The sequence below is a fragment of the Dasypus novemcinctus genome, chromosome X, assembly GCF_030445035.2.
Source record: "Dasypus novemcinctus isolate mDasNov1 chromosome X, mDasNov1.1.hap2, whole genome shotgun sequence".
NCBI lineage: Eukaryota > Metazoa > Chordata > Mammalia > Cingulata > Dasypodidae > Dasypus > Dasypus novemcinctus.
This window is the reverse complement of record NC_080704.1, coordinates 26,350,053-26,494,231: the sequence shown is the minus strand read 5'-3', so window position 1 is coordinate 26,494,231 and position 144,179 is coordinate 26,350,053. Positions and strand designations below refer to the sequence as shown.

The 144,179-nt window shown below is 41.8% G+C and overlaps 1 protein-coding gene across 1 annotated transcript; it reads right to left on the bottom strand.

Annotated features, from left to right (window-relative positions):
• Nucleotides 1-46,540: 46,540 nt before the first annotated feature.
• PTCHD1 (patched domain containing 1) lies at nucleotides 46,541-105,845 on the bottom strand. Its single transcript, XM_004465457.5, has 3 exons — nucleotides 105,280-105,845; nucleotides 63,402-64,062; nucleotides 46,541-51,906 (listed from the first exon to the last, which is right to left on the bottom strand). The coding sequence occupies exons 1-3, from the start codon at nucleotides 105,628-105,630 to the stop codon at nucleotides 50,252-50,254; spliced, it is 2,667 nt and encodes an 888-aa protein (XP_004465514.1). The 5' UTR covers nucleotides 105,631-105,845; the 3' UTR covers nucleotides 46,541-50,251.
• Between the last annotated feature and the right edge of the window lie 38,334 nt (nucleotides 105,846-144,179).

The window sequence follows — 144,179 nt, the reverse complement described above, 5'->3', positions numbered from 1 at the left end:
CTATATTCCACCCCCCACCTCCCGTTCTTTGATCCACAAAGTGTCTAACTCTTAATTTCTAATACCTTTGTTCTGTTTTCTGTCCATTATCCACTCTTGAAACTATTACCTTTCTTTTCTTTTTCCCTCTCTCATGAAAACAATAGCTGTGTAGTTCATACCATATTCCTCCCAAATTCAGTCATCAACTTCATAAAAGGTACTCTACCTACAGCTATAACTCTATACAATCTACATGAATCTAACCTCCATCCTTCCAGATCTCATATTCCTGCTTTATTAACATACATCACCAATACAACTTTACACTTTTCCCTTGCTTACACAATTGCCTTTCCCCAACACTAATACTTTCCTCTAAAGTGAACTTAACCAACAACAAGTAACTAGAATAAGAAGAAAAAAGTGACAAAGAGAAGATATAACACCTGTGCAAAAATAACAACTAATTAACCTCCAAGAGCAGACAAAGAAGCTAAGGAACTGATTAAATTCGTCAAAATAAAGAGATGACCAGGAAGCAACAAAAATCTACGAACCAAACCAATAATCAGGAAAACATGGCTGAATCCAATCAACAAACCAATAATCACGAAGGGGAGCAAAACTTGGCACAAGCAATGAAAGATCTCAGAACATTTATCACCGACAAATTTGATGCAGTAATGAAAGAGGTTAACAACATGAAGACATCACTTGGAGGGGAAATTGCAGACATACGCAAAAACATAACAGATATGATGGGAATGAACACCACAGTTCAAGAAATCAAAAATACACTTGCAGCAAATATCAGCAGACTAGAAGAGACAGAGCAGAGAATTAGTGATGTGGAAGACAGTACATCAGAAATCAAACAGATAGTAGAAGGGGTCAATAAGAAGATAGAAAAAATCCAATTAGGATTTAGGGACCTGAATGACAATGCAAAACGCTCAAACATACGTATTATAGGCATTCCAGAAGGTGAAGAGAAGGGAAAGGGGTCAGAAAGAGTGTTGCAGGAAATAATGGCTGAAAACTTCCCAAATCTATTGAAAGAGACAGATGTACATATCCAAGAAGCACAGCGCACTCCACAAGTCATAAACCCCAACAGGCCCACCCCAAGACATATACTTGTCAAATTATCCAATGCTCAAGACAAAGAGAAAATCCTAAAAGCAGCAAGAGAAAAGAAAACCATCACATACAAGGGAAGCTCAATTAGATTAAGTGCTGATTTCTCTTCTGAAACCATGGAGGCAAGAAGACAGTGGTATGATATAGTCAAGGTACTAAAGGAAAAAAATTTCCAACCAAGAATACTCTATCCAGCTAAACTAGCATTCAAACATGATGGAGAGTTCAAAATATTCGCAGACAAACAGAAACTGAAAGAGTATACCAACAAGAAACCTCCCCTTCAAGAAATTCTAAAGGGAGTTCTGCAGGAAGAAAGGAAAAAACAGGAAAGGCAAAGTTGGAGGAGAGTATAAGACCAACAACAACAACAAAAAAGACAAAAAAAAATATACAAACAAAATATGACAAACACAAATCCAATCAAAATATGGCTAACACAAATAATTCCTTGATAGTAATAACACTGAATGTCAATGGATTAAACTCACCTATCAAAAGATTCAGACTGGGACACTGGATAAGGAAATATGACCCATCCATATGCTGTCTACAAGAGACACATCTTAGACCCAGAGACGCATGGAGATTGAAAGTGAAAGGCTGGAAAACAATCATACAAGCTAACAATAACCAAAAAAAGGCAGGAGTAGCTATATTAATATCAGACAAAATAGACTTTAAATGTGAAACAATTGTGAGAGACAAAGAAGGATACTACATTTTAGTCAAAGGGAAAATCTGTCAAGAAGATCGAACAATCATAAATATCTATGCCCCTAACAAGGGTGCCTCTAAATACGTCAGGCAAACGCTGGAAAAACTAAGTGAAAGAATACATACATCTACAATTATAGTGGGGGATTTTAATACACCACTATCAACTCTGGACAGAACATCTCAAAAGAGAATCACCAAAGAAACAAAACATCTGAATAGTATATTAGAGGAGCTCGATCTAATAGACATATATAGATCGCTACACCCAAACACAGCAGGATATACATTTTTCTCAAGCGCACATGGATCATTCTCCAAGATAGATCATATGCTAGGCCACAAAGAAAGGCTGAACGAATTCAGAAAGATTGAAATCATACAAAACATTATCTCTGACCACAGTGGAGTCAAGCTGGAGATTTGCAAGGGAAAGAAGCCCAGATTTCACACCATGATTTGGAAATTAAACAACACACTCTTAGAAAAACAGTGGGTCAAAGAGGAAATCTCAAAAGAAATCAATGACTACCTTGAAACAAATGATAATGCTAACACAACATACCAAAATTTATGGGATGCAGCAAAAGCAGTACTGAGAGGGAAGTTTATAGCCATAAATTCATATATCAAAAAAGAAGAAAGAGCAAAAATTGAAGAACTAACTGCACATTTGAAGGAATTAGAAAAACAACAACAAAGTAACCCAACAGGAAGAAGAAGGAAGGAAATAACAAAGATAAGAGCAGAACTAAATGAAATAGAAAATAAGAAAGCACTTGAACAGATAAACAAGACCAAGAGCTGGTTTTTTGAGAAGATTAACAAAATTGACAAACCTTTAGCAACACTAACAAAGAAAAAAAGAGAGAAGATGCAAATACACAAAATAAGAAATGAGAAAGGCGATATCACCACTGACCCCACAGAAATAAAGACTATCATAAGAGGATATTTTGAAAAACTATATTCCAACAAAAACGACAATCTAGAGGAAATGGACAAATTCCTAGAAACACATAAACAGCCCATATTGACAAAAGAAGAAATTGATGATCTTAACAAACCAATCACAAGCAGAGAGATAGAATCAGTTATTAAAAATCTCCCAACTAAGAAGAGCCCAGGGCCAGATGGCTTCACAGGTGAATTCTATAAAACATTCCGGAAAGAACTGACACCAATCCTGCTGAAACTATTCCAAACCATCGAAACAGAAAGAACATTACCCAACTCCTTCTATGATGCCAACATTACCCTAGTACCAAAGCCAAACAAAGACATCACAAGAAAGGAAAATTACAGACCAATTTCTCTAATGAACCTAGACGCAAAAATACTTAACAAAATACTTGCTAATCGTATTCAACAACACATTAAACGAATTATACACCACGACCAAGTGGGATTCATCCCAGGTATGCAAGGATGGTTCAACATAAGAAAATCAATCAACGTAATACACCATATAAACAGATTGAAGGAAAAAAATCACATGATTATATCTATTGATGCAGAAAAAGCATTTGACAAAATACAGCACCCTTTCTTGATAAAAACACTCCAAATGATTGGAATACAAGGAAATTTTTTGAACATGATAAAGAGTATATATGAAAAACCTAAAGCCAATATTGTTTACAATGGAGAAATCCTAGACTCCTTCCCTCTAAACTCAGGAACAAGACAAGGATGCCCACTGTCGCCGCTCCTATTTAACATTGTCTTAGAAGTACTTGCTCGAGCACTGAGGCAAGAACCAGAAATAAAAGGCATTCAAATTGGAAAGGAAGAAGTCAAAATTTCATTATTTGCAGATGACATGATCCTATACATAGAAAACCCTGAGAGATCTACAACGAAGATTCTAGAACTCATAAATGAGTTTAGTAAAGTCGCAGGTTATAAGATCAATGCGCAAAAATCAGTAGCATTTCTGTACACCAATAATGAGCAAGATCAGGAGGAAATCAAGAAACAAATACCATTCACAATAGTAAATAAAAAAATCAAATACTTAGGAATAAATTTAACTAAAGAGGTAAAGAACTTATACACTGAGAACTATACAAGATTGTTCAAGGAAATCAAAGAAGACCTAAATAAATGGAAGACTATTCCTTGTTCATGGATAGGAAGACTGAACATTATTAAGATGTCTATCCTACCAAAATTGATCTACACATTCAATGCAATCCCAATAAAAATCAATGCAGCCTTCTTTAAGGAACTAGAAAAACTAACTATGAAATTTATTTGGAAAGGAAAGAGACCCCGAATAGCCAAAGACATACTGAAAAAGAAAAACAAAATTGGAGGAATCACACTACCTGACTTCAAAACATACTATAAAGCTACGGTGGTGAAAACAGCATGGTATTGGCATAAGGAGAGACATATAGACCAATGGAATCGAATTGAAACCTCTGATATAGAACCTCACATATACAACCACATAATATTCGATAAAGCCACCAAACCCTCTCAACTGGGAGAGAGTGGCCTATTCAACAAATGGTGTCTGGAGAACTGGATAGCCATATGTAGAAGAATGAAAGAGGATTACCATCTCACACCTTATACAAAGATCAACTCAAGATGGATCAAAGACCTAAATATAAGAGCCAAGACCATAAAAACCTTAGAAAGCAGTGTAGGGAAACATCTACAGGACCTTGTAATAGGTAATGGATTTATGAATATCTCACCAAAAGCACGAGCAGCAAAAGAACTAATAGATAAATGGGACTTCCTCAAAATTAAAGCCTTCTGCACCTCAAAGGAGTTTGTCAAGAAAGTAAAAAGGGAGCCCACACAGTGGGAGAAAATATTTGGCAATCATATATCTGATAAGAAACTTATAACTTGCATATATAAAGAACTCCTACATCTTGAAAATAAAAAGATAAACAATCCATTTAAAAAATGGGAAAAAGACTTAAACAGACACTTCTCCGAAGAAGAAATACAAATAGCAAGAAAGCACATGAAAAAATGTTCCAAATCTCTAGCTATCAGGGAAATGCAAATCAAAACCACAATGAGATACCATCTTACACCCATAAGATTGGCAGCTATGAAAAAAACAGAAGAATACAAGTGCTGGAGAGGATGTGAAGGAAGGGGAACACTCATCCACTGCTGGTGGGAATGCAGAAGGATCCAACCATTCTGGAGAACAGTATGGCGGTTTCTCAAAAAACTAGCCATAGATTTGACATATGACCCAGCAATACCACTGCTGGGAATATACCCAGCAGAACTGAAAACAAAAACACAAACCAATATATGTACACCAATGTTCATAGCAGCATTGTTCACTATTGCCAAAAGTTGGAATCAACCCAAATGCCCATCAACAGACGAGTGGATCAATAAAATGTGGTATATACACACAATGGAATACTACTCGGCTGTAAGAACAAACACACTACAAACACATGTGATAACATGGATGAATCTTGAGAACCTTATGTTGAGTGAAGCAACCCAGACATTGAAGGACAAATACTACATGACCTCAATGATATGAAATAAACAAGCTGCCCTAGATAGCAAGAGACTGAACGATAGGCTTGCAGGAAATCGGAGGGTGGAGGAAGGATATGAGCCGATGTCTGCAGGGGTGGAATTTAAGACGAGATGGTGGTAAGTATGAACACAAAGAAGAGATAAAAGGGGGGCAAGGGGTTGCCTTTGCTTGGGGCTTTGGGGGTTTGAGGGTGGCTGGGGAGGGACGGGTGGGTAACGTTGCCCAAAAGTGGGGGGAGGGAGGGGTAGCATACGAACCAGGAGAGGGTCAGGTGTTGGTGGAGAGTAAAATGCCGAGAAAATCATATCAAAATATAATAAAGAGGGTTACCTGTTTAGAATGCTCGGAGGGGAGGGTCTGATGCAGGACGGGCTCCTGGGGAATGTCTAAATGCTCATTCTGCCAGAGTGGGTGACACCATGGGGTAGAAACCCAAGTAGTGAGAGTGGGGGTGGACCCACATCCTGGGGAGGACTAATGCCATCCAATAGAGGGAACTGTATCCCTCGAGAGAAAGGGTGGCTCCCAGGGCATTGGGGCAGTTGAGCAAGTTAGGCCCTGAACACTATTCCATCTATCTCTGGAAGTGGCTCCTCAGGAAACGGAGGTTGGCTATCACTGAGGGCACCAAGGTGGAAGGGAAAATGGACGTTAAATGTGTGGAACCAAAGTAAATGGGGGGTAAGAGAGGAGTTTCTTGAGAGTACACAAGGATGGATATAAAACATGTAATATTACACCATAACATATAGGAGATGACAGACTGATAATGTAAACCATAATGTAAAACATAGGATAACTAAAAATGTAAAGAACTGTGTATCCTAAAGTATGCACCATAATGTAAACACAGATGTCACCTTGTTAGAAAGCTAATGTCTCAGACTCTGTACATCACTTTAAGTAAATATGATATGAATAGGGCGTAAGAGTATCACTGTGGAAGGGAAAAGGTTTTCTGGTGGATGTGTGGGAGTGCTGTATATTATATATATACATTGCTGTGGTCTAGGACTCCTGTGAAGAAAAGCTGAATAATTAGGGGGGGGGGAAAAAAAAAAAAAAAAAGAAAAAAATAGGATGTGGAATTTTTTCAAGTCAACATTCTTTTTTTTTTTTTTTTAATTAATTTTTTTAATTGACTTTGTAATAATGTTACATTAAAAATATATATGTGAGGTCTCATTCATCCCCACCCCCCCCCACCCCCCCCTCTCCCCCCCCAACAACACTCGTTCCCATCATCATGACACATCCATTGGATTTGGTAAGTACATCTTTGGGCACCTCTGCACCTTATAGACAATGGTCCACATCATGGCCCCCACTCTCCTCCATTCCATCCAGTGGGCCCTATGAGGATTTACAATGTCCGGTGATTACCTCTGAGGCACCATCCAGGGCAGCTCCATGTCCCAAAGATGCCTCCACCTCTCGTCTCCTCCTGCCCTTCCCCCTACCCATCGTCCACCATGTCCACTTTTCCCAATTCCATGCCACCTCTTCTATGTGGACATTGGATTGGTTGTGTCCATTGCACCTCTATGTCAAGAGGAGGCTCAGATTCCACATGGATGCTGGATGCAGTCCTCCCATTTTCAGTTGTAATCACTCTAGGCTCCATGGTGTGGTGATTGTCCTTCTTCAACTCCATCTTAGCTGAGTGTGGTAAGTCCAATAAATCAGATTGTAGGTGCTGGAGTCTGTTGAGGCTCAGGACCTGGCTATCACATTGTCGGTCCAGAGATTCAAATCCCCTAAATATATCTTAAACCCCAACGTTAACTGCACCTCCGGCACATTAGCATGAAAGACTTATGAAGGGAGATCCCATCTGAGTCCAGATTCATCACACATAAACACCATTTCCAAAGAGGGGCCATCTGCCCTGATAGTTAACCCCATCGGCCATGACCATAACTCTCATGGGTCTCTTTAGCCTTCAAAGGAACCATTATCTGGGGGTTGTATCTGCTTTATCTGTCTCTCTGACTCTGCTCAGTTGTGTATGAGGGCAATCCTTCTGCCAGCCTCCAGACTCTTTTTTAGAAACTCGTAGCCATATAAACTCATTTCTCCTTTCCATTTCCCCCTTACTTTAGGTCAAACAGCATTTTAAAGTCATGGTATTTTATGTAGACATGGATATTCTGCTGATCCGCATTGAACCTTCCGTATAAGGTCCTTTTCCAGTTGCATCATCAGTTGGTATTTGATAGTGGTCCCTCGTTGCCAGGGAGGCATCAACATTCTTTATCTAAGTTCTTTATCTAACTTTATCCAAGTTCTTTATCTATCCTTTAAACTCATCGCTATATGCCATTCCCTAGTAAGGGACCATGACATTATATTGGGCTTCAAATTTCGGGGAGTTCTGGATCACAGAGTGTTTCAACAATGGCAATGGAGGGATACTGGTATGGGATACCAATGACAGATGATATATGACTGACAGGGAGCTGTACAGAACATATGTCCAGGGTGCATGGTAATGTTTGGATATACTCATAGTGGCAACAATTAAAAACCACAGTAGGGGGGGTACTGGGTTCCTGGCCAGTGGTGCTCTGTCGTGGTCCCTAGGGGAGCAGCGACAGTCTCCCAGGTACAGTGGTGGGGACCGGGAGGGAGTGAGGGTTCAACAGTGAGCCCCTGATACTAATGACTATGCTTGTGAGCTGATAAACCCAAAATAATAACAAGGCCTAGAGCAACTTTGTGCCTGGGAATTTCCTTCTGTCAGCCTTCATGTTACTCAAATGTGGCCAGTCTCGAAGCCAAACTCAGCATGTAAATGCAATGCCTTCCCCCCAGCGTGGGACATGACACCCGGGGAAGAGCCTCCCTGGCAACGAGGGACCACTATCAACTACCAACTGATGATGCAACTGGAAAATGACCTTATACGGAAGGTTCAATGCGGATCAGCAGAATATCCATGTCTACATAAAATACCATGACTTTAAAATGCTGTTTGACCTAAAGTAAGGGGGAAATGGAAAGGAGAAATGAGTTTATATGGCTACGAGTTTCTAAAAAAGAGTCTGGAGGCTGGCAGAAGGTTTGCCCTCATGCACAACTGAGCAGAGTCAGAGAGACAGATAAAGCAGATACAACCCCCAGATATTGGTTCCTTTGAGGGCTAAAGAGACCCATGGGAGTTATGGTCATGGCCGATGGGGTTAACTACCAGGGCAGATGGCCCCTCTTTGGAAATGGTGTTTATGTGGGATGAATCTGGACTCAGATGGGATCTCCCTTCATAAGACTTTCATGCTAATGTGCTGGAGGTGCAGTTAATGTTGGGGTTTAAGATATATTTAGGGGATTTGAATCTCTGGACTGACAATGTAATAGCCAGATCCTGAGCCTCAACAGACTCCAGCACCTACAATCTGATTTATTGGACTTACTACACTCAGCTAAGATGGAGGTGAAGAAGGACAACCACCACACCATGGAGCCTAGAGTGATTACAACTGAAAATGGGAGGATTGCATCCAGCATCCAGGTGGAATCTGAGCCTCCTCTTGACATAAAGGTGCAATGGACACAACCAATCCAGTGTCCACATAGAAGAGGTGGCATTGGATTGGGAAAAGTGGACATAATGGACAAAGGGTATGGGGAAAGGCAGGAAGAGATGAGAGGTGGAGGCGTCTTCGGGACATGGAGCTGCCCTGGATGGTGCTTCAGAGGTAATCACCGGACATTGTAAATCCTCACAGGGCCTACATGATGGAATAGAGGAGAGTATGGGCCATGATGTGAACCAATGTATATGAGGTGCAGAGGTGCCCAAAGATGTACTTACCAAATCCAATGGATGTGTCATGATGATGGGAACGAGTGTTGTTGGGGGGGGGGAGAGGGGGGGTGGGGGGGTGGGGTTGAATGGGACCTCACATATATATTTTTAATGTAATATTATTACAAAGTCAATAAAAAATAAAAAAATTAAAAAAAAAAAAAAAAAAAAAAAAAGAAGTTGTCAAACCACAAATCCAAGGTAGCTATGTCAGTTTCAGCAGCAGCAGTAGTTATGGCAGTGGCAAAAGGTTTTAATTAGTACCAGAAAACAAACCTTGGCAGGAGAGAAGAGCCAGAGAATTGACAGGGAAGTTACATATTACAACTTGGCTGTGAACTCAGCCAAGCACAGTAGTGGCAGGGCCTAGCTGCTACAAAGACATGTTTTAGACAATACTCATATGTATGGCAGAAAACTCAAACTGTATTTGTGACTAAATGTATAACAGGTATTTTAGTTTCTGTTCTGTTGAAAGTATAAAACATTCCAACAATGATTTTTTTAATATTCTGCCCCCTTTGCGGCTTGCTTGCTGTTTGCTCTCTGTGTCCATTTGCTATGCATTCTTCTGTGTGTCTATATTTATTTTTATTTATTTTCCCCCCTCCCTTGTGGCATGTTGTTGTTTTTGCTCTCTGTGTCCATTCGCTGTGCGTTCTTCTGTGTTTTTTTACTTGTCTCCCTTTTGTTCCATCACCTTGCTAGTCAACTCTCCACAGCACTTGCAGGCCGAGCATTACTCCACAGTGTGTGGGCGAGCCTGCCTTCACAAGGAGGTCCCTGGGATGCAAACCCAGGGCCTCCCATATGGTAGACAGGAGCCCAACTGATTGAGCCACAGCTTCTTCCTCACTAACAATTTTAATGTGGTTTGGTGGGGGTATTTTTGCACCCATTCTTTTGATTGCTAAAGGCAATAATCTGATCATGATGCTGAACAAATGTTTCTTTAAGCACACACACACACGTGCACACACACAAAATCTCAACAAAGAAAATTCCAGGACCAGATGATTTCACTGGTGAATTCTGCCAAACATTTAAAGAAGCATTAACACCAATCCTTCTCAATCTTTTAAAAAAAATGGAGAAGCAGAGGAAAAACTCACTAATACACTCTATGAGGTCAGTATTAATTTGATACCAAAGTCAGATTAAGAAATCACAAAACAGCAAACTGAAAATTATTGTTTCTTAAGAATATAGATGAAACAGTTATCAATAATATACCTGCAAACTGAATCTAGCAGCATATTTAAAGTATTTTACATCATGACTATGTGGGATTTATGCCAGGAATTCAAGGATAGTTCAACATATGAAAATCAATCAATATAATACCCCCCACAACAATTAAATGGGAAAAATCACATGATCATCTCTACTGATGCAGGAAAAGCATTTGACAAAATTCAACATCATTTCATGGAAAAAGAAAAACCCACTCAATTAACTAGGAATATAAGGGAACTTTGTCAACATGCTAAAGAGCAATTATGAAAAACTCAAAGGTAAAATTATGTTCAGTGAAAACTGAAAACCTCCCTTGATCAAGAACTGGACAAAGATTCCTGTTCTCACCACTGCTAATCAATGTTGTGCTAGAAGGTCAGGCCTAAAGCTATTAGGCAAGTAAAAAAATTAAAGTCATCCAAATTAGAAAGAATTAAAACTATTTCTATTCACAGATAATATGATCTGTTATAGAAAAAACCCTAAATAATACATTTAAACACTATTAGAGTAAGTGTTGTAAGTCGTTGAGATTCAGGGCCCAACTGGCATATGGACAGTCCAAAGATGTAAGTCTCCTGGACATACAACTATCAACTCTAGTACTAACTATAGGTTCAAATAGAGGAGCAGCAGAGCCATGTGTAAGGAAAACACAACCGAGTCCAACTCTATCACACTGGGGAGCATAAATTCTAAAGTAGGGCATGCTGGCAGGGCACCAAACTCCTGAGCTGTCTGCCCTTCCTATAGTGTCTGGATGTCTCCAGAGCTGTCAGGAGCCCTGCTATTTGAGGTGATGTTTACTTTGGCAGTCACTGAGTTCCTGCTGAGACATGCATAAGCATAATCTCTTGAATGACCTTCTGTGACCCACTTTGAAGTCCCTTAGCCATATAAACTCATTTGTCTTTACCCTTTCCCCCTTTTGGTCAAGGTCTTTTTTCAGTTGTATTGCTCATTGGTTCTTGGTAGTAATCCCTCCGTGCCAGGGAGGCTCATCCCCAGGAATTGTGTCCCATGATGGGGGGAAGGTAATGCATTTATATGCTGAGTTTTGGCTTAGAGAGAGACCACATTTGTTTTATTTTTTATTTTTCATAATATTTCAGATTAGTTTTATTTTTTTTGCAGTTAGATTATTTTTTAATTACCTTTTTAAAAAAGTTGATAGATCACATAAAACGTTACATTAAAACACATAAGACGTTCCCATATACCCCACTCCCCACCCCATCATTTTTAATTGTATATTTTTGAAGATACATAGATCACAAAAAATGTTACCTTAAAAAATATAAGAGGTTCCCATATACCCTCACACACACTCCTCCCACGTCAACAACCTCTTTCATCATTGTGGCACATTCATTGCATTTGGTGAATACACTTTGGAGCACTGCTGCACCACATGGATAATAGTTTACATTATAGTTTACACTACATTCAGTGGGTTATGGCAGGGTATATAACATCCAGCATCTGTCCCTGCAATATCATTTAGGACAACTCTGAGTCCCGAAAATACCCCCACATCATATCTCTTCTTCCCACTCCCTGCCCTCAGCAACTACCATAGGAGAGAGGCCACATTTTAGCAATAAGGAGGCTCTCAGAAGTTAATACTTAGGCACCCTATAATACTATGATTAGTTTCAATTTCAAAAGTAAAGGTTCATAAATAACAGTCATCACAATCAAGGGCCCACCAATGGTCCATCCTCCTTCAGTAGTCACTGCCCCAGTATACAGGGGATTTTGCCATTAGAGAATGCGGCAGAACTCTCCAGGATGGGAATTTGATATTTCTTTGGTTATTGTGTGGATCTCCACCCACTGTGACAACACCCCATGAACACTTGAACACATTCATATTCCTTATAGGTATGCCCCAGATGAACCTCCTCCCATTCATCCCACATCTCTGATACCCCACACCAATGATCCTCCCCTGTCACAGTAGTAACCCTTCTGTGATCTAAAACTTCTTCAAAATTGAAGCCAACAAAATAACCAAATACAGTTAATAGGAAAATAATATAATAGTGATATTTTAAAAAAATAACAAATAAGGGAAGCGAATGTGGTTCTGCCTATCATATAGGAAGTTCAGGGTTTGATATCCAGGGCCTCCTGGTCCATGTGGCAAGCTGGCCCATGTGGAGTACTGCTGTGTGCAAGGAGTGCTGCCTGTGTGGGGGTGCCCCCTGTGTAGGAGTGCTGCCTTGCACAGGAATACCCCCTTCGCAAGGAGTGCTGCCCTGTGTAGGAGTGCAGCCCGCCCAGTAGTGGTGCTGCCCACATGGAGAGCTGATGCAGCTGATGGAACAAAAAAAAGAGACACAGAGAAGAGACAATAAGAGATGCAATGAACTAGGAAGTTGAGAGGTGACACAAGAGAATGATCACCTCTCTCTCACTCCGGAAGGTCCCAGGATGGGTCCCTGGAGCTGCCTAATGAGAATACAGCAGACACAGAAGAATGCACAGCAAATGGACATAGAGAGCAGCCAACGGGGGAGAGGGGGAAATAAAAATAAATAAATAACGCATTTAAAAAATACAAAAATTTTTTAAAAATTTGAAATAATATAAAATTAAAAAATTTTGACATTGTCTTTCATCATTGTAAGATCTACTGTCTTGTATGTACAGTGACATTGCTTCCATTTATTCATCCAATGTCTTATTTTTTTCATTTTGTCTTTGAAGAAGCTGTAGGTTGCAGAAAAGTCATAAACAGAATATAGGTGATTCCCATATACCCAACATCCTCTCCCTTTTCCATTTTCCCCTGTTAATAAAATTTTACATGTGGATGGTACTTTTGTTGCAATTGTTGTACAAATATTGAAGCATGGCTACTAACCATGGTTAATGACTTACATTGTGGTTTACATTTCAGACCATACACTTTTATAGATTTTAATGAAGTTTGGCATGGTCTGTATCCATCCTTTCAGGATCATGTAGAACGATTCCATTGTCCCCAAAATGTCCCGTGTTCCATCTATTCTATTCCTCCCTCCCTCTCCCCTCAGAACCCATGGTAACCACAAGATTAACTTATTGAAGGACCAGATTCATAGTTATATGCAACAACGTTGAGGGCTGAACATACTGGCCTGTCCTCCCCTATTGGGCACTATGTATGCTCTTAATAGACTTCTGCCTCTCTATTTGAGATCATAGCAGGACTCCCCAGGATGGGAGTCCAACACTTTCCTGCTCGTTATGTGAGTCTCCATCCCCTGATACAACACATTATGACAAGATGAACACTACACACTCCCTAGAAGCCTGCCCCAGGTATGACCTGTGCCCCCCACATCCAGCACCTTAAACCAGTAACCCTCCCCTGCTTTATTTGTCAAAAGTTACTCTCCAGTTCATTGGGCTCACCCAGGACAACTAACAAGGAGATAATGACTGACAATGACCATCTGAAGGAACAGAGAGAGTCTGCAACTGCAAGCAAGAAAGTCCCATCCATCTGCCCCATGGGATCTAAGCCCCTCTCAGTTAGAGGTGGCGAGGGCATCACCATCACTGAATCCTCAGGATTGGGGAATGAATGATGGACTAGAGTATATTTACAGTTGTTCTACTGTAGACTTGTTATGATCCTAGCAATGGAAGAACTTTTATCATGGATATGGAGGCAGTGGCCACTGAAGGTTCTGAGGGGATAGAGAGGGAAAAATAGGTGTAATTTGGGGGCATTTTCGGGACTTGGCAATTATGCTAAATGACATTGCAATGACAGATATAGGCCATTGTGTATCTTGTAATAACTTGCAAAAATGTGCAGGAAATAGTGTAAACTATAATGTAAACTATAATCTTTGCTTAGTGGCAGTGCTCCAAGATGTGTTCATCCATTGTGGCAAATGTACCACACTAATGAAGGATGTTGTTGATGTGGGAAAATGTGGGAGTGCTATATTTTTTGTGTAACATTTATGTAATTTAAGTTTTCTTTTTAAAAAATAAGTATATTTAAAAAAGCTATTAGAGCTAATGAATCAATTCAGCAAGGATGAAGGATAGAAGATCAATACGCAAAAATCAGTTGTATTTATATGCACTAGCAATGAACAACCTGAAAATGAAATTAACAGAAACAATTCCATTTATAATAGCATCTAAAAGAACACTTAGGAAATAATTCGGCCAAGGGTGTGCAAGAAAAATAGACTTAGAATTCTAAGACATTGCTGAAAGAAATAAAGAAAACTTAAATAAATGGAAAGGCATCCTGTCTTCACGCATCAGAGGACTTAACACTGTTAAGATGGCAATACTACAGTAGAGTGATCTACAGATTCATTGCAATCCATATAAAAATTCTATTATCTTTTTTGCATAAATGGAAAAGCTGATGCTGAAATTAATATGGAATTGCAAGGAATCCCAAATAGTAAAATCATTCTCAAAAACATAAAACAAAGTTACAGGTCTCATACTTCCCATATTAAAAGCTTTCTTCAAAATCACAGTATAAAAACAGTGTGGTACAACATAAAGATATGCACATAGGCCAGTGGAATAGATTTGAGAGTCCAGAAATGAACCTATACATCTATGGCAAACTGAATTTCAATAAGGTTTCCAAATACATTAAATGAGAAAAGAAATATTATCTTCAACAAGTGGAGCTAGAAAAATTGGATATTCACATGCAAAAGAATGAAGTTGGATCCCATTTCACAGCTTAAAGAAAAATTAACTCACAATTAATAACCTAAATTTAAGAGTTCAATATAAGAAAACCTAGGCTTAAATCTTCATGACCTTGGATATGGTAATTGTTTCTTACAATTAAGAATATGGTTTACTACCATATTCTTAGGTGTGATACCAAATGTACAACCAGCAAAAGAGAAACTAGATAAATTGGACTTCATCAAAATTGAAAACTTTTGCACATTAAAGGACACTATCAAGGAATTGAAAAAATTAAAGAATGGTAGAAAAATCATATGTCTGATAAGGGTCTTGTATTCAGAAAATATAAATATCTTTTATAACTCCATACAAAATGATAACTATTTTACAAAATGGATAAGCAATTTGAATAGACATTTCTCCAAAGAAGATACACAAATGATCAAAAAGCACATGAAAAGATGCTTAACATCACTATCCATTAAGGAAAAGCAAATCAAAACCACAATGAAACACCACACCCACTAGGGTGAGTTTAATTTAAAAAATGGAAGATAGAAAATGTTGGAAAGGATATAGAGAAATTGGAACCCTCAAACATTGTTTATGGGAATGTAAATTAATGAAGCTTATGTTGAAATGAGTTTTTCAGTTCCTCAAAAAGTTAAATGTGGATTTATCATATGATCAAACAATTTCTTTTCTATATCTCAAAGCACTGAAAACAGATATTCAAACAAAACTTGTACACAAATGTTCTTGAGAGCACTATTCTGAATAAGAAAAAGATGGAAACAATGCAAATTTCTATCAACTGATGAATAAAGGAAATATGGTTTAGCTATATAATGGAATATTATTTAGCCAAAAAAGGGAAGAAGTACTGATACAATGCTACAGCATCCTACTGCATGGATTAACTTTGAAAACATTATGCTAAGTGACAGAAGCTAGACATAAAATGTTGCATATTGTTTGATTCAGTTTTTATAAAATATACCAAATAGGTAAATCCATAGAAACAGAAGGCAGATCTTGTTTGCCAGAGGCTGGAAGGAGTAGGTAATGGGCATTACTGCTTAATTGGTATGGTGTTTCCTTTTGGGATGATGAAAAGGTTTTGGAATGAGCTAGAGGTAATGGTTACACAGTTCTGATAATATGCCAAATGCCACTGAATTGTACACTTTAAAATGGTCAGTGGATAATTTTAATTTCCCTTTTAAATGAGTATATATTTTATTTTAATTTTTTAAAGATTTATTTATTTATTTTTCTCCCCTTTCCCCTCACCCCAGTTGTCTGTTCTCTGTGTCTATTTGCTGCGTCTTCTTTGTCCACTCTGTTGTTGTCAGCAGCACGGGAATCTGTGTTTCTTTTTGTTGCGTCATCTTGTTGTGTCAGCTCTCTGTGTGTGTGGCACCATTCCTGGGCAGGCTGCACTTTCTTTCGCGCTGGGCGGCTCTCCTTACGGGGCGCACTCCTTGTGCGTGGGGCTCCCCTACGTGGGGGACACCCCTGCGTGGCAGGGCACTCCTTGCGCGCATCAGCACTGCGCATGGGCCAGCTGCATACGGGTCGAGGAGGCCCGGGATTTGAACCGCGGACCTCCCATGTGGTAGACGGACGCCCTAACCACTGGGCCAAGTCCGCCACTGGTATATATTTTATTAACCAAAACAACATTTATGTACAACTGAAAGGAAAAATATATATATGACATTTGGGAGTATATAGATTTGTTAACTACAAAAAATATTTCAAAAAATCCCAAAGAGCTGTATTCCATTGGTTTTAGAGACCAAAATAATTCTATTTGTAATAATAGATATAAATTGGGTATGATTCAGGAGCTGTTTTAATCAGTTCTTTGAAGTCCACTGATGATTTCTCATTGGAAGATTTTCTCTGTTGGCCTGAGTTCATAAATTTAGTGCAGATAGATTGGCAACTAGTTAAAATATATAAAAGGATTTTGTGGTGTTTAAAAAATTAGTATTGGGAAGTGGATTTGGCTCAATGGCTAGATTATCTGCCTACCACATGGGAGGTCCAGGGTTCAAACCCAGGGCCTCCTGACCCATGTGGTGAACTTGGCCCTTGCGCAGCGCTGATGCATGCAAGGAGTGCCATACCTTACAGGGGTGTCCCCTGTATAGGGGAGCCCCATGTGCAAGGAGTGAACCCCGTAAGTAGAGCCGCCCTGCACAAAAAAAGTGAAGCCTGCCCAGGAGTGGGGCCACACACACGGAGAGCTGACGCAGCAAGATGGTGCAACACAAAGAGACACAGATTCCCAGTGCCACTGACAAGAATACAAGTGGATACAAAAGAACACACAGCAAATGGACACAGAGAGCAGACAACTGGGAGCAGGGGGAAGGAGAGAGAAATAAATAAAAAATAAATCTTTTTAAAAATATAATATTATTATTTATAGCTTTATATTTTTCCCAGGAATTATTTTTTTCTTTTTTTTTCTCTCTCTGTTTTTTTAAAATGTTACATTCAAAAAATTTAAGAGGTTCCCACATAACCCCTACCCACCTCACCCCACTCCTCCCACATCAACAACCCCTTTCATCATTGTGGCACATTCATTGCATTTGGTGAATACATTTTGGAGCATTGCTGCACCACATGGATAATGGTTTACATTGTAGTTTACTATCTCCCCCAGTCCACCCAGTGGGCCATGGCAGGACATACACTGTCCAGCATCTGTCCCTGCAGTATCACTCAGGACAACTCCAAGTCCGGAAAATGCCCCTACATCATATCTCTTCTTCCCTTTCCAGGAATTATTTTATGAATATACTTGATGATCCACTGAATATATTATAGGTACTTATAAATTATCACATGATCATTTGACCTTTGACACTTGTTTTAGTAAAATCTTACTTTAAAATGTGCCATATTGGAGAATGGGAAACTTTTTCTAGAAAGGTAAGTGAAGGAAATTTTTAGGGTTTTCTTTCCTTAAAGGTTAGAGGGTTTGATTTTAAGCTAGATTAACTTTGAAGTTGCTTTCAGTATCATTGTAATTTCTCTTTCATTACTCTGTGTTATGTATCTGGTATGTTTTTCAGAGCAGTTTGATAAGCAGTTGAGTAGACTATGTGTTTTTTCCTACTGAGCATTACCTGGTACAAATAGACTACATAATACATTTAGATAAATTTGACCACAAATAAATAATAATTGTAATAGTAATAACAGTAATAGTAATATAATGCTGGCATGACAAATGACAGTAAACATCAGATTAAAAGACACATAACAAAGATGCCACAGGTTTAAGATCATATTCTTATTATGTAAAGAGATTTTACACATCAATTAAAAAAAACACTTCAATAAGGAAATGGGCAAAGGACATAAACTGGAAATTTTAGGAAATTCATATAATTGTGTTTAAACTCACAATAATTAGAGAAGTATAATTTAAACTGACAACATGGTGGTATTTGTTCCAGCTGCCATGCTGTCAAAGATGAAAAAGGTTGTTGATGCCCAGGGTAGATGAAGGTGTGGGGAAACAGTTGCTCTCCTACACCGTGGAGGCAATCAAAACTGACTTACCTTTCTAGAAGGCAATCTTGCATTTTGTTTCAAAATTAAAATATGCATACCATTTGACCCAAGAATTCACTTTTAGGCAATTAATCTTAAGACATAATCATGTAAGTATCCAAAGGGTGTTTCATTTCAATGTTGTGTATAATATCTAAACTGGCATGAACTCATATATCCATCCATACGATGGAACAACAAGCGTTTATTTTAAAAGGGTAAATTTATAGTCACTGATAAGGGAATAATACCACAACCTACTAAATGATTTTTTAAAAAGACTACAGAATAGTGTATGTGGGATAATCACATTTAGTTTACATGCATATAAAAGTTTGTAAGATTAATACCAAATAGACAGAAAAAAGTTTCTCCACAGGATGCCCAGCACTTTGCTTTCTACATTTTTTGTTGCTTGTTTTTTACGATGAATTTATATTGCTTTGAACTATGAAAGGGCACTGAAGGGTTTGCATTTTCAATAAAATCAAAAGTTAAGGTTAACTGTTTTCCATGAAGTACCAGAATTTTACACAATCATTTTGGATCCTTTGTGGCTTTGCTTTAATTAATATTACACAATCGTTTTGGATCCCTTGTGGCTTTCCTTTAATTAATGTAAATAACTAAAATAGTCAAGAGATTCTTAGCCTGAAGCATCTTCACAGTAAAGGAAAATGGACAGACTAAAAACTGCAAGCATACCTCAGAGTTATTGTGAGCTTGGTTCCAGACCACTGCAATAAAGTGAATATCACAATAAAGAACTTCCCAGTGCATATAAATGTTATATTTACTGTATACTGTAGTCTATTTAGTGTGCAATTGCATTATGTCTAAAAAATATATATACATTACTTAAAAATACTTTTTGCTAAAAATTGTTAACCATCATCTGAGCCTTCAGTGAGGTGTAATCTTTTGCGGATGGAAGTTCTTGGATCGATTTTGGAGACTACTGACCTCTTCTAACTATGAAAGTCCTAGATGTCATCTTCTTCCAATAGAAGGCTGTTTCATCTACATTTAAAATCTGTTGTTTAGTGTACCCACCTTCATCAATTATCTTAGCTAGATCTTCTGGATAACATACTGCAACTTCTACATCAACACTTGTTTCACCTTGCACTTTTATGTTGTGGGGATGGCTCCTTCCCTTAAACCTCATGAACCAGTCTCTGCTACCTTCAAACTTTTCTTCTATAGTTTCTTCACCTCTCTCAGCCTTCAGAGAATTGAAGAGTTGAGCCTTACTCTGGATTAGGCTTTAGCTTAAGGGAATATTGTGAGTAGTTCAGTCTTCTATCCAGACCACTAAAACTTTCTTCATATCATCAATAAGCCTGTTTAACTTTCTCATCATTCACTTGTTCACTGGAGTAGCACTTTTTTTTTAAGATTTATTTTTTATTTATTTCTCTCCTTCTCCCCCCCCTCCCCAGTTGTCTGCTCTCTGTGTCCATTCGCTGTATGTTCTTCTGTGACCACTTCTATCCTTATCAGCAGCACAGGAATCTGTGTTTCTTTTTGTTGCATCATCTTGTTGTGTCAGCTCTCCGTGTGTGCGGTGCCATTCTTGGGCAGGCTGCACTTTCTTTCGCGTTGGGCGGCTCTCCTTACAGGGCGCATTCCTTGTGCGTGGGGCTCCCCTACACGGGGGACACCCCTGTGTGGCAGGGCACTCCTTGCGTGCATCAGCACTGCACATGGGCCAGCTCCACACGGGTCAAGGAGGCCTGGGGTTTGAACCATGGACCTCCCATGTGGTAGGCGGATGCCCTGTCTATTGGGTCAAGTCTGCTTCCCTGGAGTAGCACTTTTAATATCCTTCCAGAACTTTTCCTTTACATTCACAACTTGACTAATTATTTGGTGCAAGAGGCCTAGCTTGTAGCTGTTCTCAGCTTTTGACATGCCTTTCTCACTAAGCCTAATCATGTCTAGCTTTTGATTTAAAATATAGAGACTCTTCCTTTCTCTTGAACAATGAGAGGACATTGTAGGGTTATTAACCAGCCTAATTTCAATAGGTTGAAATTAGTTAATTTTGACTTGGGGAATAGAGAGGCCTGAAGAGAGGGAGAAAGACAAGTGAATGGTTGTGGGTGAATGGTTGGTCGATGGAGCAGTCAGAACACACACAACATTTATTGATTAAATTCGCCATCTCATTTGGGGGTGTTCATGGTGCCCCAAAAGAATTACAATAATAGTGTCAAAGATCACTTATCACAGATCACCATAACAGATATACTAATAATGAAAAAGTTTGAAATATTGGAAGAATTGCCAAAATGTGACCCAGAGACACAAAGTGAGCACATGCTGTTGGAAAACTAGTGTCAATGAACTTGCTTGACACAGGGTTGCCACAAACCTTTAATTTATAAGAAAACATAGTATTTGTGAAATGCAATAAAGTGAAGCACAATAATATGAGGTATGGGTATACTAACCGATCTGATTTGGGCTCTTATGAAAGACACTTGTAATTTGTCCAGACCAGATTGAAGTGCTGTACACCTTAACAACAGCTTTTTTCCCTCTACCTCCTTTGTATCCTGTTAGACAGTAACATTATAACAAGTACAGATCCTTGAGACCTTCATCCCAAGGACCTCCATATATGCCCTTAGCCCTTTAAAGATGGCATAACATACAGGTCATTTCTCTGATCATAACACAAGGGAAATATTTTTGAGGTAAATTATTTTTCATTTTGTTTTAATTTTTCTTCTTTGTAGATATGAAGACTGCAGTTTTCTTTGCTTTTTAAGCATATAGCATGGGAAGCAAAATACTTTGGAAGATCTAAGCCAGCATTTTATAGTGGCTGGGAAAGTAACTTTTCAGTATAATTATTTGAGAAGAAACAAAAGTTATTGGGGGGAAAAAAGACTTTTTCCAACCTTTTCATGTAGACATTACATTTGTCAACAAATAAAGATAACTCAGGTCAAAATAGTTATTTATACTTACATGTATGTGTATATATATATTAAAATAATGTTTGTGAAAATTGTATAACATAGCTGTATTCATTATCTATTACTGCATAAAAATTGTCCCAAAACCTTAGTGTCTTGAAACAATGCACATTTGGTATCTGAAATCATTTCTGTGGGTCAGAAATCTGGGAGCTGCTTAGCTGGGTGGTTCTGATTCAGAGTCTGTCTTGAGGAGAAAATCAAGATGTTTGTCCAGGCTACAGTTATCCTAAGGCTTGACCATGGCTTGAGAATCTACTTCCAAGACAGATCACTCCCATTCCTGGAAAGTTAGTTCTGGTTGTTAGGACACCTCAGTTTCTCACCACGTGTACCTCCCCATAGGGCTGCTTGAGTGTTCCCATGACATGGCAGTTGGCTTCCTCCAGAGCAAGTGATCTAACCAAATGAGCAAAGAGGAGGCAATTCTACTCCTAGATACATACTCAAAAGAATTGAAAGCAGGGATTCAAACAGATACTTGTAACCAATGTTCATGGGAGCATTATTTATAATAGCCAAAAGATGGGAGCAGCTCAAGTATCTACTAACAGATGAATGGATAAATAAAAGGTGATATATCCATACAGTGGAATATTATTCAGCTGTAAGAATGAAGTTTTGATACATGCTACAATGTGGATGGACCTTGAAAACATTGTGTTGAGTAAAATGAGTCAGATACAAAAGGACAACTATTGTATGCTTCCACTTATACAAAATATTTAGAATCAGCAAATCCGTAGAGACAAAAGGTAGGTTAGCGGTTACCAGAAACTGAGGGGAGAGGAGGAATGGGGAGTTATTTCTTAATGGGTGTAAAATTTCTGTCGTGAAAACCTCTTAGTAAGGGTTGGTGGTGATGGTGGCACAATACTGAGAATGTAATTAATACCACTGAAGTGTATACTTTAAAATGGTTAAAATGGGAAATTTTGTTCACTGCATAAAAAATCAGAAAGCTTTAGTATGAAATTATACATACTCTACAAATTTGAAAAATCCAGAAAATCAGTACTATACCCTTAGAAAACCATTGTTCATATTTGGAGGAGTTTCTATTGTCATTCATTTTTTTAAAATATACATTTTTTATTAGAGAAATTGTGAGCTTACAAAACAATCATGCATAATGTGCAGAATTTCTATACAACACCCCTCCACCAACACCTTACATTGTTTTGGAACATTTGTTACAGATTGTGAAAGAACATGATCAGACTATTACCACTAACTGTGGTCTATAGCTTACTTTTGGTATATTTTTTCCTCACACCCCTATTTAAAACAATTTTTTTAAAGATACTTACATTATACAAATGTCACATAAAAAATATAAGGGATTCCCATATGCCCCGCTCCCTACACCTCCTATGTTTCCTCACATTAATAACATCCTTCATTAGTGAGATACATTCATTGCAATTGATCTATTGTCATTCTTTATCTGTGTGTGGTTAATATTTTTACATGGAAATTCACATGTATCCTGCATTTTTCATTTTACTGTTATGTGAAAAACATTTTCCCTTTATGTTTCATCCTCTTGATAAATAGCATTATAAATAGTTTCATAATACTTTTTAGAACAAAAACCTAAAGAGAAGGAAGTATGAATAGACCTATAACCACATTAAAAAGTCTTTGAAATGAGAGTCCAAAACTTATGACTAAGAAAGAAATACTGTTTGAAACACCTGGCTTTAAAATATGAAGGGTCGTTACCACAGAGTAAAGAAAAGAAAAAAAAATTACTTAGGTTAGGAGCCAGGGAATGGGGAATGAGCAGGGCCTAGAGATAGCGGCAAGGGGTCAAGACAGCAGATCAGACTATGGTAAGGAGACTGTAACTAAGGCAGTGTTTGCCCCAGACCATAGGCTCTTTGTACTTTTTTAGAGACAAAAATCAGTTTCAGGGCAGGCTAAATTAGTTTTTGCAGTAGAAAACAATATAAGTTAGTATGGAAGAATGGCTGAGAGTGGGACTGCAGGTAGGGTCAAATTCTGGCATTAATGGTTTGTCATTAAATAAGGTGTACCCCCCTGGGTGTTTGAGCTGCCATATCCATCCTATCTTTTTTTTTTTACATAATTATTTAATTATTTTTTAAAACTTTATAACTCCTCCCTCCCTCCATTGTCTGCTCTCTGTATCTATTCACTGTGTGTTTTTCTGTGTCTCCTTGTGTTCTCATTAGGCAGCTCCAGGAACTGATCCTGGGACCTTCTGGAGTGGGAGGGAGGTGATCATTCTCTTGCACCACCTCAGCTCTCTGATCTTCTGTGTCTCTTATTTTCTGTCCTCTGTGTCTCTTTTTGTCATGTCATCTTGCTGCGCCAGCTCTCCAGGTGGGCCAGCACTGTGTGGGGCAGCACTCCTGCGTGGGGCAGTACTCTGTGTAGGCCAGCACTCCGCATGGGCCAGCTCCCCACACAGGACAGCGTGTCTTTGCCAGGAGGCCCTGGGAATTGAACCTTGGACCTCCTATGTGGTAGGCGGGAGCCCAATTGATTAAGCCACATCTGCTTCCCTCCATCCTATCTTTAATCCACTTTTATGTATTGTGTAATGCTTTCATGCTTTCTTCTGCCCTTTTGAGTGGTGATTCCTGTCCAGCCAGTTCGGGCTATTGTAGGCACATCTCCAGCTCCCTGAAGCTGGACAGTCCAAATGAGGGCAGACAAAATTTTCAGGTGAAAGGAAAAGATAATTGCCCATGAAGATTCAATTGAAATTAGATCAGATTCCTGAGTTCAAGTTCGGAATTTATTGCAAACAAGAGAAAAATTACCTAGAAAAATTAGAAATCAGTGCTTCTCAGCAGTCAAAGCACAGACCATCCCAGGGTTCACAGGCTGGAGGAATAGAGTATGGATTAGAGTGGATTTACTGATATTCTACTATGTAACTATTGTGATTAGTAATGGAAGAAACTGTAGCGTTGATGTGGAGAAAGTGGCCATGGTAGCTGCTGATGGTAGGGAGAGGGAAGAAGAAATGTGATGTGGGGGCATTTTTGGGACTTGGAGTTGCCCTGGGTGGTACTGCAGAGACAGATGCTGGACATTGCATGTCCTGCCATGGCCCACTGGGTGGACTGGGGGAGAGTGTAAACTACAGTTAAGTGATCCATGTGGTGCAGCAGTACTCCAAAATGTACTCACCAAATGCAATAAATGTGCCACAATGATGAAAGAGGTTGTTGATGTGGGAGGAGTGGGGTGAGGGGGGTGGAGGGTATATGGAGACCTCATATTTTTTTAATGTAACATTTTTTGAAAAAATAGAGAAAAAATAAAAGCTGGACACTGGCACCTGACACCACTTTTTCTGGCCATTTGCTTTGGGCTTTGAGAATTTAATATGAGTCTGCTTCTGTTGTATCACACACAGAGTTTAGCTTATTCTTAACATGGGCAGTCTCATCTAAATAGCTACCAAGGACAACAGGAAACTAAAGAGTCTCTAGAAAGACAAGTTGAGTGGTATCTTTACCAATGAACTCTTGTTTATATTGAAAAGTAACTTTGCAGAATAAAAACTGATTAAGGTTGTACCTCAATGGAATGACTGCATGCAAAATTTTTGTTCTCAGGAGAATCCATAGTCTTAAAAATATCTCCTTCCTCAGGTGCTGCAGTAATGTATCCCAGTTAGCTCTGTACCCTTCTAATGGAGCCAGAATGTCTCCCAGAATTATCTTACCCTCTTAACCATGGTTTCTTTCCTTCTCAGTATTCCTCTAAATGTCATGTACTTGCTCCACCCTCTGTCTTTGGGCCCTGCTGCACCTTACCATGTCCTTCAACTCTGTAACAACATGGTAGAAAACCTAACCTCTTCAAAAAGTCTTCCAAAATTAAACCCCTCTTATTTCCATCATTGCCAAACTCAGAGTCCTCTTAATTCTCAAGTCTTTAGTTTCTGGTATTTTATTGCTAACTGATTCTAATAATTGCCAAGCTGTGTGTTTTCTGTTTTCTAATGTAGGCATATAGTGGTAGTTGAGAGCACGGGCTTAAATTCTGACTACCGAAGATCAAATCCCAGCTCCACCACCAACAGCTCTGGGACCTTGGGAAAGCTCTGCACCTCACTTTTTGCATCTCTAAAATGAGGATAATCTTAGTACCTATCTTGTATAGTTTTTGTGAGAATTAAAAGACAATCTATATCAAATGCCCAGAAAGCATTAAAAAATGTTAGTCAGTAGTAAGAAAAGGTGCAGAAGCAGGACTAGTATGTGTAGAGGAAAAGGCATGATTTTTCGAAGCTCAGATCTGCAACTTAATAGCAGTGACCTTGATTGGGCATGCTACTTAAGCTTTCTGAGCTTAATTTCCTTATATGTTATTGGGAAAAATAATAAAAATACCAATTTCTGAGCTATACTGTTGATGGAATTAACTCAGGACTGGTACTAGGAGGTACTACCATACCTCCTTCTTCCATAGCATGTCAATTAAAATAAAAAACTACGGCTTATTTTATTGACACTAATATCTATTTTCCTCAGCACCTCCCTACCCCTGCTAATCAGTTAATACAGTGGAGGTCTGGTTAAAAAACAAAACTAATAAACTTGTATCTTGAGCATCTTGGAGAGTGAAACCTGAGCTTGTTGAATTTTTCATTCTGCAACGAGTTGGTTTCATGTTGTTTGCATTGTCTTTGTTGGTTTACTTCTTCCTAGGGACCATCCACACACCCAGGTGGTATTCTTGTGTCCAGAGAATTTCTTGCCCTAAATTAAAGAATAGGTGTTTGGCAGTGGAGTGGGTAGTCATAATCAACCACAACCAAATGGCCAACTGCTCCCTAGGCCTACAACATTAAACTGAGTGGCTGATTCTAGAACCTGAATTTAGTTTTCTACATCATCGGTAGGATGTGAAGGATGTTTATACATCCTCAGTGGATGTGGGCATTGACTCTTGATGGAGTCCATGTAGCTCTTACCAACGATATTGAGATTGCTTTTTGGTCCTTATACCCCATGAAAAAAGGAGTTTGGGTCTTTTGTCTTGACATATAATGTAGATCTCAGATTTGTGTAGAATTCTTTATAGTCTGTGGTTCACTGACTGGCAGTGTGAGCATGAGCATCAGCATCAGCATCACCAGGGATCCTGTTAGAAAGGAAAATTCTTGAGTTCTACTCCTAAACCTACTGATTCAGACACTCTGGGGGAAGGATCCAGTAATCTTTTGACAAGCCCTCCAGGTGATTCTTGTCACCTAAAGGAAGGTCAAAGTTTGAGAACCTGGCTCTCTAAAATCCTACCAAATCTTGGCTGACTTGTAACCAAATGCTGTCAAAAAGAGGCAATCTCTATTTTTAGGCATAGAAAGCTAAAGAATGTTGGCTCAGTTTAAATTTGTATTAATTCTTGAAACCCTGAATCACTGATTCTTCACTTCAGATTTTATTATAATTCTGGAGCTGTCTTTCAGTGACCTTGAAGTATGCCATGGGATTCTAAAAATTAAAAAAAGACAACAAAACAAAATAATAATTTATTTAATTTTGTTTTTTAAAAAATTGCCACTCTGGAACAGGATGTGGAATCATTGTAAACTAAACAATGGCTATGAGAATCACTGTCCTCAATATTGCCACAGACATATGTATTTTATGATCTTGTACTAATTGTACATGTACATATGACTTGTACTATTTTTCTTTGAACCCATATCAATTGAAATGTAGAATTGTAGATCTTAACATAAAAATGTTTCCTTGTATACCAGAAATGATAAATAAGCCTGAGTGGGACCAAATAAATACACAGTATTCTGGTCTTATATTGTACAAAACCTTCTTGAATTAGCTTTTACTGCTTTGGTGGAATGTCAGGACAGCCTGCCATAATGCAGCTAAAACAAAAGCAACTCATCAACCACTGTGCACACGTATATTGCAGAGGTGAGTGATTTGGGCAGACATTTAATGAGGCCTGTTGTTCACTATAAAATAACTTAGTGCTGTTAAATTTTGTTGATGGCAAATAACTACTCTGACCATGAGCCCCTCCATTTATCAAGCTTGAAAGGCAAGGGAAGGGGAAACGGACTTGGCCCAGTAGTTACGGCGTCCGTCTACCACATGGGAGGTCCGCGGTTCAAACCCCGGGCCTCCTTGACCCGTGTGCAGCTGGCCCATGCGCAGTGCTGATGCGCGCAAGGAGTGCCCTGCCACGCAGGGGTGTCCCCCGCATAGGGGAGCCCCACGCGCCCACGCGCAAGGAGTGCACCCCGTAAGGAGAGCCGCCCAGCGCGAAAAAAGTGCAGCCTGCCCAGGAATGGCGCCGCCCACACTTCCCGTGCCACTGACGACAACAGAAGCGGACAAAGAAACAAGACGCAGCAAATAGACACGAGAACAGACAACCGGGGGAGGGGGGGAATTAAATAAATAAATAAATCTTTAAAAAAAAAAAAAAAAGAAAGGCAAGGGAAGAACTGGAATGACACAGACAAAAGAAAATAGAGAAATAATATCCCCCAAAGGAAGGACTCTTTTATGGCCTTGTAACATGTATTGCCTACATGTAGAGAGATGATGTTGGTGACCCATTCACTGCCCTAGGACAGCCATTTGAGCAGTTTTTCCAATTGGGGGCCTAGAGTTACAGGCATAAATTATGGCTTTGACATCCACTACCAGCTGGCTCAGTTCCTTTTAGAGGGCGGTCTCTCAAAAGCAGGACCTGGTACTGATTGTGGGCACTGGAGAAATGATCACAGTCATTATCACCTTAAAGATGGCATTCTGTGGCTTGACAGTGAGAGGCAGAAACCACAAGAGGGCCTTGTTTCACCCTTCTTGCCCATGAGATTCTCCTATGACTGTTTTGATAATTTCTTGCTCTTCAGTCATACCATCTCTTGATGAAATGGGGCACCTCTAGCTCCTCCAGTTTTTGCATGAGAAATAAATGCAAGAATTAAAATGTCTAAAGCGGGGCCATGCCTTATGAGAGAGGAGGAGCAGTAGGATGAAGCATGCTCCTTGGATCTGGGTTTCCTTGTCCTTTTTGCTGCTGAGAGACAGTAAGAAGCAAAGAGGTGCAATGGCAGGGTGGTGAGCAATAGATGATGGTCACAGATGGAAGTGGCTGGTTCTCAGACAAGCAGTGATTTGGGGTTTTGTGTCTTGAGGGTGCTCTCTTCCCATCCCCTTAACTATTTCTCATCTTTGAAAATATGAAATCCCCAGTCTGGCTCCCTGTAAAGGTACACTATAAGGTGTGCAATAAGGAGGTGGATGCTGGCTTCCCCTTGTAGGAAAATATTGCTTCTCTGTGATGATCTTTCTCCAGCCTCATAACCACAAGTGCATTTCTATATAGCTTTTCCTGAAACCTGGGAATTTTTGTTCCATTTCCCTAACTGATAAAGTCCATTTGGGGGAACATTTGGAAAAGAGGGTGCTAAGGGTTGACAAATAGAAGATGCATAGTAGAGATGATAGTCTTTCCTTAACTTCTTAGCAGAGATAAAGGAAGCTTAGAATTTTCCTCTAGGAGAAGGAAGAATGCTGAGTTGTGTATAAAAGGGGCAGATGAGAAGTGCTGTATGGAAAAGTTACCATGGGCAGACTTAAGGATATATAATATATGATTTATGGTAATGGAGTCTTGGCAAGAATGCTGACATACCTCATTAGCTAGACTAAATGGGTTAGATAAAAGTTACTTGAATATTGAAGCTTCTCTGTGTATCTGGGGTCATAGTGGGAAGTAGGAATTAGTTGGAGGACCAGGCAGAGAACACAAAACTAAGCAAAGCAAAACAAAGTCTCTTAATATTCATATTATTTGCAACAAAACAAAGTGAAGTTCTAACCATTGCTCTGAAACTGGTGAATAAAGTGCCTTAAAAGCTTTTACAGGGAAGCAGACCTGGCTCAACTGATAGAGTGTCCATCTACCATATGGAGGGTCCAGGGTTCGATCCCAGGGCCTCCTGACCCGTGTGGTAAGCTGGCCCACGTTCAGCGCTGCTGCGCACAAGGAGTGCCGTGCCACGCAGGGGTGCCCTTGTATAGGGGTGCCCCACGAGCAAGGAGAGCATCCCTCAAGGAGAGCCGCCCCATGTGAAAAAAGCTCAGCCCACCCAGGAGTGGCGCAACACACATGGAGATCTGATGCAGCAAGATAATACAACAAAAGAGACACAGTTTCCCAGTGCCACCAGATAATGCAAACAGACACAGAAGAACACACAGCAAATGGACACAGAGAGCAGACAACGGGGGGGGGGGCAGGGAAGGGGAGAGAAATAAATAAAATAAATCTTTAAAAAAAGTTTTTACAGTTCAAGAAATAGTAAATAGATATTAAACAGCATCTATTATTACTAATTCAAGAGGAGTGGAATGTCATTAACAGTTGCGACATTCAGTATGTTGTCTATTGCTTTATTTGGATGAAATGAATTACAAAGTGATTAAGGTCAGTTGACGATAATTAAATATCCAAATGTGCATTTGCCAGAAAGAAAGAGATGGTTTTTGTAGTGGTACCCATACCTCTCCATTTCTATAGCCCTTTGTTTGTAGTTGTTAATATCCCTCAGCCCTGGGGAATAGGGTTTGGTGATTTTAAAGCAAAAAATACCTCTGAAAATGATAATTTGGCTCAGCAAGTTCCGATTGTTCACCAGTCCATTCGATGTTCTACTTGTAGAGTACAAGGCTCCACTATCTCATTTATCCTCACTTTCTGCTCAACCTCAAAGAAGCCTCTGTCCTCTCTTTCTAGCTTTAACTCAGATTTTGGCCATTTGTCCCTGGGTTTGACATGGGAAATTTTAAGAACTTTCAGCTCAAATTGAAAACATTATTGGCAAAGTGGTAAATATATTTTATGGGCAGAGACTACAAGCTAACCAACAAATCTGTTTCCTCTTCTTTCCTGGCACACACTTCCAGCCTCCTTTGCAGTTAGATATTATTGAGTTTTAGCCATTTTAATGTGAGTTAAAGTGACATGTGCCACTTACAGGCCAGGCCTGTAAATGAAAACAAATGCGTTTCCACCCCCTTTGCCCATCTGCTAGCTGGATGTCAAAAGTGATCTTGGTACTTAAGATGGTAGTGCCTCCATTAGCCTAGATCCCTGAATGACTGTATGGAACAGAGTTCCCTGTCTATGCCCCAGTGCCCCACAGATCTGGGCCCACTTAGGTTTGTTGGGTGAGTTAGAAGTAATTTCTCTTGTGTTAAGACACTGAAAGTCTAGGGTTTGTTTGTTATAGCAGTTGCCCTACTTAGATAATTTGGCGAGTTCCTGGACATTGTAGCCACTTCCCTAATATCAATACTCCCTGCTTTTGGTATTTTTTTCAGGTATTCACACCTCTCATATTCTTTTGGGGAAACCGAACCCACTATTGACTCTAGGGGTGAGGTTTTTTACTTAGACCCAAGCTCCTCAGAGAAATCCTATTCCTTGGCAATAGTTATTAGTTCAGGGATGGATTTGTGACAAATACTAGGGGCTCCTGGGAAAGAAGCTTGTAGGGACCTTATAGCTAGATTTACTCTCTCTCTCCCTTAAAGAGGATGAGGTCACATGTAGCTCTGGGAGCCAGTGAAGCTATCTTGGGACCAGAAAGGAGAAATAGTCTAGGGATAAGGTTGACATGTAGAGGAAAGAACTTAGGGACTCTATTTTACTGTTGAACTTTTGGATCAAACCTACCATGAAACCTGCATGCACAAACCATGGACTTTCAAATTACATAAGCCTTTTATCATTTAAACTATTTTGAGTTGACTTTTCAGTTACTTGCATCCTAATTCACCCTAATAATACAGTGCTTGAAAGAGTCTGAGGGGAGTTAAGAGTGACGTAGTTAAATGAAGAAAAAATTACACTGTGCTTCCAAATTAGCAGAGGAGACCTATTAGAGAAGGTGGAATTCAGAACTGGGTGGAAGGCACTGAAGTCATGAGTGAGTCTCTAGGATGCTAGTAGTGGTATGTATAGCTTCTTTTTCTGTCTAAGTCTAGGCCCCCTGTAGGCTGAGTTTCTCTCATAGTTGCCATGATTGATCATGTACCCGATGACTGTCATATAGAATTGCATGAAAGTAATGCTGTGCTGCTGAGGAAGCACCCACACACACACACATATACCATACACCCTTCATTTACTTCTTGGTTTATATAATAGTGTCACAAAGAGGTCACATTTCTACAACCCATCTGCTCCAGAGTCATTGGGCTTGTTAGGGAAGAGTAATCTTTGGGATTATGTGAGATGACCTCTGCAGGGCACTGGAAACAGATAGTGCCACAGAGCAGAGGAAGGGCAGACACCACAAATTAAGCCTTCATTATTGCTGCAGTTGCCTCCAAACTGTTTTGTCATTCCTTTGCCTTCTTTAGCTCCTTTCTAATCTGTATTGACCCCTGTATCTTTCAGTGTCACTTGTAATGTATACTTATTATTCAAGAATGAGTGTGTATTAGGGAATTTTTACTTTCTGTAGAAACCAGTCAAGAGCAAATAGCATTCTATTCACTCCTATAGGAAGCTTGCTGTCAGTAAGAACTGAGATGTGTTTTTCCTGGGGAAAGGGGTTCCATGTTACTCTCCAAACCCTCATGGCCCCACCATGGGTCCCATCACATATCATGCCTACCACAATGTAGGGTCAAGAGTTGATCTGAATAGACTCACCTTTTAAGATAATCTACCAATGAAGATATCAGAGTGAGACACTTCAGGGCTCTGTCCTCCTATAGAAGCTCTAGACAGCCAGCAAGAAATAGCAGACACATCTTTCTAAAAGCTTGAGAAAACAAAGGATTGCAGTAACAAGGCAAGCACCAAATCAAGATAAAGGCCACCTAAAAGCAGGAGGATCTCATGGCACCTCGGCTGGCCCCTCCCCCATCTCCTCACAGCAGAGCCAGCCTGTGCTTCCAGTGTGGATCCCTGTCCTGGTTCCAGAGGAAGCAGAATGGCCCTCCTGCACATGCTGGGTGCATATATGTCTGTCCCAATTTGTCTGGTGATGGCCTGAGAAACTTTACACCCCAGAATTTGCCCTGCGTGTAGAAGGCAGCTCAGAGAGTTCTCCTATAGGGTTCTGTAGGAGAGCAGTCAAATGACTACCTGAGGCAAGGGATTGATGGCTGTAGGGTACACAGTGCAGTGCTGGGGACCTTGAGGAAACTGTTTCCTAGGGAATAGGGGACATTTATAACTGTGTATGTAGGGCAATTTGTAGGGCCACATGTACAAGCCCGAGACAAGAGGCATATACAGAAAGGATCAGAGAGACCCCTATGCTTTGACCTGGAGCTATTCTCCAAACTCACTGGATGGGTAAAGTTCTGAGGGAGAGCCCTCACACAGGGCAATCTGCAAAGACTGGGAGAGGTGTTATCTTCTTTTTTATTGTTAGCCCCTGGCATTCAAGGAAAGTTCTGTCATAACACTAGCTGGATAAGAGCTTAAGGAACAGATGTCTCAGTATCTTAAATTCCAGTGACAACACATTTAAATATCAAAATGTCCAGGTTTCTTCGGAAGATTACAAACCATACAAAGAAACAGGAAGCAATGGCCCAGGCAAAGGAGAAGATTAAAGCATTAGAAACCATCAATGAGGAGAAATAGACCTGGGACATTCTAGACAAAGAATTTTTTAAAATGGTCCTAAATGTGATCAAAGAGCTAAAGGAAAACCTGGACAATGAATGAAAGGATGTCAGGAAATGGATAGATGAACACAAAGAAAATATCAATAGAGAGATGGAAATTATCAAAAGGAATCAAACCAAGGTAAAGACCACAATAAGAAAAATTAAAAATTCCCTAGAGGGGTTCGATAGCATATTGGACCTGGCAGAAGAACAAATGAGTGAACTTGAAGATAAGACAATTGAAATAATCTAGTCTGAGGAGCAGAATGAAGAAGGAATGAAGAAAAATTAACAGAGCCTGGGGAACCTGAGGGACACCATCAAGTGTACCAATGTACACATTGTAGGCATCCAAGAAGGAGAAAGAAAAAGGGGGAGAAAGAACATCTGAAGCAATAATGGCTGAACACTTCCCAAGTGTAAAGAAAGACATAAATATACACATCCAAGATGTTTAATGAACTCTAAACAAGATTAACCCAAGTAGACCCACACTGTGTCATGTCAAAATCAAATGGTTGAATGCCAAAGATAGAGAATTCTTAAAGCTGCAAGAGAGAAACATGTCACATACAAGGGAGCCTCAATAAGATTAAGTGCTGATTTTGCATCAGAAATCATGGAGGCAAGAAGGCAGTGGAAAGACAAATTTAAAGTGCTGAAAGTATAAAATTGCCAGTCAAGAATGCTGTGTCTGGCAAAATTGATTTTATAAATGAGGGAAGAATTAAGGCATTCCCAGATAAACAAAAACTGAGGTACTTCATCACTTCTAGACTGGCCTTACAAGTAATGCTAAAGGAAGTTCTGCACTTTAAAAGGCAAGGACACTGGACAATTGACTGAAGCCACATGAAGAACTAAAGATCTCCAGTAAAGATAATGACTTTTTTATATCAGTACTATTTTAAATCTATGTTTTAATTCCAGGATCTAAAAGGCAAATGCATAATATGCAATGATAAATCAATAGTTTTGGATTTATAATGTATGATACGTAATTTGGGACAGGAACTACATATACGTAGGGGGGTGGAGAGGTATAAGATAATAATTTGTGTGTACTATTGAAGTTGCTAAATTGGCATAAAAGCAAAAGAGATTGTTACAGAGTTAGGATGTTAAATTTAAGCTCCGTGGTACCCACAAAGAAAAGAGAGTATATGCAAATTCATAGGGACAGAAAGTAGAGTACAGGATACTAGAGGTGGGGGCAGGGGCAATGGGGGAGTTAATACAAAATAAATGTAGGGTTTCTGTGGGGTGAAGGGCAAGTGATAGTAACAAATGGTGGTGAGGGTATTGCAACACTGTGAATGTGATGAATCCTACTGAATGGTATGTTTGGGAGGGATTGGGATGGGAAGATTATGTTGTAAATATGTTTCTAAAATTTAAGAAAAAGAAAGATAAACCAGAGGGATAATGACAATTGAATGAAATACATGATACTGGATGGGATCTAAGAATGGAGGAAGAAAGGACATTATTGGAATATAAAAAATTGGAATATAGACTATAGGCTTTATATCAATGCTAAATTTCTTGAAATTGATATCTGCAATTATGTGATTGCATAAGGGCATATCCTTGATCGTAGGAAATCTACATGTAAGTATTATGTGTTCATGGAGTATGATGTGTGCAACCTGCTCTTAAATAATCAGAAAATAGATCAATACATAGGTAGGTAGGTAGATAGATAGATAGATAGATAGATAGATAGATAGATAGATAGATAGATAGATAGATAGAATGATACAGCAAAGGTGGCAAAATGTTAAAATATGTGAATATGGTTATTGGGGAGGAGTATGTTGGAGTTCTCCATATGGGGTTTCTATTAATTTTGCAACTGTCCTGTAAAGTTTGAAATCATTTCAAAATAAAAAGTTTTAAAAAGGAGACTATGCAGTAAGCCTCCCAGTTAATGCTGCAATGAATGAAATTTCTTTTATGGAATCACCATGTTAGAGGTAAGCAATAAAACAAAGACTTTTAATATATTGATTATCCATAAATCCCTGTGTTGTCTAAATTTTTAATAAATTTACTTTTCTAAAAGATAAACCATTTACAAAGTGCATTTACACAAGATTTAAATAAAAATTTGAGTCATTTGTTCTGTTATTTTTTATGTTATGCTAATTAACAATATACAAATCTATCCAAAATGATGGTAGACCTGATGTAAGCTAACATTACTGAAATTAAATGGGCTAAATATTGAGTCATTTCCAAATAGTGGCAAAAGTTTAGAAATATCCTTTCCAAGTGGCTTTAAAATTTCTTTGATTATAGAGAATTGCTTCTCACTCTTCCTCACCTGAAGCAACTTACTATCTTAATAGTGAATTAGAAGCTAGTATGGGTAGGAGAAAATTTTAAATCCCACCCATTTCTCATCTCATTTCCTCACCTGTGTCATAGCTTCAGCGTATCCTGCATGTTTTCCTTAGTAGGTGAAGGAAATTGAGGTGACTTTTGGGTGGGAATGGATGTAAGAAGTTGAAGAGGAATTGCTAATTGATAGTAGCAGAAGATTATGATTTGTGTGCAACAACTAATAGTCAAGGTTATTCCTTACAGAGCAGCAGTTTGCCAGAAATGCCATTTGTTACATGGACCTATTCAGTATATAGAATTTGTAATTAGATTAACAAAGCAATTTTTCTCTGTGAGTTGGGGAAGTAATATTGCTCCATAGAGCCCCTCTTTTACAGTGATACCATTTAATCAAGAGGATCTTTGAAATAACAGGTTCCCCAGTGCATTAAGGAATTCGTTTAACAATCATTAGTTGAAAGACTGGTGGGCAGAACAATTTAAACATTTGAAAATTAATTTAAAATTAAGAACAGAATTTTAGAATGATATAAATTAGCAGGGTTTCAACAGAAAAATCCACTTAGGCATCTTTTTATAATATTTTTGCAATTAGCTATACTTCCACCATTAAGTTCTAGGATAGCTAGAAATGACAGGTCCAAACAGCCTACTACCTGATGAGAAAAAAATACTGTATGTTAAGGAAATTAACTTTATTTAAATATAGATTAGGTACTCCACCTCTTTCCCTTCTCACCACACCCCCTTGTTTATCACTACACCCCCTTGTTTATCACCCTCCTCCTTGTTTATCCAGGTACTCTAAACCTATGGTATACCAAAGTGACAGCCTGCCATCTTGAATCCTGTCACCATCCCTGGGACTCAGTTCAGTTTTGAGATGAAGCTGAGGTTTGAGAAATGTCACCATGGGACTTAAGATGCTGGGAAACATTAAAGTTGACACATTCTTGCTATCTAGAATCAAGAGTGAGTACTTTGGATAAAATATATCAGGCAGTATTCCAAATTGTTCAGTGGTTCTTGTCTGATTATTTCTTCAGCTAATAAGAAATACCATCTGGATTTTGGGGACAGAAGGATGGGAATGATGTAGTAGACAATGAAATCTTTTGTATTTCACCATTTCTACAAAGGAAAATCTGGCAGGGAATAGTAAAGAAATGCTTCTATTTGAATACCTCTTGAGGATATGTTGGAACTATATTGAAAGACTGTTATTCACATTGCTGTTTTATGCTAGTAAGCTTCAGATGAGAACCGACAATGGTAGAAATGAGTTAAAAATCATAGCCTTGCTCAGAGCCAAGGAGCCACTACCATGAAGGGAAGCCCGAGGAAGACAAATAAATGAGAATTGCTAAGTCGTTTCTTCCTCTCCAGGCCTTCCTTGAGAAGCCTTCTGAATACCAGAACTTTCAGAGCAGCTGTGTGCAGATGACTGAAGTACAAAGACTCTAAGGAGTACAGGAGAGGTGTCTTAGTAACTTTAAATTTATCTAAGACCAGAAAAGGACAAGGAAAAAGGCATATTTTACTTTGAAAATTGAGCTATCTTTCTTTCTGAACATAGGAGAAACACCTGAGAAATTGGAACCCAATTCAACATGGAATCAGAAGTAGAACTTGTGTAACTATCAGGGAGCTTATAGAAATTTCACACTTAATCGTTAACGAAACATGGGTTTTAGGTGATATAAATGACTTGGGAGGCAGTAATAATTTTAAAATATGAAGGTCATAGTGATTGCCAGTTGGTGATTGGCAGCTGCTTGAACACTTGCTTGCAGAATGGTTGCCATGACGTCTGTTAGGCTGTGATGGGGGAGAAGCAGGGATCCCTGAAATCTGTGTAGGGAGGAAGCCAGATGTTGTGTGAAGCGAACAAGCCTCTCTGTCGAATTGCATTTGCGACATTTTGTTCATGGTTTGGGGCAGACATAATCTGCATTAACTGCAATATCCGGAAGAGGGTAGAGAACAGAATTGTGGTACAATAAGTGTTCATTAGCTTTGGTACCATGACAGCTCCAGGTTCTTCTGTTTTTGGATCCCAATATGGTTTAATTACAAATAAATGAATCAAATGTTAGTGGATAAACCATTGAAATAGACAAGTTTATCCCATTAGACATGCTATTATACAGATGATAGTAATGAACTGCCAAAGTGAACCTGGGGCATTTCTTCCAGAATACAACAACAATGAAGAGGAATCAGAACATGTCAAGAGGTCAGCCTCCACTGAGTATCTTCCAGACCTAAATCATGAGTGGGTGTTGCTAACCCACTCATGCACTGAAGTAGTTGTGGGCATAAACTCTGACATTAAGAACTGGATGTGGTTTAGTACTTAGCCCTTAAGCCTTTAAGTCTGAAAAAGTGGCTGCCTCTTGGGTGGAGAGATACAATGTTGTGCGAAAGCCAATTGTTAAGTTTTCAGGAATTTTGCAATCTGGTTATTAGGCCATAAATGGCTTGAAATTGGCTATGATGAGAGTATTTACAACATGGAAATCAGCAAATACTACAAATTAGTCCCCTTCCTCTTTCCCCAAAGAACCGATTGTTAGACTTTTATAAGCACACCACTAGATACATGGCTTTTTATACATCCAAAGATAAATCTACAAGTGGATCTCTTCTTGGTCATGACGCTAGACCCTGGTTTTTAGCCAGTCATCTGGTTTCTTGATCCTGTTCATACCTGGGGAATGACCTACCTTCTTGCATATCTGATGAACTATGATCTTTGTCTACATTGACTGCACCTATGGCCTAGTTCTTCAATGCCCTTGACCAGTTTTTAGTTTTTCCTTGGTGATTTCATCTCACATAAGTTTCACTTTACTGGAAACCCTAACCAGACCTCAGTTTACCTGCCTTCAGTCCTGGCTAAGGTTTTTGGAGCCCCAACACCCATGGTGTCTCAGAAAACCCAACAAGAATCTTTTCAGTACCTGTACATTTTTTAAGATTTATTTTGTTTATCCCCACCCCGCCTTGTTTGCACTCGCTGTCTGCTCTCTTTCTGTTCATTGTGTGCTCTCTGTGTCTACTGTTTTTTTTTTTTTGGGTGCTCCGGAAACCGAACCCATGACCTCCCATGTGGGAAGGAGGCACCTAATCTTCTGAGCCACTTCTGCTCCCTGCTTGCTGTGTCTTTCATTGCGTTTCCTCATTGCACCATCTTGTTGTGTCATCTTATTGCATCGGCTCACCATGCCAACCCTTCGCATCAGCTCACTGTCTTGCTTGTCTTCTTTAGGAGGCACTGGGAACCAAACCGAGGACCTCTCATGTGGTAGGTGGGTGCCCAACTTCTTGAGCCACATCTGCTTCCCATACCTGTACGTATTTTGATGAACATTCCTCATTGTAGCAGACACCACTAGTGCTCCGTCCAGATCTTTTTGGCAATCTCCATATTAGTATATGCCAACAGCATCTATTGCAAGAGTCCTCTTCTGGAAGGCTTTTATTCAGGTCACAGAAGTGGTAGGCTGGAGGTGCTGACAAATTAATGCTTCAATGGCAATGGGAGTTGGAATTAAATACCCCAATTTCTTCATTCCTTGGGTGAAAAATTCTGAAGCATGTTCCACAGCCATCAATCAGAAGTCTCCAGTAAGATTGGGTCCCAGTTGCCTATATGAGTAAACCTTTTCATTAACATATCCTGTATTGTCTTTCTTCCCTTCCCTGTATCTCTCTCTCCCTCCCCCCCTTCAGGTGTTCCTGGGGTTACCACCTAAATAAACCAAGTGCACACACATTCTTGTATCCATGTCTGATTCTGGGTTAGACCCAGTCTAAAATACTCTTCTACCTCATTATTATGCCAGTAGCTGATTATAAGGCATTTATAAATCAAACTCTGAAAACTGCTTGAGTTACAACACCTAAATAAGAAGATTCTTGGGTGGCAGATCCCAGAAATGTTCAACATGGCATCTGCTTTATTTTGACTGCTTTGTGATGACCTGTCATTTTGTGGTGGTGTGTGTTGTGTTTTCCCTTTGCCATGATCAAAATAATGCAAAAGGAACATGCATGTATTTGATTTTAGCCATGTGCTTTATTATTAAATCAGTGTAAATAAATACAAAATGACAAAGAGGTGTATGTTTACTAAACATTGCATTTGACTGTATGACTTTATACAGCATGTCACCTCTCACTCTTCCTCTTGATTATTTTTTAATCCTAAGAAATTACTTTTCCATTTAATAAAGTAAAATCATTGCTCCCATGGTTTTGAGTAAAAACTATCAGTGCTCCCATCCTTTTATAAGACTACCCATTCAAGTATGAAGCACAAAGGAGACTGATGCAATGAGGTTTTAAAAAAACGAGACAAAACTCATGTTTGAAATCAAACCCTGTTGCCCTGTTTATCTTAGCCAGCTGAGGCATACAGCTTTCCAACCCTGTTTTGGATATGAGCAAGAACTGAATACTTCACGAGGTGTAAAACTTTGCTGCGGGTATGGTAAAAGAACCTAATTTAATTCAAGGTCCAAAATCATCACCTATGATCCATTTTAAAGTGAAATGCTTTACAAGGAACTCCTGTTTTTATTTTTTCTTCCCCATCAAAAATTACCCATGTATATGACCTCATTAGAGAAATATGGAAAAAGATAGAATTTATTCTTCTTCCATTTTTACTGTAGATTTTAGCAGTGCCCTTTTATAGGCAGCAACTCGAATGTTGGCCTGTCTTCAAGGGCCCATTTAGACTAAGTTGGAACCATTTATTATAAAATATCTCCATAAATATGGAATGTGCACATATTATTTTGCCATTCGGATGGAAACTTAATCATACTGAAAAATTGCATGTGGAAAAATTAAAATGAACTCACTTTCTCTTTTCCCTTGGCCCTTAATTTCCTGACTATTTAGGGCAATGTTGTTGCTTAACAGCAAACCAAAGTAGGCGCAAATCCAAGGGATTAAATTTAGTTCTGTGGATATCTTCTCACCATAAAATATTTCCAAGTTACTTAGCTAACATGTAATTATGAAATGGAACACTCTAAGGAATTGGTGGTGAAGGCCTGGTGTGATATACTTACTTTTCTAACTTGAGTTTTTCATCAGCATTACAGATTTGGTTTCTGAAAAAGGAAATCAGTCTGGATCTCTGGCCTTCCATTTGTTGGAGAGTTGTCACTGATGAAAGAGTGTCCATGCAGAAATTATACTGTGGATGGTTGCATACGCGCACGTGCATGCACACAAGCACACAACTCTAGCCAGTTTTTTAAAAAGTACGTGTGTTATCTGATTTCAGTTTCCATGGAAATGGGCTAAATAGGCCTTTAAATAGGAATATGAGTGTAACTTCTCCTTTGCTATTCCCAGCTTCTGGGTTCTAGCTCAGAACTACTGAGCCAAAATCTCAAATCATCCCAATCCTTTACATTATGAGATCAATATTGTAATTTAGTACCTGTAACATATAATTTTGGATTCAAAATTTCTTTGTGAATGTGATCATCACACATGCAGTTAGCCCTAAAAAGAAAATACACCTACAAACCTCCAACAATTTATATGATACCCCCATGCATATATACTGCTTTGTTACACCCCTCCCAGGCTCTCCTCCTCTTTCCCTATAGGTGTTGACCTATAACTAATATGCCGAGCATTCTACCCCTGAGCCTAAATGCCTACAGAAGACCAGAATTCTACAGAAAAGATAGGTTGAACTTATACTTTTCTAAGGCTTCTGTTGACTTCCTTTAAATCTGGGCGTGTAGGTATGTAGGCTGCTTCCTGTTGCAACTTGATTGCCCCATGTGTGATCGTATATTAAACTAAGGCCAAGAAATGGGTTTTTCTTTTCTTTCTCCAGAAACAGGGATGTAACATTAAGCCAAAGAACCACATGCAAGGTTTTATAAGTAGCTAAAAACCTAAACCTCTATCTGTAGGATATTAAGTCATATAAATGTTTCTGATTGCTTATCCAGAGATAAAACAAAACAAAACACAACAAAAGAATACATACTAATTGCTGTCAAAGAGCTCTGAAATATCTGGACATAAGAAAAGAAAGAAAAGGAAAAAAAATAGTCACACCAAAAATATTCCTGTGGCCCACTGCCATTTCACTCTTTGGTGTGTGTCTATCAGAGGATTGGAAACCTGAATGAAAAAGTGAAAAAGCGCAAGAAATAAGTTTAAAATCTTCTTTACACTTTAAACTTGATCTCAATATTGAAACCAAGATGCTTCCTTGGAAGGTGGGATTTTGATATGACAGGAAATTCAACTGTGTACTCGATATATTTGATATGAACCATTTTCCAGGTTTAGTGTGCTCAGTGGCTTGGGGGCTTCTACAGTCTATAAACTTCATGTGGAATTATGCACTATTTCCCTCTGGTAAAAGCTGGCCAGATGGAGAGAAACTACAGGATTGCCAATCATCAGTGGGATGATTTTCCCTGCTGATTTTGTTTTTGTGTAGGTGTGGGATGATGTAAATACATATTTTAGGTGTCAGAGAAGCTCAAGTGGTACAAAATATAGGATGTTTTCTTTTCCTGAGTCAGTCATTTTGTATTACATTGATTTTTCTTAAACATATTTAAAATGTCCCTTGACTTCAGATAAAAATCATAGTTTATTAAAGCTCCAGACAGACAAGTGTTTTAACTCTTTGTGGGAAATTGATCAGGGCACGTTTTCCAGGAACTCCACCGGAGCAGGTGCAGCCTATCATGGATAAAAGTGATGAGCCTAACTTTGTCAAGTGTGGGGAGCAACTGTGCTATTGTTTCCCAGTAGGGTTTTATGCTTATCTGTCTCAAAACAGACCATGCTAAACTAATTATATACTCTAGAATTTGGATTTTTCCCTAGTTTTAAACTAATTTATTACTCCCAGAATCACTTACTTTCCTAGTGTGAATAAACCCAACCCAACTAAAATACTGAGAAATACAGCATAAGGTTGGGGTCTCTTTTTGAGAAATAGACTGTAAGATTTCTGATACTACAATCGTGATTACTCTGGTCGACAAGATGTGGTCTTTGATCTATTTCCAGGAATGCAACTTAAAAATTCATTGTGATTTAGCCAAAAACTTTACAAAATAATATGCAATTTTGGGAACTTCTTTAATCAGTGATGACAATAACAGAGGGACCTCATATTAATATTTAAACTAGGCTGATGCTGTTCCATTTTCTTTTGTCTCCTTTTAAAATTGACCTGCTAAGGGAACATTGAATTTTGATGAATAATTTTTGGCAGATGTTATCTTTGACGTTTTGAAAAAGCTAAATACATTGACTTTCTTGACACAGTTTTTATAGCTTTGAAACACTTGTACATTTAGGGGAACGAGAGTGATTTGACTAAGGAATTACTAAAACCAGGCTGAAAATGTCCTTGTGTGGGCCTAGCCCTCAGTAATTCCATTGACAGGTTTTAAGCTAGAGCGTAAATCTGCAACAAATAAGGAGTGGGTGAATTATGGGATCATAAACAATACAAATAGAACCTGAGTGTATTCTGACCAAGTTACTGAGGAGATATTATGGGCCAATAATTCAAAAGAAAATGTGAGCTCTTTTTACTTTATTTTAAAAAGTACAGATTCAGGATCTATATCTTTAATTTATAGAAAATCCCAAAACAACTCCATTATTCATAGCTCATATTTTCAGTCATGCCCCCACAATTTTGATTGGCTATAGCTTCCCAATCATTACTTTTTTACATCCTTTTTGCCTAAATATTTTAGAACTGTACTAGTTCCTCTTAATGCCTCTCCAACTTTGTGTATGCATTTGTATATTAGTTAAGTTTCCGATCTTGGATATCCTTTCTATTACTTGGGTAACTTTTCTCCAAAACTGATGTTTCCTGTTGCCTGGCTTCCTTGGATGGCACCTTCTTTCCTTGAGGTGGATGAAATTCACTGGTTTGTTCATTAGACTGATTGATGGGATAAATGGAATGTCCACTCTTCTTAAAACTGAGAATTGGCAAGATGGAAGCACTACCCCATTATGTCCTTCTTCCTTCCTCTGCCCTTCTTTTCTACTTCTCTGGATTGCCAACCAAGAAGCCGAGATAAGTTTCCCTAATTCCAGACCCTGGTAGAGATCTCTGTAGTTTGGGTCTCTGTCATTCTGTCTTATGACTGCCAAGTTCCCATCAAATGCATACAGGAGGGGAAAGTAATATTGTTTCATGGTTCTCTGCAGACAGCTAAAGTCCTTGCCCTGCGAACCTCCCCCACCCTGGGCCAAATCATAGGGCAGTGCCTGCTAAGATATTTTAACATGCCTCAAATGTGTCAGGTATGTTATAAAAGGCAGTGTGTGTTTATGTGTGGATATGCATATCTGTGTGTATCTACATGCATATTTATGCTGTGTGTGCCTTTGTGTATGTGTGCATGTGTTATGTCTGTGTGTGCATGTGGATTGTGTATATGTGCATATGTATACATGAGTGCACATGTGTATTTGTGTGTATGCATGTATGAGTGTATGTATGTGTTGTTTGTGGGAGAGCATGTGTTACGTGTGTGCCTATGTGTGTGTCTGTGTGTGAAACAGAGCCAATGGGTTGCTAACAGTTTTGCCCACTCAAGATATACCTGTCTTTAAATGTACCCCTTTGTCCATGGCTATGATTTCCTATTTTCCCATTATAAATACTATCAGGATGAATGAAACTGACTCATTCCCTGTTCATTGGAGAGTCAGCTGCTGCAAGTATGTGCAAGCATGCCTGGGGAAGACATCTTCGAGTAGGGCTCACTTGGAGCATTCCCTTCCAAAGATGTGCTATGCTACTGTCAACCAGCATATAACTATATAACCTGGAAATAGACTGCCCTTCCCCTGGTTCTTTAATAGGGTCCACTCTATATGTTGGGTTTGTTGACTGCCCCCTCTGTGTATGTGTGGGGGGATGGTTACTGTAGTTTTGAGGTTATATGTACATTCTGTTGCAACAGTGAGCACATGGTAGTGAAACTTGATTTTTTTTCCTGCCAATAAGAGCACAGTACAGAGTGATCCTTTCCTAGTCCTGCCCTGGAGGGGGAGTTTAGCTAGCTAGTGTTGGAACATAAATTGGGCACTGGAAACATGTTTGCAGAATAAACAAATGAATGAAGAATGAATGAATGGAAGCAGGCACTTGGCTGGGCATGAAGAGATCAGTATTTAGAAGCATGTCTGGCTCCATGGGAAAAAAATGGTTAGGAAGTTCTTGATTGCCCTTTCTCCAAAATGAGGACACCAGGATCACACTCCCAATGAGGTCTTTATTAATTTAGGACAGTGGTTCTTCACTCTTTTTGATGAGAACTATGAACCCTCTCTTTAGGAAAATGTACAGCTTGAACATATACACACATTTTTGCATATAATCTAATTTTAGGGACTTCAGAGTTCTCCCCTCCCACCAATTCATTCATGGCTCCCAGGTTAAGACTCCATAATTTAGATAAGTATGATTTGGTAGTAAAGTGGCAGAATGGAGACAGAACTTAGGCTATACTCTGGGAGACTTCAATTATAGTTCTGTATCTGCTTCTAATTTGCTCTGTGCAAGTACTTTCACATCTCCAGGATCCAGTTTCCTCTCATGAAAAATGAGGCAGTAGGCTTATTTCTAGCCAAAGTTTCATCTGGTGACAACATTTTGGAGGGAGAAGAAGGTGGCACTTTCCACAGGAACATCACCTCCTTCTAGCAAGGTTCCTCTGCAGGTTGCCTCCTTGGCATACATTTCGTTCTTTGTACTTTGAAAATAAGCCTTCTCTCCCCACCAGGAAGATTCCTCCTGAGGCTTGTGGTGTTAATTTTAATCTAATTCAAAAATCTGCACAGAGGCCATAGCTCTCTGTTGCCCCACATCTTCCTTCTTGTGCAGTGCTTTCATAGGTATCAAAGAGGACTTCAAACAGATCACCTGGGCAGAAGGGGAGACAGGTGAGAAGCAGGCTGGGGAGGACATCCTGACACTGCCTATTCAGGTGAACGGCTCTGAGCTCATTCATTTTCCTCTACTTTCTCCTGGACCAGTATGAAACAGAAATAAACAGTTGTAAACACCACAGGGAGGAACTCTGCAATGTGCTGGCTTCAATAATTCTCAGTTCTTTGCCAAGGAATCCAATAGTACTAATTTACTATTTTCCTTTGTGTTGCAGCATTTCCATGCTTTAAAAAGAATATAGGGACTTTGTGTGTTCAAGTACCTGCTGCTTTTTATTTAGCAAAAACTTGAAATCAGATTACCCAAACGGAAAGTTCAAATGTCTTCAAATAAGTGAAGCACAGTTATTAATTAAGTAGTCACTGGCCGCCTTCCCCACCCCCAATGCCAAGTGCCTGTATCCCATTCCAGTAGAGATTATAGTCTAGCCCTATAATCCAGGGCTTGCAACCCCTTTACAATTGCTCCATTTCGTGGCAATCCACCCCAGTGTCCTAAAATGACCAGGAATTCACTACCTCCTATGGTAACTCATTGCATCTTTATAGAGCCCTAATCCTGGGCCTATCTATGCCAAAGTCTATATCTTTGTAGCTTTACTGTGCCCCAGTGCCACAATAGCATCTTCAGTTCCCTCTTTATGTTGGGCCTTGCCACGAGAACTTTCGAAACATCATCTCAATCCTCACAGTAAACCTGCTATGACATGCAAGCATCAACTCTGCGAGGGAAGAAATTTTAATCTCTTTTGTTCACTGCTTTATCGCTTTATACACAGCCTCTAGAACGGTCTCTGGGCAATATTAGGCACTCAGTATTAGTTGAATTTAAAGATAGTTTCTGTTACTATTCCCAGTTTACAGATGAGAAAACAAAAGATTCACAGACGTCAAACACTACTACAAGCTGCAGGAGCACTTTAATAGGATCCAAAGGAATAAAGCCATTATGAAGAGGGTACATTTGTGTCCAAGAGGCCCTGCCTCATGCCACACCCCCAAGGTGGCTGCCCATCCCACCTATTCCTTGAGATGGACACAGTCAAGCTCTGTTACTGTGACTAGAGAAAAGTGGTGTCATGGTTCTAGAATGCCACTTAAAACAAGTAGTTCGTGGTTAGTTAAAATAAAAGGGGTGATCAAGAGACTTGATTAAGAGCAGCATATGGTCACAGAGGATAGTAACTGATTAACTCACTCCTGAATGAAACTTGAGGGGTGAAAATGGTAGGAAAGTAAGGAGCAAATCACGCAAACAAGCCAGACCAAGACAAAACAAAATCCCCAAATAACCAAAACCAAAACTTAGGAACTGGAACAATGGAGAGAAAGTTTTGCGAGGGTTTGTCTTATTTTTTTTCTCTAGAACAAAATGTATTCTTTTAGCCTGAGGAGCCCTGATGCTACTTGATGGGAAACTGCTGTAGGATTAGACAATGATGCCCTATTTCAAGTACCATTTTCTTTATTGCAAACTACAAGTTCCTTGTGAATTTACATCTTCTGCTGAATTTCACTCAGTGAGAGAATATCACCTTTACCCTGACTTTTCTTTTTCATTATGAATGGCCAAGAAAGCCTGATTTTCACAGTTTTAGTTGACCAGAAGATGTATTTTTGATGAATGGAAAATTTTCTTTGGTAAACAAACACCAAACACCAACTCAAAACCAACCAAATAAATTTCTTTGGTAAAGTGGACGTTAGCATCTTGGTTGGAATTAATTGGAAAAAGACAACAAAACAAGAGCTTTTAGTGTTTGCTTGGATCATTCCTTCCCTCTTTATAGCAAATCAAAAAGTAAAACTTCATAAATTGGAGATTTAAATTTTATGGAGATGTGATTCTGAATTGATTCTAAAGTGTCTTCTCCATGGTGGGATTAAAACAAAGCTTTCAGAGCAATAATCAACAATCAATATTACAAATAAAGAATAATGACCTGATAATAAATCATAAATAATAAATCTTGGCATGCAGAGTTCCCCCAGTAGAAAGATTCATTCCACAGTCAGAATTCCATAAGCCTTGATTTCAAGCGCTAATAAGAGAAGTTGACAAATTTGAAAATGCTCTTCACCTAAACATACAATATCCCAAGATATACAGAGACTCAAACAAGTTAGAAGACAGTTATCTGTCATAAAACAAAGTTCCACAGTAAGTCATTCAGGTTGACCAAATTGAATGATTAAATTCATTCTTAACAAAATCCACTTAACTGGTGTATGTGTGTGTGTTTGACAGTTTTGTGGAGTCGCTTTAAGCTGAGGTGCTCTACGTAGCTGACACTAAATCAATGGCTGATTTAGAACACACTGTTCCGAAAATGATTAACAACATATGATTTAAGAATAAAACCAATCCCCTCTTTAGCTGTGTTTTATAAATAATTGCCTGGTTGCAGGCCCCTTGGTGAGAGAATTGATCGTATATCCATTATGCAAACTTGCCCTTTTGTGAGGACTAAGCTTGTCCTCAGCTTAAAGCTCATTACCTTCTAGTTGAGTGCATAACATGTTGGTACAACTGCGTAGTGTGTCTGCAGGGGAGACTGACCAAGTGTGTAACACATGAACTATATGATTCCCTGCACATGGATTTGGAGCTGCATGGACAAGAGTACATGAAATGTACGGGGGAGTCCTGGCTTGCACTTGGTGTGGTGACTGAGTTGTTTGGACCTTTTTGCTGTTTGGAAAGATAATGGCAGACCTAAACCTGAAAGTGATTTTTAAAAACTGTTTGCCTTGTGACCAATACAGTCCTATGTTCCTTCCTTGGAGATGTATTTTGAGGGGGAATAATAACCATCTTATGATGAAATCTAAAATTGGCTTGCCCTGCCTTAGGGATAAGATGATGGAAACTCTCTAGTGGTATGACCCTTGGTGAATCACTTTCTTCTCTATATCTCAGTTTCTTCCTCTGTGGAGGATGGCAGGGGTGGGGTGGGGTGGGGGGAGTTGCACAGTACATCTGCTAAGGTACAGAAAGGTAAGATGCTTTTGTGTTTACCACTATAGATGTCTAAACAAGCTACAGCTCTAAAAGGGAAAATTACTGTAGACAATTGCCTCAAATGTGACCAGGTTTTAGCTTCATTTTTTTAATAGACTTAAAAGAAATGCAGGTCTGGGGCAGCGCGCACAGCCTCTTCAGATCAAACCATTTCTGTTTAGATCCATGAACCCTTCCCCTGTAGATACTCCAGGTCAGCAGTATAAACATCTAGTCTTGTTAGTGGATAGAAGGGCCTTGTGGCGAAGTATAGTGGCACCAAAAAAGGTGTGTATAGGGGACCAGGAAGGTTAAAGTACAATCAGGTTAGCTGGGGATGAAACTTTAAAAAGACTCCAGGAAAGTTTGACTTCTGTCATTGATAGATTTGTACTGGTAATACTTTTTCCATTTATTTCCATCTGTCTCCCTTTCAGCCCTTTATTTTCCTGTATTTCTATGGAGTTTCTCAGTTTCAAGACTTAGACTCAACAAAGATCTTTCTGTTGTCCTCGACAGCCCTGAGCAGGCATGTCTCATAGCAAAGATGGGCTGGCACTACAAGTTGGAAGCTATTGCAGGTGACTGTTTCAGTAATTCGTTTTTCCTTCCGCAGCTTTGTGTGAGCAGAGGCTGTTTCTGGGCGTCCAGGCAAAAATGCATGTAGGGCCAAACCACAAACAGCTGTACCAGCTGGCCAATATTTTGTTAAAATGGAGACACTGTCTTTGGGTTCACAGGAGACACCTGCTTTCCCTCTATCACACCAGGTATCTGGGTTTGGCTCATTGGTTTTGGGGACTCAGAATCTTCTGCCAAAAGCTGAAACTAATAAAGCAGCCCCATTCGGTGACCAGACACAAGATACTCCAAAATAGACTTGCCAAGCTCTGCAATGCTGGAGCTGTCACTGGTTTAAAGGTGTATTAACCAAATCATACAAACGTTTAAGGTCTATCAATAGGGGAATATAATAAATACGTTCTAAACAACAAAACAGCCTCACCCAAGTGAATTTCGGGGTGACTGTAGTTCAGTCCAGGGGGATGGCCATTCCACCACATGTCACTTCTAAGGTTCTGATTTGCCGTTGCTGGTCAGAACTTGCACAAGCATCTCCTTGGGTTCTTGAGGAGTTAGGTGCCAGGGCTAAGACCTCAAAACTCTGCCTGGAGCTACTACCCTGCAGAAGTCCTGGAAGCCTCATCATCTGATCAATGCTTAAAGTTATTTATGCGTTAACAGTTCACCATTCAATCATAGGCTTTGTCACAATAGCAGCAGCATCTGCAGTGTTGATGAAACAGGATCCTGCTTGCTAATATGCTTTCTTCTACTTGATCTTTGTTTAAGAGACTTTAAGCCTTTTGTGTGTGTATGTTGTGTATGAATTCTTTCTCACAACAATCCATTTGTTTTAAAGATTGAAAACATGCCATGCCCATTCCCCCCACCCCCATCCTTTACTCTTTTGGGAATGCCTGTTTCTTAGCCTTAAAAACACAAACAAAACAAAAAACAAAAACAAAAACCTTTGAATTAACTGTTTCATTACCGTAATCTCTTTGCTTTTGATAAGACCTAGGGTGAAAAAATAACAAGCAGACACTATTACACTGTTGTAATTTGGTCAACCACTCGAGTACTATCAATATCCACCATTTCCACACACTCAATTTCCTCCCGGTTTTCGGGATTTTTCTTCTCTTTCCTTTTTTTCTTAGAGGGTGGCAGGAAAGTCAGTATCACAGGTAAAATGGCAAAGCAGTGAAAGAAGGTGACAAATGCTATTAAAAACAAGCACCTGAACAGTGTACAGGTCAGATTTGAAGGCACAGCTGCGAGAGGAATCAGACCAACAATATAGCAGAGGTAACTCTGTAAAATAGCTACCCCGTGCACTTCCAGGGCATTTTTCACCCATTTAGTTCTCGTACAATCCTTGCCCAGAACAAATGTGGATAACAGTGGAGCACAATTGTCTATTGTGTAGTTAATTCCATAAATTAAGCATAGCACAGAGATGCAGTCCAATTCTACTTTCCATAATGTCATGAAACCTATGACTCCAAACTCTACGGACACAACCGTTAGAGTGATCCAAACATTAATCAGAGAATCTGCTACCAGGAATGCCGAGAAGAAGAGCAGGAATAAAGCACTGATGCAGGAATTGTGCAGGGGGGCTCCCAGAGAGGAAGAATATCGATCCATGTACACAAAGGACGGGTTGAAGACGATGAACTTCACCTTGGAGGTGACAGAAAGTCTCCTCAGGGTCTCCAGGAGATCATAGAGTTCTTCTCTATTGGTTTCCATGGTCTTGGCCACCAAAAACATTCTGGAGGCCACTACATCAACCTCATCATTGTACTTTTTAGAGAAGATGATGTCCTCTTGAAAATGTGAAAATTGGGGGGCTTTCAGAAAGGAATTCCTCAACATGTCTGTGAAATTTTTCTTAGGTAAGCCAGTGGACACATTGAGTTTCCGAAGGTAATTTAAATAGCTCTCAAACCAGGATATTCGCACAAACCCCTTGGTATATTCTAGCACATCTTCTTGGACACTCGTGTTCCAGTATTCTATGGACTCATAAATGTAAAACCCAATCACTGGACTATAGTTGCTAAAGTACTTTTGCTGGGCAGTAGTGTACTCAATAGTTTGCGTCGCAGTTGCTACGATATTACTAAGGTCTGACCCTTCACTGACCTGCAGATAGCCCATTAAGGCAAAGGAAATATAAATAAGGTAAAAGAGAACTACAAAAGGCTTGACATAGGTGTTGGTTATCCAGTCACAGTAATAGCGTTTGAGGAAACATACCAATAGGTGACTCTCGTAAGTGTTCGCTTCCTCAGCATCAGTTGTGTCCTCACTGAATCTGGCTGTCAGGAGAAATCTGTACCATGCCGGCTTCTCCTGCAATACCTCAGGCTTTGGGACTTTTCTACAGAAGATACTATGCTGGTAATTGTTTTCTATGTAGCCAGTGAACACCAGGCTGGAACCATAAAACGAGAGTACATAGAGGTAGTTGAAGAAGATTGCAATACAGGAATTGCAGCAGAAAATCCTGGCTGCCTCAATGTTCGTGAAAGGGCTGGCCCCTATGCCAAAGGTGACCAGGTACATGGCAGTGGTGAGAGAAAAGGAGAGCATGGAGTCTGCATAGACTGCTGCAGTTCTCTCTTTAACATGTTGGTCTTCTCTAGTTTTCCTCCAGGAGGATAACATTTCAAAAGTCCCATATAATCCATGACCTGAGGGGGCAGAAAAAGAGCAGAGTAAAACTTTAACAGATTAATCTCTTTAAACAGAAGAACCAACCTGGTCGTGGGAGATTACTGGGTAAAGAAAAATAGAACCAGTCCTAGACGTAACAGGTTTGCAAATGCCAATGATTTCTTCTGTGGAGAGACAGACCTACGTTTTGGTGAATGCTGAATTTTAATGGAGAGTGAAAGGGCAGCTAGAGGAGCTATCTTCATGATCCCTTCTGGCCTAACAAAGCTGACTGGACTGACGTCTATAGACTGCTGAACAGACGTGTGCCTTTGTCTCTTAAGGAAAGTACACATCACTAACTTAGGGTCGTTGGTGCAGTTTGCGGAATATCTGTTTCTCTTGGTTAGTGCAACACTCCTGAGGAGACGCCTGGACACTCATCATTTTGCTTGTCATCCCCACAGGTCTGGCTGGAGGTGAGCATAGAGAAAAGCAATGGATAGAGGGTCCTGAGCTAATGTCCCCATCACCTCATTTACATTTGGCCAAGGGCTTCAGTGAAAAAGCACTATCTTTAATTTGAGCCTTGACAGGAAACAAAATCATAGCTTCTTTTGGTCTCCCCCAAATATCAGAGCAGGAGGCCACAAATCTGAGAAACAAAGAGAAGCAAAATAACTAGGAATAAGTTTGAGTGAAGGGGAAAGATGGGAAAAAATATATACAAGGAATGAGATTCATATAAGCTCTACATGCAACTGATAAAAATTAGAGTTCTGGTTGAAGGTTTATGGTTTGCATTTTGTCTTCAGGGATTTGTTTGACCAATTTTGGCTGAGCATGGATGACATCATGTGGGCAGTGACTCCACTGGCTTATCTGCTCTATTTTGGCAATGGCCTCTGAGGGAGAAATTCAGTGCCTTTGCCTCCTTGTTTAGTATTCCAGTAACACTGGAGTAGTATCTGTTCTCTGACTCCATTCTGCTGCCCAGGATTGCATCTGGCCTGACTTTTCCCACCTCTCACCTTGGAACTGGAACCTTCCCTCCCTGGTTTGCAGGCCACTGCAACATTGGAAATCCTACCAGAGTGACCCCTTGTGGCTTTCGATAGATTACCCCTGTCTTGGTGCTGGGATCAGCAGATCTAATTTTCTGCTTCCACGCCTTGGCATCTTCAGTTCCATTATGGAGGATAATAAAATCTTTACCCTGTGGTACAATAGTCTTGTTTTTAAAAAGGAATTTAAAATCTCCAGCCAAGCGTAATGCTGAGTGAAGTGAGTCACTGTTATCTTGTGTGTACAATAACTGAGTGCACGTCTTCCCTCATGCCCAGGCTGGTATTTATATCCTTATTGTGAAGTCTTGGCCCCAAACCCAGATACCCATTTCATAGTGATGATATAGGCCTGCTTCTTCAGAGGGATTTGGCATTTATCTTAATTTACTAGGCATCGTTTTACAGCTGCTTTTAGAGGTCAGGTCAAGACTGTCAATTTGATAACTAGCACCATGGCCCCTATTAAACTGGAGGTACCTAAATTCCCTAGCTAGGAAGTAAAAAATGCGCTCGTTGACTGGAATCTTGTTGTTAATTATGTTTTAGGTAGTCGGGGTCTAGTCCCAGGAGGGAAAACTATTAAGCCTGATTCCACTGTGTTCTTAGGAAGCACCAACTGACCTGTTTGATTAAAAGTAACAGATCCCTTGACAGCAAGAGTGAGAAGAGGATTACTACCTCTGAGGCATGAGCACCCTGGGGGCAACATTGACCATTTCCTTGTGGGCCATGTAGAAGAAGTTCCAGTGGGCAAAACACACTTCAAGGAATCACTAAAAATGATAAATGACTTCCTTTTGTTTTTGACAGTATTTACTTGCCAGAACCAAATATATATATTTCAAAACAAATATATATATGTACACACATACACACACAGAGCTTTAGTACTGAGTCATTAAGTATGGTAAGAAAATAAGGCTGCATTTAGCAAAATTAGAATTAGTCACGTAGCAGAATTCATATTAAATCTGCTTTAAAGTCTTTTTCTTTTTTAAATTGGTGTGATATTTTATAATGACATTATCTGACCCAGACTCTTGTTGGAAAATACAGTAAGAATTCATTTCTTACCTTGCTGTTGAATGATTTTAGAAGCTAGTCGAGTAAAGGAATTTGCATTAATGGAGCTATTAGGTGAAAAGAGTGAGGCTGGAAGGTCCAGAATGAAAATAATCAAACTCAAGGAAAGGTGGAAGTATGCTGCTAGCTTTTGTCTCGAGTTCTGCTGCTGCAACTTAAATGCCTTGTCCTTCTATAATGTGATCTTTCTTCTCGAGTTGTGACTCTTTCTACGTATGTTAAATCCATAATCTGACAGAAATGAGAACCAGTCAAAGAGATGCTCTTGATTCTGGGGGGTAGCTCTGGAGAGAATTCTAATTTTCTTCTTAAGGACTTTTGGAAACAATGTCTCTCATCTCTTTCCTCTTGCTACAGGGATGTGCACACAACACTCAGCCAGAAGAGGAGGCCTGAGAAAAAATCTGTTCTACCTGACCACCCAGGCCTTTGTTGCTTGTCATTGTTGGCCTTGTCTTCAGAGCCCTCCCCCTATGCCTGATAGGTCAGATTCTTGCATCTCAAACCACAACTCTCTATCAGATGTCCATGCCATAAATCCCAAAGTGATGTTGTACTTTGTCTTAGAAGAGCCCTCTGGATTTCAGGGACAACTGCTGGGGCCATAACTGGACCTCCTTCTTGAAGCTCAGTCAAGGAAAGGACTAGTGCCAGCATAGCTGTGGGTGCCAACCAGGGATTAGCAACTTGGAGTGCCTGGCTGGCCAGTAGGCTGGTTTGCAGCTGGGTATTTGTGCTGAAGAAGTCAGTCTAATACCATGAAGGAAAGTCAACCTGTGAGGCCCCTGTTTACTGGCCTGGGTTCAAGTGGATATGCATTCCAAGAGCCCCGGGCCACAGAGAATGCCCCCAAGAAAACCTCCCTTACCCATAATCATTACAACTGAATTGCTTTTGGTTTTGGCCTTCAAGGGTATCCTATTAAAAGCCTCTGGGACAGCGGTCTATGGAAACAGCTGCCCTTAGGTCTGGGAAATGGACAGAGAACGGAGATAGGGAGGGACCAAACTCCTGCACAGTTTTCCTTCATCCAGTCCTGGACTTACCTTTTATTGCCCCTTCAGAAACTGGGCAGTGGGAGTCAAGGAAAGGCAGAAAAGAAGATTTTGGGAATTTCTACTCCTCACCACTTTCCTCTATTAGCAGGTATCTCCTTTCCTCAGTATCGCCAAAATCCATCACTCTCATAACTTGGGGCTGGAGTTTAGCAAGCAGGACTCTGTGGCGTAGGCAAACATAGACTGCATGTGGGCTGAAGATACTTTTCAGAGGCTTGGCTCTTGTTTCCCTCTGTTTTTAAAACATGCTTCAAAGGCAGAAGTATCGCTGTTTGCTTTGTACTCTCGTATTTTCATTTTTTTCTATGAAGTAGATGCTCTATAAGCTTCTCTATTAAATCTGGCCAAGGGGCCTGTGCTATTAGCAGAAAGCACAGCTTCAGCAAGGGATGATTTTCTATCTCCAGTGGCTCAAGCCTGTTCACAAGGACCTCTGGTAGCAGCGCTCAAGTGGGGAGCTACATAAACCGGAGGTTCCAAACAGATTTAGCCCCTGGTGACTAGGGCCCCTGTGGTATTCGTGGAATCCAGGTGTCATCATCAGAGTGAGGCCACAGCCAGGGACTGTATCCTAGTGAGGATGCGATGAAGTGAACAACATCTCAGGGCACTCCTTCTCTCACAGTCACAGTATTCAAGGCTGAAGAGTTGCCAAAGGAACTGTTAACACAAACTGATTCTATCAAATTCTGAGGATAAAGAGGCTTTTAAAGCACTCACTTGTGTTTTAAAAGCACATTTATGATGTTTGTTTCTATTTTTGTTCATTGCATGTCTGTATTCTTACATGCATACGAACACATGCCTATTGGTATGTGTCAACACACACACATGCTCACAGGTTCAAGTTCTAATTAGTTATGAGTGAATTACTGGAGGCAGCACAAGGTATTTAGCTAGGTCATGGGATAAGGACAGTAGAGCTCACCCGGCAGGGAAAGATGGATGCTACTCCCTAGCCTAGCCATCTCAAGGGTGATTGTATGCTGAGGACAAATGCTAATAATATTCACATATAATTGGTACCATGCAGGTGATTCGAAAAGGATACTAATTTTATTAATCATATTAGCAAGTAGACTTTGGGATTGTCATCTAGTAAAATTAAATACTAAAGTACTTGGACTAATATTTTTTCTTCTTTTTTAAATAATTTTTAATCTCTGTGTACAGTTAACTTTCAGGCTTTGGAGCCAATAAAGAGAAAAAGGCACACAGATGATAAATAACACTAATGGTGGAAAAAATTCAACTGCTAATCCTCCAGTCACATATTATGACTCTCAGGAACATTCACAGATTAAATCTCACTCTCACCCGGACCCTTGTCTGGGTCTGATCAAAGTTTTGAGGGTTGTTTAAAATCCACCAAGCCAGGAATCCACTACAGAGAGCCGAGTTAACTAAACTTTACCCAGTAGATATGCTTATGGAAAGTTGCTCATAAAGTGCATCGTATTTTAAAATTATTAAATGGTCTTGCTATCAGAGGTGGTCTGGGTGATTTGCTTATTTTTTGTTGAGTGAATAAATATAGGCAAATTTATCTACTTTGTAAATCTGGATTTTTGTAAGTCAGATTTTCAGTTAAGGCCAAGATTCTCCTGCCTTCCCCGGTATACACAGCCACATCATAGAGGCTGGTGCCTTTGGGTGTTCTTCACATTTAAATCCTTTCTATCCTAGCATGATTTCCTTGTCCTGAGGTCCTGAAAATGAGGAATGGCTCAGAAGGTGAGGAGGTGAAATGGGATGGCTTGTTGATAGATGTTCTTTCAGCATGGCAGCATTTAATATCACAAAACAATGAAGTCATTTATAGCATGGCTGGGTGGGACCACATTTCACATATGGAAAGAAAGTTACTACATTCTTCTTGAAAATCTGTAGAGTATAATGTGTGCGTGAAATCTGCTTAAAGCATATTTTATCCTTAGATGAGTTTTACCAAGTAGCTCATGTTTATAAAATGCTTTTCTCTCAATGTCATCCACATAAATTCATGAGTTGTGTTTTTTTTCCGAGAAGAAATTTAATGGGTACATATATGTGGATTAAGAAACATTTATTTTCAGGGAGAAGTTCATTAATTGTGTTACATTTACACTTTGTGAGTTATAAACATTTACTTTATAAACTGAATTGTTTGGTTTATCACAGCCTGTTTTGTCTCACAGTTAAGAGTAAGAGTAAAGGTACACTCTGCTTAAGTAAAGACAGATGCTCATGCCAGGGGAATACCCATATCTTACTCTTTTTTACCAGAGTTTTGTCATATTTTGATAATTCTGGTCACAGCATTGGGTTTTAATCTGAGAAATTATTTCATTCACTAGAAAGCTGCAAATAAGAGCCTAAGAAAGGAATTTGCTAATAGTTCTTCCTTGTTTAAAGATTAAGTATTTAGATATTGTGTGTGCGTGCAACTTTTTAAAATCAGTGTGTACTAATGTGGCCCATAATATATGCTCTGATTACTGTGTAATATCTTTTCATATAGATGACATGTAGTGTATAAATATATGTATATATGGTATATTCTATTCAAACATATTTTATATACTTACATATATAATATTTGAATATATATTATATAATATATACAGAGAAATATATAGCATTTATTTATATTCAAATGTATATAAACTACAAGCAATATTACTATACAATATGTGCTATAATTATATGCATATGCATATATAACATAAGCTTATTACATAATATATCCTATTACATATGACATGATACAGCTAATGTGATATATGATAAATGTTATGCATGCGAATTACACACACACACACACATCCCACAAACCTATAATGCCATGAGATGAATAGCAGTCTGATGTGAAATTTCTTTCACTGATAAGGAAAAGAAATGTTAGTCCTGCTATACTAGTCAACGCAGAGAATTATTTTCTTGGGTTCCATATGTCTACATTTTGGTTCTTGGCTGGGAGAGTAGCCCAGGAGAAATGCAGGGAGAGTTTTCTTGATAATAACTATGAATCTGCTTGGGTTGTGAGGTCCTGTAAACCCATCCAGTCAAGGACGTCCAGCGTGGCTTTCTGAGATGCCAGTCCAAATGTCGGCACTGGGTGTTTCTCCTTGTGATCTGTTTCTACCAGTTAAATGTCCTGATGTTTCTTCCTACTGCCCAACAGGGGTCTGAAACTCCCCCATTCCCTGGGCAAAGCCACATAGGTCGTCTACACAGAGGATACTCAGGAAATGTGGGTCAAGGAGGAAACCCTCTTGCATTGCCCTGCTTAGCTGGGTTCTGCCTTTGTTGACTGGCACCCCCAGTCCCATTCTTGCCCTGCTTTATGGTTAAGAATAGAACAATAAATCTTGTTTTGTTTCATCTTCTTAAACTTATTTCTCCCCCACTGAATCCCTTAAAATAATACAGTTGTTAGAGCATGAGAATGAAAGGGTGAGAACTAACCACAAATCTAGATTACACAATCTCCTTCTAAATTAGTGCCCCAATGACAAACGGGCTATTATTAAAAAGATACATATGGAACAAACTTACCAAATACTGTATGGCATTACTCTCTTATTGTGAATCATATACACATAAAACGTAAACAACAAAGCCCCTATAAACCATTTTTTCCTAGAAACTACTGAACCTATTACTGATTTAAATCTAAGCAGAGTGTTTTTACCACACTCTGATAGACTTCTAGTCTATCATGCAGACAGTCATATTATTGCAAATAACAGATTTCTGCAAAAATTTATTAGGTTGAACCATATGGAATTACTGTTTTTAAAGTTCAAAAGTTGTCACATATCGGTACCACTTTGTAGTTCAAAATGGTTGGTTATTGGCAATTTCATATGAATCAAACTTGAATATTAGCTGGCTGATTATTTCCCCCCATGTTTCTCATGACTTTGGGAATATACTTGAATACACACCAGAAAGCAAAACTTTTCAGGTTTAAGTTTAGAGCAAAAATAATTAAGAGTCCCAATTTTAGTTGGATCTAAATGTCTTACACAAGAACTTTTGTCTCTTTGTAAACCTCAACTCCATAGACTGCATCATATTCCAGGTGGCAGCAAATGAGAACAAATTCTTAGAGAACTGAACCCGATTTTCTGGTTTCTGCTAAACACAGATAATCTTGGTCTACACATCTAAAAGACACCAACCATCCCCACTATTATTTTCCTCCTAGCACTTAATCCCCATCCTTGCGTCCTTTCACACTCTTGAATCTGAGTGGCTCTGGTTGGATCATTTCTAAGGAAGACAGCATCCTAGATCTGGTGTTTTATCTTCTCAAAATCCCAGACATTTGAAATAGGGTGTGAAGAATATTTGTCATCGCATCCAGATTCCTGGGCTCCTGTATCTTAACTGCAAAGCTGCCTTTATAAATTAGATCACCATTATAGAAACTAATATCCAAACTGTCTTTCACCATGACTGAAATTCTCCTTGTTTAGCCGTATAGAACGTACATGAAGCAACAAACCTTCAAGATGCAGAAGGAAGAAAACCTTCCTTCTATTCCCTTCTATATTTTCCAGGATTCCATTCCTTTCCTGGTTTGTGTCTCATCAGCAAAGCTGTGGAAATATTAAGCCTGTAAAGAGAGTTTGGACATACAAAATATACGCCAATTTCTTAAATTATACACAACTGAAGGACTACGGTATAAATCTTCATCCTTTAAAAGAAGTTCCATAATAGATTAAAATGTTTATGTTTTATATATGTTTACAAATGGCAATTCAAGTAACTCACTACCTGAGAGCAATATAGTTTGGAAAGAAGGGATATTATCTTATGCATGATAGCGGTAGAGGTATGGGCCAAATAAACTCTTTTCCAAATTATAGTAATTGAAAAATGTCAATGAGCATTTATAATACTGTAGATCTTTTAGGATTTCAGCTCTAAATAAACTGATCTGACTCATGTAGACAAAATTTCGGCAGAAGTAGAATTGTCTAATATGCACGACACTGATTAAAAACATTTTAAATCATGATGTATCTATGCTTACCTCATTGTCAGAATGATTCATCTGTGTAAGACATATTCTTATTGCCAGATATGTCACGTATCATCTTGGCTAGAAATGCACAGTCACCTCCCATTATAGTGAACTCTCAGAGTTTATCCAAATTCTTTCCTATTCTGGAATCTTGTCAGATTAATATTGCTTGACACACGTGATCTGAAAATTTTCCATTCTAAATCTACTGCCATTTTGGCATTTGGCTGGTTCTGGCCTTACGTGACCAGCATCACATGAGGAATGTTTAGTTTATTGAATTTTAAATCTATAACATTTATCAGAATATAGACCTATGCTTGGCCAAACAAATGTCTGCATTTGAGACTTTTCCTAAGATACTTTTCCTTCTAAACGAATCAGTATATATTTTTATTTGATTTGATAGTTTATTTGTATAACAGTAAATCAGGAAGTTTAAGCATAGCCATTTTATGTTACAGACAGGCAAATCTAAAAAACTGGACAAACAACTTACTGACTTATAGTGCAAAACCTTTAGCACTGTGTTTTTTCTTGGTCATTTGAAATTTATTGGCATTTTAGGACTGGTCATAAAACACACACACACACACACAAATTAAACCTTGGCTTTGGATACAACATTTACAAATCTGCTCTTGTGTATATTTCATTTGAAAATCAAAATCTAAGAATGAAGAATTTATCTGAGAAATACAGAAGGGCAATCATCCTAAATCCAGGCACTGTTAGCTTTATGAGCATATTAAGCACCCATTACATCGTACAAAGTATTTCTTGCAAATGGGTCAGCGCTACTAAAACAGGTAGCTTCCTTTCATATTGTGACTAAGTAATCTGAGATCTCTTTGGGCTGAAAATGTACAGAAAGGTTGCATACTGATTGTCAGCAGGGAAAACTGCCATCAAATCAATGCATGTAACATTCCTCACAAATTGCAACAAGGGAGTATTGGGCCCCTGCCGTGCTTAGTCTCATTCACTGCAAATGCCAGATTTTTCTGAATTGAACTCTGACGTGGAGTTCAATGATATTGGGTCTCTGTGGAGTTGCAACACTACTATTTCTGGCTTTATTTTTTCCAGACATTCTTCTGCTACCAACATCTCCCAGTCCCAACATCACTTTCACTTACTGTTTGGCATATGCTTTGTGTTGATTTTTTACTTTTAATATTTAAAACGTCTTTAAAAATACAAAAACATTTTTAAGAAGTTCTAAATATTCTAATTTTATTTTACTTAATAAAATAAATTTTGAAGTTAAATATTGTGATGTGATTTCACTTCATGGAATTAATTTTAAGAATTTTCTAGTATTATAATTTTATTTTACTTAAAAATTCATCTTCACACGGTTTGAATATTGTTATTTTCCTGAATGAGATTAATTTTAGGAAGCTTTAACTATTGTAACATACTTTGAACTCACTAGTGACAACATCCTGGAGTGTTGGCAAACCAGCACTAATATTCTTTTTTCTAGCACCAAAACCCTTTTTGCTCACCTTAAGAATCTTACTGATTCCCTTTAGGTCCCTATTCTTTTCTTATTCCTGTTTATCTTCCCCCCATAAAAAACATTATATTTTTAAAATGAAAAGCTAAAAAAAAAACAAAACAATACATCCTCCAAACCAAGCATGTGACTAATCATGAGCAAAACATCTTAATTTAAACCTTAACTCAAGCCTCAGTGGAAGCCACTAATACCCAGCCCGACTCACACTTAAAGGAGCCTCCCTGTCTTCCACAGCCGACCCACATGATTTTGGCATTATGTTTCAGGGGCAAGTTATACTGCCTTCTTAATAGACTGAGTTCAGGAGGAAGTGCAGCCGCCGCCTCCTGCTCTGTTGTGTTCAGTGATGATTAAACAGATCTGGGAAATTCGCAGGCTGCTCATTCTCCCCTCAGTGCCCCACTTTTCATAAGTCTGAATTCCCACGGGCTGCAGAGCATTGAGGGGAGAGATGTAAGTCGGTGGCCCTGAAGCCCCACCAGCCCCGCTTCTCACTTAACCATAACACAGCTGAGGTTTCCGGAGCAAATGATTTTCTTTTCTACTACCGCAAAACAGGGCACAAGGCATACTAATGAACTCAACCATAGTTATTTCTCAGTCAACTAAAAATGCCACTTCATGCGTCATGTTAGTATCTGATTCCAAATGACATTTTAATTTTGCTAAAGGAAATGGTGCGAAGTTGCCATAGAAAAGGAGGAAAGCTGAGCACTTTCATCCTTAACCCACAGAAACCCTGCCCTCAGGCCTGCTGGACATGCCGTGTTTGATACTAGATGGACAGAGATCAATGTTATGTTATGACCACCATGGCTCTGTTTTGACCGTCATTTCTATCAGGGAATTCCTGCAGCCCTCTGGAGTGGCTCCATTATAAACACGCTGCCACTTTTAAAACATTCTCCTGGGTTCCTAGCAAAAAAAAAAAAAAAAAAAAGAAAAAAACTTTCCTTCCTATGTATGCCTCACTTGTAGCTTTCAGAGTTCTTATACATTTATCAGCTCCCTTTGTGTGATAATCACACCATCACTAAGATGGGGAAACTGAGAGTTGCAGACACTGTCAGTACCCAACCCCTGAGCCCTCCTCTTCACCATTCTTGAGCACAGCAAAGCCTTCTTTTACAGATACCCATTGGCCCGAGGACTTTCTCTGGCCAGAGGCATGTGCTCAGTCTTTGCAGTAAATTTCAGGGCAGTTATTACCCTGGGGGAGCAGCCCTCGATGAATTGTCTGCTGGGTTTCTGGATAAGTACTCCAGCTTCCTCGTCCTTCAGGAGGGCTCCTCTGAGGCATGGTCTCCAGTCTCCCAGAGGTCCCCAGTGGGTTTGAGCCACAGGTGCCTACAGCACTAACCTGCTCCTTAGCATGCCCGAACTGTCTGCCTTCGCAATATCACTTCCATACCCCATACCCCCATCCTGGTGCTTCCTGCTTCCAGATAAACTCCTGTATCCAAACCTTTGTCTCAAGGTCTGCTCCTGGGGAAGCCCAACTTAACACACAGGGCTGAGGAGCAGATTAATATCTGCTAAATACCACACAGACACTTAAGGAGAACCAGGGCTGGAACCCAGGACTGTGGACTTTTGGAACATTTACCAGATTAGGTTGCTTCTTGCCGACAACCAGCATTTTATAGAATTGGTCCACGGATTTCTGGACAAAATGAAGACACTATAAATGGAAGAAAGTGGTTAGATGGCTAAAGCTCGCCCTCTAGGACCCTGTCCACCACCACTAGTAGGAGAAAACAGAAAAATGCAGGGCAGTAATTACCTAGCACGACGAAAGGGACTCCCAGGAAGGTGGAATTGTATTTTCCACCAGTGAGATTGATGATCCCAGCTGCGGTGAGAGTGGCCAGGCTTATGGTCACCAGCCCAAGCAGGCCTAGCCAGGGCTTGCTACGGACGCAGTCCTGCATAGAGCAGCAGAGGATGGCCATGGCGACCACCAGGATCAGGCTGGTGACCAGGTAGCGTTCTGACACGCGGCTGGTCTTCTGGAAATCTTCCCTCAGCGACGAGGACGTGTAAGGGTACATTTTGACTTTACTGTTGGATTTCTGGAACAGTCGGACGGTGTCACAGAAGCTGGACTCCCACCTCTCGGCCACCAAGTCGTTGAGACTGTTGATTGACTGCAGGTAGTAGGTGAGCTGGACGGCTTCTGCAGATTTCACCCGGTCCTTGCTGTGCACGGTGACGCCCCCGAGCTGGTGACCATTGTATACTGCCCTCCCGTCCTTTAAGTGTGTGATCGGGTAAGTGATAGCAAAATTGGTCCGGTTGGTGGCCCGAGCATTCTTTAGCTCCTCCAGAACGTGCACTATGTCGTCCACGATGCAAGTCTTATCGTTATTCAGTATACATATGTGGGCGAACGTGTAATTAAAGCCAGGCCTTGGAACCTGGATCCTGGTCACAGCAGCATGCAACTATGGGGGGGAAAGAAAACAGTCTGTTTATTATCCAAAGAAGGCATTCATTAGTGATGTAAGCTCTGCAGACTCAAATACTTCTATTTTTGTGAGTGGGGTCACTCTTTCCATCTCTAAACTAAAGAGTTCAAATTAAATGTTATAACCTTCGATCAGAAATTGGGTGTAGGGATGCAAAATATGCCCTTGCCTAGTGGTTCTTACATTGTGGTCCCTGGACCAGCAGCATCAGTACAACCTGGGAGCTTCTTAGAAATGCAAATTCTTCTTCGAATGCTCTTAGAAATGTCCCACCCCCTAATCAGGTAAGTTAGAATCTCTGGGGACGGAGCCTAGAAACCTGGGTTTTAATGAGCCTTCCAGGTGATTCTGAGGCAGCTAAAGTTTGAGGAGTCCTGTGTTAAAGCACCAGCATTATTTCCATATGTTCTTCATTTGTGATTCAATTGACCTCTGTCTCAAAATCCTATATAGGTCTCCCTCTTGAAAACATAATTTAAAATTGAGCTAAGATGCAATTCTGAGTGCAATGGTCCTCCTCAGGACTGTCTCTTGCTTTGCATAGCAGGTAAATGAGCTCACCATCTAATTTAATCACTCTGTAGCATAAAAGACAAGAGGTTCACTTTCAGGGGCCTTGTATTCTGTGGCTTTCCTTGTCAACGTCTATGGGAAGGGAGCTGTAACCATAAGAGCCTAGCTGGGATATACGGGAATCATGATCTCAGAGCACAGTGGGATTTACTCTATACGCTCAACCCAAGTCCTATCCACCATGTACAAGTACTGTATCCCTGCAATTAGAGGACACATGAAAATACAGGCACTTATTTATAGCCCCTACTACATGCTAGGCATGATTCTAGGTCCTTTATACCAGTTAACTCATTTAATCCTCACAACTCTGTGAAGTTGGTACAAATATTAGTGCCATTTTTAAAAAGATTTATATATTTATTTTTATTTCTCTCCCCGTCTTTCCTCCCCTGGTTGTCTGCTCTCTGTGTCCATTCACTGTAATATTAGTGTCATTTTACAGAAGAGGAAATGGAGATACAGGGAAGTCAAGTCACTTGCCCAAGGCCACAGCCATAGAAAGGCAAAGCATAGTAAAAGGCAGAACTGGGCTACATCAGGCTGTTTAGCTCCAGAATCTGTCCTCTTAGCCCTTCACCCTATGCCTCTAGGATGGCAGAGCCAGCAGCTAAATGAAGGTTTTGTCCAGCCACTCATTCCTGATTTTGTGTTTCTACTGCCCCACCCCTAAAAATCAAGAAGGCTCAAGTTCAGATATGTCAGGGTGTATGTAATCTATTACAGTCTAAGATGAAAAAAAAGGTGGGGAGGGGGTGGAAGTAAGGGACTAAAGTGAGCTGCTGTAGTGTGTCAGGATGTCACATCTTAAACTTTCTCAACAGTTCGTTTTGCAGAAGCTCAGGAGGCCATAGAGCTGGGAGGTGGTAGGGTAAGGGGCTCCAAATAGCCAAAACCATCTTGAAAAAGAAGAATGAAGTTGGAGGACTCATACTTCCTAATTTTGAAAAGTTATTACAAAGCTACAGTGGTCAAAACAGTATGATACTGGCACAAGGACAGACATATATAGGCTAATGAAATTGAACTGAGAGTTCAGAAATAAACCCTCACAGCTATGGCCAACTGATTTTTGACAAGAGAGCCAAATTCACTATATGGGGAAAGAATAGTCTTTTCAACAAATGGTGTTAGAAAACTGGATAATCATATGCAGAAGAATGAAGGCAGACCCCTACCTCATACCGTATGCAAAAACTAACTCAAAATGGAACAAAGACACAAATATAAGAACCAGGACCATACACAGGGAAGCATCTTCAAGACATGTGCTAGGCAATGGTTTCTTAAACGTGACACCAAAAGCATGAGCAGCAAAACTTTAAAAAAATTTTTTTAAAGATAAATGGAACTTCATCAGAATGAAAAACTTTTGTGCATCTGAGTACTTACTTCATCATGAAAGTAAAATGACAGCCTACAGAATGGTAGAAAATATTTGGAAACCATATATATGAAAAGTTTAATACCCAGAATATATAAAGAAATCCTAAAATTCAAAAACAAAAAGATAACCCAATTAAAAATGGACAAACAGCTTATATAGATACTTCTCCAAAGAAGATATACAAATGACCAAAAAGCATATGAAAAGATGCTTGACATCACTAGCCATTAGGGAAATGCAAATCAAAACCACAATGAGATGCCATTTTACACTCACAAGAGTGGTTAACTGTTTAAAAAAAAGTGTTGGAGAAGATGAGGAGAAACAGGGATACTCATATATTGTTGGTGGGAATGTAAAATTGTGCAGGCACTGTGGAAGACAATTTGGTGGTTCCTCAGAAAGTTACATATAAAATTATTATATGGCCTGGCAATCCCTCAACTAGGTATATACCCAAAAGAAGTGAAAGCAGGGACTCGAACAGATTATACACACACTGATGATAATAGTGGCATTACTCACAATTGCCAAAAGGTAGAAGCAACCCAAGTGTCCACCAACAGATGACTGGATAAACAAAATGCGGTATATACATACAATGGAATTTTATTCAGCCCTGAAAAGAAATGAAGTTCTTATATATGAGACAACATGGATGAACCTTGAAGACATCATGTTGAGTGAAATAAACCAGGCACAAAAGGACAGACATTGTATGATCTCGCTGATATGAAATAATTAGAATAGGCAAATTCATAGAACCAGAAACTAGAATACAAGTTACCAGGGGTCAGGGTGGTGGTAGGGAATGCGAAGTTTCTGTTTGGGGTGATGGAAAGGTTTTGGTGGTAGATGGTGGCAATGGTAGCATAACGTTGTGAATGTAATTAACACCACTGAAATATATATTTGAATGTGGCTAAAAGGGGAAATTTTAGGTTGTATATATGTCATTAGAATAAATTTTAAAGCAGCACTGTAGTATACATTGAACCCTAATGTAAACTATGAACTACAATTAATAGCACAATTATAATAATATCCTCTCATCAGTTGTAACAAAGGTACCGCTGTAATGCAAAGTGTTGATAATGGGAGGGAGTATATGGGAACTCTGTGTTTTCTACATGAGTTTTCAGTAAACCTAAAACTTCTCTAATAACAAAAAGAACAGTGCCATACCTAAAAGAAATAAAAGTTAACATTCATAGAGTTGCCATATTGCAGCCATGCCATTATTATACATAAACTTTTAGGTGTCTCCATGACCCCAATATATTTTTTCTAAATCTGTCCTAGGTGGATTATTTGTTAAGACATTTTGCTGTGTGTGTGCCAGAGTGAGTGGGACATGCCTTATGCTTTAATGTCTGATGGGCTCCAGCTGTGAGAGAGGTATAAGCCCTTTAGTTAGCAAAGACCATGAGTTGTTGGAATCCTAATTCTCAATACCCCTTCCTCCACATCTCTCCTTGGACACCAACCATCAGGATCAAACAACACTTTATTTTATTACATTTGACTGAAATGTATTTACATTCTTTCCCTGTGGTGTGTGCATGTGTGTGTATGTGCATGAGAATAAATGAACAAACTCAGTCTCCCAGAAATATCTAGAAGACTATTTGCACAGAAATATAACCATATGCTAAAATTTTGTTTCGATGCTTGGTATTAATGATGAGAAAAATACCTGCAAAGGTTTTAGACTGTAAAAGTGTGTTTTCATCTGTTCTTTGGTAACAATGGCCCAGTGAATTTTGATTAAAAGAACATCTAACTACAAAATCATTCCAAAATATTAGTTATTTTGGGGGAGAGAAGAACCAAGATGAATTAACAGACCAGAGAGAGTTTTGATAAAAGCTAAAACAAGGATTCAGAATAGGCTAGAAAAGGAGTGGTATTGAAAGCATGCATATGTGTAATATTTAGTGCATTGTTTGTTCCCCTGAACAGTGTAATAAATCTCCCTTAGAGTGATTACTAAATATGTCAGGAGAAAAAGATTGCCAAATAAGATGGTGTTAAGCCACAGGGCAGAACCCAATTATAGCAAGGGGTTATTTTCTACCCATTCTCTAAGGCCACTATACCCAACTGGGTGGGCAGTTGTAAAGTATTTAGTTTAGATCTGTTGCTGTGACCCCTGGGACCATACACTGAAGAAAGCGGACACCATGTTAACCCCAGTACCAGCAGACCCCAAAAGGGAGGCCTGGAAAATGAGAACCTCACTGAAACCTCAGCGGGAAGATTTCTTGTCTCTGAGCACCAGAGTTTCTGCGAAATGCAGCTGCCTTGAATTTCTGATGGAGTGGTGGGTAGAACCACATGTCTTCTGAGTGGCAGGAAGATATGGAGTGACAAAGCAGCCTGAAAGGGGGTATTGACTAAGGCCACCCACCTAGCAGGAGGAGTATGTGGAGTTGTACTGTGGGATAAGAGATAAGGTAATAAGAGGACATGGGAAAGGATATCTGAGACCCCCTTCTATGACTTCTGCAACTGCTCATTTGTGGCTACTTATCAAAGCAGAAGTGTGCACACAATCCACTCTTGGACGTCCACATGCCCATAGACAGACACATTGACCATGCTACCTGGACATCTACCTGTATTGGGTTTTAAAATGCCCTGATTTACTTTCCTAAAGAAGCCCCACTCAGGTGAGTAAAATCATAAGTAGATGTTTTTAACCGTGGTCCCAGAGATTGAAATAGACGATCTAAAGCCACACAACTTTATTACTGAATTAAGTAAGAGACCCTCTTCTCAGGAAAGAAAGAGAGGGGAAAATGACACAAAGTCATCATCCTGACCCTCATATTGTCTGACTCTGTCATGTGAATCAACATTTAATCCATGTTTCCACAACTATATATGGGTTCTAGATTATTCATTTAACACACATTCAGTAAGTGCTCATCAAATCTAATGTGCTGTCAACACCAGGATATTTTCCCTGGACTTAGTGTGCTTGTACTCCCACATGGAAAATCATGTAAGTGATTCAGTGTCCACACCAAAGGGAAGACCCTAACACACACAATGCCAAGTGCTTTGTACCAGAAAAGCCCAAGTGAATGCAATGCCAATTACGACCTCTGTATTTTTATATTATTATTGTATTTGCTGCCAAAGAGTCCAGAACTGAATATTCAAGAGGTTTATTCTAAGGCTTTGAATGTACTGTTTTCATTATTAGATTATTTTCTCTCAATCACCCTTTAGGTTAAGAATGATAATGATAGTAAGTACTCTGTTAAATACTTTCTATACAGTGTTAAAAATGTATTCCATACAAAGACTCTATGGAAATGGTTAAATTATTTTCCCCAACTTAAAGCTGGAGCAAGTGAGGCCTAGAGGATTTCAATAACTCAGCTAAGATGACCCAGTAAGTAAATGACTGGTTCTAACTAAGGCCTAGGACAGTCCTAGGCCAACACAAGTTAAGCAGTGAGGATGAAGAAAACTTTGGGAGGAATGAAGAATTTGTAGTCCCCCTGCTTTAAATGACCAGCAGTATCTGGATATGACTCATCTTTAGATGGCAACATTCCATGGAAATATTAACAGGCGATGAGGGGAGGGGTTTTGAGCTTACTGGCTTTTCTTATTCTCCATCCAGCCTCTACGGTTCCCAAATGAAACTTCCAAAGGCAGGCTTCCCCCCACCCCCCCCAAAAAAGGCCATGGAGCACGATGGAATGCAGTAATAAGCTATGGCTTTAAGTATGGCTTCTGCTGCTTGCTTGGGAGTGTCGGAGGTCCCAGGAATGTCACTCTACTTCTTCAGGTCTCACATTTGTCAGTAAAAAATGGGTTGGTCCAGTTAATCTTTGAGGACAGATCCTTTCACTTCTGACACTACATAATTCTGAGTGACATCGACAACCTATACAATCAGATCTCGACTGAGAGAAAGTTAACTTCATACATATCAATTTGAGATTTATTACAGCTGCTTGAGATGTACTTTTTTTCGACACACTGAAGTTCTTTTTAGGGCAATGACAGATCTGTTAGTAGATGAAACTCAGAAAGATATCTACCATAGGGTAGAGAAGATAAGTGTACTGGCAAAAAAAATCCCCTTCTCTGAGTTATTTCCCATTCTGGGGAGGCACTGGCTCTTATAATCCCCTTCTGCCAGAGCCTGGGACAAAGCCAGTGTGGGCTGCTGGTCACGACAGGCCGGAGGCTCATTTCCTCTCTGCCTCTTCTTGGCACACTCAGATCTTCCTCAGAAGACAGCAGGGACACCTTGTAGAGGAGAGTACAGAAGGGACCTGGGAGGAAGGAAGTGGCTGCTCCTGAGTGGTGATTAACATAGGAAATATACCTGTGGGTTCAGAGGATCGTTTCCAGTAGCTTTCAGCTTTTGGTGTATTTGTTTCTTCTTTGGAAGGCAGGGAAGGGGGGCGGGGGCGGGTGGCAAGGAAGGCCACTCTGCCTGTTCAGGGCAATTAACACCCTCTGGGAGCAGCCCTCACACAATCCCCCAGCAACCTGGCCCTGGGAGGGAGGGAAGACTGGGAGGAGCTGTGGGTTACACAGTTTCCCAATTTCCCTGCAGGACCGAACTCCAGTGGCCCTCAGTGGGAGTTATCCTGATACCGCTCCCTTTACCAGCTGCCTTCTCTTCCTTGTCTCACTTTCCCAGCCTTCCTCTGCTCCTCTCAAGGAACCTGCGCTCATTAAAAAACAAAAAGGACAGATTGTTGTTTTGCCTTCCTCAACTACGTGTCCCCCAAATATCACCTTCAAAGTGACATTAAATCAAAATTGCTTGCAAATGCTTTCAAGGAATATCTGTTTTTCACCCCCAGATGAAGTTTTTTCTTTACTGTGCCCCTCCAAACCCCAAATCTTGATCTGGGTTTGTGTCCTGCAACTATAGGCACTGACTGGCAAGGTATCCACACCCAAGACACAAGAAAACACCTTGAGGTAGACAGATCTGGTCTTTGCAGTTCATAAATTACGCTAGCTCCTTTGGTGTTATGTTCTGTCTTTGCATGATCTCACACCCACCCACTCTCTTTCCTCTTCTTTTAATAGAAATGCATTACATCAGAACACCAGAAGTCGCAAGTTAGGGATTGTTACTGTGATTCATTTGTAGTGCAGCCAAAAGCAAGTTAGTCATCCCTTAATAAATGAACAGAAATATCATTCTGTCTTTGAAACATTACATTTTCAGAAGATATCAAATTTAAGCTGTGGATGTAGCTAAACAAGTGACTATCCATCCACACACTTCCTCAGCATGTGTGTGCCTGGTGTCATGCTGGCATGCTCCAGTGACAAAAGACAAATGGTTACCTCTGTCGATACTGCAGCACCAGTCCAGGTCATAGCGGGCAAAACATTTCTGTTTTGCTCCTTGCTTTACAGTGGGGGTGGGGGAGGGGTCGCACACACACTCTTATTGCAGGTGATGACACTAAAAAGCAGCCAAGACAGCCCCACATTATAATTTCCCAAACAGTCTGAGCTTATCTTTGCAGCCCAGGCTGAAAAAAAAAAACAATCAGCTTTGGATTTGAAGCAAATCAATCTGAGAGTTTAGAAATAGAGAAGAGTAATGGTGAAGGAAAAGGCAACTGTGATATCTCATTGCAACTTAGGCCAATTCCATGTTGGTCTGGATGAGGAAGAATATGGGAAAGTGCAGGCCCAAGAATCTCTTCATTTCCATAATCTGGGAGAAATTTTCACTTGGCATTGATTGCAAAAAAAACTTCCTTGTTATCGTGATGATAACCTGGAAATTGGTAAAACTAACCTTTCTGATTAAAGTGATTATTTTAAATTCCTACTATCCATGCTTGACTTTTATGGTCAGGCTTGAACTCCTGAGTTGGTTGAACAAGTTTGTTGGTGATGAATTTGGCCAGATAGCTCTAAGAGGAATGGATGCCCACGGAGATGGGAGAATGTTAAGACAGGTTGGCCAGGCAGCACAGAGGACTGCAAAGGAGCCAAATGCGCGGGAAACAGGCAACAGCTACTTTGCGACTTGGCCAGGAGACCACAAATAACCATGCAAGGGATACAAAAAAAATCCAGAATGCCTGGTCTAGAGAATGACTGTGACCTGAGTGGAAAGAGCTCTGGATCAGGAGTCAGAAGACTTCAATTTAAGTCCTGGTTCTGGGTCTTGCTGGCCACACAGGCGATACATTGAAAATAGATCTTTAAAAACATATCACGCCACTCCCTGCTCTGAATCCTCCAGTGGTCCCCCATGGCACGTAGCGTAAAGCCCGCGTCCTGACTAGGGTTGACGGGGCTCTACAGCCCTGGCCCTCACTGGCCTCTGAGGCCTCAGTGCACCATGCCCAGTCACCCTGCCTGCCTCGCCGTTGCTTCTTTCTGGAACATGCTTCCTCCGGACATCTATGAGATCTGTGCCCTCGCTTTCTTCGCTTCCCTGCTCAAGTGTAAACGTCTTTCCTGATCCCCACCCCCAATTAAAAAAAAAACAGCATGCCTTGCCGTCATCACCACCTTTTCTTGTTTGAATGTTCTCATGATCTGTCATTATATTACACATCTCTTTATTTCTTACTTCTGCTGCCCTAACTCGAATGTAAGCTCTGTGAGGGCAGAGGCTTTGTTCATTTGGTCCATCTCTACATCCGGCAGTGCCTGGAACACGTACTCAATATTAGAGGAATAAACACAGTAATAATAGTCTCGTGAATGGATGGATTTTGATCTGTCTCCTGGGCATGATAAGGGCCGCACGTGGTGATGGGTGTTGTCTTGGTCTCCCAGAGCTGCCATAACAAAGTCCCACACACTGGGTGGCTGAAAACAACAGGCATGCATTGTCTCATGGCTCTTGAGGCTAGAAGTCCGGATTAGTGTCGACAGGGCTGTGCTTCCTCTGAAATCTGTAGGGTTCTGGCATTGGCTTACTGGCCATCCATGGCCTAGCTTAGTCTCCGCCTGCCTCATGGCTGTCTTCTCTCTCTGTCAGTCTGTGTCCAAACTTCCTCTCTTTATAAGGACACCAGTCCTACAGGATTAGGGCCCTGTTTGGACTTAACTACCATCTTAAAAGGTCCTGTTTCCAAACTGGAAATAGGACAGATGTGTATGCGTTTTGTAAACTCTAGAGGACTACACACATGTAATTACTATTATTAAACAGCAAGGAATGGCATCTCCTTTGGTTAGTGGTCTTACAGTAACTCCAGAGTTCATTCCAGATTATCTTGGAGCCCCTGATCTTTCCCCGGATTTGGTAACACCGTGTGCTTCAGTGGGAAGGCATGGATTATGAAGTCCAAATGCCACAATTTCAAATCTTGCCTCTGCTATTGCCAGCTGTGGGACTGCAGAAGGCACAGTTGAGGCCCTGTCTCACCCTTACCACTTCTGTGCACACTAGCCCTACTTCTAGCATGTTGTGGAAATACTGGGGTAGTAACACATGACTTCAGTCCTTAGCAGCTTTGACCTAAGACTGGAAAGAACTTGTGTACAAATTTCCTGGTGCCTCTGTCCCCCAGGTGGGAGACCTCTGAGGCATGATGTGCTCCTCACTGTTTCCCAGAGTTCCCCAGCAGGACTGGGCTCCAGTTGCTCACAGGATAACTGGTTTAACAATGTACTCATAATTGATTACTTCCTTTTCCTGACCAAAGGTCGCCACTCTCTTATCAGTTTGTCCCAGGATTGGCTTCCAAATATATGATTTGCATCTAATCCTTGACTCCAGTTCAGCTTCTCGGGGACCCAAACTAAGACAATGACCTTGGGCATTTCATTCAATTTCATTATCTGTAAAATGGGGATAACCTTTACTTCATAGGGTCATTAGGAGGATCATGTGTGATGACATACAGAAGGTGTCTTGCCTGGCATTTAGCATTAGGTTAAGCCACATGAAATTGCCATTTCTGTAGGTCAGAAGGGCTCACTGTTGGCAATTTTATATGGTTCACCTGACTGACCCTTGCTGAGTGAGTGTTCTTTTTACTTCCCTCCCCCTCTTCCTCCTAAAAGTCCAGTTAGAACCTGAGCACTCCTGGGGGTATGAGACAATTTTATTTGGTTTCCAAGAGACAGTTTGATAGTGCCGGGACAGGCTTTTCGGAGAAAGACTACAGTGGTAAGCCAGGAAAGATCTCACATGTTCACCCATTCCCTTTCCCACAAGACTGCATACGCTGTGCATATGAGCTCCAGCAGGCAGCTGGAATTCACGCTTTCAGTAGTTTCAGCTTACAAAAGAAATGCTGTATAACCCACATCTCTGAAATATTTTAAGCTGAAAATAACTAAAAACAATGTTAAATCTTCAAAATTTGAACAAGTATTTCCATCAGATGAGCTCTTTGATGATTTTTTTTCCTTGGAAGGATTCTCTAATTTTCTTATGGGCACTGAGCTTAAGAGCATTGAAAAATTATGGCTGATGAAAAAGGAAACAAGATTGAAGTTCCACCTAATGATATGGCAATGGTTCAGTGGTTCTCCTGAATGATGGCCCATGAGCCTTACAAGAGTGAGTACTTGATATAATTCAGAAAAGGGTCTATTACCTAATAGTGCATTTTTTCCTGGAAATAATTTTTCTCTATTCTCAAGGCTTTCATACAAAACTACTGCCCTTAAAAATCACAGGAGTGTTTCACTCACTGCCCTGCTTTTCCAGACCTGAAAAGAGGTCTCCTAGAGCAAACGGTCTAAAGCTATGATAGTTTCTGTGATTCAGCCTGAGAGGGCGTTTGACTCCTCTGGCTGTAGATGGCGAGGTGTGCTGTGCTGAAGACAGACTTCCTGGGCTCAAATTCCAGCTTTGCCACTTAGTAGCTGTGTGATCCTGGACACTCGGCTGTTAACTTTGCAGCTCTCTCTGAGCCTCAGTTTCCTCATCTGTAAACTGGGGACAATAGCAGTACCTATTTTATGATCATTGTTGGAGGATAAATGAAAAATTGAATGTAAATTTTTCATTATAGTATCTGACACAATACTGTTTGTTAGCCAAAAACAGAACAAACAGAAACTCCCATCTGTATTCTCTGTTTTGCCTTGCCCCCCCCAACATTTTTTTTTCTTTAATGGAACTTCCTCAGTTCTTGAGAATTATAGTCAATTAAATGTAAAGGTTTGGCTCAAGTGGTTGAGCTCCTGCCTCCCACACAGGAGGTTCCGGGTTCTGTTCTCAGTGCCTCCTGAAAAAAACAAAAGCAAAAACAAAACACAAACAACAAGCAAAACAAATGGAAAAAAAACACAACAACTCAGGGAAGCCGATGTGGCTCAGTGGTTGAGTGCTGGCTTCTCACATACGAGGTCCCAGGTTCAATCCCTGACCCCTGGTACTTAAAAAAGAAAAAAGCAAAGGTGACAGATTTTCACATGCATATTTACTGAGAAACTAGGGGGGTAGATGGAGTTAACAGCATGCATCCATACAAATGTCTGATGAGCACAGCTGGATAGTATATGTTTAAAAGTTGGTACTCCCTAATCCCAGTATAAGCTCCTAGCCTAAAAACCATCCCATCTTCTTCAGGTTAGCTACCCAGTTAGATTACCATGAACGTCAGTTAAAAGAACCCAGACCAGGCAGAGAAAGATGGTGGGAGTGAAAGAAGGAAATGAAATGGTATTTAGTGCCTACAAAGTGCTAGACATTATGCAAAGCATATTACAGGTATCCACTCATTTAATTTTCACAGCAACTCAGAGAGGTAGATATTATATCCCCATATACAGATGAGGAAACTGAGCCTCAAGGAGCTTAAGTAACCTGCCCATGATAACAAATTTACTAAGTTGTTTAGTCCTCAATTCAAATCCTGGGATCTGGAGATTGTCCCCTAATGGGAGTTGCTTAGACAAAGGGAAGGCTTTATCCACATTCTCTCTGCTTCGGACATTTGAATATTGATACATTTGTATTCAGGCATTAGGCTTAAAGCATGGTCCGCCTACAGCATGAAATGGCTAACAGCAGTTATGGATTACAAGTGGTGATGACTTAGCAAAACCAGGGGTCAAACATGACAAAGCAGCCCAGGAAAAGCAATAAAACTCCAACCTGTACTGAACAGTAAAGCCCAGCAAATGCCAGAATGCCAGCTATTTACACCAGAAACTCGGAGAAGCCACAACCCCATTACCAATGACAAACATGCTCAACCAGCTGGAGCCAGAGAAAAACAGATGTGAAAAGGAGACAAGACTTTCATCAGTTCAAACAGCATCCTTTGCATCTTCTATGCTTCCTATGTGCAACCCTTCTGCTGATCCCCTAAAACAAAAAAAAAATCCCCCAAAGGCTTTGTCAAACAAAATAGTACAAAGGGCTGGCAGTTTGGAGATTTATTCCAAAACACTGGCTTGAGGTTGCGGGTGCAGCTAGGTTTGAATATCTCCCCACACAAGAAAACCTGTTTCATGAGGGCAGGGACCTTCATTCATTCCTATATCCCCAGCACTTAGAATGTATCTGGAATGTAGAGGGAGCTCAACAAAGATGTGTTGACTGAGCCTCCAGTGTTTGTTCCTTCTTTCTGATTTATATTTTCTCCGGTGACATTGAATGATATTTCATTTGTACCCAAAGGCTACTGTGCTACATGCATATCATTTACATCTTAAATAAACAGATGACATTGAATTTGGTCCTGTCACTTACACACTGCAAACAAATGGTGGTCTCATTAGACAAATGGATATGGTTAGTTTAGACTCATAATCTAGAAAATATAAGAGCAGAGGAACATTTTAGGTAGGAGATTGGATGCTGAAATAATTATGTGCTCAGCTTAATTATAGGGTAGTTTGAATTTTTCATGTGTATTTGTGTGTTGGATTTCTTTTTTTGGAGGAGAACAGTTTTTAAAAATATAGAAGTCTAGAGACTAGTATAAAAGTCCCATGGACCTACTACCCAGTGTCACGTCCATTTGAAGATTCTGCCCTTGCTGTTAATCCTATCTATAGGTAGGGCAACCATATAATTTATCATCCAAATGGGAACACTTGAGAGTGCAAGAGGGCACTGTTAATTTCACAGGAACAACAGGCATAAAGTGGGGCCATCCCGGGCAAATCGGGATGTATGCTCTCCCTGTCTATGGGTGTCTGAGAAGATGAGAGTGCTGATGTGACTTCATCTCTTTATGCCTCACAGCAATCATGGGATGGCAATCCTTTCATTTTCAACCTTGTTTCTGCTGACAGAACTCAAAATATTGCCTGTGATGTTAGCCTGACATCCAAAGGATTTCCAGGAAAGGAATTCCAGAAAACTTCTTCCGTCTCTAATCACTTCCAGCCACACCTATCCTCCTGCTACTGCATCTTCCTTCCATTTCAAGGCTCCAATGTTTACAGGAATCAGCTATCCTGCAGTCCAATTCTGCTTGCTACTGCGGAGGTGGGATATAGCCATGGCACCCTCATAGCATTCCATCTATGTGCCCTGAGCACACCGGCCCTGCTAGAATTGAGAGAGAGCTTCCATTTAGTTGTCTCACTGATATGCAGTTTCTGGAAGGGGTTCACTCAGTAAGGAACAAAGACTGTTTTCATGTCCAAAGATGCTACTCTGGGTGTTGTGTCTTGCTTTCATGCTGACAGTGACTCACAGGCTTGGCTGATGAAAATTTTCAAGGCTCACACATGTGAAGTCCGTGATGGGTTTCAGACCCTGTGCAGATGGGCATCCGCCAGGTCAGAACTCCCTTTTTGCTGTGTTGGGAATTAAAGGTCATGCAGAGAAAGTCTTCTGTACTTTATCATCAATTATGGCCACAATCCATTCACTCAACATACCTTAAGTGTCCATATTATGCCAGGTGTTATGTAAGCTCTGGGAGATAAAGCACAGTAAGATGTGGTTTTATCCTCAAGAAATCTAGAATCTAGTGGATGGACGGACTTCAGGCAGGCTCTCAGAATTGGTTCGCACAAGTGAACCACAAAATGAAGTTTAAGTGTTAAACAGTGCTATGATAGGAATAGCTAAAGGGTGTGATGGGGGCATGGAGAGTCTGCTTTGTTGGTATGCAGGGTGTGTGTGTATTGGTGGGAATTAGGTGTGTGCGTGCATGTTTGTATGCAAGACCGTGTGTAGCAGTATGGGTCTGTGTGTGTGCAATGCAATACAAAGTTGAGGAAGAAACAGGGGCCAGATGAGGAAGGATCTTCTCATTCATCCATCCAATGAATATATATTAGTAAGTCTTACATCAGGCCATGTGAACAAGACAGATATGGCTCTGGCCTCACAGAGCATTCAGATTATTGGAGCATTCAAATTATTTCTGCATGAAATTCTAAGATGGTTCAGGGTATTAAGGGAGAGACACCCACACTAGGCTTGTGGCCAACAGGTAAGACTTCCTGGAGGAAGTGATTTCTAAAGTAAGACCTGAATGATGAGGAGGAGTTAACCATGAGCACAGGCTTGGCATGGGCATGTGAAACTATTGGAGAGCATGTACCAGGTGAATGCTATAGCATGGGAAAAGTCCCAGAGGCACAAAAAGGATATGCAGGGAAATGGAGGGAATTCAGGCTGGTGGGAGAATAGAGAGGGAAGCTACAGAAGCAAGCAAGGTCCAGATCATTTTGCAATGTCTTGTCCACTGAACTTGGAAAACAGACTCTGTACTTTGGGTGGCTGGGAGCCAAAGAAGTGATGAGATGATCAGAATTGTGTCTTGGGAAGATTACTCTGGTTGCAGTGTGGCAGACAGATTGGGAAGGCTTGGAAGTGGAGGCAGGGAGATGGAATAAAACATGAATTCAGGAATCAGTTCAATGGTGAAATGAAGGTCAGTATCACAGCAGCTGTATTGGCTTGAAGGAAGCAGAAGGTTGGCATCTCTCACACTTTATAGATCTGGACAGCTTAGCCCATAGAGTAAACCAGGTAGTAGAATTTGACTGTAACTTTCAGATCTGTGGTACTGATGAAATATTTGGGCTGCATTTCCCAGATTTGGGTCTTAATGTACTCTCTAGCACTTGTAGATTTATAAATGTGCAAATTCAGCCAGTGTGTGACCTTTCATCTTTCAGTATGTACACTTGGAAAGCACACCCACAGACCATACAAACACAGAAGTTCCTGACCATTTGCTTCAAGTTCCTCTGTAGTAGATGTGATTGGCATGGAACCCTGCTTAGATCCTCTGGGCCTTACCTCATGAGCGTACACCTGCCCGACTTCCAAATGCTAGCACCCACACTTCTTTGCTGTCTGCTTGGCAGGTCAGAACTGCTGGGGAAGAAACACCTCCTTGGGAGCAGCCCTCAATCAACAATAGATGGGAGTTGAGTTGGCATAAAAATACCCAGCTCCTGCCATGTGATAACTCTGAGGTTTGTTTTAAACTGCTTCTCAGAAGGGGAGTGAGGTCGAGTTCTCCACGGTGGTAGCTTCCTTAATTAGATACCCTTTATAGGCTACCTGCCCTTCCTGTCTCTTTCCCATTTCCCTTCTGATGTGCCTTTCACCTTCCAAATCAAATAAACTGCCTTTACTTGATTTCTTCCTTCAGAGACTGCTTCTGGGGGAGCCCAAATGAAAACAGTGTCCAATAATGCTCAAAGCCTCTCAAATTAGAATTTCTTAGTATCCTAAAAAACACACTCTAAAACCAACTCCCTCAGTTTCTTTGTATTCAAATATGGTTATGTAAAAATAGAACAGAACAAAACTCAACCCTTAGGGAGTCAAGTTGGGATCTTGTGAGCTTCTCTTCATACTCAAGCCTTCGATGGTGGGCATGTTCCTCTGATGATGCCAACTTGCAGACAGGAGGTCTGCAATGAACATTTCTCAAGTGGCTTTGTAAATTCGTGAGTGTAGATGGCCCAATGCTATAAACTGCACTTCTCTCTCATCTGGGCCATAGCCTAGTCTCTTCAATATGGCTTAAAGGTAATCACCTATTGTGCCCAGGGCATACAGATGACAAGAACTCACCATAACTCCTCCATAAAGGCTTCAGCCTGCATCCTGCCAGGGGTAGAGGACTGAGAGATGACATGATTTCTCATCTTCTTGCGGATGGAGGAAGCAGGCATTTCTTTTGACTTTTACCTCATTTGATAAAATGCTCAGAGACACAGTTAACAGCCCCTTTACATCCTTCTGGAAAATCTCAGCAGGTAAGATCTGAGGTTTTAGTGCTCTCTGTTAACAGTGAATGCTGGAATACTGGCCAAGTTGGACAAGAGTCCCCATCTTTATGTTTCTGGACTTAGGCTGTTAATGGTGGTAGGTGCGTGGGAGAGACAGCTGATGTGTTCATTGGATTATTTCCCAGGCAGTCATGTGCCTGGGGAGTATGTGGAGGTAAATTCTCCATGCATGGGTGCTGCTTCCAGGGCAGATGTTAAAATTCTCTACCATGGCTGTGTGTTGGCTGTCAGTAAAACCGAGCCTGATTTGTCTGCTAAGATTCAGGCTGCCTTTCTTCTTGTTGGTCCTCACTATTGCTGAATCCTGTGCAATGCTGGGATGGTAGTCTACCTCTTCTGCCTTACTGAATAAGAGAGTAGCTGCATGTGTGTATGTGTGTGTAGACACCTTATTATTGAGGGAGATAATAAGTACATATACAGTGGAGTGTACAAATCTTAAGTATACAATTCATGCATTTATACACACATACGCACACATACACCTATATAAACATGGCTTAGATCAGGGCACAGAACATCTACAGTACCCGAAGCCTCCCTCATGACCCTTCCCAGTCAATACCCCCACCATCCCCAGAGGAAAACTATTCTAATTTCTATCCCCATGATTAGTTTTGCCCCTTCTTGTGCTTGCTATGAATGGAATCATACAGCCTTGGGTTGTTTCCAGTTTGGGGTTCTTAAAAATGAAACTGCTATGGACATTCTTGAGCATATCCTTTGGTGGACATATGTGCTCATTTCTCTCAGGTATATACAGTGGTGTGTTTAACAATGGGTTTCCCAAATCAGGGTTTTCCCTGATTTGTAAACATTTGTAAGTACTTCACTATTGCCACTTTCAAGTTACCAAGGGGACAGGAGTTGGAAAGCGATGTGCCCAGTCAGCTCAGGATTAGTAGGAGTCTGCCCCAGCACACCACCAAATATGTGGATGCAGGAGTGGAACTTCTGGATCAGAGAGTAGGCATATATTTAGTTTCAGTTTTCCAAAGTGATTGTACCATTTTATTCTCCCACCAGCAATGTATGCGAGGTCTGGTTGCTCTGTATCCTCAGCAACACTTGGTTTTACCAATCTTTTTAAGTTTAACTCTTCTGGTGGGTATGTGCAGTTCTATGATGACAGAAGAAGGTAGGCACCTTTTCACATGCTCATTAGCCAGTTGGCTATCCTCTTTGGAAAAGTAAAAGTGCTTATTCAAGTTTTTTGTCCATTTTGTTATTGAATTGTTATTGAATTGTCTTTTGCTTATTGATTTGTGAGAGAGTATCTAAGTTTGAGACAAGCAAGACTGACTGCACAGCATTGGAGACATGCAGACCTGGGTGCAAATCCCAAATCTGTTGCTTACTATCTGGTGACCTTCGTAAATTACCCTTCCTGAGCCTCCATTTTCTGATCACCAACATGGGATTCTTGTTGTGTAGTGCTGTCGATTCCTGAATAAGACAATATGAAGTACCTGGCAGAGGAGCCCATCACAAGTGCTCAGTAAATGCTGGAACCTCTCCCCATCTCAATCAGAAAGTGTAGCTGGCACCTTGGAGCTGCTACTCATGAGGCATGTTCTGGTTTTAACTTAATGCCTGTGGTCACTAAGCACCTGCCTCTGTCAGGATGTGAGGACTGCATTCTTTGTGGAAAGCAGCACGTCTATTTTTGTGGGAGGCCTCATGGCTTGGCTCACCATGCAGGATATTCTGCAGTGAAGGTATGATGTGAGGCAGGAAAGATATGCAGGATGACTTTAACAGCCCTGTCCTCGATTTGGGGGGAGAAGCTGCTGAAAAGCAGTACTACTTTAAAAAACAACAACTGAGGCTGCTGCTGAAAGGGCTGCAGATGAGTGAGCAAAGTCACGATTCCCAGTACTCCTTTCCAGGACCTAGGACTTGTGAGGAGTGACGGACTCAGATTGGAAGCACCTCTTCCAGGAAGCCTGCCCGGAAATTGCAGATTAGGCCCTCCCTGGTCCCCTGTGTGCGGGCTCCTTGATTGCATCGCCTGCCATATCATAAGGGCATCTTCTTTCAGCTCTTTGAGGGCAGGACCCAAGTTTGGGTATTTGCTACACCCCAACTCTCAGCACAGTGCAGGCAAAGTGTAGGTACACAATCCTCAAAGACCAGAAACACACTCGCTTCCAATCACCCTGGCATCGGCAGCATGCATTAAACAGCTGCCCCTTACATGTCCGAAGAGCTAGTTAAATATTGAAGTGATGAAGCCAAAAGCACTAGCCTAGCTCTGAAAGATTCAGGGAGCAAAAAGCAACAGCACACACAAAAATGCAAACAAACATGGGAATAGACGATTGTTAAAATGAGAATACTTTTGTGTCTGCAAAAGTAAGGATGCTGTGGCAGTTTAAAAAAGAAACAAAAAACCCACAGCAATGCTTTTCCAGCCCAGCTTTCAAGGGAAGACACAGGCAGATATTAATATATGCAGTTCTTAAAAGGACAACTGAATTAGGAATAAAGGGATTTTAAAATTCTAAAGCTATCATCTCCTCTCCTTACTGAAGCAGCTTCATCAGAACCAATATAAACCAGCCTGCAGATTTCAAACCAAGTTTGGGTTCATTTAAGAAATGGATGAGCTTAGGTGTTACTCTGTCACCTTGTAAATAACAGGAGAAAGCTGAAACATAATGTAATACAAGAACCTAGTATGCTGCAGTACCCATGTAAATGCAAACTTAATGTTTTATCACATATTCATCATTTTAAATAATTGTAAACATTGGTTATGTGCTTGTTATATGCTATGAGGTGCTTATGTGTATCATAACAATACTAGTAGGCTTTGTAACTTCTCCTTCTATCTTTCAAAAGGGGCAAAAATGTCCTCAAAGGGGAAAATTGAAATGCTAAAGAGCAGATCATTCTGCAGTGGAAACATTTTCAGGGTGCTTTGCACACAACTTTCTAAAGAGAGATCCCAGTAGGGGGCAAACAACTCTCAGTAGGGAAACCCCAGTTCATTTTTTGTGAGGTGGAGACTGGTGGCTCTGGCGGGTCACCCTGTATTAGTCCATCAGCAATGGGCCACTTGCCACCTGCAGGGCTGAGGGCACGGCACCTGCGCAAAGAAGCCTTCTGAGCACCTTCCTTGGAATCTCGGGCTTTAGGAGCAGCGGGCACTGACTGAGGAGGCTTGGCCTCGCTGTGTCTGCTGCCCTGAAACCACGCTCCAGACCTGTTGCAGTGTTTGGGTGGACTCCTAACAGCCTCACAGGAGCCAAAGCACACCAAACCGGAACTAAAGGCTGGCACAGAAGACTATGGGAACCGTAACTGAGCAGACTTTAGGAGAAAGGGTGCAGAAGAATTTGACCTTGTCCCCAACCCATTCTAGCCCAGCCTCCTCAAGATTGCTTGGTTTGTAGAAAATGCTTCAAAATGGGGGGTTGGCAGAACCTGAGGTTAGGCTTAGATGGCACAGACAAGTGAAGCAAGGTTATTTTTTTCCCCCAACTTTACATAAAACAAGTGGGAAGGAGAAGGGGCAGGACAGGGCTACCTCCCTAACCTGTCCTGGCCACACCCTTGCTGCCCCCTTCTCAGCTAGTGCCCAGCACCAGGGCCTGAAAAACTCCAAGGCCGACGCGGCACTTCGGCTTCCTCAGCTAGAGCCCTTCATGCAGGGCCTCAACCCGTGGAACTTTACAGACTCAGGTGCCGGGGCCTATCCCACACCATCAAATCAGAATCCCTTGACGAGGGCTCAGGCATCTATATTTTTAAGAGCTTCACTCTGGACTATAAGACACAGCCAAGGTTTGAGAATTCTTGCATTAGTCATCAAATCCTGTCGATTTTACCTCCAAAGTCTAAGTCCATCCTCTCCTCCTTTATTTCCACTGCTCCTGATTTGGGTTTAGCCCTTTTAATCTATCTGGATGATAGGAAGAGCGTCCTAACTCATTTTTTCCCCCTCTCCTCTCAATCTATTCTCCAAAGTGCCACTAGATTTTTCTTCTAAAGCACAAATTCAAACCTATCTTTTCTTTGCTTGAAATCCTCCAATGGCTCTTTCCCAATGAATGACTGAGGCTGTTTATTTCTTAGATGATGATGGAGAGCAGCTGCTCATCAACTTAGCTTAAAATGTTCTTTTAAACTTTTTTTTATTTTGAAATTTAAGATTCACAAGAAATTGTAAATATAGTACAGAGTTCCCATGTATCCTTCACTCAGCTTCCCCCAATGATAACCTCTTATGTAATTGTAGAAGGCACTCAAAACCAGCAAATTGCCTTCATAGACTATTATTATGACTACAGACTTTACTTAGTTTTCACAAGTTTTTGCATGCACGCTTTTTTTTGGTGTAGAATACTACATGATTTTAAGACAGTTTTTACATTACCACTTTTTCTATGCAGCAGCAGTTCTCAACTCTGCTTGCACATTAGAATCTCCTGGGGAAGTTGTAAAAATATACCAATGTCTGGGCCCCACCCTCCATCATGATCCAGTCCAGTGCATCTCAGATTTTCATGTGCACACAAATCACCTGGAGGTCTTACTAAAATGCAGATTCTGATTTAGTAGGTCTGGGTGGAGCCTGAGAGTCTGCATTTCTAACAAGCTCCCGGGGGATGTGGCGGCTGCTGCTGCAGCTGCCAGTCTGTGGACCACATCTGGAGTAGATCACACTGTTTTCAGACCAATGGTATATGGCTTGGTCATGGCATTTTTCAATTCCTCAGGTGATTCTACTATGTAACCAGGATTAAGAACCACTCAGTTATGTGATGGGATTTGAAAACTGTGTGAACCTCGAGCATCTGTTTAAATGAGGGGTTCTTAACCAGGGGTCTGTGAGTTTGAACTGAAGTTCAAAAAAACATTATTCTTGTGGGAACGCGTTAGTGTGGATATGATATATTTATTAAATAATACATAGTATAGTGTGGCCTTAGTAAGGGGTCGGTGGTTTTCACCTGACTGGCAAAGGGGTCCATGGAAAAAAAAGGTTAAGAAACCTTGATTTAAATCATTGTAGATCATTTTAGTTTCTTTTGATGATCCATTCAAATGCCAAACAACTCTCAGAGTTAAGAAATCTTCCCTTCTACATAATCTATATTCTCACTGGAATTTAAATGTATCTAGTGTGAACTCTCTCAGCTTGTCTCTCACCTCCATTTCAATTTATTCTCTATACTTTTGCCCATCTTGACACAAGCAGGAAGGAGAAACTCTTTGCTTTGATACCCAAATTCTATGAATGAGACTGTACCACTTTACCACCTAGTCTCTTCTTATTCCGTTGTTAATTGGCCTCCAAGCCCACAGATATTAGAAGAATGATCTCTTTCTGTAGCACCTGAGAAGACACTTTCAGCTGCCAACCTAGTTTTCTATCTCACAGAGAAAACCCAAGTCATTGGATGGGAATTACCTTCAACCTGCTGCTACCATATCCATAAAAACACCTATATCTGCTCCCATTCTCTCCTCCTGTGAAAATCGAGGCCATGATCTTCCTTCTCTCTAAAGCTAATTCCTATTGTTGTGTTCTGGCTTTCTTGTCATTCTTCTTAGTACAGTTTATCCCTTCTTTTCTCATATTCTCAAACTCGAACTATTTCTTCCAATGAGCTTTGAAACATGCTCATGTCCCTCTACATTTTTTTAAAAAAGCCTTTGTTGGCCCTACTTCCTTTCCAACTTATTCCCCATCACCCCTTCTTTAAGGAGTCCTTTACATGGAACTGTTTCCAACTGTACTACAAAGAGTACGCTTTATGCTTGTTAACTTCATTTCCTCAACTCCCACTCACTTCTCAAACCATTCCAGGCTAGACTCTATCCCAGCATTCAACCAAAACTCAATAGTGACTTCTAAGCAGATACAGCCAAAGATACTTTCCAGTCCTCATTTTCCAGAACCTCTCAACAGATATCACAGTTAAGTCAATAATACCACATCAAAGGACTACTTGAAAATAGCTGAGATGGTTAAGCATGTTGAAATATCCATGGGAATGCAATAGGTTCCATTAAGGCATGGGGCATGGTTTGTTCACTGCTGCATCCTCTACTATGTGCCTGGAAAACAGAAGGTGGTCAGTAAATATCTGTAGTTTGACCGAGCCCCTCCCTTTCACCCAGGATTACTCACTATTCTGTCTCTGGCACTTCTGATCTTGTCACTGAATAAACTTTTCTTGGGCAATGAATTCCACCTCCATGGCTTGACTTGTCACCTTTATGCAGAGTAATCCCCAGTTCACGTCAACACTTCACCTCTTTTCCAAACTCCAGATCTGAATTCCCATCTGCCTCCTGAAGATTTGCAAATACATGTTCTGCCAATTTTCCAAATGGTTTATGTCCAGAAGCTAAATCTTTCCTCCCAATTTGTTCTTCCACCTATTTCCTATTATGGTTCAAAGCATCATCCTCTTTCTCTTCATCCAGGTGGGAAACTTCTAAGCCAACATCACCCTTTCCCCTGTGTTTCCCCCGTGTTCAGATGCAATGAACCCCAAGTATTATTGGTTCCATTTAGTATGGAACTAGTATTTTCAGTGTGTGTTCTGAAGCACATTGGTCTCTTTAGACCCTAGGAATGTTTATAGGGATCACCAAAAAAAGTAAAAAGCATCCATAAATCAAATAAACTTGAGAAATGTTGAGCTAGACAGAGTTAAATAGGTTTCTTTACAGAAGAACTTTAATATGCCATTGTGCGTCCGGCATGGGAATCCAATATGGGGATAGCTCATGTATTGTTTCTCAAAGTTATCTGGTCCCAGAACACCCCCTCCCCTTTTTTTTTGAGTTCCAAAGCTAACTTTTTCAATAATTTTGGAAAATGGTGTTTTAATCTATCTCTTTTCTTCTCCTTATGCAATTATCCAAAACAGGAGGTCTCTTGTTTACAGTCTTACAGTAGACCCCTGAGTGGAAGAGGGGTTCTCCCTATCTCCAATGTCTTGCTTCTTCAATTTAACCTCTACACTTGTATAAAACCTGTCCTTATAAAAGCTAGATCATGATGCTCCCCAGATAGCCTGTCCCTTACTCTATCCATGTCATATATATACTTACTCATTACAATTACAGAGCTCTAGCAATGACACAGGAGTGGTGAAATCTCCAATTATAATAGTGGATTTATCTATTTCTCCTTTCAGTTCTATCAATTTAGCCTCATGCATTTTGATGCTCTTTTATTAGGTGCATTCATGTTTAAGATTGTTATAGTTTCTTGGAGAATCAACCCCTTTGTCATTATGTCATGTTGCTCTTTATCCTTGATAATCTTCCTTTTTCTGAAGTCTGCTTTGGTTGAAATTAATATAGCCACTTCAACTTTCTTTTGATTTGTGTTCGCATGGTCTATCTTTCACTATCCCTTTACTTTTAAGTTATCTAAATCTTTATATTTAAAGTGGATTTCTTGTAGACAACATATAGTTGGGTTTTATTTTATCCTGATCTGCTTTGACATACTTTGTCTTTTAATTAGGATATTTAGACTATTCACATATAAAATGATTATTGTTTATAATGCTTCCATTTATTGCATTTGTTCTTTGTTTTCTCCCCCTCTTTTTCAGCCTCTTCTGATTTTAACAGGGCATTTACATGATTCCATTCTATTTCCTCTCTTAGAGTATCATTATATACTTATGTTTAAAATATTTTAATGGTTGTCCTAGAGTTTACAATACACGTTTGTTTTGTTTTTTTTAAAGATTTATTTATTTATTTATTTATTTCTCTCTCATTCCCCCCCTACCCCGGTTGTCTGTTCTCTGTGTCTATTTGCTGCGTCTTTTTCTTTGTCCACATCTGTTGTCAGCGGCATGGGAATCTGTGTCTCTTTTTGTTGCATCATCTTGACGTGTCTGCTCTCCCTGTGGGCAGCACCATTCCTGGGCAGGCTGCACTTTTTTTCACGCTGGGCGGCTCTCCTTATGGGGCACACTAATTGCGCATGGGACTCCCCTATGTGGGGATACCCCTGCGTGGCACGGCACTCCTTGCGCGCATCAGCACTGAGCATGGGCCAGCTCCACACGGGTCAAGGAGGCCCGGGGTTTGAACTGCGGACCTCCCATGTGGTAGACAGATGCCCTAACCACTAGGCCAAGTCCGCCGCCACAATACACGTTTTTAACTAATCCAAGTCAGCCCTCAAATAATTTTATACTGCTTCATGACAGGGTAGGTACTCTATATTGGAGTAGTTCCTATTTCTCATTCCCATCCTCATGACATTATTGCAATTCATTTCATTTACCCATATGCTATAATCACCCAATGCATTGTTACTGTTGCTTTAAATAGACAGTAACCTTTTAGATCAATTAAGGAGAAGAAAAATAAAAGACTGTATTTTACCCTCATTTTTTCCATCTCTGACATTTTTCTTTATGTTCATGTAAGTTTCTGACCTATACCATTGTACTTCTGCTTGAAGAACTTTTAATGTATCTTGCAGGGCAGTTCTGCTGATATGAATTCTCTGTTTTTATTTGTCTGAGAAAGTATATCTCCTTCATTTTTGAAGGAAACTTTTTTTTTTTTTTTTTTTTTTTTTTTTTTTTTTTTTTTTTTTAAATTTTTTTATTTTTTATTGAATTTGTAATAATATTACATTAAAAATATATATGTGAGGTCCCATTCAACCCCACCCCCCCACCCCCCCTCTCCCCCCCCCCCAACAACACTCGTTCCCATCATCATGACACATCCATTGGATTTGGTAAGTACATCTTTGGGCACCTCTGCACCTCATATACATTGGTTCACATCATGGCCCATACTCTCCTCTATTCCATCATGTAGGCCCTGTGAGGATTTACAATGTCCGGTGATTACCTCTGAAGCACCATCCAGGGCAGCTCCATGTCCCTAAGACGCCTCCACCTCTCATCTCTTCCTGCCTTTCCCCATACCCTTTGTCCATTATGTCCACTTTTCCCAATCCAATGCCACCTCTTCTATGTGGACACTGGATTGGTTGTGTCCATTGCACCTTTATGTCAAGAGGAGGCTCAGATTCCACCTGGATGCTGGATGCAATCCTCCCATTTTCAGTTGTAATCACTCTAGGCTCCATGGTGTGGTGGTTGTCCTTCTTCACCTCCATCTTAGCTGAGTGTGGTAAGTCCAATAAATCAGATTGTAGGTGCTGGAGTCTGTTGAGGCTCAGGATCTGGCTATCACATTGTCAGTCCAGAGATTCAAATCCCCTAAATATATCTTAAACCCCAACATTAACTGCACCTCCAGCACATTAGCATGAAAGTCTTATGAAGGGAGATCCCATCTGAGTCCAGATTCATCACACATAAACACCATTTCCAAAGAGGGGCCATCTGCCCTGGTAGTTAACCCCATCGGCCATGACCATAACTCTGAAGGAAACTTTTGCTGGATATAGAATTCTAGGTTGGTGGGGTTTTTTCTTTCAAGACTTTAAATATTTCACTTTACTCTCTTCTTGTGTGCTTTCTTTCTTATGAGAATTTTTTTAAAAAGATTTATTTTTATTTATTTAATTCCCCTCCCCTCCCCCGGTTGTCTGTTTTCTGTGTCTTTTTGCTGCGTCTTGTTTCTTTGTCCGCTTCTGTTGTCGTCAGTGGCATGGGAAGTGTGGGCAGCGCCATTCCTCGGCAGGCTGCTCCCTCCTTCGCACTGGGCGGCTCTCCTTATGAGTGCACTCCTTGTGCGTGGGGCTCCCCTACACGGGGGACACCCCTGTGTAGCACGGCATTCCTTGCGCGCATCAGCACTGCGCTTGGGCCAGCTCCACACGGGTCAAGGAGGCCCCGGGCTTGAACCGCCGACCTCCCATGTGGTAGACGGACGCCCTAACCACTGGGCCAAAGTCCGTTTCCCTCTTATGAGAATTTTGATGTAATTCTTAGCCCTGTTCCCCTGAGATAAGGTGGTTTTTGTCTCTGACTTCTAAGATTTTCTCTTTGACTCTGCTTTTCTGCAGTTTGAATATGATAAGCCAAAGTGAGATTTTTTGGTATTTATCCCCCTTGGTGGTCTCTGAGCTTCCTGAACTCAACTGTGTTTTGGTGTCTATCATTAGTTTTAGAAAGTTCTCAGCCATTATTCCTTCAAATATTTCTTCTGCATTCTCTCTTCCTTCTCCTTCTGATATTTTAATTATGTATAAATTATACCTTTTGATTTTGTACCACAGTTCTTGGATGTTCTGTGTTTTCTTCACTGTTTTATTTCTTTGTGTTTCAATTTGGGAAGTTTCTATTGAGTTATCTTCAAACGCACTGATTCTTTCCTTGGCCATGCTGAACATACTGATGAGTCCATCAAAGGGATTCTTCCTTTCTGTTACGGTGTTATTGATATCTAGCATTTCTTTTGCATTCTTCCTGATCCTGTTTCCATCACTCTTTACATTTTCCATCTGTTTTTAGCATGCTGTCTATTTTCTCCATTAAACGCCTTAACATATTAATCATAATTATTTTAAATTCCCTGTCTAGTAATTCTAACATTTGTGTCACATCTGAGTCCTGATCCGATGATTCCTTTTTCTTTTCAGAATATGTTTGCTTCTTTTGACATGTCTTATGACTTTTTGTCAAAAGCTGAACTGAGCTAAACAGTTCTTTAGTGTGAGGACTTTTGCTAATCTGGTTAGAAATTGGATAGATCTAATGCTTATTATAGCTATAGGTAATAGAAGCGTCAACTTCCTCTATGGGCCTTGTTTTTCCTCTCCTCAATTTTTTTTTCCCTTTGCTATGTACTAGTCTGCATCTTGCAGCTCTTTCAGTTGTAATACACTATTATTTTGCTGGAACCCTGTTGGTGTGGTAGTGAAATGTTGGGAGGGGAAATGTTATATAAGTTTCTGGTTAAATCTTGGTTTTCAATGGGACCTTGACAAATATTTCTCCAGTGGTATTGATTTCCCCCCTCCCCCTACACACTTCCCTGATGGCAGCATTCCCAATCTCTTTCCTTGAAGCCTGATCCCTGTTGCCTCTGCCCCTGCCCTTAACTGAAGGGGGTTGTAGTGGGGAGGAATTCCCTTCTGTCCTCTGGGATAAGATTTCGGCATTGTACTCTGGCAAAGTCCTTTTCCCTGGCGAGTAAGCCTTTTTAGAGATGACAGCTATGGGTGGGTTTGTGAGTTTTACAATCATTACTTTCCCCCTCCACTTGCCAGAGCCATGAAGGTACCCATCTCCCTCAAATCTTCACCATGAGAGGCTGGTGGGATTTCTAGAGGGAGAGCCCAGGCAAGTCAGAAGCACTCCCCCACCCCTCTCTCTCCCTATCCCCACCACAAAGGCTATGACTGCAGGCCCCAAGGAGTTTCTCCCTCTCCAGTTAGTCCACACTTAGCCTCTCACAATTTGTCAAAATTGTTTTCTAAATGTCCTCACCAGTTTGTGGCTTCTGTGGCTTCTGCTCCAGGTAAGCAGATCTTGTCATCTGTTTCTCTTTGAATACACCTGTCTCTCCAGATGGTGTGTTTGTGGGGGTGTCAGTTTGACCTGTGACCTCGGTTCTCTGATGTCTCTAAGAAAAGTTGTTGATTTTCAGTTGTCTTGTTGCAAAGAAGGGGAGCAATGACTTCTAAGCTCTTTACAGGTAGGGGCTGAAATGGAAAGTTCCTCTTTACTCTGCTATTCAGTGAAATACTACTTCAAGGCCATAAGCCTTCCCAAATCTCTCCTCTCCAGATTAAGCACTCCTTCTATGATTTCTGTGGATTTTAGTTAAATGTCTAGTACTCATTTCTTTTAGTCTACTGTACTTTGTATGTAGTTAGAATTAGGGGCTTACATGTCTGCAAACCCCACTAACTTGTAAGTTCCTCAAGAGCAGGCGCCATGCCTTCCTCAACTATTTCTGTATTTCATGAGGCAGTCTGCTGTAGTTAGTTTTAAAATGATGCTTTAGAAGCAAGACCTGTGTTTGCATCTTGGTTCCACCACTTATATGTTATATGACCTTATCGTGTGTCAGTTATTTTATTTGTGAAAAGCAGCATTGTCCAATAGAGCCTTATCCAATGATGCAAAAAAGTTCTTTATTTGCATTGTCCAATACAAGCACATGTGGCTTTTGAGCACTTGAGAAATGGCTAGGGCAACTGAAGTACTGAGTTTTTAATTGTCCTTAATTTTAATCAATTTAAATTTAAATTAACAACCTCATGTGGCTAGTAGCTTCTGAAGTAGACAGTGCATATCTTAGGCTTTGTATGTGTAGACAATGGACAATCAGATATGCAATATTTTTCTCCTTGGATCATTCATCATAAAACCATAGACCGCTGCAATATACTCCCATTACCTGGGAGTATAAGGCCATATCAGCAAAGCTTCTGGTTGCCCAAAAGCGATCACTGACTATACACTTTTTACAAAAGGAGATGATGATGATCACTGACTATACACGTTTTACAAAAGGAGATGATGATGCAAACAGGCCGACTGGGTAACTAAGGTGTCTGTCCTCCTCCCCTGGGCATCCAGGTAGGCTGGTTCTCTTGCCCTAGACAAAAGTGTGCTTATGTATTCAATGCAGATCTTGTGAGATATTTCTGTGGCCTTAGGCAGTTTGCAGGTTATAAAGTTTGTATATACACATTATCTCCTTTTATTTCCATAACCCTGTAATGACAATATTGCTTGTCCCATTTTATGGTGAGGATCATGACATTGAAGAGGTTAGGTGACTTGCTCAAGGATACATTCATGGTTCACGATCTCAAACACAGAACTTTGGGTTTCTGAAACAATGCTCACTCATTCTGCCAAAGCCAGTACTTACTGAACTTCGTTCCAGTTCTTTTCCACCTCTTTCTAGCAGCACAGACATCAAACAGTAGTTTATACTGAAAATTAGCTGGCAAGGCCCTTCCTGTGGACACCTGACCTTTGGCAACCACAGAATGAGTCCCTGTCCCAGAAACGCCACGTGTAGCTCCTATTTGTACCTGCTGGGCCTTCTGGTTTGCTTTAAGGGAAGTTCCTGCAAAGGCAAATGGCAGCTTACCCTGTGCGGGAAGCCCTTAGAAGAAAGGACATTTCAGAAGTCACATGGTGTGATAACAATTTTACAGGGTGGCCGTGTATGTGACATTTCTCTTTCTCCCTCCATCTCAGGTGTCCTTTCCTCTACTCAGCCCCTTTTTTTGGAAATCCAGCACTTAGTGACAGGCCCCTCTGTCTGATATACCTGCCTTAAACTGCAAACTTAAAAGGTTCAGATACATGTAGTACTCTTTACACAATAGCTATTACAATATCATGCAGAATTCACTGCTTTCCAAATAACTTTTACATTCTGCTTGTACCTGTTGGCCAGCTTCTACATGGAAAGACTTCACTTTTAGAATGAGTCCTGACAGCTAATTCCTGGGAATTAGCTCTCAACGTGTGGTTTCTGAACCAGTGGGAACAGCATCACCTTGGGAAGCTGTTAGAAGTGCAGATTCTTGGGCCCCACCCCAGTTCTACAGAATCAGAAACTCTGGGTATGGGGTCTGAGTTTGGACAGGCCCTCCAGGTGATATTCCCTCAAGTTGGAGAAGCACTACTTTAGACTAAGGAGGCAAGTAAATTAGGGTACACAAAGGTTCAGCAAGGTTCCCCAGGTCCACTAAAGCCCTGCTGTACTCAAAGTGTGCTCTTCAGAACCACAGCGGCAGCATCCCCAAGCAATCTCTAAGAGCTTGTTAGAAGTGCAGAATCTCAGGGCCTGCCCAAGACCTACTGAATCAGAATCTGCATGTTAATGAATTTGCAAGGCGATTAGAAGTACATGGTGAGGAGAAAGTGGCCACGGTGGCTGCTGGGGGTAGGGAGTGGGAGGAAGAGATGTGATGTGGGGGCATTTTCGGGACTTGGAGCTGTCCTGGGTGGTACTGCAGGGACAGTTACTGGACATTGTGTGTCCTCCCATGGCCCACTGGGTGGACTGTGGGAGAGTGTGGGCTATGATGTGGACCGTTGACCATGAGGTGCAGTGGTGCTCAGAGATGTATTCACCAAATGCAGTGAATGTCTCATGATGATGGAGGAGGTTGTAGTTATGTGGGGAGGAGTAGGGGGTGGGGGGTATATGGGGACCTCGTATTTTTTTAATATAACAAAAAAATAAATAAAGACAAAAAATGGTGGAAAAAAAGGTACATTCAAGTTTTAGAAGTGCTGCTAACCCTTCTTAAACTGAGGTTAGTTTTGTTTCAAGAATTCAGGCATAGAGAACCAGGTGGGATAGGAATTTTCTTTGCTGGATTTGATTCTGAGCCTAAATAATTATAGATTTCTTTTAGGACCCTGTAAGAAGGGATTAAAAAAGGTGTATGTGTGGCAGGGGGAGTGCACTGACCTAAATGATCAAAACGGCAGTCAGCAAAATTTTACAACAGTTCACAGCTTCAAAGGGCTCGATGATCACTTTGCCTGGTTTTCCTGATCTCCTGCAATTCTGACAACACTCTTCCCTTTGAAATGCTTGCAGATCTACTTAGGTCGGCAAGATTTCTCAGGGAAACACTCATATAAATGAAGTGAGAGAGAATGATCAACTCTCTCACTTAAATCGCTGGAGAAACCCTTTTTGGCTGGCTGTGAAAAGTGGCCCAAAGAACCTTGAAACCTGAACCTGCAGTCTTCAAGAACCTTTAATTCCAAGACACTTCCCTGGGCAGACCACTAAGGCTCTGCGTGCAGAGCCCTCACTGAGCATGAAGATGAGGTTCTGGGCCTTGAGAAAGCATCTCAATGAGCTGGAATGTGATCCACCCATCAGCGGCTCTGCCAGCCTAAGAACTTTCTGTGGGAGGAGCTGCTGGCTCAGCAGTAGCATGAATCCAGCCGCCTGTAATGACTGAGATGGAGTCATTAAAGACCAACGAATTGCCAATCTGAGTATTGAGAGTGTAGATTGAGCACCCATTATTGCCTGTTGGATCAAAGAGAAAAATGCCTGCATGTGTCTTTACTCAACAGGCAATAATGGCTCTGAAGGAGCTGGCGCATGGAAGGAAATAACAGTCCTTTTCAAAGCAAACAGTGATAATGATAATGCTAACACACCTTAAAGAGGGCTCTGGTTACACAGTGCTTCACGTACCTTGTTTCATTGTGTCCTTACCATAAGTGGGTGCTGGAGATGCTGTTACATCCAGTGCAAATGAGCAACCTGCTTCTTAGGGAGGTTAGGTGACTTGCCCAAAGTCACATACTTATGAGGACTTGAGGATTGTTTTCCTGACACCAAATCCAGTGTCCCGTTCACAACAGCTAAATTTGAGCCTTGCTAATGTTGGTCCCCAAGCCAGCAGCATCACCTGGGAGTTTGTGAGAGGTGCAGGATTGAGGGTCCCACCCCAAACAGGCTGAATAAGAACTGTACTTCACCAAAATGCCCACATGATGTGTGCGCACAATGAAGTCTGAGGGCCTTTACTCAGTAAGGCCACTTGCCTGGATGCTAAACCAAAGCAAGAACGAAACAAAAGCCTACAACTCATACCTCACAAAATTAAGATACTAAATATCACAAAAACTGCTTTCATACTTAGAATGATAGTTCCACAGCAGAGATTTATTTTTTTTCCTTGAGATGACTGGATGATATTGACAAAGCCATGGTAATTAATGACAGCAGGAGACCCTCCTGGAAAAATGGGCAAAGGAATTTCTATGTTTAAAACTAAAAAATTAGTAGTTAGAGTTTTTCCATTAAACTCACTAGAGGTACACTGACCTTGTAGTAGTATCATTTTTTAAAAATCACCTCTTAGAACAATATTTTCTGTAATCCTGGGCCTACTCCTAAGACAAAAGAGACTGAGTAACATCAGGATGGTGATCTTTTAAGCACTGATGCTCTAGCTGAGAAAATCATGTGTGTTTGGTCTTTAAAAAGTGTGTTTGTTGTTTACCTTAGAGCATGGGTGTGGCCAATGTTTTTGAGACTTTTCTTCATGCAAATAAGGAAATCTGTAGCTTGGAGAGCTGACTTCGAAGGTACTCGCTGGAAACTGCAACATGTTCCATCCTCCCACATCCCACCCTCCCACATGGGAATGGACAACTTCCAGACTGAGGTCAAGTTTATGCCTTTCTGAATTGTACCTGGACCAGAGGAGGTGTCACATAGTTGGTTTTCTAAGACTTTCTCCTCATGTAAAGTAAATGGCAGCAGATCCCAAAGCAGCATGGGTGCTTATTGCTTATTCACAAGTTTGAAACCAAGATTTTTAAGGATGAAAATGAAGCTAGATCTAAAGAAGTCACATGGCGAGGCTACTAGGCAAAATTACATTTGACCAAAATAAATCAATAAGGAGGAGAGTACATTACCCATCCAACAAGTCACCAACAAACAACAATGTATTAAGCATCTGCTGCACACTCCACATTCTAGCAGGCTCTAGGAGAGATTTGGAAGTATATTAGACATTGTTCCTGACCTTGAAAAACTTATGATCATGCTCAAGAGAAACTATCACACAACAATACAGCAAGTCATCTTGATGGTCTAGAGTTAAGCACTAAAGGATGTGGATATGACTAAAAGCCAGATAGAGTTAAGGGAGGGAGGAAGCCATGAATCCGAGAAGACCTCATGAAGTAGGAGGCAAGTGCATTCAACTTAAAAGGAGTGAAGGCATTTCTACGGAGAAGAACAACACAAGCCCACATGTGAAGATGGGGCTGTGAGAAGGTGGGCCCGCAGACTTCTGAGTTCATCAAGGGAAGAGTGGCTAGATACATGTCACTCAAATGTCGAGGTTGGGGATATAAGACCACTACCACTCTAGACAAAGCCTAGGGGTTCCCAGACCCTGTTTGGAATCATCTTTACCAGGATCCAGTGGCAAAACTGAAGATGGAATTTGCTTGTCAAATTCCAGAATAACTAAATAGCTATTCTTGCCTGTAGACACCAAGCCTCATGGAGATGGGGTAATGTTCATCCCTTCATTTAACAAGATGACATCCCCTGTGAACCTGGACCCTCAATTTCTATATTTAAAACCCCAGGTGGGTGTAAGATTCTGTGGCAGATTCTCTTGGGGTCCCACCCATATTTTCTCAGCTCACAGTCACCTCTGCATGTCAGGGTCTCTTACTGAAAACAGCTATAGCACACTGCCTGGAGGTTTTTTGTTTATTCGTTTGTTTTAAATACTTATGGCTTTAGGGGCACATACAGCATCTGGAAGTGTCAGATATTTAATGACCTCAGATGGATGAAGCTGAATCAACCACTGATGGGGAGTAACGTAAATATCTGGCCTCCTTGCTAACAGTTGGGGTAACCTGGACACATGTCGTATAATGTTGCCCAGAGTGCCACAGTGAGACTGAGCCCCAGCTGCCCACAGTGGACCCTTGCTTGAGTACTGCACCTTGATTGGCTTCTTGCTACTCCCTATGTTATTTTCCCACTGCCGAGACCATCTCCCAAGATAACCACTTGCACTCAAATCTTTGTCTCCACTGCACTTGGAGCCTGGGAGGTAAACCTAAAGTGGAAGATCAAACAACGGGGATCTTTAAAATACCAGATACAATATTCTCCAGAGGATTTCTTAGAGAGAAAGAAGATAAAAATAGATTCTCTATTCCCTCATTGCCTCCTTTTGTTCAAAATATGAATTCTAAAGTTGAAGGCAAGGACATATTCAGGGTTTCCCATAACAACTGGTGTTGATTTGCTTGCTTTTTTTTTTGTCTTTTAAAGGTTGGAGATTACTCACCTCCCCTGCTGGTCATTAAATCAGTCTGGCAGGGTTCCTCGGAAGTTCTGTGGCCTTCCGAGTGTGTGGCGGAGGCTGCGCAAGCAGTGCTGCAGACAGGCCTGCTTGCTGTGACGTGCTACCAAGCAGGTGATTTCAAAGGTCTGCTTGAGTCTATCTCAGGTATCATCTGGGGCTCACCAAAGCCAGGTACCGGATGGTGCATTCACAAAGGTCAAAGTTGATCAGATCACCAACATCTAGTATTTTTCTAGCTCTCGTGCTAAAGCGTTCTGCAACCTCTCAGGTAGGAAACAAATAACTTCTTTTAGCTTACGTCTCTTATTTATCATAAGGAATCACCAGTTAAAATGCCCAGCCGTTCTGTGAAGTTTGGAGTTCTGATTGAATCCTGAGAGAGTTCAAGGTTTTTTTTTTTTTGTTAATTAAAAAATAATCATCCTTCCCTGCACTACTATAGCATCTTTCAAGGTAATATGAGTCACTATAAAGCTGGGCTTCCTCTCACACTGTAGCTTTATATTTAAGTTTCAGTTCATCCATATTTTAAACTAAATATTTTTAGTTTATATTTTAAACTAAAATATGGATTAGAGTGGACTTACTGGTTTTCTACTATAGAAGTATTGTGCCTCTAGCAATGGGAGAAATTGTATCATTGATGTGGAGACAGTCCGTGGTAGTTGCTGAGGGCAGGGAGAGGGAAGAAGAGGTGTGATGTGGGGGCATCATCGGGACTTAGAGTTGTCCTAAATGATATTGTAGGGACAGATGCTGGACATTATAGATCCTGCCATAACCCACTGAATGGACTGGGGGAGAGTGTAAACTACAATGTAAACTATAATCCATGCCGTGTAGCAGTGCTCCAAAATGTATTCACCAAATGCTATGAATGTGCCACACTGATGAAAGAGGTTGATGATATGGGAGGAGTGGGGTGGGGTGAGTGTGAGGTATATGGGAACCTCTTATATATTTTTTAAAGTAACATTTTTTGTGATCTATGTATCTTTAAAAAAACAATTAAAATTAAAAAAATAAAAAAATAAATTTCAATTTAAATGAGCAATTTAACCCAAGTTTGTCCCCAAAGTTTATCTACATGGTGAAGTACAAGATTGCTCCTGATAGCTAAATGAGACAAGTGGCATGGACATTTGAAGATACTGGCCATGGAACTGAAAAGTGCTCAAAGGTCAGACTAGCCTAGGCATTACCTGGAGTATTTGGATCACCTTCTACAAAATGAAAAGACAATGAAAAGGGATCTTAATCCCTTCTGAGTTTTCCCCCAATGCAAAACTAAAGTGCAAAAATGCAATTGGCTTTGGCCCAGCAGATGCACAAATGCAGCCCTTTGCAGGCCTGTGCTCCATCTTTTCTGAGAGTATCCATTTGAGTAACTGGCTGGAAGGAACCGGACTGCTCAAGGCATCATAGCACCTCACCAAACAAAGCACCTTGAGATACTTGGAGCAGATTTTGGCTATGAAGTTAATCCTTGAGGTCCCTTCCAAACCCAAGGTTCTTTGATTCCACATTCCTTGGATGTAAGCTCTCTTTTGTCACTTTATGCTCAGAAAAGCTGAATGTCACTGACTGCTGAGGGTAGGGAGAGGGAAGAAGAGATGCGATGTGGGGGCATTTTCAGGACTTGGAGTTGTCCTGGGTGGTACTGCAGGGACAGATGCTGGACATCGTATGTCCTGCCATGGCCCACTGGGTGGACTGGGGAGAGTTTAAACTACAGTGTAAACCATTATCTATGTGGTGTAGCAGTGCTCCAAAATGTAATCACCAAATGCAGTGAATGTGCCATGATGATGAAAGAGGCTGTCGATGTGGGAGGAGTGGGGTGAGGGGGGTGGGGGGTATATGGGGACCGCTTATATTTTTTGAATATAACATTTAAAAAAAAATAAAGAGAGAGAGAAAAAAAGAAAAGCTGAGTGTCTGGAATAGACAACAAAGTGCTGCCTCCTCGGCAGGTCAGCCATCACACTGTCAGGAGATGGCCAGGAACTATTACAGATTGAAGTTTACAGGCTACTGATAACGGGGACTCTCTTAATTGATGAATGGCAAAGGCCAGTGCCAGTCCAGCAGCTTTGCCATGCAAGCAGTTAGACCGCCTTTGGTTTCTTGGGTTCCTTTAGAGCAGTATTTAGACTATAGGAGAGAGCAAGATGACTGCGTCTTAGGGAAGATCTGGTCTCTGCCCAGTTGCCCAGGAGCACATCTCCTCAGAGGTCATATTTACCCCCAAACTTTTATAAGACTTTTTGGGTGTGAACTTCTCCTTGGCATTTTTTCACGTTACATAATCAATGTAGCTGAAAAAAAACCCTAACACGGGCAAAAGGAAACTCACAAATAAACCCAGGCGGGCAGGGTTTCTCACTTCAGCACTAATGATGTGTGTGTGTGCGGGGGCTGGCTGTGCCCTGGAGGAGGGTGAGCAGCATACGGGGCCTCTGTGCAGCCCCTCCCCAGTTATGACAACCAAACATGTCTCCCTGGGGGGCCAAATCGTCTCCAGGGCCTTAGAGGTTATCTTTACAATATTAACTGCTTGAAATGGCTCCAGTGAAGGAATTTTGGAATGCAGCATAGTAACTTTTAACGTAAAGGCCCAGAGAGTAAATATTTTAAGCTTTGTGAGCCACATATGGTCTCTGCAGCATCTTCTTCTTTGTTGGCGTTATAGCTGTTATTTTACTTTTCAAAATGTAAAAACTCACTCTTGGCTTGAAAATAGACCGGAACTTGCCGACTCCTAGACTGTTGAGGAAGAAGTGAAGGTGAGTCCTATAATGACTGAAGGGGCTGAGACGGTATTTGGAAAACTGGGATTTTGATCCGGCTATAGGGTCTTTGTGACCTTGAGCTAGCAGTTATGTTGCCCTTCTTGAAAATTCGGAATTAAGTAGCTCCTAATTAAAGTCTATTAATCTTGTTTTGCAACTTCATTCTATTCAATGTATTTAAATATAAGAGGTTTAAATGAAATAGAAACTTGATATTTGAACCAAAGGCGATTCCTCAGTAAATGGAAGGATATCCATGTGGTGAGGACGTGCCCTTTTCTTGGTTTGGAATAAAATGCTTTATGAGGTTCCTCTAAAGAAGAGGACATTGTGTAAAGGAAACGTCCCTGCCCAATTTCAAAACTGAAATATGCTTTGATATGACTACAGAGGTTATCAAGGAAGGAAGAATGGCATTTTGGAAAAAGAGAAGCCTAAAAAATTGCCTCTAAAGTTATAAAAGTAAAAATGTCATTTTGAAAATACATTTCAAAATAGTTTCTATGGAATTTCCCTTACTCATCACATAAATGTCGAGTCAAGGCAGGCAGGTCTACTCAACAAATATTTCTTGAGGACTCCTATGTGCCAGGAACTGTGTGAGATACTTGCGTTGAATACACTTGGTCCCTGTCAATGAACAGCACACCCAAACAGGAAATAGCTACAAAGATTGAGTCATGTACTCATCCAGAGATTTCTCTAGCAAAATAGTCTATCTTAGTATGTTGCTAACTACAAACCTGTTATGCTTTACTATTACTATTAGAGTTTTCTATATGTGGATTTTCACGGACACCAGACAGAATCAGTAATGAACATGTCCTTATGATCTAATTACCACTGTTAGAACAACGATATGGGATGGGATATAAGGCTTTGGTCAAATATACTTCTTCTGGATAGCAAAAACTGTATGTTTTAAATCATTCAAGTAGTTTCATTTTCTCAAACGAGAGGCAGTAAATTTTAGTGAAAAGAGCACTGGACTGGGAGTCAAAAAGCCTGGATCCCAGAGCTGGTTCTGCCCCTGCCTTTGTTCCTTTGACAAGTCAGTTAACTTCTGAGGAGCAGTTTTCTCAACTGTAAAATGGGGTAACAGCACTTTTCCTGTTTACCCCAGGGCATTTGCTGTATTTGAACTACTACATGTTTATGACCTATAACATGCTATAGGTGATATCATTTTTATAAGGACTGGGCAAAACTATTTCTTCTCTCTACATGGATGATGCTGAAATAAATCAACTATTATTTTGATCAATTATCAACAGGACCTTCTTACACTTCATGTCAGGTGATCACAAAGAAACTTATCTGTAAAAGCTCACGAGGCCCTACACAGAATTGTGCTCTGAGAATAACATCATGGATTTTCTGTTGAAAGATAATAATGAGCTAAATTTAATCTTCAAGTGAAATGAAGACTTTTGAATATCTACATTTATTTAAAGACGTACAGGAATTAATGGTTGATCCCTTATTAGCACCATCAGAGCCCACCTACTTCGCTCAAAATTGCATCTTCGCCTCACAGCCCTCAGAGGAAAACGCTGCGAAGGAGAGTTACCCCTCTCTTCTTTTAGGATCAAATTCTACACCAGAGTCAGGTATAGCAATCTTGTCATATGCACAGATTTGCAAAAGTACCTCCAAACCATATCAGCTGGAATTTCAAATGTAGGTTTTTCTGGGTTACCCTCAGTCAACCTAGCTTTTCTTTTTCTTTCTTTCCTTCTTTTTTTTTTGTCATCTCCCCTCCCAGCCTGTTTTTTTTTAATCAGAAAGTAGCTGGACTAATATCTTGAGAGAGCTACTCCTTCATTGAATAGGTGCAGTGCCAAAGAATTATGACAATCGAACAGGTCCACTCATGCTTAAAGCTGTTCCCTGCACAGCCCTGCAGGTTATCTCCTCCAGTGCCGTAGTAGGGCCTGAGAAAGCCTCAAACCCTTGTTATGCTTTGTCCACGACACTGCAAATGTGATCCATAAAACAGGCAGGGACTTGGGTTTTGTACAGTGTTAACTGCTATCCTTGATGCCAGTAACAAAGTATCAGAATAACACTGGCAATAGTAGTTAGCAGTGACTCTTTCACTCCCAACACCTTTTGTAAAGGACAAACCTTCATCACGACTCTAAAGGAAAAAAAAGGGAAGAAAAAAAAAAAGATAAGCACTCTCTCCCACACTTTATATTACCATGGCTACTGAAGGTCCATTTTCCTGTTTCCCAGCTCCATACCTACCAAAAATAGGGGTTGGATGCAGAAAAAAAAATGGATATATACATTTAAAATGAGAGGTTATTTCTTTGGTTTCAACAGACCGGCTTGTTATAACCTGTATGCACTCATCTGCCCAGATGGCCATCAACTAGAAATGGCTTGACCACTGCTTGGCTTGGTGTTGATTTTACCCAGACACCTAGAACCTGTAAACCCTTTAAAACCTTTCCATTTCTTGAAACAATCCACTGACTCAACCACTGTCCTTTAAAGTTGCCCTTTAGACATGTGAGCAAAGCTGCCCCTCCTGCTCCCCTCTCCAGTCCCAGCCTTCTGTTATAATACAGTTTTCTGCCCCCAAACTGATCAAAATCAAACAGGGGAGAAAAAAATCCAGTTGAAAAGAGCTTTGATGTGCCTGTTGATGTCTCATTAACCTTGAGAGTGAATGTAGCTAGGGACTGTCCATCACAGTGGCATGATGGCTTGTAAGGAAAAAAAAGGCCAGTGGAAACCTCACCTCAGAAAAACACACAAAGAGAAACATTATTTAATAGATCATCTATCAAAAGATGGGGCAGCTTTCCAACTGTCAGGACTTGCTAAATTATAGTTTCCTTAAGCCTGTGATGAATCTACTACATGTTCTCTTGTGAAAGTGTTCAGAGCAGCATTTATCTGGGTGGCAAAATGTATTCACTGAAGTATTGAAAATAAAAAAACAAAAACACCTCAATGTTGGAAGTATAATCATGAGAAAAGCAAACATCTTGGGATGAATGTTACTAATGTTCCGTAATGTGTGAATAAGTGCGATGACTTGTGTGCCATTAAACAAATATCATGAGCCACCCCCACATCAGAAGGTCCTAATTCCTATGAGTCCTAGTCAGAGTCCCCTCATTACTGACTGCCACTGATAACATGTCAACAAAGAGGCAGGAAAATAAAATAGGAAAATTAGCCTGTCTATAGAGACAAAGGGTTACCTGTAGGGGCAAAGAGGAGGAGAGTGTTGCCCAGGTTCACTGGCAGGCTTCCCATGGGATAAGCGGGCTAGAAATCTAACCAGCCTCTAGTCCCATCTCTGGGCCCAAGACCCCCATGTAACCAGCACCTGCCACCCCTCAGCCCCAAGAGGCCAGCTGGGACTGCTTCCTATCTGACCTCCCCAGAGGAGAGCCTTCAGTAAACAAGCCCCAACTTCTCACTGGGGACTCAAATAGAACCTTCTCACCTATTTTTGCTGTTCTCTTCCAGGGTGTCCAGTTTTCCACCCCTCGTCCTCACTCCTCTGCTTTTCTTAGGAACTTTGCTGAAAGTTATCACCATTCACCTCACTTTTCACATCAAATTCCCACCTCAGGCTCTGAGCACAACCTGTTTCTGGGAATGTCGCCGTCCAACCAGCTGCGAGGTTGCCCGAGCTCTTCTCAGAGCCCCACAACCAGCTTCTGTCCTCACCCTCGGGTCTCTGCCCCTCACCCCAGGCCCAAATGCACACAAATAAAGGCGCATCGGGTCCCTCTTTTCCCAAAGAAGTTTTTGCCATTCAGAGGAAAGGAGCTACTGTGAAAGATGCTGTAACTGCGAGTGACAAGCATCCTACCCTATCCTAGAAAACAGAGACCACGAACTCACTCTGGGTGGCGAGGATGGCAGGGCAACCCCCTGCCCAGGCCCGGGAGGGAACATGCCTCTTTCTGGGTGGGTGGGAGGAATTTTCCTCACCATGCCAATTCATAGTGCTCTGCTCCCTCCCTTCCCCTCCAAGCAGCCTTTCCCTACACACTTCGGGGGCCAGAGGAAGGGAGAGAAAAAATTGGGGACAGGGGAGAGGGGGTCTCTGAGTCTCCCGAACATAGTATTTTGTTCTCAAGTTTACAGGGCTTTCCAGCGTGTCTTCTCCTCTCGTTCTGCTCCTTCCTGGCCCAGTTACCCCAAAGCCTCCCCGCCCCCAAACCCACTGCGACCAAAACAAGCGCACAGAGGCCGCCGCCGCCCCAACTGTTGCAGCAGCTGCCCGGGTGGCGGCGGCGGCGGCGCGGGTAGGGCCGAGCCGGGACGCTCCCCGCCCAGGAAGCTGGGAAGCTCCCGGCGGCCGCCGAGGGGCGCGCGGTGCAGAGGAGCCCCGACAGAAGCCGCCCGGGATGGGTGAGGCGGCGCTCCCCTCCCGGACCCCCACGCACCGCCAGCCCGGCCGCCGCAGCCGCGCCGGCGGAGGCTCCCCGCGCCCGCCCCGCTCTCACCTTTAAGATCAGGTCGGTATGATGCTGGTCCAGCATGTTGGCTTTCTGGAAAGAGGTGACGATGACCCGGCCGTAGCGCCCAGGGGTCTGCAGGTCCGAGTAGAGCCGGTGCTTGGAGCGGTTGACCGGGAAGAGGCTGTTGACGAGGTTGCGCTCGATCTTGGCGAGGCTGTGCTGGGGCGCCAGCAGGTGCTCCACGCTCTCCTCGACCTGGTAGCGGCTGAAGCTGGCGCCGAGCAGGATGGAGATGAGCACGGGCGCCGAGGCGAAGAAGACCGGGTGACTAGCAATGAAGTGGCCGAGCCGGGAGAAACACGTCCTCAAGCCCCTGTGCAAAACCTGCCGCAGCATCCTAGAGCAGAGCGGGCGCGGGAGGAGGGCGAGGCGCACGCTCGGCGCGGGCTCGGGCGGCGACGGCGGCGGCGGCGGCGGTGGTGGCGCCCGCGGCAGCGGCGACGGCGGCGGCGGCGGCGGCGGAGGCGAGACCCGGAGCTCTCCCGGAGCCGCGGCACCACCATCGGGGAGTTGCGCGCCGCGCCTCGGGAGGGTCCCCTCGGGCCGGAGACACGCCCTCCTGCCCGCGGCCGCGCGGAGAGCCCCCCAGCCTGGCGGCCTCCGCGCCGCCCCCACCCCGCCCTACCCCGAGCGCCCTCCCCACCCCCCGCCGCCTCCCCGCCGGAGGGGCTGCGCGCTGCGCTGCCGCGTCCCGGCTCAGCGGGGGCGCGGCCCCAAGCAGCCCCCGAGGCGCGTCATGACCCCACTCACCCGACCCCCAAGGAAAACGACGGGGGTGGCGAGCGGAGCGGCGACGGTGCTGTCGCCGGGAGAGACTGCGCGCCAGCCCGGGAACACGAGGACGGAGAATTCCAGGCTACACCCAGTCCCCTCCCCTCCCGACCCTCCCCTCCCCCGGCCCGGCCCGCCACTCGCGTCCCTCGCCTTCCCTGCCCTCCTCGGGCGAGACCCGGAGATGAATAAAGAAATGGCCCCGATCTTCCAAACAAAAAGTAAAGAGTTCTCCCGGGGGCCGCCGGGCGGGCCGGCTCAGAGCCGAGTCTCCCCAGAGGCCAAAAGGAAGAGGCTGAAGACTGCGTGCGCCCAGGCTCTTGCCAGGCTCAGGTGGCGGCGCGCACTGGCGGGTGCCAAGTGGGGGTGGGGAGCGAAGACGCTCGAACGTGACAATCACGCCTCCTCCCAAGTAAGAGCCATTTAAAATACCCCCAACACTGCAGCTTCCGCGGGACCGCGGGCTCCGGCTGTGCGTCTGATGAGGCACGTCCACCCAGAAGGTGTCTGTGGAGAATCTCTCTCGCCCTCATTTAGGTTAGCTCCAGAGTGGATTGGGGCCGGGCAGTTCTGCGCGCACCCCACAGCCTCCCCACCCCGTCACCCAATAATAAAAGTGCTGATAATGATGGTCGGTCAGTCGGTGGAGGGCCCCCCGGACTCCGGCTCTTAGACCTGCCTTCTCCACCTCCTCTTCCTCCTCTCTCTGTCGTCACTGGCGGGTCTGGGGGATCTGGTGTGTCGGGGCCGGCGCGGGCGCCCCCGCGAGCTGAGTGTTTGAGAACGGCTGGTCCGGGGAGTCGGTAGCGTTACTCCCTGCATTCCCCTACCCTGCCCTCTCTTCCCTCCAAATGCGCGGGTGTGGGAGCGGGGGGGCACCTCATCTCAGACCCGGAGAGATTCCGTTTTGCGAGCGTGCCGAGCCGCAGGGGGCGCGGGGGAGCCCGGGGGGCGCCCTCCGCTCGGCAAAGTTGGGCGTGTGCGTGTGCGCGCCAGCAATGAGCTCGCCGGCAGTCGCTGTGCTTCCCCTCGCACTCCCCCTCCGGAGAATTCCCCCGAGAAGGCGGCCGCCGGCTTCGGCCCGGGATAGACCTGCGGCGGCGGCGGCGGCGGCCGGAACGGCCAAGCACAGGTACCATTCAGCGCGTTCCGTTGCGCGCTCCAATCCCCTGGGTCCGTCCACTGTAACTGGAGTCTGGGCCACTGAGGCGCTCTGTTCCGGCCAGGGCGGGGGGCACGGGGACCCGGTCGTGTTGAGGGGTCCCGAGGATGCGCGGTCCGAGAGCTCTCTCCCTATCACGCGCCTCCGGTCACTCCTGCTAGGTCTCCCGGTGCCAAGGATCGAGTGGGAGGCAGCGGCGGCCGGAGGCGCGGTCCCTGGAGTGTGGCCCGCACTACTGAGTATGGACATGCATATTAATCAAAGCTGAAGGAAAGGGGATTGGGAAAGCAGGAGGAGGAAGAGAGGGAGGAGGAGGAGGGACAGAGAAAAAGAGAGAGGAGAGAGGAGAGAGGGAGAGGAGAGGGGAGAGAGAGAGAGGGAGAAGGAATGGGTGGCAGAACGCTTCTCAGGGAGGCATTTACCTAATGTTCCCATCCCAGACTCTCCAACGCCAAAGGGCCCTCACTTCTCAAACTGAACTTGGGAACTTACACGTTGGAAACAGGAAGTCGTGGGTTGGGAAATCCTCCTTTTGGTTCCTCTCCTTCCCGCATCCCAAACCCTCCTCCCTCCAGTCCCTCAGCATCACCTGCAGTTGCTGCGTTGCCCACCCCTGGGGTGCACTGCCCTGCCTTGCTTGTGCTCGCTAGGTCTTTCCACCCACCCATACCCTCGTCCACTTTTCTCTGCTCACCCTCGCCATTGCCCACCACGCTCCTCGTTTCCTAAGGCGCTGCAGGGCGCCTAGGTCCAACAGCTTCCAGCTATCCGCCTCCCCCCAGGATTGCCACCCCCCAGGATTGCCACCCCCGGGAGGGACACATTGGGAGCAGCTAGAAATTCCCGCACCACCCCTTGCGCCCCTCCCCCAGCATCTAAATTTCTGCTCGCGGAGGTGCCGCTGCTCCGCAGCGCTTTGCTGATTCATGATGATCGCGGAGGGAAAAGCCTCATTGACTTGTGCCCCTGCAAGCAGCGAGGCGAGCGCGTGTGGCTGTGAGGGCACACGCTTTGGGAAACCACCCACCACTGCGCAGCCGAGGTGCTAAACGGCAGGTGGCTGCCCGGCGTGGCTCTCTGCGCGGGCAGAGGGGAAGGGCACGGGGCGGAGGTGGCGGCGGGAAATCCCGCGAGCCCAGCTCTGCGGCTGAGCCCGCAGCAGCCGGTGGGTGGGCACCTCGGAGGAGGCCCAAAGTCGGTCTCTGCGCTGGGCTCAAATTGGGATATTTCGTGGGCCCTGATGGCATGCAGGGACCTGAGAAAGACGCGAAGGGAAACCGACCGACTGGTCTCCTTGGCAGTCTTTATAACATTTCCGCAAAGCTCTTTCTATTCTAAAGTCTTGGCTACACCAAATGAGTCCCTTTCACCCTTGCTTCGCCCTCGCTCGAGAATTTCTGGCCTTTAAATGTAAGTCCTCACGCAGGCGGAGCAGGGGACCCACCTCTCAGGGTCGCGGCCAAATCTGAGAACGCGAGAAACCCAGAACGGCTCACCTGGCCAGGGCGGGAGTGTGGCCCTTCCGCACGGAAAGGAAAGGCCTTTCTTTGAGACCGCGGCATTGGTTTCTAGTCCTTTCCGGGCTATTACTAACTGTTTGTTTGGAAGGACTTCCACCCTGCTTTAATCCAAGAGCTACAGAACCGCCTGAGAGTGGATATTCACGTCACTAGTTATTGAGGGCAACCCAGTTAGTGCTGCCTCCACTGAGTTGGAGCAAAAGAGGTAGAGCAGGGCGGGAGTTGCCTCCCCATTTTTCTTCTCTTCTGATTCAGATGTTCAGGGGAGCATTGCCTCTGCCAAAGACCTGAGTTTGCATTTGGGACAATGACCTTGGGAACAGTTTCCATCAGTACATTCATGAATAATTGCTTTTTCTGTTTAAAGGTTAATACATATTAATTGTAGGCAATTTAGAAAACGTGAACTATAACAAGAAGGAAATAAAAAGATGCTGGTAGCCCAACACCTTTCAAAGGTAACCTGCGAAAGTAAAAAGAAATAAAAGAAAAAGAAATAAAGAAAAGAAAAAGATAACCTGCATTGATAATTTCTTGTACCCGTTGACAATTGAATATAGAGGTCAAAACTCTTGGTTTTGTGGCTACTAAATTGAATCCTTGCTCAAGTACTTACTTGCTATAATACATTGGGTGAGGAAATTAACCGCTTTATGCCACAATTTCCTCTTCTGGAAAATGGGAATAATAATAGAACCCACAGCTTTGGGTTGCTGTGAGGATTAAATAGGTTAGAAATAGTACTACAGTAATTTTTTTAAAAATCCATGGACCCTCACAATGCAAATAGTGAACCCCAAGTTAAACCATGGACTATAGCACATCTACTAAAATGTGCTTTTTTTCAATTGTGACAAATGTACCACACCTGTGCAAGGTGTTAATAATAGGGTGGTGTATGGAATTCCTGTATTTTATATATGGTTGTTCTGTAAGCTCACAACTTCTCTAACAAAATTGTTATAATCGCAGTATTTTCCACATACGTGTGGGTGAAAAGAAAATCTGTCCCTGCCCTTTGCAGGCTGGCCTGGCATTATCTGCCAGGCCTCAGTATTGCTAGGCACTGACCTGGCACTCACAACTAGGCTTTGGTGTTCTCCTGTTGAGCATAAACAATTTCCCCAAATGCCACTGTCAGCTAAGGTCACTCTGTGACCATGATGGATCAAGAAGACAGCATCAGGACTACTCCATAATCATGTCTGAATGCAGACAAAACATGAACCTTGCCCAAACCATGAAAATAACCCAACCTTCCTTATCCTGGGTAATATGAGTGACCGCTACATGTTTTCAAAAACAAATTACAGCTTTAGCCTCAGTCTCATCTTTTCTCCCTCTAGATAGACATTTATTAAAGGCACCCAATCATAAAACTACCCCTGCTTCCTGACAGCATGCAATCCAGAACAAAACTTCACTTCCTTAAAACTTTCCACCCAATCACTGAACACAAGCCCAAATTCTATAATAAGTCCTTTCTAACTAATCCCCTCTTCTGGACCTCCCCCCCACCCCAGTTCTCCGTGGTGTGTGTTCTGTTGTGCTGCAATGAGAAATAAACCCAAATTGTTCAACTGCTGGTGTCTTTGGTGAGAGGGGCTTGCCAGAGTATACCCAATGTTTACACACTTTCTCCTTCTATAATTGAGGATTATTGTAAACAGGCTGTTTGGTAACCATTTCTCCCCATTAAGTAGATCATGAGAATTCTCTCATGTCAATTAATATCGCTGCACATTGTAAGGGTTGCAAGTCTGCATAGTATTTCATCATATGGCTGTACCTTAATTTATTTAACTTAGACCATATTGTTGGATAATTAGAGATTTTTTCCAAAAAATTTTACTCTTTAACACTGAAATTAACATCTTGTATATATATATCTTGATGCATCTTGAATTCTTTTCTTAGGGTCAAATATTTACCAGCATATTTTAAGCAGACTGCTCCTGATCAATGGCTTTCTAATTATTGTTAAGTTGGGGGGAACAAGGACATTCTTCCCAGGGATTAAATTCATTGATAAAATACTGAAGTATTCCCACTTTAGAGCAAATTCTATCTGAATCATTCTTTTGACTCAGGCTTGCTTAGAAATGCCAGAGAGATTGATCATGGTGTACAGGTAGTGGGGATTCAAAAGAAAAGGCATTTGGTCACTCAAGTTTGATAAGGTTAGAAACAAGCAAAGGTGTCAAACATTAGCTTTCAATCAAAGCACCATTTTTCTGCCTGGGCTGCAACAGAACACTTTCATGCATATATCTTATATCCAAACAGTTCTGTGTCAACAATGACATCACTCGGCATAGCAGGATCATGCAAAGGCTGTTTGGGCAGCTGCAATTGAGGGTGGCAGTTAGGATAGTGTGCTTGTCATCACTTCGTATCATCCACATATCAAAAGTAACAACACTGATAAATTGCTAAGTGGTGGTGTTTCTGTCATCCTGAAAGAGCTAGGTACGATTCCTTAGAGAATGAAAACACATGCAGGGAAGGGCAAAATATAACAAGGACTGATCTTTCAGAGGGGGGAGGCCCCCACCCCGGCATGCATCAGAGTCACCTCAAGTGGGGAGGTCTCCAAAACATATCTGCAAGTCTCAACCCTGGTTTGGCCAAGAAGCTGTTTTGTGCAGAACATCAATGTACTTCCCTAAACTGTACCCAAAGGGAGCCTTCCAGAGATAGTTTAAATTTGCAATCTTGAAGAGAGGAAGCCTATATGACAAATCCTAAGTAGGCTACTTAAGATAAGATAGAGAGACACACTGCTGTATATAGATGAAACCTGTTCAAAAGCCTGCTGATTGGATGTCTGGGGTTTTCAGGATGTTATGCTAACTCAGCAGGCTCTCTGTATCATCATGAATCTCTTAGAATGATCCATGGTGACATAGGGAAAACAGTCATGCAGAATCATTTTCCTGAAAGGACAAAGGACTCAGGGCTAAGAGAGGAATCCTTTAAGCATTGGTCCAGGAGAAAACATTTTAGCACATGTTATCTGGGAGTCTGTGCTCACCAAGCCACATGTGGGTTGAGATGGCCCAGTCCAAACCTTCACTTTGCTATTTTTCCTAGCAGAAAGTATGGCCCTACCTTCTCTCTACCTTTCAAAATCCTTCCAGCCTTCAGGTTCTATTAAAATCCCAACTCACGTATCTAATAGGCCTTCTTTGCCACAACCAACATTGATTAATTTAATTCAATTGAGCACTTTTAAAAGTTATTTCAGTGAGCAAGTTCCTACTGTGGTAGACAACTAGGAGAAAGTGAGCAGAGGATTTCTTGCTCACAAGGAATTTGTAGTCTAATAGGGTTGAATGAATATCAGAAGATTAAAATATAAACCAGAGTGTATTAGTCAGGGTTCTCCAGAGAAACAGAACTGGCAGGAGATATATATGGCCAAACCTGGCATGTAAAACACATACAAACACATTTTCCATCATTCCTCTAAGTTTTCAGCACAATTATTCCTAAATTCAACAGAGTATATTTTAGAATCACTCCTAGCATTTCCCTTTAAATCTCCCCTTCCCCATACAAACACATCACAAGGGCAGAAAGGGCACATTTTTAAATATGATCCTGTTGGAGAAGTAGTCTACCGATTTTAAATTTATTTCCATTTTAATCAGCCTGGCTTAGAAAAAGATGGTCACCCTCTGGATTATATTAGTTCAAAGGATCTTCTTAGCTCTCAAATTCCTCTCAAACCAACATAGAAGCGAAGAGGGCCTGAAAGCTGGAGGTGGGGATGGGGTGAAAGGATCTGTCCCCGGTGCTGAAGGTGGATAATGTATTAACATTCTCCTCATTTAGTTGCAGTAGGAGAAAAGCCAATTTGACTTAGTGAAAAACCTGAATTGAACAAGCCTGTTTGCTATCAAGAGAGTGAAATTACTCAGATATTCCTAGAATGAGGAATTATTGTCCTCTTTGACCAAGCTTAAAACTTTAGGAGCGTCCCAAGGGAAGAGAGAAGGGGGCCACAACTAGCCCAAAACGTTGATCAAAGGGCTGATATGTGCTGAGGCCCAATTTCCTGTGCATCTACTTGAGGTACATATATTTATGTTTTAACTATATATAACTCTCCTGATTTCAGTTTCCCCAGTGACACAAGCTATTCTGTGTAAAATGTATCTAAACGAGTGTCCCATTCAGCCCAGTTTAAATAAAAAGTTGAACTCATGTATAATTAGCACATTCATTTTCATATTTAAAAACATGCTCATCCCATTTAAAGGATTTCTCTTAAATCCAAACCCCACCCATCCTATTTATAGTCCAAATTTCTAATGGGGAATGAAGCAAATTTTGAATAGGTAAAGTGAAAATTGTTCATTTCCTCCCTTATATTTTTCAGCACTGATCATTAGTTCCAATACAATGACTTTAAAATGGATTTGACAATAGTTAATAGCCCACTAAGACAATGCAGTTTACAAAACCATTCTTTGGCTATTAACTACAGTCAAACCCATTTTGAAGAGAGAAGATTGAGGATTAAGGAGGTTAAATATACTGTCCAGGGTCACATTGTAATGGAGGTCCTATTTAGGATCCAGAACCATCTGATATCAAAACCCATGTTTTTCTGTTCAATCATTCTGCTTCTTTAGCAGAAATTACTTGATTCTTTTTCTTAAATGCCTTGACTAGATATTCTAATGTGTCGAAGTATCTTAATCGGATAAGAAGATATGCATGGATATTATAAACAATTTAATGCTTTCTGTATTTGCTATTCATTGAATAGTGTTGTAAAGTGGCAATATTGTAGCCTATCTATTAATCAGTTTTTCAGTTTTTGGATTCATTTCTGATGTTGGTATTACTTAGAGGAGTTTTGTGGACCAACAAAATATTGTTATGGAACCCAAAGTGTTTGCTGATCTAATCCAACCCACTCCTTTTGCAGATGGCAAAACTTCTGCAGTCCTTGTCTGCATTCTAACAAGAAAAAAATCCCTCAAAATGTTAAAATGGAAAACTGTCAAGTCGTTCCAAAATGTATAGCAGAAAAAGCAACCAAGTAGAATCTGACCTTATGCATGTTGAAAATCTTCCATTTTTTAGTGGTTCCCCAGTAGTCATTCTATTGCTAAGGGAAAGCTGCTTTAATTTCCTTCCCTTACTTTACTGTGTAAAGTGAACCAAGACCATTATAATCACCAGATCCATTGTCTCATGTGCGACACACAGGGGACATAAGAAAGCAGGGGGTTTCCTGAAACAATTTCGGCTTCAGGGCAGTCTTTCTTTGATGTTTATATATTTAATCCATTTAAAAAACATACTCTAGAGCATAACCTAAGAACAAAGCGCTTCATCCCTTCTGTTACTAGAACTGTGTACTTCTTGCTTTGACTTTTAAAAATGACAGAGCTACAAGGCATTCTGTTCCCCATGGCTGGTTGCTTCCTTCTAGTGAGTGGCATTATGTTGGTGAATTAATTAATAGTAAAGATATGATTTACATATTCACAAATACTAGAATTGTAGAAAAGTGACATTAGGAGGCACTCCTAGGAGAGACTAAGTGAGGGGTGAAATCAAAGATTCCTTTTTCAGAGAAAGCACAGGACTTGGCATTTCTAGGGCTGCTTTGCTTCTCCCCATAGGCATCTTCTGAATATTGTAAAGGGGATTTTTCTAGATGTAGAAAAAGCTGTTTTGCCATGAATTGAAATGTTTAGCCTCAGGTGAACACCATTACCTCCTGTAGCACTCCAAGCAGCAGAAACTCAACTACTTTGGGTTCTGGCCTAGTCATGGGCAGATATGGTCCTCTATCTAGCTCTTTCCCATCACTGTATTCTCAGATTTCTGTCCATAAAATGTGAATAATAAAGATGATGATGATATATTTCTCTGCTAAGGAGGTTTTCAGATGTATAACATGCTGATGAAAGTAAAATGCATTGAAACAACCACACACATTTTTGGGCCTGCTACATCCAAGGCACTTTGCTTAATTCAGAGCATGAAGAGATGTACAGACCTTGCTGTCAAGGAGTCTACAGTCCAGTGGTGTGAGACCTACAAGTGCAACAATAAAATTGTGTAGCGTGGCAAAGTCATTGCTGTGCTATGGGATCAGTGAGGAGGTTCCTTTACCCCAGCCTGAATAGCAAAGGCAGGATTTGGAAAAGCTTTGAAGAGGATGTGTTGAGATGCCACCTGGTACCCCTCCCTCATCCTCTTGGCCCACCCTGGAGGTTCACTCTGGGTAATTCCCATATATGTTGATGGTTTCATGCCTCTCTCTGCCTGAGGATATCCTCTGGCCATGGGGCAGGCTGGAAGTGTCAGGGAGCTAATACTCCTAGGAGTGACCCTCAATTAATGAAAAACAGGAGAGAGACAAATACCCAAACTTCTTTTCCTCCCTATGGGACAACTGAATGGTGTGTTCTATATAGTCTCTCAAATAATCCCTAGCGTGATTAACCCTCAATTGCCCACAGAGGTAAGCCACTCTCTAACACACCCATTAGAGGCTTCCCTCCCTTCTCTGTCTCTCTTCTCCACGTACTCACTGCTTTCTGGGAATCATCTCCCAAATAAACCACTTGCACCCACATCCTTGTCTCAGAATCTGACGTTGGAGGAATTCAAATGGACTCTTGAAGGTTAGGTCCATCTAACCTTGTGAATTTAATGGTATGTTCATTATACCTTGCTAAAGCATTTTTTTTCTGAGTTAGCCAAGCCACAATGGAGGGAAAGGATATTCCAGACAGAATCATTTGCAATTATAAGAATGGGTTAGAGAGCTTAACTTGTTTTGAGAACTACAAGTAGTTCAGGATGGAGAGGCAGTACTTTGGAATAATAGATTGGCATGGAGTTAAAAAGGGATTTATAAGCCTAGATAAAGAGCTGGTTTTGTATTCTGAAGGTGTTGGGGAGACACTTCAGGGCTTTAAATGGAGGGAATTTATTGGCCAGGTTTATATTTTAGAAAGTTTATTCTGGTAGCCATGTGGAGGGCAGATAAAAGGAGATCAAGACTAGAGGCAAGGAGACCAGTTAGGAGGTCATGATAGTAATTATGACAAGAAGGGATGAGGGCCTGAAGCAAGGTAGAGGCCAGTGGGATGGAGAAGAAGGGATGGATGGATACATTTTTAAGGAGATAGAACCGACAGGACTTGGATGATTGCAGAATGGAGAGAAGATACTCCATGATGGCTTCTGAAGACCCAGGGTCATTGTTTCCAAACAACTATGCTAAACTGTATCCAGTCCCAGAGGTATTAGTTTATTTTTATTGAATTCCACTGGAGAACAGAGCTTCTTGTAAGGATGAGGAAGGAGGAAAGGAGGACTTGGTTAAGTTGTAAGCTACAACTTGTAATGGTTTGGGAATGGTTTGGGCATGAGAACTGGGCAAGAGGGATCAGTGGCTTGAAGGAGTCTACAAGGCGGAGGGCTACAGGCCCTGAGGACAAATCCATAAAGTAGAAATTCATGTGGATTGGTAAATGTCCTGGCTCACAAGAGAATTGAGTTATTAGTAATATATCTTAGGGCCAATTTCCTAAATGAGACAACATTTTGAGGAAATGAAATGCAAAGGAAAGAGGAGGAGGGAGAGGAGCAAAATGAAATACATGGACTACATGGGTGAAATTTCTTAGAAAACCACCTCTCATTTGGTTCGTCTCAATTCTCTCCATCTTTATTAAGGCCTATCCCAGGATTTCCCTTCTTATAACCCTCTGGAATCCATCCCTGAAGGTAACCAAAGACCATATCCTCTATACACAAGGTCCCCATTCCCTATAATTCTGTCAGTAAATACACACACACACAGACACACACACACACTCTTTCATTCTTTAATTTACATAGTTAGCAATTGCACTAAAGAATGTTTTACATTATTAAATATTCATTCTTTCATCGAGGGCACTATAAACATGAGACCATTGTAATGAACTAGTTTTAGTCCTTTAGAAACTAAAACTTCTTTAAAGGTGTGCTCAAAGAGATGCTCTCTCAAATTCAGTTACACTGGTTACACTGAAGCAGCTGTCATTGTAGTTAAAAGTCTGGATATTATAGTCATACAGATTTAGGTTCAGCTCCTGGCTTTTCCACATATCATCTGTGTGACCTTGGACAAGTCCTTTAAGTTCCCTGTGGGAGGCAGGCACTGTTATTTGCCTTCTCAGTATCCATTTCCCTTTTCCCGCAACTCCCTTGTAGCCAGGGGTGGCCCTGGGACACAGTTCTGATTAGTGGCATCTAAGTAGAAATCTGCAGGGAAGTTCTAAGGAAGCTCTTCCTTCCTGATAAATGTGAACAGTGGTGGCTGGCATTGTCCTTTCCGTTTCTAGGGATTTGCCTATTCTGGGCATTTCATATGAATGGAATTATATACTATATGGTCTTTTCTCTCTGACTTCTTTCACTTAGCACAATGTTTTCAAGTTTTGCCCACATTGTAGCATGTAACAGTGAATATTCCACTGTATGGATATACCACATTTTGTTTATTCATTCATCAGTTGATGGGCAATTGGATTCTTTCCAGAAGTAGCAGGAAGACCAGGGCCTGAGTTATGATATGGGAATGCACTTGGAAGGCTGCCCAATTCACTTCTTACCTTTTGGCCAATTCAAACTAGTCTCCCCAGTTTACTTCTTCTGGTTCCACCCTACACCTACCTTCCAGCTCCCAGTACTCTGGCCAGTGGGTGGCGATGAAATTAGGGAAAGGGAAAGAGAGGAAAATGAGGACATATATGCTCATGACCCTTTCTCCCCTTCTTTGCCTCCCTGTTCATCAATCCAGTAGGCACACGGTTTGGTTTGCTTCACCTGGAGTGGTAACACTCTGGTCTCTACAAAGCAGAGGTATCACCTAAGCCACGGTATTGCTCTCCCCCATTGTACAATAAAGCTGAAATAAAGTGGGGACAAAATCCCACAAGAAGGAATATTATCTGATAATAGTAAGTGATACTTTCTTTTTTTATTATTTTATTTATTTTTTCAGAAGCCATTAAATGCTGTAATTACAAAATAACAGCAGAAAACTTGAGAATAATCTTTTACAATTTTCAAAATAAAAATATAACCATTAATGAGGAATTTATATAACACTCTCTCCTGCCTAATGATCCACTGGGTACATTAGCATCTTGTTTTTCATGCTTCTACCTCAGTTTCCTCTTTTCTTTTCTTCTTTATTTTTTTTTAAATGTTACATTAAAAAAATATGAGGTCCCCATATACCCCTCACCCCACCCACCCTACCCCTCCCACATCAATGACCTCTTCCATCATTGTTGCACATCCACTGCACCTGGTGAATACATTCTGGAGCACCGCTGCACCACATGGACAGTGGTCCACACTGTAGTCCATACTCTCCTCCAGTCCACCCAGTGGGCCACAGCAGGACACACAACGTCCAGCATCGGTCCCTGCAGCACCACCCAGGACAACTCCAAATCCTGAAAATGCCCCCACATCACATCTCTTCTTCCCTCTCCCTGCTCTCAGTGAATACTGTGGCCACTTTCTCCACATCTATGCTACAATTTTTTCCATGACTAAACACAATAGTTCCCCAGCAGAACACCAGTAAGTCCACTCTAATCCATACTCTAGTCTTCCATCCTGTGGACCCTGGGATGGTGATGTCCAGTCCCCCTCTACATCAAGAGGGGGCTTAGATTCCACATGGGCGATGGATGCAATGTGAATACATGGAATCAGTGTAACTGTAGGGCAATGGAAGTGATACTTTCTTAAGTGAAACATTCCCTCCACTGTAAGATTTCACTATTAAAAGCACTTGGGCCTGGCCCAGTAGCACGCCTGTCATCCCAGCTTCCTGGGAGGCTGAGGCTGGTGAATCATGGCGCTTGGGGTTCGGGATTTTGGCATTGTGTGGAGCAGGCGTCCGCACCGAACATAACACCAAACATGGGGTTCCCAGGGGAGCCCGGGGGCACCAGGTTGTCCAAGGGAAGGGTGAAGGGGAGGACACGGAGCGGGTCAAAAGTACTTGGGAGTTTAAAGAAAAGAAAGACCCTTTTATTTCTCTAGCTTGGTCTCCTAATACTCATAAAGACATCTAAGCTACACTTTATGATGCCAAAAACCAGCAGTCAATTCAGTCAATTTGGTAATAGAACAACAATCAACCACATTATATGGCGTTATGTAGACAAAACAGCTAATTATTGGACTGAAATGTTCACATGCAAACCAGTTATTTTGAATCATATGGGTACAGCGCAAGTCAATATTTAAATAGTAATTTAAAAAATCATTAATTGGAGCCATATTTGTTGATTATCTCATATATAGAGGAATATTTCTCATCTAACAGATGGCTTTGCATCAATCCCATCTTAGAAATTAGTAAACACAGATTTTCCTAACTGTTGGAGAGGAAGTAAATACATAAGAAGGGGCCAGAGGCAGAAGGCAACTTAGAGAAGATAATTCTAAAACAAGTGCAGTGATAATTCTATTGTGATCAGAAGATGGTCTGTGTCCCTGTGGACTCCGTGAAAGTCACCTTCAATGGGATGCTTTTGGGTAAAGATAAGGGCAAAGTGGAAAGATTGATCCAGTTTTTAATAAATCTGCTGTCAACCAAGTGCTAAGAACATATAATCTTTTTTTTTTTCCTTTCACTTAATGACCTTCTTCTGATGCCCCTTCTCCACATTTCATAGAGCTGAGACAAAGTTTTTTTAAGATTTGGGGTCCAAGAGTAACTTAAATTGTGGCGAAACTTGCACAGTGTTTGAGAATGATTTAGAGACCTCTAGGCTCGAAGATTAAAACACCATAGTATTCCTATGTTGAGTGTTTCATATATTTTCCAGTCTAGCTTGAAGCTTTGTTAGAAGACCTATGAGCATTTTCTTTTCTGTTTTTTAAAATACATTTTTTATTTATTTTTAAAAGATACATAGATCACACAAAATGTTACATTAAAAAAGATAAGAGGTTGCCATATACCCCACTCCCCACACCCCCTACTCCTCCCACATCAACAACTTCTTTCATTAGTGTGGTACATTCATTGCATTTGAGGAGTACATTTTGGAGCACTGCTACACAGCATGGATTATAGTTTATGCTGTAGTTTACACTTTCTCCTAGTCCATTCAGTGGGTTATGGCAGGATATATAATGTCCTGCATCTGTCCCTGCAATATCATTCAGGACAACTCTTAAGTCCCGAAAATGTCCCCACATCACACCTCTTTTTCCATCTCCCTGCCTTCAGCGATGGCCGTGGCCACTGTCTCCAGATCAATGATATAATTTCTTCCATTGCTAGAGTCACAATAGTTCTATAGAATACCAGTAAATCCACTCTAATCCATATTTTATACCTCCATCCTGAGGGCCCTGGGATGGTGATGCCCACACCACCTCTAAATTGAGAGGGGGCTTAGATCCCACATGGCTGATGGATGGAATTCTCCTGTTTGAAGCAGTCATTTTATAAAATGTAAAGGAGGTATGGGGAGTGGGGTATATGGCAACCTCTTAACTAAAATGACTGTCTCTCACAAAAGGTGTTCTCACACAAAAGGTATGTTTCCCACAAAATAATAATTTTCATATTCTTAACTTTCAAATGCACTTTCACAAGCTTTCCTTCTCCATTTTTTGAAAACACATGTCCCAGGTTGCCCAGATTCCCTGCCCCATCGCCTTCTCGAGCCAGCACATGTCCATCTCCATCCCATCCTCACTCTTGTGTGGCTTTCTATCTGGCTTTTGGATAACTTCATGGCTACCATTTCCCACCAGGGAGAAAGGGGTGTGAGGCTATCCTTTTAAATCTCCTAAAGACCTAGGTTTGAGCCCTCATGTCCGAGTGGTCAGCCCTTGCCGTGAGTGATGAATGGTGCTTTGTGAGATTGTTCCTTTCTTAAGAACATCCTTAGCGAAGTCCTGGTAGATTGGAGGCTTGCAGTGAGTAGTGTCACAGGATATTTGTATCAGTGTTAAACTGGCCTCAGAAAGTGCTTTGGTCTTGCTTGTGATCAAAACCTCTCTTGCTCTGCTTCATTTGATAGCTTCTTCAGTGCCAGCTCCCTTTAATTGTTGGTGATTTTCATTGCACAGCATCTATTGGAAGCTTCCATTATCTTATAGAGTCTCTGTCTGCATGATGTAGGAACAACGGTAGCGTTGAGTCAAACTACCAGCCAGTTTGGTAGGGAAAAAAATCATCAGGCCAAGCTTCCCCTCATCACCCCTCAGTTAAGTTTTGTATATGTTTATATATACATATTTCATGATTAGATGTTTCTATAAATGCATATGCAAACAAAATCAAGTTGCCAAGTTGCTGAGGAGAAAGTACTGAAGTAAAACATGGTTGTCTCTCTATACAGATCTATGACCAAATATTTATTATAAGCCCACTGTGCGCATTATCAAGAGGTAAAAGTCCAGATTTCTGTCCTCGAGGAGCTTGATATCTTGGTAGGGAGATAAGATTCCTCATTCATTCAACAAATATTGTTGGCCACCTAATCTGTGTCCGGCCCACTTTGAGGACTGATATATGTGATGAGGAGGAACGCATCCCTGTCTCAAGGATGTCAGAGTTTATTAGGGGATGTAGAGAAGTTGACAGAGGGTGACGAAAGGGTGGTGTGGACTTTACTAGAGGGAAGATAGGGCAATGAAAGAGTTGATATTGGGGATTTCAAACCGAGCCTGAGAGGGTCAGGGAGGCTTTCTGGAGGAGGCAGATAGCGAAGACCAATACATAGTGCAGAAAGTGCTGAGCACTAAACGGGCAGTGCAGGTGTAAGTGGCCTTCAAAGATGGAGAGTCACTGCATGCTGGGGTGATGAGGGGACACTCCGTGAAGGAGTGGGGTTTGAGCTAAGCTGTGAAAGTTGGTGCCATAGGCTGCACAAACCTGGCCACTCTGCATTGTGGGAACTCTCTGCAGGGAGTTGGGGTGATGAGACAACCCTTGGGGCATAGTATGGGTCAAACTGGATATAATGAACCAGAAGACAAGGGCTTGGCATTGACTCTGAACCCAACTCTCTAAGGGGTGTCACTTAGTCATCAGTATATGTGTAGGCTATGGGTGTGGGAAGAGAGCAGGGTGGTTACTTTGCGTTGAGGGGGGAGAAATTGGAAGGAGGGGCTCTTCTGGTGCATGAATTTTGAATACTTTTGTCTGCAGGTAACAAAACTCAGATAAGAGTGGCTTAAACAAAACAGGATTCATTTTTCCCTCACACCTCGAAGTCATTGATCGCAGCTGTGGTTTTGGTTCAGTGGCTCAACAATGTCAGGCCCTTTGCCTCCCCTTTATGTTTGTTGCCTTATGGTCGTGAGATGACTGTCATAATTTTAGACACCAGGTCTGCATTGAAGGCAAGAGGAAGGGAGAAAGTGATGCCCTTTGCTTTAACCAGCCAAGTAATATTTTCTCCAGAAGTCCCTAGCAGATTTCTCTTTATTCTTGATGACCAGACCTGTAGCACATGGCCACTCCCCAAATCAAGGTTGGTCAGGAAAGAGATTATTTAGCCTTTTCAGCCAGTAAGAAAAGGGAGAAGGGGGTTGTGAATGAGGGTTCGGAGGGCAGGGCAGGAACTACAGGGTGTGTGTCAGGGCTACCTGAACCTGGGCTGCAGTGGTGCGGAGGCAGGTGCAGTACCAGTGGGGGCCTCAAGGGGGAACCAAAGAGAAGGCCACTCAGCCCCATCATCACGCAGTGCTCACTTTCTTTTTTTTTTTTTTTTTTTTTTTTTTTTTTAATTTTTTTATTTTTTATTGACTTTGTAATAATATTACATTAAAAATATATATGTGAGGTCCCATTCAACCCCACCCCCCCACCCCCCCCTCTCCCCCCCCCCAACAACACTCGTTCCCATCATCATGACACATCCATTGGATTTGGTAAGTACATCTTTGGGCACCTCTGCACCTCATATACATTGGTTCACATCATGGCCCATACTCTCCTCTATTCCATCATGTAGGCCCTGTGAGGATTTACCAGGCTCTTTAGGGTCGCCCTTCCCCACCACCATGCCTTCTTCGCCCCACCTCTGGATCCATATCCTCTCCCTACCCCTCAGATGTTGGCTTTCTCTTGGATTCTTTTTTCACTCTGCCCACACCTGGAGAGAAGTCAGGAAGCCGACATTGGCAAGGCCGAGACTCCTGCCAGGCCTAGCAGCTGTGCCAACCATGAACTCCCTCTGGGTAGGCCTCAGAGTTGCCAAGTCTCACATCCCAGCCAGACAGAGAGGAGGAAAATAACAGGGGCTTGAGTGCCCAGCGATCAGTGCCAGGCCAGTCCATGTGAGGCCAGACTGGAGTCACCCTGGGATAAGAAATCTGTTCTCTGAAGACTGAAGACAAGCTTGATTCTGGGATTCTGTGTTTTCTACACAGTTTCTGCCTTTCCTTTTAGTCTCTTGGTAAACTTGTTGTCCGGCAACCCTCATCCTTATCCTCTCAGAATGAAAAGGGAAAGGAAACTGCCCATACTACACCAATAAGCCCCCATCCCTTACCTCCCAGGGTAAACGGGGGGAGCCAGCCTGACCTAGCCAGAGATTCTGGTAGAAGGAGTACATTCAGTGAGGGAGTATGCCCAGAACGAGGTGATTTCCACTGTCAAGCAAGGACGCTGGTGAGACTGGGCAATCTGAATTTCTGGCGAAGCTGACATGAGAGGGTTTACAACAAACAGCACTTTGCCCCTATTGAGTGGTCTGTAATCAGTGTTTATTTTGTGTTTTCAGGGAGCCATTAAAGGTGGGCATGACTGTTTATCACAGGATAACCTGGCCCGCCAAGGCTGGGGAGCCCTGCTAGGAAGGTGACCCAGATGGGGGGGGGGGGTATCACATGGAGAAAGGTAAGGCCAGCCTTAGCTGAGATTTGGCCATTTTCGTGCATGACCTAAGGCAGGAGGAAGGACAGGAGTTCTTAACCTCTTTGGTGTCCCGGATGCCTTGGGAATTCTGGTGAAGGAGATGAACTGCCTCTCAGACACTGTTTTTAAATGCATAAAATAAAACACATAGGATAACAAAGGAACCCGATTATACTGAAATACAGCTATCAAAATATTAAAAAGAAACAGATGTGCGATAGAACAATACATGTGCTTCTTTATTCACGTGTGCAAGAACAAGATCTAGCAGCAGGTTTAATAACTGCCGTCATTTTGAAATAGCGATGAGTGTTAACAGCTTTTCAAGAGATCACAGACATTGCTAGCATTGCTGTGGTTAGTTGCCTACGTGTAATGGAAGGAAATGCTAAATTTCAGTTTGAAATTAGAGAAAATAAAGAGGCAAGTTTTTTCCCATCCAAGTTCATAGATCCCCCTGAATTCTACCCACCTACCTCATGGATGTCCACAGGTTTAGAAGCCCTGGGCTCCATAGGGGAGGAAAGAGGGACCTCAAGGCTGATTAATGTTGCAATTAAGGAGGGCAGGCAGAAGAGCAGACACAAACCACAGGGACAGCTCTATCACTTGTCCCGGGCAGGCGATATCTATCTTTTCATGAAGGATCTGGAGTAGAAGCTGTGCTCCATTTTCCAGGTCTGTTTGGACTCTTAGATAATGCCAAGTTCAGGAAGTGGTACCGTTTGTTTTTTATTGGCAGGGGTCTTGGTTATCTTGCTGGAGATTAATGAACTTAGAGTCTGAGCCTCACGATGGTTAGCTTCCAGCCTTCCTGCCTTGACTTGATCTGATGAGCATTCACAGGGTGTCAGCTGGTATAATGTTTATTTGCCTCCTCCCTGAATGTGCTAAATGCAAATGAAAAGCGAACATAAAACTCAAAGGGAATGGTGCAAAGAAAGGATCGGGCTTTGGGTCGCCTCTCTTTCTGAGTATGGCGCTGGGTTCTGATTGCTAACCCACATGGAGCACTCACTCAGAAGGTCGCCTCCAGACTCTTAATGAGTATGCTCCTTTGCTAACTAGAGGAAAGAGAAATGGCAACGAGTTCAAGGCCGAATATCCTGTGAAACGGAGTGTGATGAATAGAATTCTGACCAAAGAATCACAATCTTTCTGGCCATGGATGTAGTTAGTTATACTTTTAATAGCATATCCATCAGTAAGCAGCTAATTATGAATGCCTGGCACGTGCTTGGCAAGGCAGCCATGGTCAGGTCAGGCCTCTCTGAGGAGGTGACATCGGTGTTGAGCGCTAATTATGAGAAGCAGGCAGCCATGCAAAGATCTGTAGAAATGCCCCAGGTAGCAGGAGACTCAAGGGACGGTGGGAAGGCCCGTGAGAGGGAGCATGGCTGGAGGTGGAGCCAGAGAGCTCTGCAGGCCCGGAGCTTGAAGGGCCTCAGAGGCCATGGTGAGGAGTCAGGAAAGGAGAAGCTGCTGGAGGCATTCTGCATGATCAACACAATCTGAGGAAGCTTTCCCACGGTGACATGGTGACATGGCTGCTGTGTGGAGGATGCACTGTCAAAGGGGCAAGAGTGGTAAGGAGGCTGAGCCATTGTCTTGCTGAGGAGTCGCGGTGACTTGGACCAGGGTTAATGAGAAGTGGCCTGATGCTACATATATTTTAGAGGCATAGACCATAGGACTTACTGATGAACTTAGATCCGCAGTATGAAAGAATGGCAGCTCTCAAGAATGATTCCTAAGTGTTGAGAGTAGTTTCTGAGCTAGGAAGGCTTCCCAGAGGGCTGCCTAGCTGGGGGACTGTCCACGGGGAGAACTGTGAGTTATGTGATGTTTGCCTTTTGTTCTCCATGTTGCTCACCCCTCCAGGGCCCCGGCCAGAGTTCTTCTCAATTCTACCACCTTCTTTGGGATCTAATTTCCTGTTTTGTTTCTCAGTTTCTTAGAAAGCAGTATGGAAGTGTAGGTAGAGGGTTTGGAACCCAGAAGGACTTGAGCTGGAATCCTGGCTCCCCTATTTCCTTGTGGTGTGACTTGACCAACTTGCTTCTCTGAATATTAATTGTTTTTCACACATAAAATGTGATGAAAAGCGATATCTCAGAGAGTATTTTAGATCTACTCTCAGTAAACGCATCCCAACTTCAGTTTCAGTTTATCTCTTGTGTGTCCCATTGGGGCCTGGGATGATGCTAGGCTGGTGAGCTGGTCACTCAGAAACTAATGCATGTTGAGATGTTGCCCTCATTATCAAAGCTGGCCACATGGAAAAGCTTCTGGGGAACTTTAAAAAAGGGCTCATGCCCAGGCCCCACCTCCTAGGGAATCAGACTTAATTGGACTGGGAAGGGGGGCAGGGGAATATTTTTTAAAACTCTCCAAGTATTTCTAATGAGCAGCTAGGTTTGAGAACCACTGTTATATTAATGGCTACTTTTAATTTAATGAGCTGCTCATCAAGTAGCAATAGCATTTCTAGAAAAATATTGGGTGTAGTAAAGATTTACCCCAAACTGGGGCCTTCCACACTCTACCGCAAGTTCTGCAAAGGCTGGATTGGGTCTGTTTTGTTCATCATTGTGTCCTCATGCCTGGTCCACCACGATAATCTTTGTTGAATGAGCACAATTAAGGGCATTTCTTCCCTTCGTGTCAGAGTCAATCAGGAGGGATCCATCTGTCCATGGGTGAGACAGATTCACAGAGAGCTCCAAGTGACTGGCCCCTTCCCAGCCAGGTCCTTACTGCTGAGTCCAGTCAACTGGCCACTCCTTGCCTCCCTCATGTCTTCAATGCACTTTTCTGTCTTTGGCCTTGGTCAGAACCACACTGCGGTTTTAATACTGTTGTACCCCACAAAGAAAGGGATGGAATCTTGACCCATTCCTTCTGAGAGACGCCTCTGCTTCTATGTAAATTCCTGCCTGTGAATTGCTGCCATTTGTCTGGGCAGCATTGCCAGCATTCCACTGGCCCAGGCCCCGAGTTAGTCAATATCTCATTATCAAAATGCTTCACTGGCCTGTGGGTCACAAGTGAGATTGTATTAGTAGCATTTTATAGTATGATTTCCCTAGTGGGGGAGTGGGTGGTGTATTTTAAAGACAAAGCTCCCAGGGTGATTTTGATGCCCCCTTTCCCTACTGTGAGGCTCTTTGCTGTTTCAAGTTTGTACGACAGAAAAACCCACGTGCATCACTGAAAACATGTGCTGAGTGTTCTTAGGATGGGATCCCCCATAAGCAGATTTTTTTTTTGACACGCAATCCAATGACTTCTTTAACATTATTTTTTAAACTTTTTTGTACATTTAATAATTGAAAATATAAACAATTAAAAACTAAAAAGAAAACAGTTGAATAAAAACATACATTTCTCAATTAAATGTACTGGATAACTATGCATTTTTTTTGAATCATACAATATGTTACACAATATATTTGGTTCATAGTAATGCAATCATACAGTATTTGTCCTTTTGTGTCTGGCTTGCTTCACCCCACATAATGTCCTCCAGGTGTTGCTGTGGGGGGAGTGGGGGGCGGGGGCGGTGGGGTTGAATGGGACCTCATATATTTTTTTTAATGTAATTAAAAAAAATAATAATAAATAAATATTTTTAAAAAAATTCCTACATTAAAAAAAAAAATAATGTCCTCCAGGTTCATTCAAGTTGTCCTATGCTTCACGACTTCATTTCTTCTTACAGCTGCATAATAATAGACCACAGTTCCATAGCAGACCCTAAGAGGAGATAGGGACGCAAGGAGTTGATTTGGGAGGTGATACCAGGAAGCACTGAAAGGGGAGGAGGGAAGTGAGACAGAAATGGAAAGGCAGTCAATCCCAGGCACATTAATGATAGGGTTACTGCTGTGGGTGGCTGAGCCTCTGTCCTGCTGTGGCCCTCTGGGAGGTTGTGTACAATGTGACTCCTAGTCGTCCCATCTAAGGGATGAAGAAGCTGAGTTCTGTAGCCATCTGTTCCCAGCCACCATTGGTTGACAGCTGCTGGCGGAGGGTGTTAACTCTTGGCTCTTCCAGCCTGTCCCATAGGTGGGCGGAGCACGTTCCTGTGGCTTAGAGAGAGCCTGTAGGTAGGGAGCCACAGGAGCTTGCCCCCAAAGCCATGTGCATAAGAGAATAATGGGTGGCAAGAGGACGTGGGTGGGGCACCAATAGAGTCTCCCCTTCTGAATACCTCGCAGTTCCCACAATGCTAAGAGAGGCAAAAAAAAAAAAAAGTCAAATATTACACTGGAGGCTTATAGTTCAAATTGATGAGAATTCAGGCACATATACAGGGCAAATAATATACAGTAAATGTTCAGGACATATGTGTATCTTGAGAAAATATGAACAAGTAGACAAAAAGAAATGTACCCATATGTGCAACCTAGTCTGCTACTGCAAGTCAGCACTAGCCTCCTTTCCCATTCTACAGATAAACTGGCATATTTAAGAAGTATCATGGTGGCGCACTTGGCCTAGTGGTTAGGGCATCCGTCCACCACATGGGAGGTCCGCGGTTCAAACCCCGGGCCTCCTTGACCCATGTGGAGCTGGCCCATGCGCAGTGCTGATGCGCGCAAGGAGTGCCCTGCCATGCAGGGGTGTCCCCCGCGTAGGGGAGCCCCACGCGCAAGGAGTGCGCCCCATAAGGAGAGCTGCCCAGCGCGAAAGAAAGTGCAGCCTGCCCAGGAATGGTGCCGCACACAAGGAGAGCTGACACAACAAGATGACGCAACAAAAAGAGACACAGATTCCCATGCCGCTGACAACAACAGAAGCGTACAAGGAAGACGCAGCAAATAGACATAGAGAACAGACAACTGGGGCGGGGGTGGAGGGGGGGAAGAGAAATAAATAAATCTTAAAAAAAAAAGAAATATCAAAGATACCACCAAACAATTGTGAGAAAAATGTGCATCATTGCACTTGTATATTTTACATATAACTTTCCCACAATTGCCAGGGAAAATAGGAACTGTTTTAAGCTGATAAATTTATCGGTATTTTTTTCTGCTGGTTGGATACAACTTTAGCAGCTGTTACACTGAATGCAAGCTGCCCTGTAAATTAGGGAGTATGATGCCAGCTCTACTCAAAAAACATGCAATGAAGAAGAGTTGAGAAGAATAGTGGTGAATAATGGAGAAAATATTGATGTGCAGGAATATATGTCGCATGAGTTGGAGGCTAGGGGGGACGGTAAAAATTAGAATTTAAGATGAGCTGACAGCTAACCTAAGGAATTGGTAAATAAAACAGAACCATTGAGAAACATTCATCTTCTGTTCAGTTTCCTTTATATGATTTTTGTGTGTTTTTTCCTCCACTGAAAGGTAATCCGAAGCAGGGGCTGTTCACTCAAAAAATAATTTATCAGGGTAAGGCTTTATCCTGCCACACAAATGCCAACTGGAAGCATAAGAAAAAAATATTTACTTTGGTTCGCTTATATTTTGCCTTGGGTTTGACTGAAAACTGTTAGTATTTATTCCCAACTCCCCTTCTTGCCCCCTCCTCTAAATCATTGAGCCAAAGACAGGCTTCGTTTTCTTGGGGTCATATTAGCTCTGGGGATGAGGGGCTCAGCGTTGCTCAGAAAGGGGAGGCTAAATGTTGCATTCACCATCTGTCTGAGCTTAATTTTCAAGTGCTCACCTTGATTCATTACATTAATACTTTTGGGCAGTGATATATATATATTTTAAACTAAAGTTATTTACTTAGGGAATCATCTTTCAATGTTTCTTGAAATATTCACTTGTTAATATTTAATCAAAATACAACACAACCAACACACTAGAGAAATAAAGATACCCTACAGATATAACAACGTGATTATAGCATTCATATGTAAAAACCACTACTGAAGAGTTTCCAGTTTGCCAAAGAATTTTTAGCTCGAATTCAGTTCTAGGCTAGGATCTGTACTGGGGTGAAAGATGTCCAGTCCAGTTTCCTAAAGGGCAGTTACTGATGAGGCTGTTAACGATCAAGGGTTGGGAACTGTTTCGTGAGCTCTGGGCTAAGGTTTTGCTTACTTTTCTCCTCGGTGGGGTTGACTGTGTCCTCATGCCAGGATATAGGTGTGATTACGTGTGTGGCTTCTCGTTCTCGTGACGGTGTGGAACCTCTTGTGCCACCTCCTCTGACTAGCAGCTGGGGATGAAAGGAACGGTGGGGCCGGCAGCCTGGGGGTACATGGGGAGCATGGTTACAAATGACCACCGCTGACGTGTGCAATAGGTGGATTCACCGCAGGGCTTAACATGTAAAGGGGCTCCTCACAGACTCCCATATAGCTCTTCCAGGGGAGCCACCTTTGAATGTGCACAGTATGCCCTTGTAAGATGACTGGGAGGCCACATCCCGGTTGAAGGAGGAAGGAAGGATAATGGCGGGGAAGCGCCACATTATCCGAACCACCTCGACAACTTCTAAAAATAACATATTGATTCTTTCCCCAGGACCTCACCAGCAGTGGAAAAATCCACTCTCTTCCTTCATTGATGCTTAGTCTATCAGGTAGGATCTAGTTAAGAAAAGAGAAACTGCACTAGGGATTTAAACCGAAGAGATTTAATACAAGAATTGGTTACACAGATGTTGGAAAGCTAAAGAGCAAAAGGGGAAGCTAAGGAAAGCAAGAGTAATAATCCATAATTGCAGGGAGCAGCTACCACTCTGGAACCCAGAGAAAAATAGGGCAGAAGTGGTGCTTCTAGAACCCAGGAGTTTGGAGAAGGGGTCTTTTGGGGCTGGGGCTGGCCTCTGTGGCAGATACCCTCTTGCTGGAACTCAAACCAACAAGGACGTGGTGTAGAAGGCACTCTAACAGCCTAGCTGGCATGGCCCAGGGAGTTTGGGGGGCACAATGCCTGTCCTTCAGCTGCTGCTGACTCTTCTGAGGCTGTTGTTGGAGGGTTGTTAACAGAAACTGAGAAAGAAGTAGGAGGTCCCTACTTCTTTCCTCCCACATTCTAGTCTCCCTCTGGGGCAGGGGTTCTTAACCAGGGGTCCACGGACCCCCAAGCGGCTTGTGGAAAGATTTCAGGGGGTCTGTGAGCTTAAATTGAAAATTAAAAAAACAAACAAACACCATTATTCTTGTGGGGACGTGTTGGTGCCAGTGTGATTTATTTATTAAATAATCCATAGTGTAGGAAGCAGACTTGGCCCAGTGGATAGGGCATCTGTCTACCACATGGGAGGTCCGCGGTTCAGACCCTGGGCCTCCTTGACCGGTGTGCAGCTGGCCCATGCGCAGTGCTGACGCGCAAGGAGTGCCCTGCCATGCAGGGGTGTCCCCACATGGGGGAGCCCCATGCGCAAGGAGTGCGCCCCGTAAGGAGAGCCGCCCAGCGCGAAAGAAAGTGCAGCCTGCCCAGGAATGGTGCCGCACACACGGAGAGCTGACACAACAAGATGATACAACAAAAAGAGACACAGATTCCTGGTGCCGCTGATAAGGATAGAAGCGGTCACAGAACACACAGCGAATGGACACAGAGAGCAGACAACTAGGGGGTTGGGGGCGGGGAAGGGGAGAGAAATAAATAAAACATTAATCTTTAAAAAAAAATCCATAATGTAGTGTGGACTGAGTCAGGGGTCCGTGGTTTTCACCTGACTGCCAGAGGGGTCCGTGGAACACAAAAGGTTAAGAACCTGTGCTCGAGGGCCTCCCACTGGCAGAACCGGACAGGAAGCCAGCCAGCAAGGGACTCAGCCCCTTGGATTACAGAGTCCCAGCTCCACGGTCACAGACCAGAGTATAGAATGCTGGGCTTGGAGCTGAAAGACTGTAAGCAAAGGACTGTCACTGTAAGCCTCTAGCGCCATGGCAGTGGACCTTTATCCTTCACCCTTGTTGCTGCTTCCCATTCCTTCTGCCTCTCCTGGCTGCCCAGTGGTCAGAATTGCTCCACCTGTCCTGTCCCTTGCTAGCCCCCCCTCCCATTCCCTGGGGGAAGGGTGCTCCACACAATGAAGACGACCCGGCTTTAGTTGCTACTTCATGTCAGCAGTATTTTCTCCACTGCTGCACTTCCAGAAGACCTTTAAGCCTTGCCTGTTAAATTGAATGGAATGATATAATTTTGATTTGACTTTAAAATATAACATTGATTTGAATAAGGTTCAAGAATATTGAGGCCCGAGAGAGACCAGGAACGAAAATGAACACATCAGAAAAAGTCAAACTCAAGCAATAGAGGAATGAATCTCCTTCATAATCCTTTATAAAATACTTTGCTGTTTACAAGTCAAAACATTCTTATTCTGAGTAATTTGAGGGATTTACTAAGGTCTTAAAATTCTCCTGGTTCACTTTTAAATGAACCAGCAAGCTGTAAGATTCCCTTGGATCCATGTATGCAAATTGATCCGTGTGGCTGATGCAGGTGACAATGGAATTTTCCAACTGCACAGCAATATATGCTTAATTATACATGGTATTGTTAGAGATGCCCATTTGTCATGGAATTATGAAGGTTTCATAACTTTGGCAAAGTCATTTAATGAAAGCAGTATTGAGATTGTGCCACTGATATTCTAAGTAACATCTCTAATCATCTGTGATTTGGCTTTATAGGGGTTTTCAATTTGTGACAAATAACTCCTTTTATGTCAAAGGGTATGTGCTTTATTAAAAACGTTTTATATTTGTCAGTGAAAGGTTTTGATAAGAAAACTTCATCTAGTGAATGAAGTCATCATATACCTTCTGGCAATTAGCAGACTTTACTTCAGGAAATCTTTGGGGAAGAAAGGAAAGAAGTATAGAAAGAGAAAGGTTAGGAAAGAGAAAGATTTAGTTTGGTTTTTATTTAAACAATTATTTGTAAAATTCTGGAACTGATAAATTCTTCTTTGTCTGGAATTCATGGACATTGATTTCATGTCAAGGAAATTAGAACCAATGCCGAGATCAGGTCACTACCTGCTTGCTTTTAATTTTTTAGATTTGTGCCCCAGGGTTCCCTCAAATGCTCTATGGGTTCTTTGAAATTTGTACTCCTCTTATTTCTTGTCCTGGGCATATATATTTCTTCAGTCTTCTCTTAAATCCCCAAAGATTGTCACTTCTCTGTGGACTGGCAAGCATCATGCTGGGATTTTTCCCCCCTTTTAATCAGATTTTCTCAGAAAGATGGCAACGGTGGTGGCATATGGTTATGGAATCAGGGTATTCCTCCATCAGCTTTGAATTGTCTCAGTACCACAGACTTCCCTGTAGATAAATTAGGCCCTTCTCAAAACAGAATGAGATCTTTGAGACCTACAGCTATGCTTAATTATAATACCTTAGATTTGCATAATGTACATTGTCTCCTATAAAGGCACTTACCTCATTATATTTTAATTGTATTGTTTACAGGTCTGTCTCTCTTAATAGAATGTGAGCTTCTGAAATACACATTTCTCCTCCTGGTGCTGGCGTGCTCAGTTCCTGGATTATAAATACTGCTCTAATAACTGTCTGCTGATTGTGGGATAAATATTGTACTAGTTTTACTCACAAGGTTATCATGAGGTTTAAATGAGTTGTTAGATGGAAAAACCCTAATCGTGGAGCCTGGTATGTAGCTGGGCTCTTAGTAAATGTTTGTGAACTAAGGAATAACTCTGTGATGCAAACAGGGCCCATGTTGTTTGTTATCAGGATGCTTGTACGGGATGGTGCTCTAGATGGAAGACCTTCAGATTCTTAAGGTGAGTGTTTTTCCATCCTACCCACTGTTTCTCACACTGACTTGTGGCCAAAAGAGCAGAGAAACACTACACTATTGGTTCTCTAAACAAACAAGACTTTTCACTTGAATGTGCATTATCCGAGATCATCTTGATCATGCATGACAATAGAAGGGGAGCAGTGGCAAAGAAAGTTCAAAACACTGGATGGTCCCTCAAAGCATTTCTTCCTGAAATGCAAAATATGATGGGGGTGGCCGATTTGCCTTCAGTATCACATTTTTTTTTAGTTTCTTATTATTATCTTTTTTTTAAAGATACATAGATCAGACAAAATGTTACATTAAAAAATATATGGTGGGTGACTATGGTGGGTGCTGTTGTAGACTGCCTGAATGGGCTCCCATCTTCACCCCTCCCTTCCCATATACCCCACTCCCCACACCCCCTCTCCTCACACACTGACAACTTTCATGAGTGTGGTACATTCATTGCCTTTGATGAGTATGTTTTGGAGCATTGCTGCACAGCATGGATTATAGTTTGATTACAATGGTAGCAGGCTGCCGGGGAGTCCATGTGGGTGGGTGTTTGCTTATTCAGCAGGTCTTGTCTGGAAGCCCCAGGAGCCTGGCTTCTGTCGCCATCAGTGCTGGTCCTTTAGCAGCTAGCTCAGGGCCTGGACTATGGTGGGTGCTGTTGTAGACTGCCTGAATGGGCTCCCGTCTTCACCCCTCCCTTCCCACCTCCCTTGCCATCTGACTTGGTGCCTTGTCCCGTGAAAGAGACACAATCCATCTCCCTGGCTCTTGGCTTTGATGTTGGCTTTGTGACTTGTTTTGGTCAATGGAATATCAGCAGGCCCAAAGGCTTGCAAAGCAGACCAGAACCTTAGAAAGTATTTGGAAATGAGGCTTGTCTTTTTGGGCCTCTGCTATTGCCTTCTGGTCCCAGGAGGAGGATGAGAGATATGTGGAGCAGAGTTCAACCACCCCCCCTACACACACACACACACACACACACACACACGGGCCTGGGCCAGATCAGCCAAGCCTGGGCCAGATTAGCCTACCCACAACTGAAATCACCAGTTTCCTGACTGAACATAGCCCAAGTTGGCTGACCTCAGCAAACACATAGATCTCTGAGAGTATAGGCCAGGCTTTGTTAAGCCACTCAGCATTTTTCTGGCAAAAGCTAACTGATTCAGATGCTTAAAAGGTAGTTCATGGCCACCTCTTCTTAGGTACCTGTTCCTTTTCCTAGTATCCCTCCTCAGAAGGAGCTACCAGGCAGTGAAGTATAAAGGAAAGTGCCCAGACCAGGGAGTTAGGAGACCCCGGTTTTTACAGATCTACTAACTTTAAGCAGCTTCACTGAGCCAAATGTATACAGTGAGGGTAATAGTACCAGATACATGTCCTGGCACATTTACAGAAAAGGTGTGAGGATGAAAAGACATGGTCAATTTGGGGAAAGCTAAATGCCCTATACTAATATTATGGTCAGGTTTTATGGTAATGGCTCACATATCTGCTCTCACCTGAGAATGAGATAGTTTACAAAGTAATACAGTTTCCAGAAAATGTTAAGTTTATATGTAAATGCCATCACATCACATTTATGTTTACTTTTCTGGTGTGGTACTTTTCTGCTTTCTTAAATACAGTGTTTTGACCTAATCCTTACTTCTTAATGAATTGGGACTGCAATTATGAGCACCAGTCGTTTTGACATTTGACTAATTCAGTTTTACAATAAGCAGGGATCTCAGTGACCTCCAATATCTTTTCTTGTTCTAATATTTGGTTTCTCTATTGTGCCACCATGCAGTAATGTCTTTAGGGGCTATTGAAATGTTGAGGACTCAGCTGGCCCTTTCACTGAATGTTCAGCCTCTGCCCATCTGCACTGTTTTGACAGTTCTTCTGTTTATTATCCCACCTTTTGCTACTCTCCTCTGATCGACTTTGGTTAGCTGTCAATGTGTTGCAGTTTCTAATTCGCTGCTGTTTTCTACACACATGGTCGCCTGGAGATCAGTGGCATCTCTCTATATTTCTACTATTATTAAGTTCATAGCTTTTTAAAGGCATCTGTACTGCCCCCAAATCCTTTAAACTAATTTTGGAGTCTCCTGGGTTACAACTGGCTGAAGATGCTGCAAGTTGGACCTCTGGGTAGGTGAGGTTTTCCTGAATTGTTAGCCTTCCACCCACAATTGTACTTTAGACTCTCCCTGAATCTGTATCCAAATTGTTCATATCCCTTCTCTCCACATTGCTTTTTACACTGCCTGGGAAACAAATCCAACTCATCAGGAACCTAGTCTGCATCCCTTCTGCCTGTCTCTTATTCTGCTTTCAAATGGGGAGCAACAGGGTGCATCTCAGCTCATGAGAGTAAATCTTCTGGACATGTTGCTTATTGTTGAGCCACTTCTGATCTGCAGTCCAGCTAAGGGTCTTCCAAATCAGTGACGTCACTTGGTGCAGTGGAAAGACTGCGAATGTAGATACAGATAGACACAGACTCTAGTGTTATCTTTGCCACCTGTTAGCTGTTGGATTTTTCTAGCTGCAACTAGAAACCACCATGCTGTAGTTTTCCCATCTATAAAATGAGGTTAATCATAGTCCCTACTTTTTGCCCTGCTTTGAGGTTTCAATGAGGTATATGTAAAAAAGTTTATCACAGTTCTTGGCAAATGTAATAATTTAATAAAGATTTGTCCATCATCCATCTTATTAGTTATATATATATATATATATATATATATATATATATATATATCTCATTGCAGCAATTTGTAAACTATTTAACTGTACAAAGAATAAATTAAAAATCACAGAATTACACCTCAAAAGACCTCTTGGTAACATAGAGATGTATACTTTCTCTCTGTGTGTGCACATGTGGGTTTTTCTAGCCCATTCAATGTCATTCTAGCAATTGGGCAATTCCCAAAGCAACTCTGATCAGGACCCCAAGATTTTGACCGCTTTTGGGGTTTCCCAGAGCCACTTCTGGAGCAAAGTATTAACCTACCTTTTTCATCAAGTGTCTAAGAGGGCAGAATTTTTTTTCCATGATAAAATTATTTAGAGCAAATAACAGTCTTTTATCGTACAAATAATTTGGCTCAATTCCATGACATTTTCTAAGCACTTGCTACATGGGTTATATATAGCTGTTTCTGCATTTACCCTAGACGAAGAATTAAGAGGAAAAAAGGAAAAATGCTTTACATGCTGCTTTTTGCAGGACTGTGTGTCTAAAGGTCAGCAATTTTCTTGGATGAGATGGCAGGAATTATATGTACAGGACAGTTGCTGTTTTGATAAGGGACTGCTGTCTTTCCATCAGAGATGCCTCACACGTTAGGAAGCCAGAAATCGAGTTCAGTGTACCAAAATGCCAAAGCTTCAGTTGACAAAGAAATCATTTTAGAGTCATAGTGTGAAGTGCAAAGTAGACTTTTTCCTGGAATTTTGACTAGAACTCACATTTGAGAACAAAAGTCTTCTGCGTTTTAAGTTCAAAGGATTGACAGTTTGTAGGAATAGCCACCTCCCTACAGGGTTTGCCTGCTGACAGGCCCCATTTCAGCAGAACTGGCATTAGCCTCCCTCCCTTGTTTGCTTGCTTCTCCAGCCACCACGTCATATGGTGGAGGAGGATGGGCGATAAGGCCATCTGTAGGGGATTAGAGATTCATGAAGTGGCAAGCACCCCTCTCTCCTTCCCTCCCTATGGGGGCATTCAATTTGTCTCTCCTCCAAGATGGCAGGTAGTGGAATGGTCAGTCCTTCACTCTTCCTCCTCCAAATCAAGGACTCAGATCATCTCTTGTTTGAAGGGTAGTGAGTGACCAAGCCAGTAGGGTGCCTCGTGCTCTGGACCTGATGATTCTGGGCATGGGGTAAGCCAGAAGCAGGAGACCGAGGGACGGGTACACTTAGCATTCCCACCCTCTGTCATTGCAAAGGAGTGGGGATTTCCTGTGCCTGAGTGGACACCACAGAGGTGGCTAGAGCATCAGCCCTCCTGCTTGTACTCCACAAGAGGGCTGCAAGCTCAGTGAGGGAACCTCATCAGCAGGTCATCATGGGGAAGTGCTGAGGAGGGGAAAGAAAGAGGCCAGCTTCAGCTGGATCTCCTACTCCAGGGTACTGTGCAGGGGAGGCCACCCATTGGCCCCTCTGAAGAATCGATGTGTTCCCTCTCCTCAGAGAGCCAGTGTTTTCTTGACTGCCTCTCAGAGGGAACCCAGAGCAGTTGGGAGTAGACAGAACAACAGTGTCACCAATAGATAAAGATGGTGACTTCACCACCATCGCTACTACCATATAAGGTAATGGCAGTTTTACAACCGTTTTAGTTTCCTAGGCTGCTTAAACAGATACCATGAAATGGGTTGGCTTTAAACAATGGGAATTTGTTAGCTTACAAATTTGTTGAGACCTTGAGAATGTCCAAATCAAGGCATCATCAAGGCTACGCTTTCTTCCTGAAGACTGGCTGCCGGTGATCCTGGGCTCCTCTGCCACATAGTAAGGAACACGGTGGCATCTGCTGGTCTGGCCTGTCTCTTCCGGGTTTCATTGCTTTCAGTTTCTACCTTTTGTGGCTCTCTCTCTAGCTTTTTCCTTTTGTGGCTCTCTCTCTCTGTATTCATCCCATTTATAAAGGACTCCACTATAAGGATTAAGACCCATCATGAATGAGGTGGGTCACACTGGAAGGGAAGCAGCCTTATCAATAGTTCCTACTTAAAATGGGCCCACACTTCCAGGAATGGATTAGCTTTAAGAATATGCTCTTCTGGGGTGCACACAGCTTCAAACCGAAACAACCAACAAAACGGAGGGTGGGCATGAATAAAATATCCTTTCTCTTCTCTCTCCTCCCCTCCATCTCAACCCAGAGGAACCTGAACAGATAAGAGGGTAATGTGTGCAAAAGCAGCCCCTGCACTTTGGTCTGACCCTATTTTAGGCCTCTGGAGCCACTCGTCAGCCCGGGTGGGAGGAGGACTTGCCTTGGAATCACATATGAGACTGACATTCTAAAATAGGGAAGACTCATATTAATTAGACAGTAAACAAAATATATAAATTATATAAAACATAGCTATATAACATAAAATAGAAAAAAATGTAATGAAATCCCACAGTGATTCACTTCCTCACTTGCAACATTTATCCAACAATTTATCAGATATCTACCTTGTTAGGTGTTTAGCAAAAATATTTGGGATTCAAGTGTTTAAAGGAAAACTTTCATCCAATTTAGGCTCTCACAGCTTTATTGGGCAATTCAGGAAGTGGGCAGCATCCCATACAGAAAGTGGAAGGAAGCTCCTCTGAGGGGTGGAAAGGAGAAGCTCATATATGGCAAATGCGGAAGCAAGGGAGGAAATGTTCTGATTGGCTGGCATTACATTTCCATTTTACTCAGGGGGGTCTTAAAAAGTGGAGAGCTGGTGGTTCCTTAGGAATAAGGAAGTTGGTTGGGAATAATTGATAAAGATATGGCTGTATTTAAATTTGGTCTTCAGGGCAAGTTGACCATTAACAGGTAATGGAAACTTGCCATGGGGCCTAGCTCGGTGCTTCCCTGTTGGGTCTACTAGATTTTATTGATCAATTTCCTCCCTTTGATCTGGCCTTCTGCCAAGCTGAGGGCTGAGATCAAAATTTAAGGCATTAACGCTGCTCTCAGTTACCATCTTGATGGCTTTAGATGGCTCTCCTAGGTGATTGACTCTAGGTTACAGATGTCAAGGGGCTGGTTGTTTTGTTTTCTTCATGCTTCTGTCATTCTAGATGGATGGACGCCATTTGGTGAAATGGCTGGGTGCAACTGTTTAAAACTCGAGAGAGGATACAGCACATCAAGGAAACTGGTACTGTTACTATGAGTAGTAAAATGCTCACCCAATGTTTGGAGTATGCTTCTGAGCCAAGGACCCCCAGGACCCAAACCAACTGAAATCACAGAGAACCAAAAATGATCAAGAAGAAGAAGAACTTTCTTGCCTGAGCCATGTAGCTTGTTTGACTATTTCATGCCACTTCACTGCGACTTCCCCAGAAGTGTTTATCCAGGTACAGCAGGTGGTATTGAAAACACACAGACTTGTCCTTTGCTCAGCCGGCAAGTAGTCAAGAGCAACCCTATTATCTAAAACAACTCTAGCTAAAGAATCTCAGGGTTTTTGTGGTACAGCAGTAGCTTTTGCAGGGGACTCAGCAGTTTCTCCTACTGTTATAGATAAGTTTCTGATCATATTTCCATGTAGGTTAACGTCTAACTGAGGGAATAAGAGTCCAATGAAAGAGGCCCATCTGGTGTCAGTGACACACGGGGCAATTGGCATTTGATTCTGGAGTGTAAATTAAGTGAGGTGATCTGGTGTGATGCTTTGGATTTGTTCTAAATTTCAAAGGGCACCACCAAGAAGGCCCAATTCACAGTGTCTTGACATCTTCCCACCATCTATACATTGGAATGTTTGAGTCTAACTAATATCTTAAATCACCTTAACTTGGTCCTTTAAAATCTTCAGGTTGGAGTGAACTTGCTGGTATTCTGTACTATATACTATAGAATTATTGTGACTCTAGCAATGGAAGAAATTGTATCATTGATATGGAGACAGCGGCCACGGGAGTTGCTGAGGGCAGGGAGAAGGAGAAAAAGGTGTGATTTGGGGCATTGTCAGGACTTGGAGTTGTCCTGAATGATATTGCAGGGACAGATGCAGGACATTGTTTATCCTGCCATAACCCACTGGATGGACTGGGGGAGAGTGTGAACTACAATGTAAACTATGGTCCATGCGATGTGGCAGTGCTCCAGGGTGTGTTCACCAAATGCAATGAATGTGCCTCACTGATGAAAGGGGATGTTGATGTGGGAGGAGCAAGGGGGCGGAGGGGAGTATATGGGAACCTCTTATGTTTTTTAACATAACATTTTGTGTGACCTATTTATCTTTTTTTAAAAAAGACAAAAATTTATTTTTAAAAATCTTCAGGTTATCTATCACTGTGCCCGACTTACTAACATAACTGCAACATTGTTCACGGGCGGTCAGGGTATCTCGAGCCTGTCTGTTTTACAAGAACACTGATGCTAAGCTGTCACTTTCCACCTGGAGGGCCTGGGAAGCACTTAGGATGGTGCTAAAACTCTATTTGCTAGCCTTAGATGCTTTTCTAACTGCTGGCTCCAGGTCCTGTGTTCCTAGGTAAGGAAGGATGGTGCACAGGAAGGGGGGAAACCTGTATTAAGGTAGGCCAAGGGATTGGGGGTATTACCCCACTGCTGGAAATTTGAGGCCCAGTATAGAAAAGATCTAAGTTAGCTTTCTGACCGGCATTTAGGGTAGACAATATATGCAAGATCAAAGGACCCAGTCCAATTTACCTGGTTATACCAAAATGATGCAATTATTTATAGTTTACTAAGGGGATGCAAAATAGCTTACACAATGAACAGGTGCAGAATCTGATCACCCACAGGACCATGCTCTAGTTTTACACTGAAACATTTCTCTACGGTCACTCTCCTTTTGATCAAAGATGATCTCATAAAGATTATTCTTAATCATAAAGTAAGGCTGATTTCATTAGATTTGGCTGGATTATTTACATAGGTACAGCAAGAATGACAATTTACCATAGAGGCTTTTTTAAAGTTTGCTTCTGCTGACAGTTTTCGGAAGGAGACTCTGATGGGACATTTTCTTTTAGATTTATTTATTTATTTATTTTCCCCCCTTCCACTCCTCCCGCCCTGCTGTTTTTGCTGTCTGTACTGTCTTCTCTTCTCATTTTCTCTCCACTAGGATTCACCAGGATTTGATCCTAGAGACCTCTGATAGGGAGAGAGGCTCCCTGTCAATTGCACCACCTCAGTTCCTGGTCTTTGCTGCACTTCACCTTGACTCTCCCTTGTCTCACTTTTGATGCATCATCATCTTGCTGCCTGGCTCACTTGCATGGACACTGGCTCGCCATGTGGGCACTTGGGCTCACCATACTGGCACTCGTGCAGGCACTGGCTCACTGAGCAGGCATGCTTTCTATCTTTTTCACCAGGAGGCCCCAGGGATCAAGCCCCAGTTCTCCCATATGGTAGGCGGAGGCCCTATCACTTGATCCATGTCCGCTTCCCTGATTGGACTTTGAAAATCCTCTTGAGGATAGGAAGCCAAGCCAAGGACTCAACACCAGATTTCACTTGCAGTTCAGAAAGTAACTTTCTTTACTAACCTGTAAGATGGGGAACCCTGGAACCTGGTTCCAGGCCATTTTTTGTTTTTTGTTTTTTTAAAAGAGAGTTTTATAAGCATTGACTCCATAAAGTCAAACTTCGTTCCTTAAAAGTGTCTGGTCACATCTGATAAAATGAACATATTCTCACACATGACATTCTAGTCAAAGCCTTGGTTATATAACCAGCATCTCCAATTAGATCCTGTTAACGAGGACAGTTTCTGATTGAACCTATGCAAATAATTATTTTGTTATAAGAATCAGAATATTCAATAAGAGATTCCCAATTCCAGAGGGTACAGGCAGGGAGAAAAAAGGAGAATGTTTTATGAATTATGGATAGCTTAAAGGAAAAGAGTGAGGGATTCTGTGTATCTAGAAAATAGAACATTAAAATATCAGCAATAATCCAAACAAAACTGTAGTCATTCTTTATAGGTTCATTTAGTCCTAGGTCATCAGTTCTTGTTCCAGTCAATCTTGTGTTAGCAATCTCGGGACCCAATGGCCTTTTCACTAGAATTGTGAAATCTTGACTCTGAGCAGTGGTATGGTCTCAGAGTTACTTAAGCAATGTCAGTAGATGCCTTTGTCCCAGAGTACCTGGAAGAGTCATTTCCATGGGTTTCTGAGACAGTCCTTTTTGTTGAAGATGAAGCACCTAGTGATTGCAAGCGTTTTCAGGGAAGCATCAGAATAAAAATTGTCTGTAGATGATAAAAGCCTTGAAACGGCCGTGGTTAACTTACTACTCTTTTACAAAAGTGAAATTTCTGATGAAAAGCCATTACAAAAATGATGCAGTTGAGAAGGAAGTTTGGTTGTTTCTGTGACATGTAACAGTTTTTAAAGAATAACTGCAATTATGACCAGTAATATTACTGCTGTCTACTATCAGGCAGATCAGTACTAGGATATCTCATGGATGGCAGATTTCTAGGGACTTTATGCAATTTCTGAAATGTTTACATTAACAGTATTTTACCCATACAAATTTTACCCATAGAGGTTAGAAAATACCAATTAATTTGACAACGCTTCCCATGCAACTCATAACATATTAAATAAATCTCTTTATTGTATCTCTTCCTTTACAAGGTGAGAAAGCACATCCTTTGTGATTTTCCAGGGACCCTTTGGAAAATCCCAAAGACAGTTTGAGATCAATAAGATGTCATTTGGGAAGCAGATGTGGCTCAAGTGATTGGGCTTCTGCCTACCATATAGGAGGAGCCAGGTTTGATCCCTGGACCTGCCTGGTAAAAAAAAAAAAAGCATACCTGCGCGGTGAGCTGAGTGCCCATGCTAGTGCCTGCATAAGTGAGTCATGCAGCAAGATGATGATGCAACAAAAGAGAGATGAAGGGGAGAGTCAAGGCGAGGCTCAACAGAAACCAAGAACTGAGGAGGTGCAATTTACAGGGACCATCTCTTCACAACAGGGGTCCCCAGGATTGAATTCCAGTGAATCCTAGAGGAGAAAAACAAGAAGAGAAGACAAAAAGAGAAAAAGATATAGAAGATCACACAGTGAACGGACACAGACAGGAAAAAGAAAAATAGGGGGGAGTGGGGGAAGTGATGGGATAAATGAGATGTTATTTAGGGTTTGATTTTGGGAAGACAAAAATGTCAAAAAGTTATCAGGTTTGAACATTCTGTTAAATAGGAAAATGGGTCACTGTGAAACAGTGTTTGGTTCCCTATTTAAGCAAAGTAACAATAAAAGAGTAAATAAAGTTAATATAATTGTAAATTTTAAAAAGACAGCCCTGTTAAAAGCGAAGAGGGCTTGTTTTCTAAAGCAAGAAAGGATGATAACATCAATATAAATATCAATAAGGATATTGTTCTGATAAGACAAAGAATCTTTGCCTTCTAGGCAGATTACTCTGATGATTAAGAAAACACTTTTTTTTTTTTTAAAGATTTATTTTCATTTATTTAATTCCCCTCCCCTCCCCCGGTTGTCTGTTTTCTGTGTCTTTTTGCTGCGTCTTGTTTCTTTGTCCGCTTCTGTTGTCGTCAGCGGCAGGGGAAGTGTGGGCGGCGCCATTCCTCGGCAGGCTGCTCCCTCCTTCGCGCTGGGCGGCTCTCCTTACGGGTGCACTCCTTGCACGTGGGGCTCCCCTACGCGGGGGACACCCCTGTGTAGCAGGGCACTCCTTGCGCGCATCAGCACTGCGCATGGGCCAGCTCCACACGGGTCAAGGAGGCCCGGGACTTGAACCGCGGACCTCCCATGTGGTAGACCGACGCCCTAACCACTGGGCCAAAGTCGGTTTCCCAAGAAAACACTTTTATAACCTCTTACTAAGAGCAGACCCATAATCCAAGAAAACTGTCATTATAACAGAAACAGAAAGAAAGCCAAATTTCTAGTTTTGCATTAGGCTATTGTCTAATGAGAAAACTCTTAACAATCTCACAAGCCTATCAAATCTTAGCCAACCTTGACCATGACAAATAAAATTCCTTTCCACAAACCTTTTACAACTTTC

Coding starts and splice junctions, on each gene's coding strand:
- PTCHD1 (XM_004465457.5), bottom strand. CDS start 105,630: ATGCTGCGGCAGGTTTTGCACAGGGGCTTGAGGACGTGTTTCTCCCGG. Junction 64,063..105,279: donor ATACCGACCTGATCTTAAAG/GTGAGAGCGGGG, acceptor TCCCCCCCATAG/TTGCATGCTGCTGTGACCAG. Junction 51,907..63,401: donor AGTCCCTTTCGTCGTGCTAG/GTAATTACTGCC, acceptor CTGCCCCCTCAG/GTCATGGATTATATGGGACT.